Below are 121,896 nucleotides of genomic sequence, written 5' to 3'. Positions count from 1 at the left end.
CTGGGATGGAGGGAGGGAGATAGGGCTTGGCCTAAGAGATGTACTTCTTATCCTTCCTTTATATAGTATACACTATAATTTCAAGGCACTCAAAGACAGAGACCCATTACATGAATGTGAGTTTACTGCAAGATAAATTATATTCTCCAAAATGTATCTCCATATAGCAAAAGCCTGAAATCTGTCTGTGAATCATTCATAGACTGAGATATTGCCAGTAACACATAATACTCTACCTTCCCCCATTCCCCCAATCAACTGCACACAGTTGCTGATTTCTCTAGTGGTAGTGATTATCTGAACTGAACCAGCCACACCATCTTCCCTGGCTCCCCTTTGTAATCAATGGTATGAATTTGGAAAACTCCTTTCCAGAGGAGGAGGGGGTGGGGGGATGGGCTAAAGCTATGTTGGTATGAGTCAGAACTTAATGTAATAGAAAGTACCCTGGGAACCTAGGTGAGTCTCACTCTGTCACTTATCACCTCTGACACTAATTAGCTATATGACTAATCTTTCTGCACCTCAACATCCTCATCTGTCAAATATCATCCTTATAAGGTTGTGCTGAGGAAAAGCACTTTGTAAACCTTAAGGCACTGTATAAATAAGTCGTGAGCCCCTACTCTACTCTTGTGGGAGTATTCATGGCCAGTTGAAGTTTTCATATGAAATCATGGAGTCATGGGACTTTCCTACCACTTGCTCCAGGCTTCTATTCAAAATAGATCTATACTGATGCTGAGTGAAATGAGCAGGACCAGGAGATCATTATATACTTCAACAACAATACTATATGATGACCAGTTCTGATGGACCTGGCCATCCTCAGCAAGGAGATCAACCAAAACATTTCCAATGGAGCAGTAATGAACTGAACCAGCTACGCCCAGAGAAAGAACTCTGGGTGATGACTAGAAACCATTACATTGAATTCCCAATCCCTATATTTATGCCCACCTGCATTTTTTATTTCCTTCACAAGCTAATTGTACAATATTTCAGAGTCCGATTATTTTTGTACAGCAAAATAACGGTTTGGTCATGTATACTTATTGTGTATCTAATTTATATTTTAATATATTTAACAGCTACTGGTCATCCTGCCATCTGGGGGAGGGGGTGGGGGGTAAGAGGTGAAAAATTGGAACAAGAGGTTTGGCAATTGTTAATGCTGTAAAGTTACCCATACATATAACCTGTAAATAAAAGGCTATTAAACAAAACAAAACAAAACAAAACAAAACAAAACAAAATAGATCTATTTGGGGGCCACCAAGCACCTCCACAATGAAATGGGGGGGACAGAGTAAACCTTGTGTAATGATTGGGATGAACCACAGGATGGAGCCAAATTGTATCTGGTTTCCAATTTCACTGGGGAAACTGGGGACCCATTCTGTCTGTACCTCAGAATGCTAGTACATTCCATCTTAGAACACTGTGAGTTAATCACAAAACTCGTGGTAATATGATACTATATGAAGTGATCTTTTAATTTATCTGGAGGCAAGATTTAGAGCTAGCAGAAGTCTTAGAGATCATCTGACCCAGCCTATTCATTTTATAGATGAAGAAGTTAAGGCCCCAGAGACAGTATGACTTACACAAATATAATAAGTAGTGATGTTGGGGAATTTTTGCTATAATTCCATATTGTTCCACCTCCACCCCCATGTAGAGGAGATTTTATATACATATAAAAATGTCACAAAAGCAAGATTTTATATGTATGTATGTATATAAAATCCTGTTTTTTTGGATTAAAAAAAATACATGATATTTCTCCCCATGCCATATTCCCCATCGCTGAGAGATTTACATCCCTGATTAAATTTTCTCTGATTGAAATTAAATTGTTTCCCTTAGCTCTGGTTCCAAATGATAATAAAAGGAAGTGACCAGAAAGAGTGTTGGGTAGTAGATGAAAATTATTTGGGATTAATTAAGAGATTTTTTTTACAAATAATTCATACCTAGATAATCACAACATGTTGGTATTAGAACTTTTTTTAAAAAATCTTCTTTTTCCACAAATGATCTATCACTTTGTGGATTCTGGGTGTATGTGTCAGGTGCTGACAGTGAGTGAACAGCTGCAGGGATGACACAGTGACTGGGACAGCTACTGCCAGGGCTATTATTAAAATGATTAATTAGGAACCTTCCAAGTGGAGCCTTTAGGTCTTGGTGGCCTAGTGTCAAAACTGTATGACTCAGCAAAGTCGGAGAGACAGCCTGAAACACTACCTACCAGGGACAGACAAATACCAGTCCCTTGGGTTTGAGGAGGTAGACTAGTGCAAAAGTAAATGGACACAAAGTGAAGAATTTATTCAAGGGAATCATTGAATAGGCCAGACCTATCTCCTATCTAGCACAAAGGGGGAAGTGTGAAGTGTGGGGGTAAGGATAGAGTATATGGGGAAGGCAGAGATAGAGAGTCTCACTTGGACGAGATCTTGTTTGCACTGAAGGCGTTAAGATTCCCTCACCAGTTTCAAAGAGAGAGTTAAAAATACAATTCTTTATTAGAAGGAAACAAACGTTTTCTCCTCTTCCTTTCTTCTCACCTTTTTTTTTCCCTTCTCTTCTCTCGACAATTTGTGTCTCTGTGCATCTCATTGTTTCTCTGTTTGCCCCTCTGTGTGTTTTGTTTTTGCTGTTTCCCTGTTTCTGTCACTGTGTTTCTGCCTTCCTGCCTGTACATCTGTCTGTTTGTCGGTCTCACATCCACATCCACACATATTCCCCACACACACACACACACACACACACATGCACACACTCATGCATGGCCCTTTTTCACTATTTCCCTTCCCATTTCCAACAAGTACCAAAGAAAGGAGTGACTAGAAAGAGCATTTACTTTGGAATTAGAGAAAATGACTCTGAATCCTAACTCCTCTCCTTCACTGTGTGACTTTGGGCTTTCTTTGGGCTTCAGTTTCTTCACCTGTGAAATGCACTAAGTGATCACAAAAGTGTTTTTCCACTATAAATCTATGGTTCTACTCTGCCCAAGTAGCAAGGGCCACAGCCACACAGGAGCAGGGACTTGATTACTAGTATAAAAAGTTAACACACATTAGGACAAAATCTTTCCCTGTTGGGAGGAGAGAAGGATGAGCTCCTTCTTGTCCTCAATTGTTAATTTTTGCACCAAGATTATAATGCACAAATCCACAGAGGAGATGTTTGTATAACATTTATGGAATTATAGGATCTCAGGGGAAGAGACCTTAGATGTCATTTAGTCCAAACCCTAATTGACCAGAAATTCCCCTCACAAAAATTTTCATAAATGATTCACTTTCCAATTGATGACCTACTGATATGGAATTCACTACCCATTCCAGTTTTTTAAAGGTTTACTAGGTTTTTTATTTAAAATTTTGAGTTCCATATTCTATCCATCTTTCCATTTTGTTTCTCCTCCCCTGAAATGGTAAGCAATAAGATATAGTTTATACATGTGCAATTATCCAATTTAGTCATTTTGTATGAGAAGACTATAATAAAAGAAAAAAAAAATGAAAGAAAGCAAGTGAAATACAGTATGTTTCAGTCTTCAACATCAGTTCTTTCTCTGAACAGTGTGATGAATAGGTGAATAGTATGCTTCACCATTAGTCCTATAAAATTGTCTTGGATCATTGTATAGATGAGAATAACCAAGCCATTCCCAGTTCGTTGAACAATATTGCTGTTACAATGTTCTTCTGGTGCACTTTACTCAGCATCAGTTCATGTAAGTCTTTACAGGTTTTTCTAAAATCATCCTGCTAATCATTTATTTGTTTGTTCATTTTATTTTCAAAGTTCTTTATTTTCCAAATATTTGTAAAGATAATTTTCAACATTTTAAAATATTTACTTTTTCCAAATACATGCAAAGATAGTTTTCAACATTAATGTTTGCAAAAGCTTGTGTTCTGGGGGAGAAGCCAAGATAGCAGAGAAGACACACACGTCATTCTAAGCTCTTCTTCTATCCTCACTAATTTAGCCTCAGAAATAGTGCTTGACTGGTGAAATACACGATTATTGGGAGTACAAAAAATTACCAACTAAAGATAATCTAGAAGAGCACCAGAAAAGGTTTGTCCTGATCGGTGGGAGGAAGCCAGCACAGGCAAGGAGGCAAAACCAGAGGCTAGCACACTAAGTGGACTGGACTAGCATGGAGGTGGCCATTGTGGATGGAAAATTTGCAGGGAGGACTCTACCACAGGTTGGCTGCTCTGCTTTAGTTGCAAAGCAGTAAATCTGCATAGAAGTTAAAGATAGAATGTATCCCAAAACTCCAGAGTTTCACAGAACCTGGCTACACCTACTCAGCACCAGAAGTAACTCAGCATGGACCACAGCACAGCTGTGCAGCCCCACTCTGCAGCACAGGGCTTTTGCCTGGGGCAGTCACACTTCTAATCAACAGAAAGGCTCTGGGCAGCCACAAACCTGCACAGCTGGAGGAAGGGGGTAGAAACCACAAATTTGTATGACAGGAGGGCTCTGTGCAGGGCAATAGAACTTCTGCAGCTTGGCTGTGCTTCCCAGGGTAGAAACACTTCCAGTGCGGGGCTCTTCCCAGGACAGCCGCGATCCACACAGCCGGGTTCTGCCCAGGGCAGTGACACTTTTGCTGCTCAGCTGCTAGTCCCAGGGCTACTGAGCCACACAGCAGGGCTCTTCCCAGGGCAGTAGTACTTCCACAGTGTGGCCACTCTTCCCAGGGCAGTGACACTTCCAGTGCGGCGCTCTTCCCAGAGCATTTCCACAGCTTTGCTCTTAGCAGCCCTTTTGCAGAACAGTTACTATCCATATAGCTATCCCAGTCTGCAGAGGAAGCTGGTAACCTCCTTGCCCTAAAGGCAGACCCTAACGGTTTTTAAAAAATGAGTAAAAAGGCCAAGCATATGCTAACTATTGATAGCTTCTATACAGAAAGAGAGCAGGTTTTCAACCCCGAGGACACTAATCGCAGATGGTCTCTAGACAAAACCCCAAAGAGGGATGTAATCTAGTCCCCATAACACAAGGCTCTCCTAGAAGAAATAGAAAAGATCTTAAAAGAGAGCTAGAAGAAAAATGGGGAAAGGAAAGAAAGTTTCAAAGAGAACCAGAAAGGAATTTCACTTAAAGAAAAATTTAAAAGTGGAAAAGAAAAAATTCCTAAATGTGAACTGAAAAGGTAAAGAACTCCCAGAGAGGGAAACAGAATTTGTGAATTGAAAAGATAAAGAACCCCAGGAAGGGGGGGAGCCAAGAGGGGAGAAGACACACGCCTTTCTGCCTTTCTCTTACCCTTTTCAAAATATATCAAGCCTCAAAATAGTCTTTGACTGCTAAAGAAAGATAAGGAGAACAACCACCGGCCAAAAATCTGCAGTCCGCAAAAAATTGGTTCCGGGGGGGGGATCGGCAGACGGGAGAGAAATTAGGTTCCGGGAGAGTCTCAAACCAGGTGAAGGGCCGATCCAAGCCCAGCCCCAACCCGTAAGGGGCTTTTCCGGGAGGGGATCCTGCACAGGAGGACGGCCGTTAGCCTCCAACTGCACAGGGGGGTCCGGGATGAGTTTTTTTTTCCAGGGCCGATTTATCAGGCAAACGCTGGGCAGAGTTTGGGCGTCTGCACGGGCTGCACTCAGCTGCTAATACTCAGTCCCACAAGGGCTCTGGCCCGCGGTGAACTTTCACCACTTAGTTCTAGCCGAGGGCACCATAATCCACTCAGCCCCAAAGCCGTTTGAAGCTCGGCCAGTTGAATCCACCTCCTGTTGGGGAAGGGAAAAACTCACCCAGAACCCCTTTACCTCAGAGCCGGAAATGGTTTACATTCTAACCCTGCAGAGGAAGCTGGAACCCCTTGCCTAGGAGACCTACCCTAAAGGTTTTAAAACATGAAAAAAAGATGAAAAGAAAACGACAGCTTCTAGCAGAAAAAGAGAGGTCAGCAAACCTGAAGAGACCTCAAACAGCAAAACTGACTGTCCTCCTTACATAATGCCTCAAGAAGAGGCCATTAAAAGTCCAAAAGAGAGTTAGAAGAAAAGGGAAAGAGAAGCCTTACAAGAGAGCAAAAACTTCCTGAAATAGAATTGGAAAAATAAAGAATCTACAAAAGTAGGATTTGATTTGGAAAGAAAAGAACCTGCAAGAAAGTAGGATCCATGAATTGAAAAAGAAAAGAACACCAAGAAAGTAGGATCGGAATTGAAAAAGAAAATAATTCACTAAAAAAAAAAATTAGTGAAATGGAAAAAAATTCCAAGACCAAAAAATCATTCAAAACCTAATTGACATATACAGAAAGAAGTAAAAAAGCTTTGAAGAAAATAATTTTTAAAAAATTAGAACTGAACAAATTGAAACAAATTCTTGAGACAGCAAGAATCATCAACAAAACAAAAATGACAAACTGAAAACCAGAATTATCTACTTCTAAACGACAGACTTAAAAATAGGGAGAGATAACTGAGGAATTTTGGACATCTGAAAACCATGATGAAAAAAAGAGCCTAGATAATTTTACAAGAAATCATCAAAGAGAACTGCCCCAGGAATGAAAGAAGGAAAAAGGATTGAAAGAATTCATCGAACACCTTCTGAAAGAAACCCTAAAATAAAACCCCAAGGAATATTGTGGCAAAATTTCAGAACATCAGATTAAGGAAAAATTTTCAAGCAGCCAAAAAAATTTAAATAGAGGGTAATAGATCACCCAAGACTCGTCTACATTAAAGGAAAGAAGGGCCTGGAAATATGATATTCCGAAAGGCAAAGAACTTGAGATGCAGCCAAGAATAAACACCCAGCTAAGTGAGCATTTTCTTCCAGGGAAGAAGAGGAATTTAATGAAAAAATGAATTTCTTTGTTTCGAAGAAAACCAGAAAAAACAAAAATTTGATTCCAAGAATAGAACCAAGAGTGAAAAGGAAAAAATTTTGAGAATTGTATTTCGTTGTGGATATAAAAAAGAATAATGTATAATTTATTGTACTGATATAAATAAAAAGGGAAGTAGATATGGAAAAGGGAAATGGCAGAATAAGGGGGAAGGAGGATAAAAAGGGGAACCACATCCCACAAAGATAAGGAAACTTACATCTGAGGGAATTTGAGAGGGGAGGAACATTGTGTGAATTTACTTCATAGAGTTCCAAAGAAAATAATTGACATTTGTTTTGAGAAAATTCTCGCCCATTAAAAGGGGAGAGGAAAAGGGAAAGAAAAAGAGAATAAGGGAAGGAAGGGGAAAGAACGGGGGGGAGGGAGGGATTTATAAAGAGGATAAGATCGTGATACAAGAGGGGTACAAAGTTTAAAAGGGGAAAGGGGGTTGGGGGAGGCAAGAAAATAAAGCGCAACTGGGGTTATTAGGATAAAAAAGATTTAAATTTAACCGTAAATGGATGAACTCCCAAAAGAGGGGCAGATAGACTGGATAAAAGTCAGAACCCTAAATAAATGTTTTACAAGAAACACATTTAAAGCAGGGGATGCATATAGAGTAAAAGAAAAAGCAAAATCTATTATGCTCGGTGAAGTCAAAGAGGGGTACTAACCATCCGACGCAAAAGAAAATTGGATCTAATTAAAAGAGATAAGGAAGGAAACATCCCCAAAGGGGAGCATAAACAAAAGCAAATCAAATTAAAATATTGCACCATGGTATGGCACCAACTTCCAAAGGAGAAGAAGAGGCAAGAAGAAATAGACAAAAAACAATAGTAGGAGATCCAACCTTGCACCCTGAATTAGAAACCAAACCACAAAACAAAAAGAAAGAAATTAAAAAGTAAATAGAATATTAGAAAAATTAGGTATGTTGGATCTTGAGAAAATTAATGGATAGAAGGGAAATACTTTCCCAGAGTTCAGGAACCATTCAAAATTACAATTTAGGACATAAAGACTAAAAAATAAAAAGAAAATGAAATTTTCTTTCAGATCATGATGCAAAAAAACTAATTCCAACAAAAAAGTTAGGGGAAAAGACCAAAAGTAATTGGAACTAAAAATCTCATCTTAAAGAATGATTGGGAAGCAAAATTATAGATACAATTAATAATTTCATAAGATAATGACAATGATGAGACATCAACCAAAATTTGTGGATGCAGCCAAAGGGTAATAAGAGGGAATTTATATCCCAGAGGCATTGAATAAAACAGAAAAAGAAAAGATTAATGAATTTTGCAACAAAAAACTAAAAAGACCAAATTAAAAACCCCAATCAAATTAAATTAAATTCTAAAATTAAAAGGAGAAATTAAAAATTGAAAGTAAAAAACCATTGAACAATTAATAAAACAAGAGTTGGTCTTTAGAAAAAGCCCAATAAAATAGATAAGCCTTTGGTAAATCATTAGAAAAAGGAAAAAATGAAATTAGTAGTCTTAAAAAAAAAGGAGAACCTTTCCACCGGGAAAGGAAATTAGAAAAATAAATTATTTTGTCAACTTTACCAATAAATTTGATAACCAAGGAAAAGGAGACACCCAAAAATACAGACTTCCCAGACTAAAGAGGAAGAATAAATTTTTGAATAGTCCCATTTGAAAAAAAAGAACAGGCAATTAAACAACCCCAAGAAAAACCCCAGGACCAGATGGATTTACATGTGAATTTTACCAAACATTTAAAGAAAATTTCCTAAGCTATATAAATTATTTGATAAAAAGGGAATGAAGGAGTCCCCAAATTCCCTTCATGACACAGACAGGTATGATACTAAACCAGGTATGAAACAGAGAAAGAAAATTAGACCAATCCCCTAATGAATATTATGCCAAAACCAAAAAGATATTAGCGACAGAAAATCATCCCAAAAATACACCATGACAGGGATTTAAAATTAAAATGACTTTAAATTAGGAAAACATCAAATAAATTCCTGTCAAAACCAAATTAACAAAACCATTGATCATCTCAATAGATGCAGAAAAAGCATTTGATAAAACCAACATCCATTCCTATTAAAACACTTAAATAGAACAAATGGACTTTCCTTAAAAAACGCAGCATTTTTAAAACCATCAGTAAATCATATGTAAGGAAAAATCAACCATTCCTAAAAGATCGAGGAAACAATTTGCCCAATCACCGTTACCATTTAAATTGATTAGAAACGTATAAGCAAAAGATGAGAAAGAATTAAAAAAAGAAAAATGAGGAAGCCAAATTTTCACTTTCGAAACATAATATTAAAACCCCAGAGATCTTAAAAGTTATTAGAAATAACCAAACCCAAAGTTGCTGGTTAAAAAAACCCAAAAGTCATCAGATTCTTAATATCAAAAAAATCCAAATCAGATTAAAAAGAGAAATCCCAAAAGAACATGATAATATAAAATATTTAGGAATCATTGCCAAGGAAAATAAAACATGAGCAAAAACAGAATCACTTTTCAACCAAATTAAGTCGATCTAACCAATTGAAAAATTAAATCCTGGAAGGGCGAGCAAAATAAAGATGACAATATTACCAAACTAACAATTTAGGCATACCAAAGACCCCAAAACATTTTAATGACCCAGAAAAAAACAAACAATGGAAAACAAAAGGTCAAGAATTTCGGAATTAATGAAAAAAATCAAATGGGATGGTGGCTTACGTACCAATCTAAACATACATAGAAGGTTACAAACATTTGGACCAGAATGATTTTGGATCATGGAATAGATTATTCAAGGGATCAGTCAAACAAAATAGCAACCTAGTCCTTTGGAAAACCCAAAGATCCCATTTTTGGATAAGAATTACTGTTTGATAAAATTGCTGGGAAAATTGGAAACTAAATGGCAGAAACAGCATTGATCCACTTAACGCCAAAAACCAAGATAAGGTCAAATGGGTTCATGACCAGGGGAAAAGAATGAAATAATTAATAAATTAGAGGAACATAGGATAGTTTACCTCCCGACCTGTGGAAGGGGGGTTTTAACCAAAGCAGAACTAGAGATCATTACTGATCACAAAAAGAAAATTTTGATTAACCAAACTGAAAAGTTTTTGACAAACAAACAATGCAGACAAGATTAGAAGGAAGCAATAAACTGGGAAAATTTTTACATAAAGGTTCTGATAAAGGCCTCATTTCCAAAAATATAGAGAAAACCTAATTTATAAAAAATCGCCATTCTCCAATTGAAAATGGCGGATATGAACAGACAACTCGATGAAGACATTGAAACTATTTCTAGTCATATGAAAAGATGCCCAAGTCATTATTAATAGAGAAATGCAAATTGGGGACAACTCTAAGATACCACTAACACCGTGATTTAAGATGACAGGAACAAATAATGATGATTTGAGGGGGAAAAACTGGGACATTGATTCATTGTTGGTGGAGTTGTGAACGAATCCAACCATTTTGGGGAGAGTTTAAACATGTCAAAAAGTTACCTTGTACCCTTTGATCCAGCAGTGTTATACTGGGATTAATCCAAAGAGATTAAAAGAAGGGAAAGGGGACCTGTATTGACAAGTTTGTAGCCCTTTGTAGTCAGAAACTGGAAACTGAATGGATGTCCACGTTGGAGAAAGGCTGAATAAATTGTGGTATATAAAATTATGGAATATTACTTTCGAAGAAATGACCAACAGGATGATTTGAAAGGCCTGAGAATTACAGAACTGATGCTAATGAAATGAGCAGGACCAGGACTATATACTTCAACAACAATACTAGATGATGACTAGTCCTGTGGATCAGGCCATCCTCAGCAAAAGATCAACCAAATTTTCTAATGGAGCAGTAATGAACTGAACCAACTATACCCAGAAAATGAACTTGGGAGATGACTAAAACCAACATTGAATTTAACCCTATATTTTATGCACACCGCATCTTTGATTTTTCACAAGCAATTTCCAAAATTCAGAGTCTGATTCTTTTGTACAGCAAAAAATGTTTTGGTCATGTATACATTGTGTATCTGTTATATTTTAAATATTTAACATCTACTGGTCATCCCCATTTAGGAGGGGGGGGGTAAAGAGGTGAAAATTGGAACAAGAGGTTTCAATTGTTAATGTGAAAGTTACCATGTATATCCAAATTAGAAAAAAAAAAAAAAAAAAAAAAAAAAAAAAAAAAAAAAAAAAGAACTCCCAGGAAAGTAGGATTTGTAAATTGGAAAAAGAAAATAACTCAGTAAAAAAAAATTAGTGAAATGGAAAAAAATTCCATAGAACAAAACAACTGATTTAAAAACTCAATTGGACATATACAAAAAGAAGTAAAAAAAAAAAGCTAATGAAGAAATAACCTTTGAAAATCAGAACTGAAAAAGAAATGAATGATTCATTGAACTAAGAATGTCAAAAAAGCCAAAATGAAAAAATAGAAACAAAAGTTAAATACAGGTCCCTTTCCCTTTTTTAAGATCTGGTTGCCTCCACATTAAAGAATCAAAAGGCCTGGAATCTGACATTATGAAAGGCAAAAGAACTTGGAATGCAGGCAAGAATGAACTATCTAGTTAAGCTGAGCATTTTTCCCATGGAAGAAGATGAACATTTAATGAAACAGAGGAATTCCATTTGTTTCTAAGGAAAAAAACAGACTTAAACAAAAAAATTTGATCTCCAATTACAGGACTCAAGAGAAGCAGAAAAAGGCAAAAAGAACTCTTGAGAACTGTATTTCTGTTATGGACATACATAAAGAGTGCATGTATAATTTGATTTTACTGATATAATATAAAAAAGCAAAGTCGAAATGGAAAGGGGATAGTATCAGAAAAATGGAAAAGGGAAGATAAAAAGAGGGAAACTACATCCCATGAAGAGGCAAAGGAAACCTATCATTTCTGAGGGAATTGAGGAAGGAGGAACATTTATGAATTTCTTTCATCAGATTTTAAAGAGAAAAATAATTTACATATTTGGTTTGCAGAGAAACTTCTCTCACCTCGTTAAAAAGTGGAAGAAGAAAAGGGAAAAGGAAAAGAGTAATAAGGGAAAGGTATAAGAAAAAGGAAGGGATTCAAAGGGGGTGAAAGGCATTCTAAAGAGGGAGGGTTGTGTGAGGCAAGTGATGCCCATAAGTTTAATAGGGGGGGAAAGGAAAAGAAAAAAGAAAACATAATCAAATAAGATGGCAGGAAAACAGAATTAGTAATTTTAACTGTAAATGTGAAGGGATGAAGTCTCCCAAAAGGGGGGTGGATATGACGATCAAAAGTCAGAACCCCAATATGTTGTTTACAGGAAACACATTTAAAAAGGGAGGAGGAATTATTTGTAATTTTCCCCCAATAAATTTGATAACCAAGGAAATGGATGACACCTTCAAAAAATATAGGTTCCCAATTAAAGAGGAGGGAAATTGCTTAAATAGTCCCATTTTAAAAAGAAATAAATGTTATTAATCAATTCCCCAAGAAAACTCTAGGATAGATGGATTTAGAATTCTACCAACATTTAAAGAAAATTAACCAAAAAAACATTTGAAAATGGGGAAAAAGAATTTATCAAATTCCTTTTATGGCACAGACATGGTACTGACCTCAACCAGGTTGAAAAACAGAGAAAAAAATAGACCAATCTCCCTATAAAATGGATGTAAAATCTTAAATAAAATATTAGAAAAAAGATTACAGAAAATCATCCCCAGGATAATAACCCATAATAGGATTTATACTGGGAATTCAGGGCTTGTTCAATATTAGAAAACTATTAAAAATTATCTTATTAATAACCAAATTAAAAAACCATATGATCATCTCAAAAGCAAAAATTTGATAAAACCAAATCCATTCCTATTAAAAACACTTGAAAGTTAGGAATAAATGGATTTTTTCTTAAATAAAAGTAGATCATTTAAAACCATCAGTAAGCATCATATGTAACGGGGATAAACTGGAACCATTCCCAGTAAGATCAGGAGTGAAACAAGGTTGCTCGCTATCACCACTACTATTCAATATTGCATTAGAAATACTAGCTTCGGCAATAAGAATTGAGGAAGAGATTAAAAGAATTAGAGTAGGTAATGAGGAAACCAAATTATCACTCTTTGCAGATGATATGATGGTATACTTATAGAACCCCAGAGATTCTACTAAAAAGCTATTATTTCTAATAATCCACAACTTTAGCAAAGTTGCAGGATACAAAATAAACTCACATAAATCATCAGCATTCTTATATATCACTAACAAAATCCAACAGTTAGAGTTACAAAGAGAAATTCCATTTAAAGTAACTGATGATAGTATAAAATATTTTGGAATCTATCTGCCAAGGGAAAGTCAGGAACTATATGAGTAAAACTACAAAACACTTTCCATACAAATAAAGTCAGATCTAACCAATTGGAAAAATATTAAGTTCTCTTGAATAGGGTGAGCAAATATTACAAAAATGACAATACTACCTAAACTAATCTATTTATTTAGTGTTATACCAATCAGACTCCCAAAAAAACTATTTTAATGACCTAGAAAAAATAATAACACAATTCATTTGGAAGAACAAAAGGTCAAGACTTTCAAGAGAACTAATAAAAAAAAAAAAAAAAAAAAAAAAAAAAAACAAATGAATGTGCCCTAGCTGTGTCAGATGTAAAACTATATTATAAAGCAATGGTTACCAAAACCATTTGGTATTGGCTAAGATCAGTTGATCTGTGGAATAGGTTAGGTTCAAAGAACAAAATAATCAATAACTTTAATAATCTAGTGTTTGACAAACCCAAAGATCACAGCTTTTGGGATAAGAATTCACTATTTGACAAAAACTTCTGGGAAAATTGGAAATGAGTATGGCAGAAAGTAGTGATTTACCCACCTTTAATACCATACACCAAGATAAGGTCAAAAGGGGTTCATGATCTAGGCATAAAGAATGATATTATAAATAAATTAGAAGAACATAGGATAGTTTACCTCTCAGACCTGTGGAGGAAGAAGGAATTTGTGACCAAAGAAGAACTAGAGATCATTACTAATCACAAAACAGAAAATTTTGATTATATCAAATTGAAAAGCTTTTGTACAAACAAAATTAATGCAGACAAGATTAGAAGGGAAACACTAAACTGGGAAAACAGTTTTACAGTGAAAGATTCTGACAAAGGCCTCATTTCCAAAATATATAGAGAATTGACTCTAATTTATAAGAAATCAAGCCATTCTCCAATTGGTAAATGGTCAAAGGATAGGAACAGACAATTTTCAGATGAAGAAATTGAAACTATTTCTAGTCATATGAAAAGATGCTCTAAATCACTATTGATAGAGAAATGCAAATTAAGACAGCTCTGAGATACCACTACACACCTCTCAGATTGGTTAGAATGACAGGAAAAGATAATGGTGAATGTTGGAGGGGATGTGGGAAAACTGTGATACTGATACATTGTTGGTGGAATTGTGAATACATCCAACCATTCTGGAGAGTGATTTGGAACTATGCTCAAAAAATTATCAAACTGTGCATACCCTTTGATCTTGCTATGTCTTCTGGGCTTATATCCCAAAGAATCTTAAAGAAGAAAAAGGGACCTGTATGTGCAAAAATGTTTGCAGCAATCCTCTATGTAGTGGCCAGAAACTGGAAACTGTGTGGATGCCATGAATTGGAGAATGGCTGAATAAACTGGTATATGAATGTTATGGAATATTATTATTCTGTAAGAAATGACCAACAGGATGGTTTCAGAAAGGCCTGGAGTGATTTATATGAACTGATGCTGAGTTAAAAGAGCAGGTCCAGGAGATCATTATATACTTCAACAACAATACCATATGATGATCAATTCAGATGGACATGGCCATCTTCAACAATGAGATGAACCAAATCAGTTTCACTTGTTAGATAATGAATAGAACCAGCTACACCCAGCAAAAGAACTCTGGGAAATGAGTGTGAGCATTTCCAATCCCTCTGTTTTTGTCTGCTTGCATTTTTTATTTCCTTCACATGTGGTGTTCTTTTTCTTTAAAATATGATGGTTCTCTCTGGGAGCAGGTTTCTAGGGGAGGTTTTCTGGAGGCAGCCTTCGTTTCAGTTACAAGTAATAATCACTCCAAATACAGCCAGCTGATAAAAGTTCAAAGGTTTATTTCTTATCTCTTTCCTTGGGTCCGGTTAGCTTAGAGGCTTATCTCTCTGCTTGGTTCAAAGAGCTCTTACAGATTTTCCCTTGATTCTGCCTCTGCTTTCTTCAGCCTCCAGCCAACACAAAGGTGGAAGATAGAATGAATCTCTTGCCTCCTTACTTGGTGCTGGGCAGCTATCTGGAGAGCCTTTCAGACCAGCCTTGGTCTCAGTGGGGGAAGTGCAGGAGCCCAGCCACCACAGTGGTGTGAGAAGAATTTGGCTGCGCCTCCAAGAGAGGGCTTCTCTCTGAACTGACTTGACTGGCTCACTGAAGCTCTATTTATGCTTCTTCTCTGAGAGTGGGATTGTGGGATCCGAGAGTAGGATTGTAGGTTTCTGACTTTGAATACTGACTTGTGAATCTCCCAAAAGTGTGAACTCCAATGAGTACTTAAATACATTAGTGAGCTAGAGAATTTGCTAAGTACCATGCTAAATTAGGCAACTGACATCACTTTGTAAGGATTCGCTCTAAGGTGTGAACCAATAAAAATTGTATCAATTGCATTGAGTTAACACTAGGATTCTAAGATTCACAGGTTAATTGTACATTATTTCAAAGTCTGATTTTTCTTGTGCAACAAAATAACTATATGGATATACATATATTGTTTTAACATATACTTTAACATATTTAACATGCATTGGTCTACCTGCCATCTGGGGAAAAGGGTGAGGGAAAAGGAGGGGAAAAATTGGAACAAAAGGTTTTGCAGTTGTCAATGCTGACAAATTACCCATGCATATATCTTGTAAATAAAAAGCTATAAAAAAAAAAGCTTGTGTTCCAAATCCTCTCCAAATCAGAAAGCAATCCAATATAGGCTAAACATGTGCAATTCTTCAAAACATATTTCCATATTCATTATGCTACATAAGAAAAATCAGATCAGAAGAGGGGAAAAAAATGAGAAAGAAAGAAAAAAAGTCAACAACAACAAAAAGGTGAAAATCCTATGCTTTAATCCACATTCAATCTCCATACTTCTTTCTCTGAATATTGGTGGCACTTTCTATTATTACAAGTCTATGGGAATTGCTTGAATCACCTCAATGTTGAAAAGAGCCAAGTCCATCATAGTTTATCATCACATAATCTTGTTTTTACTGTGTACAATATTCCCTTGGTTCTGCTCACTTCACTTAGCATAAGCACATGTAAGTCTTTCCAGGCTTTTCTGAAATCAACCTGCTTATCATAAAGAACAATAATATTGAATAAATAGACTCATTTAAGTAGAATTGTCATTTTTATTATATTGACTTGACCTACCCATGGACAATTAATATTTTTCCAGTTGTTTAAATCTGAGTTTATTTGTGCAAAAAGTGTTTATAGTTGTGTTCAGATAGTTCTTGGATTTGTCTTGGCAGGTACATTCTCAAGTATTTCATATTGTACACAAATATTTTAAATGAAATTTCTGTTTCTATATCTTCCTGCTGGGCTTTGTTGGTAATCTTATAAATATGCTGATAATTCATCTGGGTATATTCCTTATAATAATAGCATTTTTGTTTTTCAGAATACACACAAAGCTGGTTTTCAACATTCACTCCTGCAAAACCTTGTGTTTCAAATTTTTCTCCCTCCCTTTCCCCACTCCTCCCTCCCCTAGACAATAAGCAATTTGATACAGGTTAAACATCTGCAGTTCTTCTAACCATCTTTCTACATTTATTATGCTGCAAGAAAAATTAGATTAAAAAAATGAGAAAGAAAAAAAAAACAAGTCAGCAAATAACAACAAAAAAGGTGAAATTACTATGTTGTGATCCTCATTCAGTTTCTTTAGTCCTCTCTCTGGATGCAGATGGCTCTCTCCATCATTTGGAATTGGCCAGAATCACCTCAATGTTAAAAAAGAGTCAAGTCCATCACAGTTGATTATCACATAATTTTCTTGTTGCTGTATACAATTTTCTCTTGATTCTACTCATTTCACTTAATATCAGTTCATATTAAGTCTCTCTAGGTCTTTTGGAAATTATACTATTAATTGATTCTTAGATAGCAATAATAAACCAGTATGTGCATATACCATAACTTATTCAAACTGAAAGTCTACAGAGCCATTGTGCTGACCTCACTGTTGTATGCCTGTGAAAAATGGACAGTATATCAGCACCATGCCAGGTACTAATAAATAAAAAACTTCCCTTTGAATTCTCTTAGAAAAATTCTGAAGATCACCTGGCAGGACACTGATGTCCTTTCTCGAACTAAATTAACAAGCATTCCAACTCTATTGCAGAGAGTGCAACTCCACGGGGCTGACTACATTGTCCAAATGCCAAATGCACACTTGCCAAATAAATAAAAAAATTATATTATGGAATTATAAAAAGGATCGCTACAAACATTTTTGCATATGTTTGTCCTTTTCCCTTTTTTATGATGTCTTTGGGATATAGACCCAGTAGAGACACTGCTAGATCAAAGGGTATACACAGTTTGATAGCCCTTTGGTCATAGTTGCAAATTGCCCTTCAAAATGGTTGAATCAGTTCTGTGGGGGTACATTTTATCCTGTGATGGCACTACAGTTGTTAATAAGTTCAGGTAGTTTTTAATTGATTCTCTGGGATTTTCTAAATATAACATCGTATCATCTGAAAAGAGTGATAGTTTTGTTTCCTCATTACCTATTCTAATTCCTTTATATTTCATTTAGTTATGAAAGGGGAAAGATAGGGTACTTAACTAATTTAGTTTTATTATCTATTTTTTTCTGTATCTCATTCAACTTCTTCAAAAAATTAGATGCTATGTTACTTGACACATATATATTTAATATTGAAATGACTTCATTGTCCATGGTGCCTTTTAGCAAGAAATGATTTCTTTATCTTTTTTAATTAGATATTTATTTTTGCTTTTACTTCATCTGAGATCATGATTGCTACTCCTGTTTTCTTCACTTCAGCTAAAATATAACAAATTCAGATCCAGCTCCTTACCTTTGCCTTGTACGTATCTCTCTGCTTTAGGTGCGTTTCTTGTAAACAACATATCATAGAATTCTCATTTTTAAACTATTCTTCCAATCACTTCTATTTTATGGACAAGTTCATCTCATTCACATTCATTATGACATAATATTCATTATGATAACAAACTTTATTTCCCTCCAAATTAATTTTTTACTTGTTCATTCCCCCCTTAATTCTCATCTTTTCTTTCTTCACAAATGTTTTGCTCTCTATCACGGCCTTGCCCAATATACTCTTTTCATCAGTTTCCTCTCATCCTTCTATTATCCATGTCCCTTTTACTTTCTTATAACATAAGATAGATGTTTACACCCAATTGAATGTATATGTCGTTCCTTCTTTGAGTCAGTTTAATGAGATTAAGGTTTAAGCTTTGTCCCTTCCCATTCTCATATTCCCCTCCATCATAATAGTTCTTTTATGCCTCCTTTATGTGGGATAACTTATCAATCTCTCTCCTTCTTCTTCCAGTGCAATTGTTTTCACACTCCTTAATTTTGTTTCTTGCAGTATCATTCCATCAGTCACTTTATGTCCACATGGTTTGTCTACATAGATTCCTTCTAATTGCTTTTATAGAAATAAAGTTGTGAAGAGTATCAAATATTATATTACCATGTAGAAATATAAAAAGTTTAAGCTTATTGAATTTCTTGTGTTTTATCTTTCTTCTTTCTTTTTCACCTTTTTATGTTTCCCTTGAGCCTTGTATTTGGAGATCAAAATTATTATTCAGTTCTGAGTTTTTTATTAGAAATGCTTGAAAGTCCTCTATTTCATTAAATATTTTCTCCCCAAAAGATTATATTCAGTTTCACTGGGTAGATGGTTCTTGGTTTTAGTCCTTACTCCATATGCAACTATGCAAACTACAGTTTGCTTTCTGGTATATCATATTCCAAATCCTCTAGTTCTTTAATGTGGAAACTGTCAAATCCTGTGTAATCCTAATTGTAACACCATAATATTTGAATTGTTTCTTTTTGGCAACTTGTAATATTTTCTCTTTGATTTGTGAGAGCTCTGGAATTTGGTTATGATGTTCCTGAGAATTTTCATTTTGAAATCTCAGGTATTGATCATTGAATTCTTTTCATTTCTATTTTACCTTCTGATTCTAATATGTCAGGCCAGTTTTTTACTTAAAATTTATTTTTAAAAATAAAAATTGTCTTTTAAAAATTATGACTTTAAGGTTGTGGAGTAATTTTTTATTATCTTTTCTGGATCTATTTTCTAGGTAAATTGCCTTTTCAATGAGAAATTTCACATTTTCTTCTAAATTTTGTTTTATTACGTCTTACTATATCATAGAATCATTAGTTTTCACTTGTGCAATTCTAATTTTTAAGGGATTATTTTCTTCAGTGAACTTTTTATATTTCCTTTTCCATTTGGTTAATCCTATTTTTAGGAAGTAAAATTGGTAAATTTTTGTACATATATTCCTATTCCCTCTTTTTTTCATGATCTCTTGCATTACTCTCATTTCTTTTCCCAATTTTTCTTCTTCTTTAATTTACTTTTTAAAATCTTTTCAAAGTTCTTCCAGGGACTCTTTTTTGGCCTGGAACCATATTACATTTTGCTTTGAGGCTTCAAATGTAACTATTTTGACACTATTGTTCCCTCCTAAAGTTTATGCCTTGGTGCTTCTTATCATCATAGCAAATTTCTGTAGTCAAGCTCACTTTAAAAAAAAAAATCTTTTTTCTCATTCCCTGTCATTTTTTGCCACTTGAATTTTTATTGAAAATTGAGCTGTGGTCCTACACTATCCCCAACTTTTTGTGCTGGGGCTCTGGATCTTTCTGCTAGCTTTCACTGGGCTTCTGGGATTAGCTGCTTGCTTTCTCCCAGAGGGTAGGCTTTCTTTCTAACTTGTACTAGGGTTGGGGCCTCCCCCCAACCTTACCCTGGTGTGGAGCTTAGCTGCTGGCCTCCACTAAGGATTGGATCTTTCTGATATGTTGCTAGGGTAACAGAGTCTCCCTGGAGGAGTAATTTTGCTGCTGATCAATTCAAGAGGAGAGACCCCAAGACTGAGTTGTTTTAGAAACTGGGTCTCATGTGATAGTCCCCTGGGGTAGGCTTTCTCTACTAGTCAGTAAACTAGTCTGGTGACTTGTGATGGAGCTTGGGGGGGGAAGGGTCGAGTTGGGACAGCTGTGCTATAAAGACTACTCATTTGCTGTTGCTCCTTTGCAGGAGGACAGGGTTTTACTGATGGATTGTTTCAGACTGCAAGCCTTACTGCAAGCCCTTTGCTGTGAGGCTGGCTGGCTGCTGCTGTTATTGTTACTGTTCTTGGACCCCACTCCCCTCCCTAGTGAGACTGACCTTTCCTTCCAGGCTGGTAAGTTGCTTCCTTGCTCTTACATCAAGTCTAAGGTGTTTTTTCCCATTGTTTGTAAGGGAATTTGGGAGAGCTTCAGAGGGTTCCTTTCTTACTCCACCATATTGGCACTATAAGTCCCATTCCATTTTTAATAGCTGCTCTAACATCAAACTAAAAGCTGAAACTTTCTCTGAAAATCTCTCTAAAACATTCACCTGTACACTTTCTAGTTTTATGTTCTGCAACCAAATAAAAAACATCTTACTCTACTTGATAACTCTTCTAAAATTTTACCAATAATCATAATAATTACCTAATCCCTCAAAGTTTAAAAATTGATCTCCTTGAGGAAGCTAGATAGATCAGTAGATAGAACATTGATCCTGGAGCCAAGAAGATCTAAATTCAAATCCAATTACAGACACACTAACAGGCTGGGTGACCCTGGGCAACTCAATTAATCCTAATTTCTAACAAAATAAAAATAAAAATTCCTTACTACAACCCTGTGAAGTAGGAAATATAAGTATTTTATCTTTATTCCACAGATAAAGTTTCTGAATCCTAGAGAAGTAAAGGGACTTGCCTTTTAACTACAAAGCTAGAAAGTGTTTGAACCAGGATTCAAATCCAGATTTCTTAACAACAGAACCAAAGATCATACAGCATCACCATCCTACTATTATGCCCATTTGACCATTTCCTTCTCAATATCAATCAATAAATTGAGCATCTAATATGTGCTAGGCACTGTGCTAAGTGCTGGGCATAGAAATGTGAGAAAAGACAGTCTTTACCCTCAAGAAGTTTATAATCTAATGGTATTCTTTATGCTATGTATCACCCACCTCATTTTACAGATGAGAAAACTGATGCCTGTAGAAATAAAATGATTAATTCATTACTCACATAAGTAGCAACATGGAGTGACATATTTGAGATTTGAGTATATTTCCTTTATTTCCAAATCCAGTCAACTTTTCCACCATCCTTTGCTAAATTTTAGAATGAAAATGGGTCTCATATTTAAAGTGTGTCTAACTCATGACTCCATCTGGATTTTCTTGACAAAGGTCCTGGAATGGTTTACCATTTCCTTGTCCAGCTCCTTTTACAGATAAGAAAACTGGAGCAAACAAGATTAAATGACTTGCTTAGGGTCACACAGTAAGTGTCTGAAGGAAGATTTTAATTCAGGAAGATGAAACTTTCTAATTCAAAGCTGCCTCTATGTGATGGTAAGAATGTGTGGTGAAAGAGATTTGTTGAGACTGGGAGGAAGATTCATGGATGCCCCAGTGTACAGTACTGAGTCTTCTCTTGCTCTATCCTTGAGGTATGAGGACAAAGTCAGTGAGATGTGTTGTTTGTGGATCGTGACTTTTGCTGCTCCACAGATCAGACAAAATATGGACTGGGGAGTAAGCAATTCTGAGTGTTGTGGTCAGACCCTACTTTGGAGCTGCCTGTCAGAATAATGCCTATTTAGCTTACTTTCAATTTCTTGTTTTTAGAGAAGGGGTCCAGCAGCCTGCATTGATCATATATATAAGCTGACCATCCTCTAATCTCCTCAGATCTTTTTTCCTTTTTTTCAGTGGTTTTCACAGAAACCATTAGCTAGCCAAATTAACTTACCCTGTACATGTATAATTGATATTTTGAATATCAGCATAAGGGAAGTACAAAATTACCACCATCATCAACATAATTATCATCTTGACCCTGCACATTACCAATATTACTATTAATAGCTCAGAGTAATCATAAGGTATAGCTACCAGGGTTCCTTGTTATTATTGTTCACTTGTGTCTTCATGACCCTTCATATCATAGCATGGCAATTTTGAACATGGGGTTTTCTTGGCAAAGATACTGGAGTGGCTCATCATTTCCTTTTCCGATAGATTAAGGCAAACAGAGATATATGTGATATACTCTGAACCACACAACTAATAAATATCTGAGGCTGCATTTAAACTCAGGTCTTCCTGACTCCAGGCCCAGAGATCCATACACCAAATCACATAGCTACCTCCTTGGCTCCTTAGGGAATGATATTTATTCCTAGTAAACTTCATCTTATTAAATCTATCTGATCCATACTTTCAGTTGATCAAAATCTTTTAAAATTCAAATTCTGCCACCTAAAGTTTTAGCCATCCTCAGCTTTAGGATTTTACAAATTATTATTATTATTATTTTTAATTTCTATTAACTTGCATTGTTTTTCTTTTCTTCTCATCTCTCTCCCCTCCATTGGTCACTTCAATTACATGTCTCATAGATGCATTGATTTTGAGTTAGGAGGGATTTTGTGGATCATCTACTACAACTCCTCATATTATATCTGGGGAAACTGAGGACCAGAGCAATTAAGAATTTTGCCCAAGGTCACATAGGTAGAGCAAGGACAAAATGGCAGGGCAAAGATACAGACACAATTCTTCTGTCTCTAAATTCATTACTTCTTTCAGTATACCACCTGGCTACCCTATCATCTATCTAGCAAAGTTACTGATTCAAAGGTTGATATAGGACCAGGACAAAATTATTTGTTATTGGCCATAAAGAAATCACATTTTGATGACTCATTTGTCCACTCCTGTCCCTTACATTTCCTACAGTATAGGCTTCCCATGTGATCTCCCAAGGATTAAAACAGCATACTTGATTTCAAAGAGCCTGCTCTGGGTAAAGAGACCTAAGCCTTTCTTTGACCTTCCCTTCATTTCTCACTCCTTTTCTAAGTTTGCCCCATAGAGTGAAGACCTAGTTTAAGGAAACATCTGTGCAAGGCCAAGGGTGCTTGGAGTTATAGCAGGTAGCAATGCCCAGCATAATAGCAGAGCATATGGTTCTCCATCTTCCCAAAGGATTAACTGTTGTTGCCTCCCTTGTTCATCCAAATGTATAATTAGCCATATTCTTTCCACAGGGTATGGAGCCTGGACTCTTAATTCTCCATTCATTTCTCCATTAACATTGGGAAAGGGTCTGAGTGGAATAAGATTCTTGTTTTCTTCTCATAGGAATGGGGATAAGTGAAGGAATAAATGTCTAGAAGCTTGCATAATATAGTGCCAGGCCTGAAGTCAGAAAGACTCATCTTCCTGAGTTCTAATCTGGCCTCAGATACTTTCTAGCTGTATGATCCCAGGCAGGTTGCTTAACCCTGTTTGCCTCAGTTTCCTCATCTGTAAAAATGAGTTGGAAGAGGCAGCTAGATGGTGCAATGAATAGGGCACCGGCCTTGAAGTCAGGAGGACCTGAGTTCAAATCTGGTCTCAGACACTTAACACTTCCTAGCTGTATGTCCCTGTACAAGTCACCTAACCCCAATTGCCTCAGGGGAAAAAAGAGTTGGAAAAAGAAATGGCAAACCACTCCAGAATCTCTGACAAGAAAATTCTAAATAGAGTCACAAATAGTCAGACATAACTGAAAATGATTGAATAACAACAGCAAATGTCCCACAAGTTGAAGGAATGGGAATTAAAGTTGGGGGATGGTGTGATGGAAGAATATCTCTCTCCAAGAAGAAATAAGGGAAAAGAAGGAAAGAAAAGTCTCTGAGAGATGTGACATAGAGAAGGATAGTCTTTCTGATCTGACTGTAATTAAATCAGTCTAGAGGTGGGGGTGCAGTGAGTGAGTGTATGTGTGTATGCTGTGTCCCAGTCCACGCTCAAACACATGTGAATATGCAATTATTGGTTGGTTCGCCCTGTGTCTGCAGCTCTGCGGCCCAGGGACTAGGATGATAGATCTATTGATTAACATTTTCATTCAGCCCAAGTTATGAAATGTGAGTCTCTTCGGAGGCACACTTTCTAGGATACATATGTTATAATCTTGAGCAGAGTTGCACAGCTGAGTGCCTTGGCTCACTAGCAACATATACAGAACCCACTTTCACTCCTCTAAGGAGCCTGGAACCCATTGTCTATGGTTGCTCTGAATGAAATGGAAGGTCATGGTGATGGTAATATTAATGATGGTGGTAATCCTGCCCTGTCTGACTTTTTGAATATGGAGGAATGGAGGCAATAGCGTAGCTAGAGCCCTTGGCAGATCTGCTCTAACCTGGCATTTCAGGGGTGAGATCTTTTAGAGCTGAAGAAGAGGTTCTGTCTCATGAGTCACAAATATTATCTCTGAGAGATTCCTCAATATTTCTTGGATAGTTACCTGTTCTTCTCTCTCCCTTTCCCAAGAGATAGCCTGGCACATAGAAATGTAACTCTAATCACAGGATGCCAATAACAATACTGACCTATTTACTTTCCCCAGCTAGACACTCTGAAAACAAAGAAAGCATCTTGGGAAGGAATTAAAATTCATAATGCCATGTTTAACATGTTCTCAAACTTGTCTTCTTGTTATCTTGAGGCAGGTTAGTGGTGAAGTGGATAATGCTATGCAGACATTAGTTGTCATTTATTTGGTATATCTGATCACATCATTCCTCTGTTTAAAATTTGCTAATGGCTCTCTGTTGCCTATCAATCGAAATACAAAATCTTTTGCCTGGCATTCAAGGACCTCAGATGATCAGACATTTCCTTTCTTTCTTGATACTTTTGATCTCTTTAGTTCACTAGCTGCTACCTCATATACCATTTCACTCTTCATTTCTATTATGCACTTTTAATGTATGAACGAATGAATGATTAAAACATTTGTTAAGTTCTTATTATATGCATAGCACTGGAGATACAAATGGAAAAATAAGACAGCTCCTGCTCTCATAGACATATATAAAAGGTTACAGCTTTAAGTTTCATAGAAAAGTTCTATGGTTCTTAGAGTACAGTGGCAAAGGAGATGTTGCTGCCTTTTCTTCAATATTGAGGTTAGCTGAAGTAGTGCAGTATTAGATAAAAAGAGTCAGGAAGACCTGAATTCAAAAATAATCCCCAGACACTTAACTAGCTGCATAAGTCTGGACACATCACTTAATTTCTCTTAGCCTCAGTTTCCCCATCTGTAAAATGGGGCTAATAGTCGCACTGACCTCACCTCCAGTCAGATCAGAAAGACTATCCTTCTCTATGTCACATCTCTCAGAGACTTTTCTTTCCTTCTTTTCCCTTATTTCTTCTTAGAGAGAGGTATTCTTCCATCACACCATCCCCCGACCTTAATTCCCATTCCTTCAACTTGTGGGACATTTGCTATCATTGTAATTCAATCACTGCACTGAAATAATATTTGTAAAGCATTATGCATACCTTACAACATTGCACCATGTTATTTGTTATTATAGATCCATTGATAAAATCAAACCACTTTCTGATTGTTGACCATTTTGACATTGGGCTGATAACATTACTATTTCAAAGGCTCTTGGGTTCTATTTCCATCTGTCTGTGGGGAGACATTTCAGATGGTGGTGATGGTTAGGTACATATTTTTCTTGTCTCTTCCCTTGCTACTTAATTTTGTTGTTAGGATTATTTATCTTATTTATCCATTCATTCTAGGATTTTCTGGCTGAATTTCTGACAGAATTTGCATAACCAGGGAATCATGTATTCCAGTCTATTTTTATGAGGTCAGAATCATTTCTTACCCTAAACTTTAAATGTTTCCCAACATCTAATCACATGATTTTTTTAAAAAGTTTGTTGAGTTGAATTATGATGGTGATGAATGAATGAATGAAAATGCATTTATGAAATGCTTACCATGTGCTAATTTCTTAAGGATATAAATTTAAAAAGAAGTCAATCCTTGATCTCAATGAGTTCACACTAACTGGAAAAGACCATACATATTGAAGAGTTCCCTACTGCAGGGTTAATGAAAAGGTCCAGAGATCTTAAGTATACAGTCACAGAGTCCAAGGCAATGCCCAATAGTTTTTAGGCTGTCTGGGTCATCTTTCCCTCAAGAGTGGCCCACTACCATTAGCAAAGGAGAAATGCATCTAAGGGTCAAAATAAAAAGAGGATGCTGGGAAGATGTAGATAAGGGGTCAGCGTTCAACCAGGAGGAAAAAGGAAGAAGTGGCCATTGGGAGGTTAAGGGTAGGATTGGGAAAGGGTAATTAAGGTCCCACTGGTCACCAGTTAAAGCTGAGGTTTTCTAGGCATCTCTAGATAGGATATGGAGTGGCTTGTCAATAGAGGGAAGTAGAGAGTGGAGTTCTGTATTAGAGAAATGACGATAACGATGTTGTCAGTGGTGGTTCTAATGATTTCAATTTGGCTATGAGATTTCAGTGGTAGAGCAGGAGTGTCAAACTCATGTAGAAATGAGGACCACTAGTATGCCAAATATAAAGATTCTTGTAGTCCTCATATTAATTTAGAAAATTAGAAATATTAGAATTACCCGATTGATTTTGTTTTTATTTCAATATTTCCCAATAATGTATTTTGTTCTGAAATATAGTGGCTTACATATTTGATACCTCTGATGTTGAAAACTCCTAATATAGAAAACTCTTTTAACCAGTGCAGATCATAAGATGAGAGACCTCAAGATTCATCTAGTCATATTTTACAGATAAGGACACCGAGTCCCAAATTAATGAAATATCCAATGTCACAAAGACACCCACAATTTGAAGTAGGGCCTAAATCCTGGTTGTCTAATTTTATAATCACTGCACTTTCCATGGTACCATCATTATAATGAGAGAGAATCATTTTGGGTAGTGAAAGGGACTTCTTCAGTGTCATATAACCAATATGTGTAATAAACATCATGGTGTAGTAATAAAAAGAACTGGACTGGGAGTTAGAAAACTTAGTGTACTAATACTGCACCAGACACTTACTGACTATGTGTCCTTGAACAAATCAAGACCCTTAATCTTCATAGGCATCAATTTTCTGATGCCTATGGAGAATTGTTCCATAATTCCATGATTTACCCCAGGACATTCTAACTTTCTCTGTTCTTTTTTAAAATAGCTTTTTATTTTTCCAAATACATGCAAAGATAATTCATCTTTGCCCATTAGATAGCAAACATGCACAATTCTCCTAAACATATTCATCATGCTGAACAAGAAAAACCAAATCAAAAGGCAAAAAAAAGAAAAAGCACAAGGAAAAAACAAACAAGAAAAAGTAAAAACACTATCATTTGATCTACATTTACTCTCTATAATTCTGTCTCTGGTTATAGATGGCTCTTTCCATCGCAAGTCTATTGGAATTGCCTGAATGTAAAAAAATTTGTCTAGCTAAATTTCAATCAATTTTCTGTATATATATATATATATATATATATATATATATATATATTAGAAATAAAGTCTTTATCAGAAACTTTGGCTATAAAAGCTTTCTGCTTCCCTTCTAATTTTGGCTACATTGGTCAAAATTATACATTTTGCACTTCATTATGTTTTTTTATTTTTTCTTTGACTATAAATTCCTTCATTATCCACAAGTGTGAGAGGTAAATATCCCTTGTTTTCCTAATTTGCTTAAAATATCACCTTTTATGTCTAAATCATGAACCCATTTCAACTCATTTGGCATGGAGTGTTAGATGTTAGTCAATGCCTATTTTTTACGATACTATTTTTTAGTTTCCCAACAATTTCTGTCAAATACTGAGTTCTTATTCCAGAAGTTGGAGTTTGAGGATTTATCAAATACTAGATTACTATAGATCTTGATTATTGTGTCGTGTGTATCTAATGTATTCCACCGATCTACCACTTTATTCTTTAACCAGTACCTAATGGCTTTGATGACAGCTACTTTGTAATATAATTTTAGATCTTTAGATCAAAGGCTATCTTCCTTTGCATTTTTTAAAAATTAATTCTCTTGAAATTCTTGACTTTTTGTTCTTCCAGATGAATTTTGTTATTTTTTCTAAACCTATAAAGGAATTTCTTGGAAGTTTGTCAATAAATAGTTTAATTTACATAATTTTTTATTATATTATATCAGCCTACCCATGAATACTTGATTTGTGTGAAAGTGTTTTGTAATTGTGTTCATATAATTCCCAACTTTGTCTTGGCAGGCAGACTCCCAAATATTTTATATTATCTACAGGTATTTAAAAAGGGATTTCTCTACTCTTGCTGCTGGACTTTCTTGGTAACATATAGAAATGCTGATGATTTATGTAGGTTTATTTTATAGTTGATTCTCTAGAATTCTCTAAGTATATCATCATATCATCTGCAAAGAGTGATAATTTTGTTTCCTCATTACCTGCTTTATTTCCTTCTATTTCTTTGTCTTCTCTTATTATTAAAGCTAATATTTCTAGTATAATATTGAATAGTAAGGACAATAAGGGATAACCTTGTTTCACCCCTAATCTTTTTTTAGGAATGCTAGTTTATGCCCATTACATATAATGCTTGCTATTGGTTTTTGATAAATTCTACTTATCATTTTAAGGAAAACTCCATTTATTCTTATGTTCTCTAATGTTTTTAATAGGAATAGATGTTTTTGTCAAATGCTTTTCCTGCATCAATTGAGATAATCATATAATTTCTGTTAATTTGGTTATTTTCATGGTCAATTATGATGATAGTTTTTGTGATGTTGAGTCAGCCCCATTCCTAGTATAAATCCTTCTGGGTCATAGTATATTATCCTGAAGATAAGTTGCTGAAATCTTTTTGCTAATATTTTATTTAAGATTTTTGCATCAATATTCTTAGGAAAATTAGTGTATGGCTTTATTTCTGTGTTTTGGCCCTTCTTGGTTTAGGTGTCAGCTCTATATTTGTGGCATAAAAGGAATTTGGCAGGAGTCCTTCTTCCCTTATTTTTCTAAATAGTTTATGTTGGAATTAAATGTTCTTTAAATATTTGGTAGGATTCATTTGTAAATCCATCTGGCCCTAGAGAATTTTTCTTAGGGAATTCATTATTAACTTGTGCAATTTCTTTTTCTAAAATGAGACAATTTAAGTAATTTATTTCTTTATCTGTTGATCTGGGCAATCTAATTTTTTTGATAAGTATTCATTTCACTTAGATCATCAGATTTATTAGCACAGATTTGGGCAAAATGGCTCCTGATTATTGCTTTAATTTCTTCTTTATCAGTGATAAGTTCACTTTTAAAATTTTTAATACAAGTAATTTCCCTTTTTTCTTTCCCTTTTCTAATCAAATTAACCACAGGTTTATTTATTTAGTTGGTTTCTTTATAAAGCTAACTCTTAGTTTTGTTTATTACTTCAATAATTTTCTTTGTTTTATTAATTTCTCCTTAGATTTTTAAATTTGATATTTAATTTAATTTAATTGGGATTTTGATTTGTTTAATTTGTTATTTTTCTAGCTTTTTAAAAAAATTAATTGAGCTTTTCCTTTCTCTGTTTTATACATGTAAGCATCTAGTCATAAAAATTTTCCCTAAGAACTACTTTGGCTGCATTCCATCAAGTTTGATATGTTGTCTCATTTTCATTCTGTTGGATGAAATTACTGGTTATTTCTATGATTTGGTATTTCATCCACTCATTCTTTTTTATTATTATTATAGCTTTTTATTTACAAGATATTTGCATGGGTAATTTTTCAGCATTGACAACTGCAAAACCTTTTGTTCCAACTTTTCCCTTCCTTCCCCACATCCCTTCCCCCAGATGGCAGGTTGACCAATACATGTTATATATGTTAAAGTATAAATTAAATATATATATATATATATATATATATATATATATATATATATATATACATGTCCAAACAGCTATTTTGCTGTACAAAAAGAATCGGACTTTGAAATAGTGTATAATTAGCCTGTCAAGGAAATCAAAAATGCAGGTGGACAAAAATAGAGGGATTGTCACCCACTCATTCTTTAGGATTAGATCATTTAGTTTCCTTTTTTTTTATCTATTTTTTCCATGACTCTTTATTACATGTAATTTTAATTACATTATGACCTGAAAAATGAATTTATTATTTTGCCTTTTTGCATTTGATTATGAGATTTTTATGCCCTAATGCAGGGTCAATTTTTGTGTAGGTGTCATGTATCACTAAGAAAAAGGTATGTCTCTTCTATCCCCATTCAATTTTCTTTAAAGATCTATCATATCTAACTTTTCTAAAATTCTATTCATAATCTTAACTTGTTTCTTGTTTATTTTGTGGTTAGATTTATCCAGTTCTGAATGAGGAAGATTGAGATCCTCCACTACTATAGTTTTGCTGTCTATTTTTTTCTTGCAACTCACTTAACTGCTACTCTAAGAATCTGAATGCTGTATCATTTGGTGCATATAGGTTTAGTATTGATATCTCCTTATTATCTATGGTACCCTTTATCAAGATGTAATTTCTTTTCTTGTTTCCTTTAATTAGATTATTTTGGCTCTTGCTTGATCTGAGATCAGTCACTTACCCTTAATTTTTTTACTTCAGCTGAAGCATAGTAGACTCTGCTCTAGACTTTTTTTTATTTTTACTCTTGTAAACATATTGTAGAATTATGACTTTTTATCTAGTGTGCTATTTACTTTCATTTTTTGAGAGAATTCATCTCATTCAAATTATAGTTAAGATTACTAATTCAGTATTTCACACCATCATATTTTGAAAGTTATACTTTTCTCTCTCCTTTTACCCTTTTCCTCCTCATCAGTGTATTGCTTATGACCAAGACCTCTCTCAATATTCCCTCTCTTTTTTCAGCCCCCCTTTTCTTATCTCTTTTCCTCTTTATTTCTGCCCTCTCATTAGTCTACCCTTTTCCTTTTCCCTTTCTCCTCCTACTACCCTTCAAAGTGAGACAAATTTCTACACCAAACTTAACACCTATGTTATTCCCTCTTTGAGCCAAATCTGATAAGATTAAGGTTCAAACCATGCTCACCTGCCTTCCTTCTTTCCCTCAACTATAATAGGTCTTTTGTGCTTCTTGAAGTAGGTATTTACCCTGTTTTGCTTACTTTCTTCTTCTCTCAGTAAGTCCCTTTTCCATGCCTAGTAACCTTTTTTTTAATATCATCAATTAAAGTGAATTTATTACCATATCCTTTAATTGTACTCCTTCTAACTTCCTTGGCAAAGATAAAGTTCTCAAGGATTACATGTATCTTCTCCCCATATAGGGAGTAAATATTTTAATATTTAAAAAAACATTGTTCTTTAATTTAGCTTTTTGTGCTTTTCTTGAGTCTTATATTTGGAGTTCATATTTTCTGCTCAGCTCTGATATTTTCATCAGAAATGATTTTAAAATGCTCTATTTCATTGAATGTTCTTCTTTTCCTTGAAAGATAATGATAAATTTTGCTGGATACTTGATTCTTGATTGTAGTCCAAACTTCTTTGCCTACTGGAATATCATATTTCAGCCCCTCTAATCCTTTAATGTAGGAGCTTCTAAGTTTGGGGTAATCTTTATTGTGGTTCCTTGATATTTGAACTCTTTCTTTCTATCTGTTTGCAGTATTTTCTCCTTGATCTCATAATTCTGGAATTTAGCTACAATATTCCTTGGAATTTTCATTTTAAGCTCTCTTTGAGGAGGTGATCAGTGTATTCTTTCAATGACTATTTTACCCTCAGATTCTTAGATTTCAGGGCTGTTTTCCTTTATGATTTCTTGAAAGATGTTGTCTAAGCTCCTTATCTTTCATCCTAAGAATTACTTTTTACAATAATTCTTAGAATCTTTCTCCTTGGATATATTTTCCAGATTGATTGTTTTTCAAATGAGATATTTTCCATTTTCTTCTATTTTTTAAAATTTTGTTTTATTGATTTTTGATTTCTCATTGAGTCATTCACTTCCATTTATCCAGTACTAATTTTTAGTAAATTATTTTCTCCAGTTAGTTTTTAAACCTCCTTTTACATTTGATTAATTGTACTTTTAAAGTTGTTTTGTGCAGTGGATTTTTTTTTTCCATTTTGCCAATTCTATTTTTTAAGGTTTTGTTTTCTTTAGTATTTATATTTTTTCCATTTCGTCAAATTTATTTTTTAAGCAGTTGTTTTTTAATTCAGTTTCTATGCTTCCAAGGTGTTGGCTTTCCCCAAAAACTTTCATTTCTTTTCCCCATTTTTCTTCTATATATCTTCTAAGGTCCTTTGTTAACTTTTTCAAAAGAGCCTTTTGAACTGGAGATCAGCTCATAACTCACTTTGAGACTTCATCTTCAGGCATTTTGCATTTGCTGTCCTTTTCTGGGTTTGTGTTCTGATCTTTCTCTTCCAAATGAAATTTCTATGATTAGAGCTCTTTCTACATTTTTGCTCATTTTTAAAAGTTAAGGTCTGTTCTTAGGCACAGAGGAGATTGTCCTGACCTACCTCTGCAGGGTTTCAGGGATTTCTCGCTAAATGCTCAGTGGGAACAGTGCTACTGTGTTGAGTGGCTTGACCAAGTCCCACCTGTTATGCTGAGGTTCAGGAGCTCACAATTTGCCTTGTATGGTTGCATTGGAGATCTCACAGGTATTCTGCTAATCCAACTTTCTAAACCAGGACAGAGTAACCAGTGTTGTATTTTGGCTAAAAGCCAGATTCCCTATGCTGGGCTTTCCTGTACCAGGACTCTTCATGCTGGACTTCTCTGTGCTGTGCCTGTGCTGGGCCACATTCACTCTTGCCCAATTGAGACAGATCTTTCCTAACAGATATTTTAATCTTACAAATTATTACATTCCAAATATTTGTGAATTCTGTCATTTTTAATCTGTTCAGAGGCTTGAGTTAGTGTTGACTCTGAGGGAAAGCAGGAAGAACTCAGGCAATGTCCTTTCACTTTCTGCCATCTCGACTCCATCCTGACTCTCTGTTTCTATCTTTAAAGGGACTGATGCTATTGACTGTAGTGATGATGATAGTGTTAAGAATGAAATGGATAATAATGATGATGATGATTGCTAGAGGAACATGGCTTTTTTACCTGTTTGAAAGATCAGATATGCTTAGTCCCTTCCTAGGCAAAGGTTTGATCTTCCTTAAGCCTGAATCATACAGAGGAGATCCACCCCAGTAAAGAACACGGAAGCCAAGTAATAATAGTGTTACCAACAAAGCAGATCTAGGAAGTACTGTTAAAAACCTGGATCTACAAAGAATTGGGCATAGAGAGATTAAAAATCTCCTGGGAAGCAGGCTTGGAGCTGCCCTTGCTAGTTGGCTGAATTTGCATGCTTACAGCACTACAGCCTGCAGGATGTTTTTATGTACTGCCTACCTATCCATGCCTCTGTTAATCTCACACAGCTGTGCTAGCAGCAAGGCTGAGATAGTAATTATGGTGGAAATAGCAGAAACAATGATCATGGCTTCTGTCTGCATCCCAAGTTTGACAAGTTTCTGATATGGGACATATCTTGATAAGGCCCCCAGTAAAAGGAAGTCATGTGCTGTGGGCAAACTGACCTTCTTCATTTTCCTGTGTCTTCTCAAAGCTGGATATACCTCTTCTGATCCTCTGGAAATTGTCTTTGTCTCAGCCGTGATTTTTTATGACACTCTCACTCCTTGCTTGACCCTTAATGTTTTATTTCTCCCCATCTGATGGTGAAGTATTTAGAGTTCGCTGGATGGTACAGTGGATCAAAAAGAGCTGAGTTCAAATTCAGCCTGTGATATTTAAAAATTAATCTTCGAAATGCAAATTAAGGCATCTCTGTGGTACCACTTTATACCTTCATATTGGATAAGCTGACAGAAAAAAATAATAAATTTTGGAGAGCTTGTGGGAAAAACCGGGACACCAATACATTGTTGATGGAGTTGTGAATCAATCTCTGAAGAGCAAATTGGAACTATATCCAAAGGGCTATAAAATTGTACATAATAGCAGTGTCTCTATTAGGTCTGTATCCCAAAGAGATCATAAGAAAGGGAAAATAATTTTCCCTTTCTGCAAAAATATTTGTAGCAGCATTTTTTATCAATTGGGGAATGGCTGAATAGGTTATGATATATAACTATATTGGATTATTATTGTTCTATAAAAAATGATAAGCAGGATGATTTCAAAAAAACCTGGAAAGACTTGTATGACCTGATGCCAACTGAAGCAAGAAGAGCCAAGAGAACATCGTTCACAGCAACAAGATTGGGTGATGATCAACAGTAATGGACTTGACTCTTTTTTTCTTTTTATTTAGTTATTTTTAATATATATTGTTTTATGACTCATGTTGGGAAAGACAAATCAGAACAAAAAGGGAAAAACCATGGGAGAGGAAAAAAAAAAAAGAAGTGAACATAGCATGTGTTAATTTACATTCAATCTCCATAGTTCTTTCTCTGGACAGATGGCATTTTCTATGCAAACTCTGTTGGGATTGCCTTGGATCACTGAACCACTAAGAACTAAATTTTTCATAGTTAATCTTTGCACATTCTTGCTGTTATTGTATACAATGTATCCCTGGTTTTGCTTGTTTTGCCCAGCATCAGTTCATGTAAATCTTTTCAGGCCTTTCTAAAATCAGTTTGTTCATCATTTTTAATAGAACAATAATATTCCATTATCTTTATATACCACAACTTATTCATCCATTCATTCTCTAATTGATGGGAATATAATCATTTTCCAATTCTTTGCCATCACAAAAAGAGCTGCTACAAACATTTTTGCATATGTGGGTCCTTTATCCTCCTTTATGATTTCCTTCGGGATAAAGGCCCAGTAGTGGCACTGCTAGGTCAAAGAATTTGGACATAGTTCCAAATTGCTCTCCAGAATGGTTGGATCATTTCACAACTCCACCAACAATGCATTAGCATTCCTCCAACATTTATCATTACCTTTTCCTGTCATCCTAGCCAATCTGAGAAGTGTCAGATAGTACTTCAAGGTCGTTTTAATTTGCATTTCTCTAGTCAATAATAATTTAGAGCATTTTTTCATATTACTATATATGGTTTTAGCTTCATCATATGAAAATTATCTGACCAAATTATTTGACCATTTATCAACTGGGGACTGCCTTATATGCTTATAAATTTAACACAATCCTTTTATATATTTTAGAAATGAGATCTTTATCAGAAACACTGGGTATAAAAATTTTTTCCAGCTTTGTACTTCCTTTTAATCTTATTTCTATTGGTTTTGTTTGTGCGAAATCTTTTTTAATTTAATGTAATCAAAGTTGTCCATTTCGCCTTTCATAATATTCTCTAGATTTTTGTTGGTCATAAATGCCTCCTCTTCTCCAAGGATCTGATGGGCAAATTATCACTAACTTGCTTATTATATAAATCTTTATGCCGAAATCATACACCTATTTTGATCTTATTTGGGTGTATGTGTGAATGTAGGTGTGAAATGTAGGTCTATACCAAGTTTCCAACATGTTATTTTTCAGCTTTCCTAGCAATTTTTGTCAAATAACAAGTTCTTATCCCAGAAGCTAAAGTTTGGGGGATTATCAAATATTAGATTACAATAAACAATGATTATTGTGTCATGTGTATCTAACCTATTCCACTGATCCACCACTTTATTTCTTAGCCAGTATCAACTGGTTTTGATGACTGTTGCTTTGTAATATAGTTTTAAGTCTGCTACTACTAAGCCACCATCCTTTTTTTTTTTTTATCAGTTCACTTGATATTCTTGACCTTTTGTTCTCACAGATCAATTTTGTTATTTTTTTCTAGTCCTATAAAATATTTTTGGCAGTTTGATTGGTATGACATTGAACAAGTAGACCAATTTAGGCAGAATTGTCATTTTTATTAGCTTGGCCTACCTACAAGCGATTGATATATTCCAGTTGTTTAGAACTCATTTTATTTGTGTGAGAGATGGAAAGTGCCATCTGCATTCAAAGGGAATTATGGAGTCTGAATGTGGATCAAAGTTAGTATTTTCACTTTTTGTTGTTTTTTGTTTGCTTGTTTATTTTTTTTCTTATTTTTTTTTCTTCTTTTGACCTGATTTTTCTCGCACAACATGAAAAATATGGAAATATGTTTTGGAGAATTGTACATGTTTAAACTATATTGGATTGCTTGCAGTCTATGGGAGGGAGTATAGAAAGGAAAGGAAAAATTTGGAACATAAGGTTTTGCAAAGATGAATGTTGAAAACTATCTTTGTATGTATTGGGAAAAATAAAAAGCTATTATAAAAATAAAAATTTATCTGTTTGCCTCAGTTTTCTCAACTGTAAAAAGAGGGATAATAAAATTTCCTGTCTTTTGGGGGTCTTGTGAGGATCAAATGAAATAATAAACATATTCAGCACCATACCTGGCACATAGTAGGTGCTATATAAATATTATGATAATGGTAACAATGTTGAAAAACGGTAAAATAAGAGATAGCACTAGCTTAGAATTGTTCTAACTCTGCCTGTTTTTAACTATTTGATGATGATAAACCCCTTAATCACTTTGAATTTCCTTATTTATAAGAGGCGAGATTCTAAAATAACATCTGCTTTAGCCATCTCACAATGCCAAAAGAAGAAATTGGACAAATTATTAAAAAATGTTTTGTAAACTATAAAGTTTTGTGCAAATGTGAGATGCATATAGTTTAATAGGAGGAGAAAGTAGATGTGGAATAACATAAGGAATAGTATCTTGACTCCACAAGTTCAATGCCCAATGCCCAATAGTAGAAACACCCAGATAAGAGATCCAAATCTTATTGTGGCTACCTTCTTAATATTATCTTGTACCTATTTTGATCTTATTTTGGTGTGGCGTGTGAAATGTAGGTCTATGCCAAATCCCAATTGCTTCCTTCACTATCACTACATTAGGGTTAGCTTTCATCTCAATGAAATTGGTCTCCCAACTTTCAGGTTCTTTTTCTCCAATCCAGCATCTTATTGTTGAGTTGTTTCAGTCATGTCCAGTTCTCTAGGACTGCATTTGGAATTTTCTTGGCGAAGATTCTGGATTGGCTAGTCATTTCCTTCTCCTGCTCATTTTACAGATAAGAAAACTGAGGTAAAAAGGGTTAAGTGACTTGTCCAGAATCAAACAGTTAGTAAAGTATCTGAAGGTGGATTTGAACTCTACACAATTGTCATGATTATATTCCTAAAGCATTGTCTTGACTAGATCATGCTCCTACTCAAGAAATTCCATTTGTTCCTTTTTTGCCTTTAGGAAGTACAACAAATTCTTATATTTAATGACTTTTAAATTCCATCATCATCTGGCACCAGCCTATTTTTCCAGTTTTATTGAACATTATTCTCTTTAATAATCTGTAAGTCCAAGCCAAATTGGACATTCCATTTTCTACCTCCAATCCTTTCTACAGGTAGTCCTCCATTTCATTCTCACCTACCGTCTCACAGAGTTAAAAAAAAATCTAATCAAAAAACTCAGCCTGGGTTTAATTTCACAGAAAGCCTATATTAATCAGCCTTTCAATTGCTAGAGACTTCCTCCAAAATTACTTTGCTAATTTTTTATGTGCATACTGCTCCTGGCAACCTCATTGCCTCCCCCCATCAAAAAAAAATAGAATGTCAGCCTCTTGAGAGTAGGGATTTTTTTTTTTCTGTCTTTGTTTTCCCAGGTCCTAATATAGTGTTTGAAACATAACAGATTTTCAACAAATGTTTATTGAATAAAAGAATTAACAATAGAGAGGAGAATGAGCTTCCATATAGCATGTGGAAGCCAGCATAGCATCTTGAGGAATCTTAGTTTTTTATTCTAATGTGAATATTCTCTAGTCTCCTTTTAGTTATATTATATGCTTGATCAGAAACCCAGAAGGTTTGCTTGTGTCTGCATTCTCTTTGTAAGATTAGTATCTTGGGAACTATCCATCTTGGAAAGAAGAAGTGGTTGGCACATTACCCCCAGGGCAATGATGCTCCCAAAGGTAAACATGTCATTTACCAAGATAAATAAATAAATAAAAATGAAACACTCCCTCCCTTCTACTTATGTAGGACACAGATATGCACAGAGGTCTTTCTCTTCCCCTTGAGCAACAGTTTACTTAAAGTACTTGGAACTTTGACCTAGAAGATTAATTTTGCCATTTTTATTGTGAAAATTAAAATGATGATGGTACTAGTTATAATAATGATAATATGGTGATGATGACAGTGATAGAAATATGAGGAAGAGTATGAAGGTGGCTACTGATTGGTTAGCTATAAAGGTCACAGTAATGATGATAGTGATGATGATGATGGTATTGATGGTGACAGTCATCAGAATTGTGGCAGTGATAGTGAGACTCATGATGTGAATGGTGATGACTCTGTGGCTGGAGAACTCAGAGCTTCTTTCATTCTAACCATAGAATTCTTGTTGAGATTAATTTGAATCACCCCCTTCCCAAGCATATAAGAACACTGTGGTTTGAATGCTTTAAATCTAGAGGAAAAGCAATATTTTAATCCCATCTTAACCTCTTTCATGAGATCATAGGAACATCGAGGGACAAGTTAGGTGACACAGGGGATAGAATACTAGGTCTGGGGTTCTGAGTTCAAATTCAGTTTCAGGCACATATTAGCTGTATGACCCTGGGCAAGTCACTTAAGCCTATTTGTTTCAGTTTCCTCATCTGTAAAATGAGCTGGAGAAGGAAATGGCAAATCACTGCATTATTTTTGCCAAGAAAACCCCAAATGGGATCATGAAGTCTCAGATATGACTAAACAACCAAGGAACATCAAATTCAGAGCTAGAATCACCTGGTCCTTAAACTCACTATATCAGTTTTCTTAACTGTAAAATGGACATAATAATAACATGTTTATGACAAAATACTTGTGAGGATAAAATAAGATAATATTTGTAAAAATGCTTAATACAATGAATGGGACATAGTAGGCACTATATAAAGGTTTATTCCTTTTCTTCCCTTTCCCTTCCCTTCATACAAATTAGGATGATTGGTTTGTTTTGCTTTAGGTATAGAGAAATTCTGGGAGATTTGGATGTCTTGGCACACAAAATAGCCTTGAGAATATAGATAGGGAATGCTCTCGGATGCTTGGCTGGTGGATTGTTATGGAATATTCATTAAGCTAAAATGACTCTATAGGTTCTCAGTGTTTCTCCTTTTTGAACAGGTGGAACAATGGATAGAGCATTGAACTTTGAGTCAGATAGATAGAAGTTTAAATTCAGCCTCAGACAATTGATAGCTGTGTAGCTTTGTGGAAATCATTGAACCACAGTTTTCCTTATTTGTAAAATGAGGATAACAATAGCACCTCCTTTCAAGGTTGTTCAGAATATCAAATGAGATAATTTTAAAGCATTAGCACAGTGCCAGTGCTAAATAAATGTTAGCTTCTACTGCATTATTATTGTTATCACTATGATTATCACCACTACTACTATTATTGCTACTACTGCTACAGTGTTGACTACATGAATTTCCTTTGGTTAACTCTTGACTAACCTGCAAGTGTCTTATTTTATTTTAATATCAAAGCTCAATGACAGGGGTCTGATAGGAGGCAGACCCCACCCATTTTCTCTCTGATCCTCAAAATTACATCATTAGATATGCAAAATGATGTAGGTAAAAGAACATTAAGCTTAAAGTCAGATGATCCTGGTTTAAATCTCTCTGACACTTAATAGCTAGCTCTCTGATCCTGGGGCTAATTATAGGATCACAGGAATATAGAATTCAGAGCTGGAAGGGATCTTCCTTAAATTCAGTGCACCTCAGTTTCCTCATCTGTCAATTGGGGATAATGCTATTTATATTCCCCATATCATAGTATTGTTTGGGGCAAAGTTGTTTGAAAATCAAAATGCGATATAACTGTGAAATATTACTTTTTTCTTTTAAGGAAAGGAGACAGCTTCTCCAATATGCTTTTGGGGATCTCTGAAGTCTCCAGCTTCCTCTCATTACCTACCCAATAAAAAGCAAATGTAAGTGTCAGCCAACATTTCTCATCATTTTGTCAGCCAGAAGGGAGCTCTCTGACTCACCACAGACAAGACTGTAATGCTCAGTGTTGACCCAGGGAATGAATTTTTATCTCCATCGGGGTCTGTCAGTGTAAGCCTTTGGGAGCAGTGGGCAGAAGAAGTTAAGAGGAGGGGCTTTCAGCTAGAGAACCTGGAGAAAAAAGCCCAGGGCTGGGAATGAGTAAAGCAACTGTCTAAACCCATAGGATGCAGATACCTGGGGTCAAGAAAGAGCTTTGGCCAATGCAGAGTAAGCAATCAGGAGTCAGGAAGAATCTAGAAGTCAAACACAAAGTGAAGTACAGCAGGAACCACTCCATTCCTTCAAAATTAGGATGAATTTGAGACTGGGACAAAGCCTTGATTGGATAGGAGTCTTTTATATCTTTCTTACAGGAGGCCAATGATGCTTCCCAGGGAACTAGATTAAGCCAGAGAGTGAAAGTAAAGCCTGCTGTAGCTTAGATAGGGAGAGATAGTGCCAGAAGAGAGTATTCTAGCTTCTGTGACTCAGCCACACATTAGTATTCAATTAGGGCTGAATTTTTGTAGTCACTGACATCACAGTGACTCATGATTTCTGAGGCCTTGTTTTATCTCCTTGGGTTTTCATTGTCATACAATAGTAAGGAACTAGGATTCCAAATAAGCCTAATGATTGGAGGGTTGTCACTAATGGGGTGCCACAGAGCTCTATCTTCAGGCAGTTCTGTTCAACATTTATGTCAGTAATTTGGATTCATAGATGTCATGTGTTTGTTTTTAATTTGTGGATGATATAAAACTCTGTATGTGGGTGTGGTTATGTGTGGTGGGGTGGAGGATATAGCTAAAATATAGGAAAATGGAATTAGAATCATCCAATATTTTGACTAGCTTTAGAATATTGAGCTGAAGTTAGTAAGATGAAATCTAATAGGGATAAAGATAAAATCCTACATTTTGGTCCTCCTAAATCAATTGCCAAGCACAGGACTGAGGATGTGTGGGCACCTAGGGACATCCATTAGTAGAGTAAGAAGCAGCATAGGGGTAGACAAGCAATGAAAAGAACATAAGAGAAGCCTGTCTGAGAGATTGCCCTGGGATGTGACTGCCAAGACAAGAGTGTGAAAAAATAGCTGAATAAAGCAGTGGATGATCATGCCCAACTTCTGCCAGGATAATTAAAGAAGCCAGGCAATGCAAGAGGGTCTGGTGCCTCTTGGATCAAAATAACATAATGAGTAATGAGAAAACAAAGTGAGAATGAGTGAAATAGGTTAAGAAGAGAAATCACTTGTGTCTTAGAGGACTGGTATGGCTACTAGGTGCATCATAATGGTCCTGTGCCTTATGCCTTCATTTCTTCACTGTGTTATATGGGGCCATTCACAGTTTGATGTCATAGCTTAGTATGATTCATGATACTCTAAAAGCCACACATATCAGTGAACCAAGATCAAGGAAATAAGCATTGATTAAAGTTGTAATAATATCTAGCTTAGAGTTGTTTATCTGAATTACACCAGCTGAGCTTATTCCTGTTTTCCTCTTTCTAGATGTTTTAGTGGACTAGAGACTCAAAATGAGTAATCTGTATGACATGGTAGTTTTAAACAGTTAATGTGATCTTAGACTGCATTAATGATGGCACCATTACTAAAATAGGGATGAAGGTGGTGGTAATCCTCTCGTACTCTCTCTTTATGTAATCACATTCTAGAGTACTGCATCTAGGATACAATATTGTAAGAAGGATATTGATAAACTGGAAGGTAAACATGCTCAGAGAAGTATTTAATTGCAAGAGCATAGTGAATCTTGCATTCATCATCATCATCATCTATAGACCATTGTATATAGTGCCAATTATGAACTGGGCACTGTACACATATTAACTTATTTGATCCTTACTCTAAGAGGTAGGGACTATTATCATTTGTATTTTGCAGTTGAGGGAATTTAGGCAAACTGAGATTATAACTTATCCAAAATCACACAGGTAGTTAGTATCTGAGATTAAATTTGAACTCAGGTCTTCTTGGCTCCAGGTTCAATGCTCTATCCATTATGCCACCTAGCTGCTTATAAGCATCTTTAGAAAAAAAAAGTTGGCAGAAAAGAAACATTGATAATTCTCTTCAAGTATTTTAAATGTTGTCGTGTGGAAAAGGGATTTGTTCTGTCTTGCCCCAGAGGCAGATCAGGAGCCATCATAGAGGTTACAGAGATTCAAGCTTGATACAAAGACATTTGGAATTATTCACAGGTAAAAGGGGAAGTCTCCAGAGGTAGAGAATTCTCCCTCTGGAGATGTTTGGATGAATCTGGATGATGCTTGGAAATGATTTTGGAAAGGAGATTACAATTTCAATTTGGAATTATTCTAGATAACTTCCGAGATCCCTTCTAATCTGAAGATTCTTTGGGTCTATGAAATGCCTTCATTAGCCATCTATCATTCAATTAATAAGCATTTAGTAAGTGCTTTGTATACATCAGTCGTGGTGCTAAGTACAGGAAAGATTCTCAAAACTCTCTATGATAGCATTGATTTGGAAGTTTGTTTCAATGATGCAAATCACTACTAATCTATATCTGTTTGATCTGTGAGATTCTAGACCATACCTTTCCAAAAGTTCACCATTAGGGACATTCTCAATGTTCTGGAGGACTGCTCTTCCTCCATCCCTCCCCCCACCTTTCTCTCTCTCTTTCTACTTCTCTTCCTCCCTCTTCCTCTCCTTTCTTTTCTCCCTCCCTCCCTCTTTCCTTTCCTTCTTCTGTCTCTCTCTGTCTGTCTATCTTTCTCTCTCCATTTCTCTGTCTCTTTCTCTCTATATCTGTATCTAGGTCTCTCTTTGTCTCTGTCTGTCTGTCTGTCTGTCCATCTCTCTCTCTCTCCAGATACTGGACAGATACCAATAGAACACTATGCCTATCTTACCATCATCCCTTTCTCTAGTCATCCTCTTTTTCTATCATACAATTTATGATGACATCCTTTATTTTTCTTCTTCAGAGTTCTTCATTAGTTATAAACTGCAATTTGTTCACACTTGTAGATACAACACAAAAAAGAAATAGTCCTTGACCTTGAGGAACTTATTCTCAATCAGGGTAAGCAATATGTATGTATGCATATGTACATATATAGCATATATATAATGTATATATCACACATAGTTAATATATATATCCACATGTATATATGTCTATATATGTATACATTTATAAAACCGTAAACATCTTAACTATTATGCACATATACAAGGACATACAAAAATATTCTTTCTTTAAAAAAAAAAATTCTCCCTGACCAGGTTTATGGAAAATTGGATTTTCAGTCAGTTAGAATGACTCATTTCTTCCCTATATCTCTTTTTGTATTGAGCAGAACATATAGAGTAGATATTGGAAACTGGACATAAAAGGGATATCATACAGTGAATTTTCCTTGATTTCCCCTACCTACTAGGTGGATGGTTTTCTCCATCTTCAAATTCCCACGTATACATTGGAACTTCTTTTTGCTCCTATCATCATCTGTGCTTTTATATATTTGTTCGTTTATTTATGTCACATACCCCAATTAGATTGAAAGCTCCTTCACACAATCATAGAACCTTAGGGTTGGAAAGTCCCCTAAGACCATATGGCCCAATTCATACCTGGCCAAGAATTCCTGGGTAATGTATATTGCTGAAGCAATTGGGGTTAAGTGACTTGCCCAGGGTCACACAGCTAGGAAGTGTTAAGTGTCTGAGACCAGATTTTGAACTCAGGTCCTCCTGATTTCAGGGCTGGTGCACTATCCACTGCACTACCTAGGTGCTCTGGGTACAATATTTTCAAATAGTAGTCAAAGTACTTGATAAGGGAGAACTCACTACTTCCTAAAGTAGACTGTTCATTCTTGAACTGCTTTATTTGCTAGGCAGACAGAAGCTAGGGGGCACAATGGATAGAGCTCTGGGCTTGGAGTCAAAAAGATTCATCTTTGTGAGTTCAAATCTGTCCATGACACAACTATCTGTGTGATCCTCAGCAAGTCACTTAATCCTGTTTGTCTTGCTTTCCTTATCTGTAATATGAAGTGGAGAAGGAAATGGCAAATTACTCTAGTATCTTTCCCAAGAAAACCCTAAATAGGATCATGAAGAATCAAACACAGCTGAAAAATGCAGAATAACTAAATAATTATTAATAAGTCTTTGTGTTTTTATTTTCCTTAATCCACGCTCAAATTTACCTCTTCAAAATTTCTACCCAATTAATCTCATTCTTTCCTCCACGATTCAGAAGAATATTTTTATTCCCTTTTCCATGAGGCAAATCTTTAAAAACTTGAAGCCAGCTATCTTTTGCCCTGTTATATTTTCTGCTCTCCAGAACAAATGTCCCTAATTCCATTTAACTGATAATGGATCTACAATCTTTTTATCTTACTCTTTACTGAACACATTCAATATCAATACCCTTCCAAAATGTGGTATTCACAACTAAACATAGTATTCTAGTACTCAGGGCAGAAGACAACAGATCTTTGTATCACTTTCCTCTATGTGGACACTATGTCTTTCAGTGAAGTCTGGTAGAAGATTAGTACTTGTTTCTGTTTTTATAACTTTCACGTCACATTACTGACCAACAGTGGACTTTTTTAAACAGAAAATTCTCCCTAGCTATACTTCCCTCTTCTTGAATTTGTGGGGTTGATTTTATACTTTTATATCAATTAAACTTCATCTTAATAGAGTCTGTTCAATATTCTAGTCCTTCAGAACTATTATGGATTCTGACTGCCATCCAATTTGTCAGTTCTCCCTTCTGGTTTCATGCCATCTGTTAATTTGACAATTGTGTCTACTTTACCTTTATCCAAGCCATTGATAAAATGTAGAATAGCACATGACCAAAGCAGTGATCCCTAGACCACTCCACTGGAGACCTCTTTCCAATTTGACATGGATATATTAATAGCTACTCTTTGGTGGCAGCTCATTCAACCAATTCCAAATCCACTTAACTATGCTATCATCTAGCCCACATTTCTCAAGTCTGTTCACAAAAACTGCATGAAAGAATTTGATGAAATCTAGGTAAGCTCTATCTAATCCATTCCCTTGATCTAACAGTCTCACACTCCTACAAGAAAGAGAAATGAAGTTAGTCTGGCATGACCTATTCTTGATGAAACTTTTAGTTATTTCTGCTTTCCTTTCTAAATGCTTCTGGAAGACAGGGGTGGTATTATTTATCATGTGCTTTAGATTGCTTTAATATGTGTTAAACCTTAATACATATTTATTGAATTATTTTAACATAATTTTTAAAATAGTAATACCATATTCTTTTATGTATGCCAATGAAACTCAATTTATATTCTATCGTTGGCATTTGTTCTATATTGACAAATTCTCTTGAAGTCTTTCATATTCCTTGATTGTGGGCAAGACACTTCCTCTCAATTGACCTCAATTTCTTCCTATATAAAACGAGGTAGAACAAGAATAAATGATGTCTAACATCTAATCCAGTACTAACATTTTACATGGCCTATAATTCTATGTAGAATTACAGAGAGTATGAAGAATGGGGTAAAATCCAAATTGTTCAGAACACTGGTGATTAATCAATTCCCCATTCCAGTTGATTGGATCATATACAAGTCAGATAACAAATAAAGTGTTATTTTAAACAATTAATGTATATACTTTTATTCAATTGCAAAGATATGGAGAAATTCTATCTGATTGTGCTAGAATGGCCCTTTATATTGACTGACCAACGATAGGTCATTCCCTTATGGCCAATCAAAAACAAACTTGTTAGCTCTTGGAGACAGGTAAGACAAAAAGTGACTTCAAGAAGTCCATGAATTATGGAGGAAGAACCCAATGTTTGAGAAAGTATTGTTATTTTTTTTTCCTTGTGTCTAATAGAGTTCAGTGAAAGAATAGGAATTTCTCTTTTATTTTTTTTCTAATCATCTATGGCATTCTGTATCAGAACAACTTGTTCATTAGGAGAAATAGCACCCAGCAGGGAGCAAAGAGTCAGTAGATTTGACTCCAAGGATTTTGACATTAGCGAATGGCTAGTTATACATTTAAGAGAGCATTAAGGAACTGAGCTTCATAGGGGGAAATGTTTAGTGATCCTATTGAATATCTTTCCCAGTCGAGATCAGTTTGATCATTCCACAAGAAGAAAAAGAAGGAAGAACATTGAGGTACCAAAGACATGAATTCCCTGGGTAATATGTGTTTCTCAATGTCTATGTTTCCTATATATGTCGCTCTTTTCACTGATGTGATATGCATTTGTAAGAGAGTACATTCCTGGTTTCTGGGGGGAAATATTTTATAGCTATTTTTCTTATTTTGTTTGGAGCTAATTGTATTTCTTGGCTATTAAAAATAAATACACTAGTTGGGGCTCAAGAGCTCCGACTTTAGGAGTATGAATCCACTGTGCACCTTGGACCTGCAAGTACTAAGTTGGAGAAGTAACCTAGAAGAGGTGCCACAATAATAGTTGGCACAGATTTTCAACCAACCAATAAATATTTATCAAACACTAGCTATGTTTTAGATAGTCGATTAAGTCCCAAGGAGACAAAGATAGTTAAAAGATAGTTCCTGCTCTGGGGGAGCTTACAGTCCAAAAGAGGAGACAACCTGAAAATAAATACAAGGCAAAGTGTATTTAGGACAATAAGAAATAATTAATATAGGGAAAATACTAGAATTAGAAAATATTTGGGGAGAGCTTGCAGTAAGATGAGATTTTAGTTATGACTTAAAGGATGCCAGAGATGTCAGTAGTTGGAGCAGAGGAGGAAAAGTGTTCCAGTCATGGGGAAAGAGTCAGAGAAAACGCCTGAAGCTGAGAAATGGAGTGTCTTGTTCAAGAAACAGCCAGAAGCTCAGTGGCACTGGATCGAAGAATATGTCTCTGGGAGTAAGGTGAAAGATTGATAAAATAGGATAGAATTAGATTATGAAGGGATTTGAATGCCCAATAGAACATTTTCTCAAATTTACAGTAAATGTAGCAAAGAACTGAACGGTTAGAAGTTTCTTCAATCCTAGATAAAAACATAATGTGTAAATGTGCATAGGTGTCTCTTATCTCTGTGATTCTTGGTATATGATTCTGTGCATCCTAGTATGCTACTGTATGTTTGTCTATAGTTATTACAGAGCATGATCAATTTAATTCAGTAAAAACCTATTAAGTACCTACTATGTGCTAGGCATTTTGATTATTAATCTGGCTCTTTGATTTCATTTCCTTAATACTAACCTGCAGTCCTGATAATGAGAGTAAAATTTTGATGACAGAATTTCAAACACTGTTACAGGAAGTAGAGATATATTTTTGGGTAGAGGAAACAACCTGGCATCTTTCCAATCCCAGTATTTAGGCATCCATCTGGTCAAAAAATCTCATTTATTTCTATATATTCCCTCCATAGCACCTCTTACATCTGGCCCTTCTCTGTGTTCACACACAGTTACCACCCTAATTCACAACCCCTGAATCTCTCACTTAGACTCTGACAATGACTTTTTTGGTCTCCTTGCCTCCTTACTCCAATCCTGTTTCAACACAGATGCTAAAGTAATTTCCAAAATCTCCTCTTGTCTATTCAGTACTCTCCAACAGCTCTCTATTGCCTCTAGGATGAATGATAAACTCTTTTTTGTTTGTTTTTAAAGCCTTCCACAAGTCAACTCCAACTTACTTTTGCAAATTTGTTACTCACTACTCTTCTGCTATGCACTCTGCTGTTCAGTATATCATGTATGTGTATGTCTATGCACACATACATACACATGCATTGTCTTCTCACTCCCCACTGCAAGTATGTCATTCTTACTTGTCTTTGAATCCCTGGAACTCAGCACAGCTCATAGTACACAATAGGCACTTAATAAGTGTTTTTTGACTGTGATTTCCAATCCCCTTCCCAAGAAGTCATTAGCACAATGTTTTGTATATAATATTGTAGATGCTCATCAATTAAATGGAATCAGACTTAGAGATCATAGAAACTCAGAGTTAGAGAGACTCTAGGCCCTCTGATTCAACCCAAATGTGAATAAAATAAGAAGCTGCTCTTCTCCTACAAGTAATCAAGCCTTGGCTTGAAAAACTCTAATGAGAGCAAATCCACTACCTCCCAAATCAATACTTTCCACTTTTGATAACTCAAATTATAAGGAAGTTTTTCCCAATATACATCCTAAGACTACATCTCTGCAATTTTCCCTTCATTTCTTCTAGTCAGGCTTTTTAGAATTTAACAGAAAAAAAAATCTAATAAATCTTCTACAAAGTTAGTTGCCCTTCAAGCATTTAAAGACAACTATCATTTTCCCTAGGTCTTCTCTTCTCTAGGTTAAAAATTCCCCCTCTTTTCAAAGCTTCCGTGAAATATTTGGACTGAAAAAAACACACAACAACAACAACAAAAATAATGGAAGCAGCAGCAAAAACAATAAACAAGTCATTGAAACCTTGTCTCATAAGAGAACCTCAAGCTGTCCTTGATAAAACACAGGACAGTGAGATAAATGGTATATTTGTAGTGGAGGAGATCTGGGTTCAAATTTGCTGCCATCTTAATTTGTGGGATCTGAGGCCTCTATATCTGTAAAGTGAAAATGGGGATTAGACAAAATCATCTGTGAGGTCTCTTCTCCTCGAAATCCATGATTTTAAGGTTTAAATTATAGAGATGAAAAGGACCGAGATATCATCTATCCCAAGTTCTCATTGATATGAGAGTCCCTTGATGATTAGGCATCCATCTGGACAAAAAAATCTCATTTATTTCTATATCTTCCCTCCAAAGCACCTCTTACATGTGGCCCTTCTCTGTGTTCACACACAGACACCACCCTAATTCATAACCCCTGAATCTCTCACTTAGACTCTGACAATGAGCTTATAATTGTTCTCCTTGCCTCCTTACTTTTGTGGGATCTGAGGCCTCTATATCTGTTTTTTTTTTTTTATTTAGATCACTGTATTTCAATTATTGCTTTTTTAATTCTAAGTACTTGTATTTTATATATTGTGATATATTCTATGTTATTTTATATATTATGATTTATTCTTATACATTTTTTCTGAGGAATTGCTAGGTTTTACTACATTGCCAGAGAATCCATGACAAAACACATACACACAAACACACACTCATATGCATTAGGAATTTCTTCAAGATTCCCTGAAGGGAAAAAAAAATATCAAGGAAAAAAAATACTGACAGGCAGAATTTGAACCCATAGTCTCGTTACAAATGCTTTTCATTGTGTGTTTAATGCACATGAAGATGGGTCAAGAGAGGAGGTTAAAGGCAAATATCTGGAAGTCTATTTATTCTCCTTTCTACCACTGGAAACAACACTGCCATACCCACTTTTATCCCATCCATTCCCGTATTATAGGTCCAAGCTCTGATGATTGACAGCATCGACCTTCTCGGGAAGAGGAAATCTCTCCCTGCCCTAAACTCTACACACTGACATCTTAAGCAAACAGTAACAACAAAAAAAAAAAAAAAAAAAATCAGAGGAAGGTCCAAGGATCTCCTTGGCTGCTCACCAAAAGGAAACCCCCATGAGCTTGGGAGTCTTAAGAGTTTCCTTGTGTTTGTTTTAATGTATTTTAAGCAAATAGCTCCAACAGAAAAGCTCATTTATGACTATAGTGGCAGCATAAAGCCGTCAGCTGTTTCTCAGTGCTGAGCAGAAAAGGAAATCTCATGTTAATTATTCATCAGAGCCTGAGGGGTGTGTGTGTGTGTGTGTGTGTGTGTGTGTGTGTGTGTTCATAATCCCAAGCCTTATATTTCTCATTTATGGGGCTCTGATACCATCCGACAGAAATCTTTCTTAAGTGAAATATTGATACGTTTACTCAGTCATCTTGAGCATGCCTTTTAAATTGCTGTAATTAAGACAAACAAAATGGTGGGGGGCAGCAAAGAAGGGAAGATGGACAGGCAGAACAGTTGGCAGAAGGCCAGTGGGCTCTCCCTGGAAGAGGGACCTGTCTTCCCTCTACCTTCTTTACACAGCCCACCCACAAATGCAGGCACAAACACAGAGAGGTGATTTCAACCATAGAATTCAGGTTATACTTGAACCTCAGAGGTTGATCCAAAATCCCAATTCTTGGCTTCCAAGATAGAAAGAACAACAACATTAACAGATGTTGTCATACCAAATACACATAATCTCCAAGCTACAAGAGAATGAGAAGCTTTGAGAATATAGAGAATTAGCAGAGAAGATCAAAATCAGGTGGGATATGGATAAGGAACTTATCATCCTCATCATCCTTTCTGCCATTGGAATCAGGCCAAGAAGGCTTTCAATAAACCCAAAGAGAATGAGTTTACATTCTTATACTTCCTTCAACTATGAAAAATCATTCATTTTATCTACCTGTTCAATCAAAAAACATTAAGTAAAAAAAAAAATGCTGGATGGTAACTGATCCCATTATTGTTTCTATCTAAATTACATTGGATGAGAATGAGATTAATAACAATAAGTTATTATTGTTATTGATCTTATTATTCAAACATTTTCTTTCAACTTCTACCTCTCTTTTTCCAGTCTACATTTACAGCGATCAAATAAATTGGATACATGATACTTATATTCTGTCTTTATTTGTTCTATAGCCAACCTCAGTGGGTTTGTGTTGCAGGGAAATGGTGTAATCTTTTCAGAGACAAAAGAATTCTGATGTTGTGTGGAAGGAAGGGACACCTTTAGGAACAGGCAGACAAATTCTAAGAAATATGGGAGGGATCAGCAAGGATATTTGAAGACTGGTGCCAGATTAACCTCTGTGTAGATTTGCACTGTGGGCAGAAAGAGATTTCTGCTCTGTTCATATTCTAGTTTAAAGTTAGACTTGATCACAAATGGGGAAAATCCTGGGTGGTTTGATATGTCAAGAGCTTCACAAAACCTTTGTAAAAATATATGTCCTTGGTGTTAGTCCTTTCTAGGAATTAATATCCCTTTCTGCTCTCCTTCTCTGTAAATGTCTCCTGTCTCCCTTTGTTATCTTTTTTTTTGTCGGCTTTCTCTCTCAGATTTGTTTTGTTTTCAATCCTATTCTTTCTCCATCTCCATCTATTCTTTCTTTTCATCTTTTTTTTTTTTTTTTGAGTGAACACTCTGCAGCAAATTTATGGGAGGGTCTGGACAAGAGTAGTAGGTGCCAGGCAGTCATGAATGGATTGTTGGAGGAAATAGTCATATCAATAGATCACAGTTCTTTTTGAGCATTTCTCTCTTCACTCTCCATTTCCCTCCTGTTTTTTTCTACTTCTTTCTCTTTAACTCCTAATCTTTTCATCTTTCTTATTTTTTCTATTTCCTTTCTTCTTTCTCTCCCATCTTTTTTCTTCTTTTTTTTACTTTTTCACATAATTTATTTCATCACTCTCTTCCCTTTTCTTCCTTCCTTCCTTTCCTTTTTCTTGTCTTCTTTCATCCTTTCTTTTTATTTCCTTTTCTTCTTTCTTTTTTGATATAAATAGAAGTAATGGTAAACATTTATCAGAAAGCCTTTAATTAAAATGTTAAATACTAAGCTGTGACAAAATTTCCTTTTCCAGTTCTATGTTCTCATGTCAGTTAATTAAGTAATGTATTGGATTTCCATTTCTGAATATGAGAGATTAACATATTAATGATAATATAATTATGTTATTACATTGGGGTTTATGCTGTCTGTTTCAAAATTCCCTGTTTAAGTGGATTGGCTCCTAGAGAATTCTGTTGTGTTGTATCAGTTTAGGTGATTCTCTTTAATACCACATCCCTGAGTAAAGAAGGGATTCTCTCGTCTCCCCAAGAGGTCTTTTCTCCCTCTTCAGGATGTCCAAAGACCCTTAGGTATGGAAAATTTTATGATGAAGATTATAGGAAGAAAAAGAAAAGAAAGGATAATGGAATGAGATGCAAAGGGTAAAGTATTATTTTTAGACTGGGCTGGAAGCCACAATGATAATAAGCAGGGTTTAGTATATAATTTTTAATGTTTTTTTTTTTTTTTACAGAAGGGAAAACTAGACAGGGAACTATATACATACATAACTGTAGTGTGCGGGATAGACATTCATTAACAACACAGTGACACATGACTACAAACATCAAATTTACCTCCTTGCCTCATTAGTCTTCTGGTCTACCTATACCCAGATTTCAGATCTTGTACTACAGGCAAGCAAAAAATTCCAATGTCCAAATATCACCAATTGAGTTATAAGAAGGCAGAGTTTGTAGACATAAGAAAATAAATTGCTAATTCCTATCATCAGCTATAGATTTCTACATGAAAGAACTGGAAAGGAAATCAGAGATCATACAGCAAAAATGATTCATTTGACCCAAAAAGAAATTGAGTCTAGGGAGGGATAAACACTTACACATGCTCACACAGCTAGTATGTAGCAGAGCCAAGATCATAGAATTCATATCTGGTTAAAAAAAAAAAAAAAAACTGACCCTATTAGGCAGCCCAATCCATTTATTGGGCTGATAAAGAAACTGGGATCCAAATATGTAAAGTAACTTGGCCAGGATGACACAGAGAGTAAGTAGCCTGACAGGGATCATGAACAAGACTCTTCATTTTTCAGAAAACTCTAAGAATATAAGTTGCAAAACAGTTGTTAATCTGCATGGATAGGAAGCATTTCCTTACTGAGGAATTCCCTATACCAATGAAATCATAGAGCCAGAGCTCTCCTGACTTTAAGAAGAGAAAAACAAAAAGCATGTTCCCATATGCAATAACCTGTACCAGCAAGTTATTGACAAATAATTTATTGGGAATGTTTTATTGAAAAAATTATTCTCTTTTGTAATATGACTACCATGGAACTATGTTTTGCAGGATTTCACATGCATAATCATTATCAAATTGCTTGCTTTGTCATAGAGATGAGATAGGAGGAAGAGAATTTGGAAATCAATTTTTTTCATTGTTAAAATTTGTTCATATGCAAATGGTAAAATATCATGTATATAAATAATTTTTAAAAATATGATCCTTTCGAGGGAAAGGGACCTACATATGCAAAAATGTTTATGGTAGGCCTTTTTGTAGTGGCAAGAAACTAGAAACTGAGTGGATGCCCAACAGTTGGAGAATGGCTGAATAAGTTATAGTATATGAATGTTATGGAATATTGTTTTATAAGAAACGATCAGCAGGATGATTTAGAGAGGCCTCTACATGAACTGATGCTAAGTGAAATGAGCAGAACAAGGAGATCATTGTACACGGCAACAGCAAAATTATATGATGATTAATTCTGATGGACGTGTCTCTTCTCAACAATGAAGATGATTCAGACCAGTTCTAATAATCTTGTGATGATGAGAATCATCTATACCTACAGAGAGGGCTGTGGAAACTAAGTGTGAATCACAACATAGCCTTTTCACTTCTTTTGTTGTTGTTCGCTTGAATTTTATTTTCTTTCTCATTTTTTTTCCTTTTTGATCTGATTCTTCTTGTTTAGCAAGATAATTGTATAAATATGAATGCCTATATTTTACCATGTTTAATGGATTACTTGCCATCTAGAAGAGGGGGTGGAGGAAAGAGGAGGAGAGTGGAAATTGGAACACAAGATTTTGCAAGGGTCAATGGTGAAAAATTATCATTGAATAGGTTTTGAAAATAAAAAAGCTTCAATTAAAAAAATCAAATGAAACAAAAAAAGAAAAAAAAAATGATCCTTTTCCCCAAGCAATTAATTTTGTTTGTGTTTGTTTTATTCTCGTATTAAAATTGGTGGGCATTCTCTAAGCCAAGTGGTAGTTGAGAGGGTAATCCACAAGTATGCTTTAAGACCATAGAGAAAAACCATCAGCATTTCTCATTTAGCTGCAGATAATTCTATAACATGATAACCTGTATGAGGATAATAGGTATTATATTTCAATATTATTCAGCATGAGATAGAATAGAGAAGCCAAAAAAGAAAAAAATATCTATTCATATGCTTCCCTTCTATGACACCTATTGCAGGAAATCTCCTTAAACCTTCAAGAGATATATTTTTAGATACAGAGTGCCATTATGAGTGAGTCAGTCCATCCCCACACCCAACACAGCACCTCACTGGAAAAGAAAAGTTCTGGGTAGGGACATATGGAAAAAAGAAACCCAATACTAACACTTAGGAAATTCTAAAGAGTTCTCAAATCAGGTATAAGCTTGCAATCCCTCTACTTAGGGAGCTCTTAGTTATAGGATAGAAATACAGTCCCTGAATTTTGAAAGCCTCTAAATACACACATAACCCAGAAGTGCCTTGACTTTTATTTCCCCTAGTCTGAGTCCTGCCCTCTGAGATGATCACAATGATGATAGCAATGATGATGATGATGATGGTAATGATGATGATGATGATGATGATGATGATGATGATGATGATAATGGTAGTAGTGGTGCTGAGATTTACATAGCATTTAAAATTTTTCAAGATGTTTTATATTTTCATATGATTCTTATAAATTAATTGAATCTCACAATAACACAGCACTGGGTACACTAGGTGCAATTTTTAAAATGAAAAAACAAAACTAAGTTAAGAATTATGTATATGGTCACATGTTTAGTAAATCTTAGAGGCAGGATTTGAACTTAAATCTGAAATTCTATCCATTACAATCTGATGCTTTGTGGGACTAACAAGATAAGTTACCAGACATCCAAAACATAATCCAAAGTTCTTACTATAGGGATAGACAAGTGCATATAAATAGAGTGTGCTATAAAGGAATTTCTAAGTGCTTAGCAGAGGTAAAATAAAAGGGGGACCAAAGCCAAGGGAGGAGACTGAGTCATCTCATCAACATCTACTTTCTTTCTTGATGTTGGTTTACTCCCAACTTTTTAGCAACAGGCTAAGCTGAGGCAGTTAGTCGTCAGAGGGCCCCTTCAGTGGGCAATTAGTATTCTAAACAGGAAATTAATTTGCCCTGCAAATATGGGAACCTTGTAATTTGTTTCAGTTTTATTTTATTGTCAGATAGGATTCATTTTCTACATGATTTTATGGTTGGATAGGATTCATTAGAAATTTTCCCCAACTACCTCCATTAAAAAAAAAAAAGTCTCTCCTATCCAACTCTAAGACTGGCTGCCTGCCTTGGTTTTTCTTTTGAATAATCCTAATGAGAGTCTCATACTCATAAGATGTACATCCTCATAGCCTCAGGTTCTGTTCTTTAGTAAAATTTTAATTTTCAGCATTAAAGATGCTCTTCCTCACCAGGTACTGAAATGGAGATAAATCTTTCTCGAGGTCTCTGCAATAGCTCTTTAGATATTGGAATGGAAAAGATGCACTTGACAGTGCCAACATTCTCTGTGTTACTTATAACTCCTCTTCCCTTCCCCTTATCCAATTTTTCATACATACACAAAGGCACACACACATACACACATACATGTGCATGCACACAAACATATATAAACAAACATACACACAACCACTATTCTAAACCAATGACTGATTAGCCTTACTGTGTCTAAGTGAGTATAAACCCTCTATAAATATCAGCTATTATGGTTATTCTACATGAATATTACCCCTGTACAGAAGACAGACCCTCAAGAATTAAAAAAAAAAAAAGTACAAGGTGATACCTCAAATGCATTATACCCTGAGTTCATAAATATTCTTTATTAAATGGAAAAGGAGGAGGTAGGGAATAGGACAGTGTGGTGAGTAAAGGACTACCTCTAACAGTATCTAGCAAAAAAGAAAATTTCCCAACTAGGCTATGGCTTATTATTCTCATTTGACGGAGGAGAGAACTGAGGTCCCAAAAAATGATATGCCTTTCCAAAATCACACAACTGTATAAGTGGCAGCATATGATTAGACAGGAAGTATGATTCAATGAAAAAAAAAAAAAAGCATTAGATTTGGAGTCCAAGTTATTGGAGTTGTAGATAGATGAATGACCGGCTTGCCTGCTGCTATTGATATATGGCATTATACCTCCCATTTCTGTGCCTCCATGTGTACTATCCCATGTGCCCGGAATCTGTTCCTCTTACTTTCACTGCTTGGAATGCCTAGTTCCCTTCCTGGCTCAGCCACCTAGCATGTAGTCAAGTGGTAGAATTGATAGAGCACAGGAATTTAGAATCAAGAAGATTTGATTTCAAATCCTGTCTCAAATGTCGCCCTGGGAAAGTCATCTAACTTTTCTGCTTCCGTTTCCTCATTTATAAAATAAGAATAATACTATAACCTACCTCCTAGGGTTATTGTGAAGAGCAAATGAATTTACATATGTAAAGTGCTTTGCTATGTAAATACTAGCTATTTTTATTAGTAGCAGTAACAATATTCAATGCTAGAAATGGAACTCTAATCATTTCATCTATCTCAGAATTCTCTAAGAGTTTAAGTTGCAAAACAATTATCAATATATGTAGATAAGAAGAATTTACTCACTGAGGAATTCCATGTGCCAATGAAATAATAGCTTCAGGATTCCCCTCATTTAAAAAGAAATACAGAATATGAATATGCATGCATATAGATATAGATATAAATATAGATTGCACATGTGTGTATAAGCATGATATAAATATGAATATAAACAAATACATAATAAGCATATATAAAATAAAGATAGTATACACTAGTGTAAGTGACTATATATGTGTGTGTGTTTATGTATGTGTGTAAATGTATATATGTATATAAAATACACACATGTATATACATAAACATGTATATACATAAAAAATACATATATAAGTATGTGTACATTTATATATAGATATGTGTTATATATATGCATACATGTATGCATATTATAATTAAATAGATATCTAGATGGTATAAAAGAAAGAGCACCCTGAGCCTAAATTCAAGGCTTAAGTTCAAATATAACCTCAGACACTTATTAGCTATGTTATTTTAGAAGTTGCTTAATTGCTGTTTGCCTCAGTTTCCTCAGCTATAAAATGGATCTGATAATAGTGCTTGCCTTCCAGGATTATTGAAATCAGAGGAAATAATATTTGTTATTTATTTTATTATACCATCTAGTCCATGGTAGGTGCCATATAAATTCCACTGGTTATTATGATGATTAAGTAATTTACTTCAGCCTTTGTATTGAAAAATATGATGATCTTCTACAAACATTTCAGATTCTCCTCATCATTAGTTTCCCCATTCCCATCTCATCACTATGGATTAATGATGCTTATAATTTGTTTTTCCTTATGCTATATTGATTGACTAAGCTCCTTGAGAGCAAGGACTGTTCCACTTTTGTATTTGTATGCCCAATGGCTAGCACATTTCCCGATCCAAAGCAGACTCTTAATCAATTGTTTGCTGATTGCTTGGCTGACTACATAAACCCCATGGTTGGTATTGGTGATGGCTCTACTCTCAAACATCTCAACACTTTCATTACTTTTTAGCTATTCATTTCCATGGGTTCTCCTAGACTATTTCAATGAGGATAATGCATGCTCTAGGATGACCTGCCTAGCTAGCTGACCTGGAAATGCATTGTGGGAATCTGTTATCTGAAGACCAGAGTAATTAAAGTCAGAGAGAGAGTCTCATCACTACACTAATTATCAAGTAACAGGCATTTTGGAACGCACTAGTGAAAGAAGATTGCATGCTAAGGTATGGATGGGCTATGAACTATGATGCTAGAGAAACTATTCAAGCTAAAGAAAGCATATAGGAAACACTCCTTTAAAAACTCATCAAAGACAGAAATTCTAGCTACAGGAATTCAAAGAATCAAATTTAGAGCAAGAAAGGAACTTAAAGATCATCTGGTCTAATTCTTTCACTTTTTTACATAAGGAAACCAAAACTCATAGAGGGGGTAGAACTTGACCATTATTATAAACTTTACAAGTATCAGAATCTTGGATTCAAGCCCTAGACCCCTGACTTCAAGTGTACTGCTTTTTCCCACTACACCAAACTGACCTTCATTCCTGCTGGTAGGGACCTAAGTCTCAACCTTAGTGCCAGACAAAACTATGCAAATGAAAAAGAGGATGCTGATAGAGGAAGAGGTAAAGAAAAGCCACTTTACCCCCAAAGTTTAACCTATTTCTCTCCTGGAATGTTAGTGTCTCATTTACACTTGCTTGTTTGACATATTCTGGATTATCCTATAATAAGCCTCTCAAACTCAACATGTATAAAACAAAAATACATCTTTCTAACATTTTAGATACATATGTTTTGCTTCATAATTCTAATTTCTCTTTTAACCCATTCAGGAATAGTATGTTATATGGTTCCACAGTCTTCTCAAATACTAGCTAATTAAATATTGGATCTTTTTTTAAAATTTTTCAGTGTTTATTCATAGATTTTTTTCAAAAAAACTCACTCACTATATCTGAAAGCTGCATCATCTTTTTTGTTACTGTTTTTCCTATCGATTTGTTTATATTCAAAGTCTTTGACATTTCTTCTTCCTGATTCCTCTCTCTTCTTTATTTTTCTTATCACTCACCTCTTAACTCCCTCCCCTTTGATTGTGATTTCCTTGAATCCTGGATCTCAAAAGTATCCCATGCTCCTCCTATAATGGACAATTCATGGCTTACTAGCCTAGGTTTCTGCCTCCATCTGTATTTTGGGTGGTCAGAAGTGGGCTCAGCTCAGTACTGTATTCTTTTCCTCAGACTTGGTGGAGTGTTTCATAGCCCTCCATGGCTATATTGTATCATGTTCTATTGAGCTATCTCACTCTTTCAGTTCCTCAATTCTCTGACCTGACAGCAACAATTTGGAATCTATTTTCCCTGGCATTGGCATTTCAGAACTTTTCAGTACTGATGCTTTCACATGAAAGCCCCTAAGCAGATTTCAATTTCTTTTTATTTATTCATTTGTTGTTTGTTTGTTCATTCATTCATTTATTTTTTGCTCCTAAATAATTGTGACCAAGCTGGCTGTAGAAACCTAAGAATACTGGCACTGAAAAGAGAGAAAGAAGAATGGGGTGTAGAAATGGGTTTTGATATAAGCCTATGTCATATTCATAGTTTTACTAATGAAACCTTGCTACTGATAGAGTGGGAAGTGGGAGAATTGTGCTGACTGAGTTCAGAGAAGTGAGACATAAGTTTCTGGGGGATTTTAATTTCTTTTGGATTTTGATTGCCTTAGATTATGGAAACTGATGAATTTGCTTTATCTTTGATGCATAATTTCTGTTTGGGAGAGTTTGAGATGTAATAGAGATCTGAAAAAATGTCTTGTTCACCATCTTGCTGCTCATGTGAAATAATTCTCTTAACATTTCTCTGACTCTATTTAGATACCCACCATTCCTACAGTCTTTTAGGTTCACAATCTAAGAAGTCAGCTTCAACTCTTCACTTTTCTTTAGCTCTCACTCCATCCAATACTATACTTCATCCAACCTATCCTTGCTCTCCTATCTCTATACCATTGTTTTTTATCCATGGTCCTGCTTATTGGAAACCCTAGTTCCCTTCAGGGCTTAACTCAGATGTTACCTTTTTCAAAAAAACCTTTCATGACTGCGCCAGTTGTTAATGTCCCCACCATCACTATTTTCTGGTACATATCCTGTATTTGCCTGTGAATATATTGTCTCCTCTGGTAGAAACACTTTTCTTGAGAAAAGACACTACCTCATTTTTGTTTATATCCTCAAAATACAGATAGTGAGTGGTATATAGTAGTTAAGAAAGACTTATCAATTAATTGATTAGAAGATGCAAAGATTATTGTACAACTTCATATATGCTCAAGAAATTACAAAGGTTCTTGGGCGAATGAGAAGGTTCCCTTTCTCCTCAATAGCCATGAAATTGCCCTATTTGGGTAAGGTTCTTTAAGGATCACCAAATGTTACTCTAAGGGAAAATCTAGAGAGAAAATTTCAAGGTACCTAGAAACAGAGGCCTCTATTTTGCAGAAGAAACTTGTCAAAGCAACAGATGCCTCCCAATTATCTTGGTAATACCAATTGTACTTAGACATTTCCTGCCTGGTACACAGTAGGTACTTAGTATTGATTGATTTCATAACTAAAGGCTCTCTGATGTTAAGAAGAGATTCATCACTTCATGTTTTGCCCTTTCATATAGGTTCAGGCTGGAGCCTGAAAAAAGTTGTTTTCTCTCCAAAACTTTCAATTATACCAATCCTGGTAATTGCATAATGCTTTACTCATTGGTAGAGAGAATGATTATTTCATGTTCTGTAAAATTGGTCTCTCTTTAACCCCAAGGTTTGATCCTCAAGTAAGATAATAAATAATAATCACTATATAATTATAAGAAATAATAATTTGATCTTGTTATTAAGAGGCAGCATGTATAGTATAGTGGATAATAATGTCAAAAGCAGGAAGATCTGGGTTCAAATCCTAACCTCTGGCAAATACCAGTGGTGTGACTTTGCATAAGTTACCTTTCAATGCTCTGGACAATTTTCTAAGCCTTTAAGTTGCAAGGAAGTTGATTACCTGCATCAATAGAGGAAGTTTGTTTTTGGTTTTTTTATCATAGGTTTAATCCCTATTATGAATAATATTGAAATGTTAAGAAATCTGAAGGGTTTCAAATTGTATCCAGAAAAGAGAGTGTACAGGTATGTATTCATGAACAATGAGACACACACATACACACACACACACACACACACACACACACACACAAACAAAAAAAGACAGAGAGATAGAAACAGAGACAGTGAGAGACACAGAGATAGGAACAGAGAGAAAGAGACAAGAGAGACAAACTCTCAAATACAAAGATAAAGACAAAGAGACAGAGACAGAAAGATGGGGAGATAGAGAGATGGAGAGATAGAATTACACAGATATAAGCAGAGAGCTACAGAGACAGAGACTTTGAAATAAAGATATAGAGACACACAGAGAGATAAAAACATTTATAGATGGAGAAATGGAGACAGAGAGAAATAGAAACCAAGAGACAAAGAAAGAAACACACAGAGAGAGACAGATAGAAGAGGGAGAGAGGAGACACAGAGAGACAGAGAGACAAAAGGAGAAACAGAGCCAGGGAGACATAAAGATACAGTGAGAGACAGAGACAGTCAAAGAGACAGAATGGCAGACAGAGAGACACAGAAAAAGATGGACTTTGAAACAGAGAGACAGAGACAAAGACAAAAACACCCAGAGAGAAACAGAGCAATCATACTGGATAAGTTTAGAGGGAGAAAGACAAAGAGAGAAAAGAGAGAGTGGGGAGAGGGAGAGAGACAGAAAGAGAGACAGAGACAGAGAGCAGATAGAGAGACAAAGACATGGATAGGGACAGAAAGAGAGAGAGAGGGAGAGGAGGGAGAGAAGGAAAGAGGAAGTATTTCAGGAAATATTCAAGATTAATTTCAAGGAAATTCAACTATATAAGATGGACAAATATGATCACTAGAAATAGGGGAGTGTGGAATTATACACCAAATTAAAGAAAAAAGAATAGATTTATGTTGGAGATTATAAATTACATTAAGTTGACTTGGCTTCCTGGAAGAAATGAACTTAAATTATGATTTAAAGGAATGAAAAACAAGACTGGGGAACATATACAATCATACTGGATAAGTTTATATGCTTTCTGAATGGTTCTGCATTATGCTTTTCAGTTGATAGAAACCTAATCTTTATCTATTGCATTTCTATATCTTTTCCTTAGTCAAGGAAAGCGAAAATGATATATAATAATTGATTATATATAAATGAGAAAACACACAAAAAGTTTCCTGATTGCTTGAGATCCAGTTTTAAAAACTGACCAATGAATTAACTCCATAATAACCAAATAGGCCAATCATAACTTGAGGACAGTGAATGAGAGAGAGAGCCTAATCTTTTTTGAAGAACTGAAGTATTTAAATGAATATTCCAGGTTTAGATAACAGTATAAGTAGGACAGGACCAAAGAACTAAAGGTAGATAGACAAGTGTAGGAATTAAATGATATCCAGTCATTTTTTTTTTTATGGAGGGGGGGCTCTTTTCTTTTCAAAAAGATCCAATTAATAATACATTTTTGTTATGTAGTATGTGTATATATGTTCATTATCTACCTTACATGCACCTAAACACACATACATATATCAGCTATTATTACTATTGGATTTGCCTTTAGCACTTAATAGTTGAAATATCCTAAGAAAGAAAGGAAATCACATGAAACTATTAGCCTAAAAAGGAAAGGATAAGATGGCCAGAAAACTGAGGAATAAAAATGTATCTACCAAACCACCAAGCCTTTACTGTACTTTTATCTGTTCTATGACACCAATTCTCCTACTTTCATCTATCCTTTGCTCTCTCCCTCAGCTAGGTTGACAGGTCTACTCCTAGAAAGAATCTGAAATCAACCATCAACACCTTTGTATGAATGAGTTTTAATAAGTCTGTATACTTTCCCAAAAGCATTTGCAATTTAAACCTAATTCTCATTTTGAAGTAGAAGACTTTGCTCCCTGGGAAAAGGATTTTAGGGATTAGCTATGAGTAGGAGGGGAAATTTATAGAGGCAAGGAGCTTTCCTGGGAATCCTAAAATCCTACCACTTTGGTTGATGTCTATCTTACCTTTGGGTAAAACCAGGCATAAGTGTGGATCATTCAGGGAAATATATTCCCTCTGGTCTTATGCTCAGTAACAACCCTGACTCCAATGCCACTTTAATTTGCCAGTTATATAATGCACAGTCTCACTGGGTGGCAGTTCTTCCTTATTGGAGAAGTTCCATATTAATAATCTATTATTCATACTGTCTTTGGTCTCTTGCTACTGGCACAGTCAGTAAGGAAAAATTGTAAGGCATAGAAAAGTTGGAGGAGGGTTAAAAGCAACCCTTCCTTCTTCCAGCCTAAGCAAAACCTGAAAGTCTGTACTTTTTTTAAGCCTTTGAGATCCCCTTTTTCAGAAGTCATTGACTGGCAGAACCAGGTCAGGACCTGACTGGTTGTTGTTGCGTTACCTCATGGCTAAGTCCAAAAGAGAAGAATGGAATACATAGAAGGGAAAAGAACTCCTGGGACATGCAGAGGGATATAATCATTGAGTATGATAATTAATTTAATTCAATTCAATTCAACAAAATGCCTAACATATAGTAGTACTTAAAGAAATGCTTATTTATTGACTGCTGACCGATTTAAAGTTGGGGGTAGCTAACATATTGGATGACAGAATTGAAATCCAAAAAAGAAGTTGGCAAGCCAGAAAATCAGACAGACTCTATCAAGATGTAATTTAATAGGATTAAACACAATGTTTAATATTTGTTCAAAAACCGACTTTACAAGTACAAGATGACAAAGACATGTCTAGGCAATAGCAGTTTATCTAGAAATTTTAGTGGGCTACAAACTCACCATGAGTCAACACCATGATGTATTAGCCAAAAAATTGTACTTCAAAACTAAGACTTCATTAAAAAAGATATAGAAGAAAATCATAGAATCATATGCTTAGAACTGGAAATAAAATTAGAGGGAATCAAAACCTACCCCCTCCTTTTTTACTGAAGAGGAAACCTGATAAGTCAAAGGTCAATCACACAGCAAGGAAATATCTGAGGCAGGATTAGAACTCATGTCTTCTTGATTCCAAGTCCAGTGCTCCATCTACTAAGTCACCTAAGAATAGTTAATTTCTAATTACACTATACCTGGAATATTGCATTCAGTTCTGGGAACCTACATTTTAGAAACTATATTGATAAATTTGAGATTATCCAAAGGATAACCAGAAAGACAAGAGGCTATATGATGATTGTTTGAAGGAAATGGAGCTCATAGAAGGTTCTGTAAAAGTCATGATAACTTCAAGTACTTCAATAACCATCAATTGTACAAGGGATTAGGCTTGTTCTGTTCCAACAAAACAAAGGAACTTTTTTTTTTCTTGTAGGACAGAAATCAGAGAAGAATAGAAGCAGGAACCTATAAATGAATAAAGAGGCAAATTTAGGTTTGATGTGAGAAAAAAATTTCCCAGCAACTAAACTAGCTTTTATTGAAAATGATTGCCATGAGGATTTTCAAACAAAGTAAAGAGAGTCTTATATAATAAATGATTATATGTAAATGAGAGAACACACAAAAAGCTTCCTGATTGCTTGAGATCCAGTCTAGGATTTTTAAAATTGGCCAATGAATTAATTCCATAGTAACCAAATAGACCAATCATAAATTGAGGACAGTAAATGAGAGAGAGAGCCTAATCTTTTTTGAAGAACTGAAGTATCTGAATATGAATATGCCAGGTTTAGATGACAGTATAGGTAGGAGAGGGGATTACGAATTACTTTTTGAATACACATCTGACAAAATGGCTACTAAGGGGCAGCTAGATGATGCAGTATATAGAGTACTGGTTCTGGAGTGAGGATGATCTGAATTCAAATCCAGACTCAAGCACTTAACACTTCCTAGATATTTGACCCTGGGCAAGTCACTAAACCCCAAATTGCCTCAAAATTTTTTCCCAAAGAAGGCCGTTGCTGAGGCCCCTTCCAACTCTGAAATTTTGTGATTATTGAAACCAGCCCATGCTTTCCAAGCCAACACTTCTCCTCATCCTGAAAACTATATAGGAAATAGGAAGAAGACACTGAGAAGATTGAAATGACCTGTCAACCCTCTGAGGACATATAGATCTAGTTCAATCTTAGACATACTAATAACATTATAATTTATTCCTGCATCCAGTCTCCTCTCTGGAAATGTCTAGAATCAGATTGCTTCATGGGTTCTTAAACATTTTTGTGCATATGTCACAGACACTTTTGGCAGTCTGGTGAAACTTGTGAGAGCCTTCACAATAAAAGATTTTTTTCCTTCATAAAATTAAAGAAAATGAAAAATTTTTAGTCAAAACTTAGTGAAAAAATAAATGTTATTTTTTGTTTTTGTACAAATTTATGGATCCCTGGAAAGGGTTAAAGACCGTCATTTAAGAAGCCATATTCTAGCATATGGAAATTAGTTCACATGCTAGCAAACAAGGCACCCACTGAGTATTCTGAGCATAAACACAGATTTAGAGCTAAAAAGGAATCTAATTCCTGTCATTTAAAACAAGGAGTAAACTGAGTTCCAGAAAGTCATTGTGATTTGCTCAAAGTCATGCAATTTAAAAACAGACCCTGGATTCAAACCCAAGTCCCCTGAACCCAGATCCAGAACTTTTCTATCATGCCACATTACCTCCTATATATTTTTAAAAATAAGGACATAAAGGGCTATAGACCAGAATCTAGTATCATAGAACTTCTAATATTATGGGAAAGACATAAATTCTATTCTTGAATAGCTCTAAATATATATGTGGAGGGAATATCCACATATATACATATATATATACACAGCACAATGCATGCATATATAAGCACACACACCTACATTTATTTGCATATATGTACATATATTGCATATATACATGTATATATGCATATATATATATAGAGAGAGAGAGAGAGAGAGAGTTATACATAGCTGTATATATTGTTGTTGTTTCTCTTTTGTTCTCAAAGAGGACCATGACATCAGGGAGATAATGCCATGACACATAAACAAATTGGATTTAAGTGAGGGTGGTCTGTGCTAAGTCGTCAATCTCATGTTTTTCTTCAGAGTTATCTGGGTCCAGTGGCAAGATAAAGATCAGAACAACTGGAAGTAGCCCTGGATGCAGTGGAAGACTGAGGTTTTTAAGCTAAGATCTTTAAGAGGTCTCAGTTTGAGTGAAGCGATGTCCAATCAGTGATTAAGGCAAGTTTAAAAATGAGGCAGAGATTAGCCTCTTTTACTTAGCCAAAAAAAAAAAAAAACAAAAAACAAAAACAAAAACAAAAAAAAAAAACAAACTCCAGCCTGGGAGGGGAAGACCCTCTTAGGATTTCTGGCCAAAACACAAAACAATTGCTATTTACATTCACTCTGAGGCAATCAGAGTTCAAACAATGACCAATTAGAACTTGACCTGGGACCTATTGTTGGCATCAATGAGAGCCAGAATGAATATAGATAAACAGTTATTACAAGAAGGCTTGAGTACATCAATTAATGCCAAAATATCATAATTTTTTCTTTCGAAATAAAAAAATTTTCATCTTACTATATCTATTTTCTTTGTGTTATGGACAAAAGAACTGTACCAATTGATTCAGTTTTGTTAGTTGAAGTATTCCTAAATTCTGGTCCTATTCTAATGATTACATATAATTATAGCTTATAACTATATAATTATAACTTTTTGTCATCATATGTAAATATATAGCTACATATAACAAACATGTTGTTATAAATATATATGGATATGCAGTAGCATGTGCATACTTATATGATTTATATGTACACATATATGTATACATGTCTTTATTTAAAATGTAATAAATTAAAATTGCACTAAGACTCTGGGGATGTCCTAAACATAGTTGTATGCATGCACATATGTGAGCCATGGACAGAAAAAAATTAATCGCCTTAAACATTAAGAAGTTGAGCTAGGAAGTTGGTTACTGCAATGGGGAAAAAAGGGTTAAAATGGTAGTAAGAAGGAAATTCTCCTTTAGGCAGTGTGGATGGCAGATATCTGGGCCTTGAGCATTTTTGGCTGGCCTTGATCAAATAGGGGACACACCTTAGGGAGCCAAGCAAGCTGTAGGAGAAAAATAGTCAATACCCTATGTCTTGTCTCTTGATTCAATCCTGACAAATCAGCCCAATCTTTGCTCCTGAGATGGGTATTCCCACTTCAGCACATTGGACAACAGCTCTATAAAGAAATGCTGGTACTTAGCTACTTTAATTGGTCTTATCAGATCCAGTTTCTTGTCCTTATGCATCAGGTTATACGGGATGTTAGGTCTTTAGACCCTGATATTCTCTGTAGCTTATTTATATAACCCTATTGTTTCTTCATCAATTCGTCATTAACTAGGGATAAATGAAAGAGTTCATTTATATTAGCAAATAATTCAAAAGAATTTTATATTTGTATATTTGAAATGTATATAAAATAATGGTTCTTTAATACTTCAATATTATATATAAAAAAAGTAAATGACATACATATTCAACCTTTTCCTCCCCAGTGTTTTTTGTAGACTTACTTTTTCAATCACATTTACTTTAGACTAATGCTTAAAATGACTTAAGGTTCTCAATCCTATACACACACACACACACACACACACACACACACACGATCTGGACTCCGTAGGAGAATGAGTCACCCACAAATCATTTAATTATGGAATCAAATGGATGGATAAGATACAAAATTAAAAATCCACAAGTAAGTAATTAACTTAATTTGAGGATTTAGAAAAGCTTGAAGAAGCATAGGTAATCAAGCTTCCTTATACATTTCTCCCACCATTTATCAGTAAATGCTCTCTGAAATGGATGATTTTTGTAGCAAACCATTGATCACACCAGACAAAAGAAAAATCGTCCATATAATAAAACATGCATTCTTATCATATTCATTGAAGGATATTTTTACAGCCATCTATATCCTCTGAAAAATGACTAAATGGCCAATACATGGATGCTGCAGTTTTTCTCCTACATATTTCTAGGAAGAATATGCATTACTTAGGTTCTATATGTCAAATCTCATATCAATAATTTGTACCCAGATCAGTCTATGAATTATGGCAATATATAAAATTAAATGTTCTATCTCTGACAGTAATCAGTAATACTTCAATAGTTTTCCTCCCCCTGCTCTCCCCTTCTTTTCCCCCTGCTCCTCCTTTTCCTCTTTCTCATACCTTTTCCCTCCTCCCCTTCCTCCTCCTCTTACACCTCTTCCTCTCCCTCCTCCTCTTCCTCTTCTTCCTTTTCTTCCTCCTCCCCCTCTTCCTCCTCTTCCTCCTCTTCCTCCTTCTATTTTGACAGTGCCTTGAAGGTGAATGATACTGTGTTTAATTGTTGAACATAATCATAATTATTTATTTCATGTGGGCAAGTCTTAACATGATCATACTGAGGTCAAGCCCTGTGTTTTATGAAAAAATTTATATTTATAACTTAATGTTATCAAAGCACTTTCTTCACAACAACTCTGTGAGCCATACATTATAAATATTATCCCCATTTTATATATATGGAAACTTAGGGTCAAAGAGGGTCAAAGAGAATTAGGGGTTTGCCCAAGGTGACACAGTTAGTAAGTATATAAGGCAAGATTTGAATTGAGGACTTTCTGACTCTAAATCCAGCACTCTATCAATGACTCACCTAACTGCTTATAAATGCCTCTATATGGAAGGTCCTGTTTCAATAATTTGACTGAGTTGAAAATCAAATGAGTTTTAGAATGATAAGGATTGGAGTGGGAATTAAGAGACCCCCAGTTTGAGTTCTGTCCTTGCTATCTCATCAATTAAAATTAATCAGCATTAATTAAGTGCTTGCTATGTGTAAGGCACTGTGCTAAGGGGTAGGTATTTTTTTTGTAAGTGAATACAGTCCCTACCCTAAAAGAGCTTGGACAAGCCACTTCTCTCTAACATCAGTTATAAAATAGAGTAATTAAGCCAGGTGATCTCTGAAGTCTCTTTCAGCTCTGGCAACCTATGTTTTTTGAATTTAATTTCCCAGGAACTCCTGGGATGCTGCTGCCAGCTACATAGCTCAGAGGGTGAGTCCTTGCCAGATTCCCAAACAGGCTCCAGCAAACAGGCTTCAGTTTTACTCAGTCTAAGTATATTCCCTATTCCTCAGTAGGCTCCATCACAAGGCAGTGTAGGTGGGCCTGGAGAGCTGGGCAGAGTCCTCAGGAAAGGACAAAATAAATAAAAGTCCCAAGATGCTTCCAGCAGGCATTGTGCTTTCTTCCCCTGATTATTTTGGAGGCCAAATCAGAGCTAAGTAAAGCTGCCAGATCAGGATCAAACCCAGAGTGAGATGAAAGGCCCTTTTGTAGTGTATAATTCAGAGCAGCAAATATGTGCAGAACATGTGATTAGAATAAATGTCTGTCCCTAGGCTGAGCATGAGAATGCTGGACAACCAGAACGGGTTCCTGATCATGGAAGCTCTCCCTTCTAAAGAGTCCATTCTCCTGTCCCTTCTCTTCTCCTTACGTAACATTCCTGCTTCAAGTCCAGTTGTCAATTCACCCAGTCTATTCCCTTGATTTAAACATCTCAGATTGAGAAATTACCCATCTTTTCAAAAACCTTTAACCTTCTCACCTTCAGAGGATATAGATTTAAAAGGAACCTCAAGATTCCATTAACTTAACCTTTTCTTATTTACAGATGAAAAAATGAGATAATGGATTAGCTTAAGATCATATAGGCAGTGATAGAAGCAAGATCTGAACCAGAATCCTCTGACTCCAAATGCAGTCTTTCCATCGTAGCTTACAGTGAGTCTAAAAGGCAGAATAGAACAGTGGAATGGTAACCACAGGACTTGATGCCAAATCCAAGCTCTGTCATTTAATACTTATATGATTTCTTAAGTCCTCAGTGTCTTCATCTATAAAAAGAGAGATTCCTTCCAGCTTAACTCCTATGGCTTCTCTCTCCTCAAATAAGGAATTCCTTTCAAATGGAAATAGTGGGGATGCTCATCAATTGAGGAATGGGTAAACATAGTATATCAATGCGATGGACTATTATTGTGTTGCAAGAAAAACCTGGGAAGACTTACATGAACTGATGCAAAGAGCAGGACAAAGAGAATCAATTTGAACAACAACAGCAATATTGTATAGGTTATCAACATGACATCTTGGGTGTTGCCTACCTGTGCTAAGGACCTCTTGACTCCTTTCTGTGGTGTTCTCACTGCCTCCAGATGCTGCTGATTCCCTGGATTTGCTCTAGGAACTTCCAGCTCATTTCAGCCTCCATCCAACTAGTGGACTTGGTGAGGAACAAAGGGACTGAGCAAGAAGGACCCCAATCCTTCATAGATTGTATTTGTATTCTATCTTTAGGATTAAGATAGTCCTCTGTTAGAATTCTTACAAAGTGATAAATCAGTTGCCTAATTTAGCATGACACTTAGCAAATTCTCTAGCTCACTAAAGTATTTAAGTACTCATTGGAGTTCACACTTTTGGGAGATTTACAAGTCAGTATTCAGTATGAGTACAAGTCAGAAACCCACAACCCCACTCTTAGAGGAGGAGTCAACCTTTGGGAGAGCATAAAAACAGCTGAGCTCAGTCAGCAGAGTTCAGTTGAAAAGATTGAGAGGGGAGCATTGTTCAGTTCAGAAGAAGCCCAGTATTGGAGGCGGAGCCAGATTCATTCATCCCATCTCACACTACTGTGGTGACAGGCTCTCCTCCTTCCCTTCTCCACTAAAAGAAAGGCCTCTAAGAAAGCTACCTGGGCCCAAGGAAAAAGACAAGACTTGGAAGGAGAAAATAAACTTTTGGATTTTATCAGCTGGCTTCACTTGAAGTGATTATTACTCTATACCGAAACTAAGGCTGCCTCCAGAAAACCTCCCCAAAAAACCTGCTCCCAGACAACCATCATATATTATATAAAAGAAGAGAACATCACAGTCCTCCAATATTGAGAATTCAGTTCAGGAGAATCACTTTGAGTGCATTTGATACTGAAATATTGGAGTTAAAATCCCATGAAGTACTTCTTTATTCTGAATAAACTAGGTCAGTCAGTTCAAGTTTAAGCTTGAGCTCTAGCTTTACTCCATCCCAGACCATACCAGCAACAAGGTCTATTAAGGTTTGTAATAAAAGATCTGCATTCTGATGACAATGAAAATGAATCAGAGGAGGCAGACAAAAATGACAATAATTCCTAAACAGAGAGAGACCCATAAATACTTAAGAAGGTAGTCAGAATTCAGAGTTAGCTTAAGTGACAGCAGAAACAACAAAAGTTCTGCCTCTTCTCCTCTATGGCATGAATCCCCACTGCCTTTGTTAAAAAACCAATAGCAACCAGATTTTAGAAGTGAAGAGCTCAATAAAGCAAAAACAATCTGATAAGCAAATAATGAACGGGGACAGTGACAAGGCATACATAGATGAACTAGTAAAACTCCATAGAAAGTTAATGACATTGCTGAATGATATGCACTTCAACAGATTGTAAACCTTATATATAGAAGAAAGAAAACTTTTATTGAATGAATACAACTTTTGACTTTGATTTTTGCTCTCTGGATAAAACCACAGTTCATAAAATGCAGTATTACCTGAAAGCATCTAGAATATTCTGAGAATACAGCAACTGGGAAACTGTGGGAGCTCTTATTTTTTGTTGTTGTTATTTCAATATAAAATACTCAAAATGATGTGATCTCAAGGGGAAAAAATGAAAATGAGAACAACCCCCTTCAACTTTATTTTTCTTTAAAGTCAATCATCACGTTTTGATAAAGGAGAGGGTAAGTGACAAGTTCAGGAGATTGCATTCCTTACTAAGGGAAATATTCCAAAAGAGTTAGTCTGGATAACCTTGAAAAAAATCAAAACAAAAAAGTCTTTAATGAATATAAATAATGTATCTCTCTGTGGAGAATTCTATTCCATAAGATTGATATATGTTTAACACACTGCCTAATAACTACATACAACTATTCTAATGTAATTGAGAGAATGACACTATCAGATATAATTACAATTCAGCTCCCACCTATTGCTCCTTTAATGCAGGACCAGAACCCTATGACCTTATGCATTTTTATGCAATTTATTGATGACTTTTCTTAGTTACTTGAAATGCTACAATCTTTTTTTCTGTCCTTTTCCCCCCTCCCTCCCAGTTCTGAAACAAAATACCAATTAAGAAGAGGAAGGGACCAAACAGTAGCCCTGATTTTCTTGGATGTCTTTCTGCTTTGAGTTGGGGACAATTTGTCTGTTATCTATACACAGATCCTTGATCATGGAAGGAAAAATAAAAATACTAAATAGGACCATATTACTTGCTCTCTAACCTCAATCAATAAATCAGTAAGACTTAATAAATAAAAAGTGTTACTGTAAAACATTGATGAATCCAGCTTTGTTAATCTGTCATCAGTATTCTAATGTCTGTTTATCTGGAAGTGAAGACAGTCTACAGGAACGTCAATTTTTTTTTAAGAAAAAGAAAAAAAAAAATACTGGTAATGTTTTCTAAAGAAACCTTATAGAAAACTCCTAATTTAAATATATTTATTAGTTAGAATTTTCAACCCTCTACTGCTGCTCATATGTTACCTACCTTCTTCTCAAAACTGGGATAAAAGGGTTTTATTTGTTAACATGAAGTGCTTAGACATTTTTTAACCTTTGAAAAATTAAAATCCTTTCTATGAAAAAAATTTCTTTGTTGTTCTTCAATGACATTAGATTATGGACTGGCTTGCAGTTTCAGCAGTTCAGCAGCTATTTAGGTAGCATACTTGTGTTTCCAGGAGAATTTCTTCAGTTACTGAAAAGAGGGTAATTGTTTCATTATCTGAATCCTTATCTAAATTTTTTCCTGTAGCATGTAAAACAAAGCAAATGCTTTCTCTCCCCTCCCCCAAGGTGGGGGGAGGACAAAAATATTCTTGATGCTGTTACTCCACCCTCTCTATGGGTCATCTAAGTCCTTATTTTAAGACTTCATCCCTCTTAAAAAAAAAAAAAGAGTAATAAAGAAATATTTCTGGATCCAAATCCAGTTAATCCAAAAATGGAAATATGATGCCTTTTGATAGATCAGTATCTCTTATGTTTGCTTACATGGCAAATACCATCTTTAACATTTTAGGATTAATGTCTACATAATAAGTGGTAATTTTCAGGCATTCATTTATGTAAATGGAGTTTTATAGTGGAGTTATTTCTATATAACAAAATTGGATTTTTCATCATTCCTTTATATCCAAAGAGAAAATTTTGTGTTTTTTTCTTTAAAAAAAAAAATCTTAAATTTAAACCATATTCCATGGAAGGCTTCTTACACAAGAACAAGTGTACTTTTTTCAGTAATGTTTTGATTCTTAATGATGATTGGCATGAAACTTACTTGAAGCATTTGCTGTTATTGCATCCACATTTCAATATGCAATTGCAGAAGAATTTTCTTTCCTTATCATTTTGGACATTTGGTGGCTGATGTTAAGTTTTGTGTAGGTTTTTTTTTTTTTTTAAACATTGTGGGCCTAGGGGAGAGTCAATGTTTATATGGAATCATTTGCAAATTTTAAGTGATTTTTAGTTCAACATCCTCATTTTATAGGTGAAGAAACTGGGGACTAAAGAAAGGAAATACTTTTTTTTTAAAAAGAACAAAACTCAGGTTTCATGACTCAAAATATTTTCAGCACGCTACAGTCTTCCTTCAATTGAAATGCTAGATTGGAGGAATGGGGAGGGACTATAGCAATACAAAATGTTTGAATACAAAATGTAGAATAGCAGAGCTGAAAGAGAGTAGAAGCAATTTAGTCTACTCTTCTTTGACAGATGAATAAGGCCTCGTGAAAGTAAATGATTTATTTTCTTGGTATATCTTACTATGAAGAAAATTCCACTTTCTTTGACTTTGCTGATATCTCTGAAGTTAGATCTTTACTTTCTACAAGTTTATGTTATGGGAACCAAGGTCATCTATATTACTTACTGTAGTTAATTATTATGAATGAATTGATAAGGGGACCCAACAAATGTCTCCAGTGTCTGGCAAAGGATTCTAAATTCCACCTCAAACAATAGATTGAGAGTCAAGAAAATTAAGAAAAGTTGGCTTGAGTGAGGAGCTAGAACTGGGGAACTGATAAGGAGGTTTGCTTTCTCTGTGATCAGCTAAGCTCAGAGAAAGTCAGATGAGATAACAGTATGTGGAGGGTGAGATTGCTATGTTTAGTCATTCAGTCATATTTGACTCTTTGCAACACATAGACCATAATACTCCAGACCATTCTATCCTCCACTATCTCCCAAAGCTTGTGTCCAAGTTCATGTTCTTTGTTTCCATGGAATGTCAGGCCAAGAGTCCAAAAAACTCTCTTTTTCCTTAGTTCAAATCTAGCCTCAGATTCTTATTAGCTGTGACCCTCAGCAAGTCATTTAACCCTGATTGCCTCATTTTCCTCGTATATAAAATAAGCTGGAGAAGAAAATGGCAAACCAGAAAATCCAGAAAACTCCCAACAGGATCATGAAGAATAAGTCACAAGTGAAAAATGACTGAACAACCACAAAGGAAGCCAGGAAAGTCAGCAAGCAGAGATGAGGAGGAAGAGCTTTTTAGGCATGGGAGACAACCATAGAAAATGAGCTGAGAGATGGAGTATCTTGTTTGTGCAACAGTTAGAAGGTCAATGTTAATGGATTGAAGAGTTATGTTAGTAGTAGGAAATAAGGTGTCTGGAAGTAAGTAAGGGAGTAGTCTCGAAGGCGAGATTAGGGAGTCAAATATAAATGTCTTGGAGAATAAGAGAAGTACCTGAGATAGGAATAGGTTGAATTTGGTAATGGGTGGTAAGAGAGTTGTATGGAAACTTTTGGAACCTAGAAATCTTACGCTGCTAAACTAAATTTTCTTTTCAGCATATTGAGAAATGTGTCTATTAATATATTCTACGAGGAGTAGCTAGATGCCATAATGAATAGAGCACCAGTCCTGAAGTCAGGAGGACCTGAATTCAAATCTAGTCTCAAATACTTAACACTTACTAGCTGTATGACTGATGCTAAAGAGTGAAAAAGTTACTATGAAGATCTCAGGACTTGGGTGGGATACAGGCGACAATAACCAAAACACAAGGAACAGCCAAGATCTGAGGGAAGTAAGTAAAATTGGCAGTCATATAGTATATTCTGAAGGCAATGATACAGACTGAGATCCAAATTAGCAGAGATAAAGATGAAAAATGATGGAGACAATGGAGGTAATAAGAGATGTACACAAATAAGACACTCCATCTCTAGGAGATATAAAGCTAACTCAGATACCCTGAAGCTCCAATGGCATCTATCTGGCATAAGGACAGCTAGAAGGCATAGTAGATAAAGTATTACTTTAATACTCAGGAGTACCTGTTCAAATCTGGCTTCAGACAATTACCTGGACAAGTCACTGTTTATATCAATTTTCTCATCTGTCAAATGAGCTGGAGAAGAAAATGGCAACCCACTCCAGTATCTTTGTCAGTAACACCCCATGGACAGTACTGTCATGCTATGGTCCATGTTGTAACACAGAGTCAGAAGTGACTGAAGTAGCAAAGAACAATAATGCTTAATAGCTAGTGCACTAAGGGAAATGAAGCAAAGAGTCATGTCAGACATTGATCTCTGACACTTTAGCCATGAGCCTGGACTGTTGTGTCCCTTTCCTGCTGTACTAAGAAGAAAATGAGATTAATTGGGGAATGTTTACAACCTGATTAAATTCCTTGTTATTTACCTCGAATTCTATTTTAATTAAATGTCATCTGACTTGGTCAGGAAAGAAGTGGGTAGGGGCTTAGAGCTGCGGATTTTAAAAGATGCTGACCCAAAATAGTATATTGAACATAATAAACTATGAGGGGTCTCTGAGTGGGGAACTGTGATATGTCTGCATTTCTGTAGCCATTGACCTATAGTGTGTCTGCTGACAGATGCTCCCACTTATATTATTTCCTTCAGACAATAATCTTGAGAGTATATTGCTGTCTGTATCTCAAACAAAGATCTAGGACAAATAGTTCTATCATTCAAATACAGAAAAATAAAGGGAGGGAGGGGAGGAAAGAAGGGAGGAAAAGAAGTAGGGAGAGAGGAAAGGGGGAGGGAGAGAGGAAGGAAGGAAGGAAGGAAGAAAGGAAGGAAGACATAGACAGATACATACCAAAATAGATACAGCATCTCTTTTTATGTGTAGTGGCAAAGAATTGGAAACTACCCATTACTGAGTTGAACAAATTATATTAAGATAATGGAATACTATTGTGCTATAAAAAAGGAAGAAAGAGATACTTTCACAGAAAAATGAAGAAAGAAATGACTTACCACAGTATCTGGTACTTAATAAATGTTTATTGATTTTTTTCAGAGAGATGTGAGAAGACTCTCTTGAACTAATGCAAAATGAAGTGAGTAGAATCAGGAGAACAGATTATAAAATAGTAACAACTCTGTGCAAATACAAAATGTGAAAGAAGCTATACATGTAAGATAGGTAGTAGAGTCATCTGCATCAAGAAAGAAGACTATGTGGACTGAATGTGGATCACAATATAGAATTTTCACCTTTTTTTCCTCAGGGCCAAAGAGGACAAGGTCTTGGCCCTAGAAGGTCTTGGAGGAGGAGGATGCATTCCATCTTCTACCTTTGTGCTAGCTGGAGACATTTGGAGGGAGCTAGAGGCAGAAGCTGGCAGAGTCAAAGGACTAGTGACAGGAGCTCTCGGAACCAAGAAAAGAGATAGGCCTCTAAGAAAGCTAACTGGGCCCAAGGAAGGAGACAAGACTTTAAAGGAGACAATAAAGGATTTGGACTTTTAACTCCTGGTTGCATTTGGGGTAATTACTCTGAATTAAAACTAAGGCTGCCTCCAGAAGCCCCCCCAAGAAATCTGCTCCCAGAGAAGATTATGTATTTTAAAGAAGAATATTACATTTGTAGCACCTTGTAAGAATATCCTAACAGGTGTGTATGTATGTGTAGATTGATAAATAAATAAAGTTAGGACCACTCTTTTCCCATGAAGTGAAAGCAATCAGAAGCTCATATTAAATCTAAAAATTATTTTCCTTAGATTAACATTGCTTAGAGAGAGAGAGATGTATACATATATATAACTGAGAATATCTGTGTATGTGTGTATATATATATGTGTGTGTGTATATATATATATATAGTTAGAATACACACACATGTGTGAATAAACATCTCCCTACAATACATCTGTACACCTGTGTGCATATGTGTATGTATGCATCCATACATGTAAGTATCCCAGTACTTTTTCTCTGAGGAGAACAGTGCCCATTGCCCATAGCCTCAATCCTTCTATCTTTCCCTCTAGCAGACATCAAAGTCTTATTTGGAAAAGAGAGTGGAAGAGACCATAGAGATATTTTTGCATGCCTTCCTGTGAGTCACATATAAGAAGAGCCACGTGAACATGCAGAACCCACAGGGGCAACACAATGTATAATTACATGCACACACTCACACACACATAAATATATATAAAACAAAAGTAATAAATAAAATAAAAAGATAAATTTGGGGAAAGTAGCCCTAGCAGCTGAGAATGAGAATTATGAAAAATCTATCTATCTTATCACCTGAATAAGATTTTAAGGAAACAAAGGATTTTAAGAGGGATTCACAGTATACTTATTAGCTGCCCTTCAAAGGATACTGAATTTGCAGTTGCTAGCTTGATCTAAAGCTGGAAGGAAGAGGAAGAGACCTTCTAAGTACAAGAAGACTGTATGTTTGAATAGTGAAACTCTATACAGAGCAGGAGTCCAGGCTTCCTTATAAAAGAATTCTCCTCCACCATTTCTACACCCTAACCTGAGGCAATGAGGTCTATACCCTAGATGGCAAGGGAGGTGGGGGGAGGAAGCCGAAGGGGAGCTTAGACTAAGCCTCATGTTCAGCCCCTTAATTCTCTGCAGTGGGGGGAGGGGAGGATGCACCATCAGCTCTAGAGAAGCGATCTGTTCTAGCTTCTCTCAGAAGCACTTTGAGCATTCTAGCAGAGGAGGAAAGACTGCATCTGTCAGTGGTGACCCATAAGAAAGGCTGAGGTCTGCATGGATTTTTCTCCCTCCTTCTTGAGCCCACGCATCACATTTCAATCAGTTCCCAAGTATCTCAGGAAGCAGCAGGGAGAGATGGGGGGAGAATAAGCACATACTAAATATCTTGTGGTTTCCCTGAGCCCAGTAAGCTGATTGGAAATAAACAGAGGGATAATACGCTGAAAGCCACTATTGTTATCCATGGAACAGGATCTGTTTTGGTGGCAGAGTCTTTTTGTCAGAATGCAATAAGAGGAAAGAGGAAGGGGGACTGATGGAAAAGCACAGGGTCCTCAAAGATTCATCTTAGTTAGTTAACTCAGGAAGAAATGCTGGGCAACCAGCACAGTGAAGCAGCAAAGCAGCAATCAAAAGAACATCTGACTTGGGGTCAGAGAGACCTAAAGTCAAATCCAGTCTCAGATATATTCTAACTGTGTAACTCTGGGTTAGACATTTAACCTCCATTTAACATGGCAAAATGAGGATTAAAAATAACACCTATCTCCCAGGGTTGTTGTGAGAATCAAATGAGATAATTTTTAGAACTGTTTAGCTGCTATGGTACATAGTAAAAGCTACATAAATGTTAACTATTCTTCTTCTTCATGGATTCCATTGACTTGGGCACTTCCTTGAGATGTTTCCAGATACCCCACGAGCAAAGTTAGAATTTCATTCACAGACTTGATATTATCTGGGGTGAAAAGGGATTTTAGAGATCATCTATCTAATGTAGCCTCCACATTTTACAGAAAAGAAAACAGGATTGAAGATAGGAAGCGACACATATTATTTAATTCAATTCATAAATATTTATTATGTCATCTGCTTTGTACAAGGCAATATGCCTGTTCTGAGGTCATATAAGTAAAGAAGGTGAAAAATGGTCACTCAAACCTTGCTCTTCTGATTCTGAATCCAGTCCCTTTGTCTCTACCCATCCCCAACTGACCTCTCATTAGAATGAGGACAGCAGAAGAAGGGAACCATCTGAATTTCAGGATTCATCAGCTGCTAAGCTGTGTTATGAATGTATCAGAACATAGGAAGTCATAAGCATTTGTAGAGTTTATAAAGGAGTTTAACCACAAAATGAAGGAGATTTACGGGATGATAGTTCAGAGAGAGAGATGAATCAAATGACAGTTTTTGGAAAGTGGGGAAGACCTAGGAAAGTTTTGTGGCACAGTGAATAGAGCACCTCCTGGATTCAGGAAGACCTGAATTCAAATCCAGCCTCTGACATTATCTGGGAGATAGGTACTATTTTATTCCCATTTTATCAGACTTGTGTTAAACAGAGATTAAATGTCTTGACTGGGGTCACACAGCGAGATATGTCTGAGACTGAATTTGAACTTAGGTCCTCCTGACTCCAAGCCAGGGATTCTATTGATTGCTACCTTGTTGCCTCACTGGGTTAGCTTCCCTGCAGATCTTCCTGGATTAGCTAAAATGAATCTTTGAGGACCTTGTGCTTCTCTACCCTGCTATCCTGGGCAAGTCACTTGAACCTGTTTGCTTCACTTTTCTCATCTGTAAAATGACCTGGAGAAAGAAATGGCAATTCACTCCTATATCTTTGCCAAGAAAACACCAGTGGAGTCACAAAGAGTTGGAATGATTGAGATGACTAAGTACAACATAGGAATGTTTGTAGGCAGTAAGGAAATAACCAGGAGACACGGGGAGATTGAAAATAAGTGAGAGAATAGGCATGAGAGAGGAGGGAATCTACTGGAGAAAACAGGATAGAATGGGATTATTGATGCAGATAGAGGAGTTTGCCTTAGTGAGAAGAAGGGCCACTGTTTCATTTGAAAAGGGAGCAAAAGAAAAATAGGGGCAGAAGGCCCTTAGTGTTGAAAGTTGAGGAAAACAAAGAAAAAGAGGGAGTATTTTGCAAATGGCCTCAGTTCTTTCAACAAAATATTAGTCAAGGTTCTCAACTGAGAATATGGAGGGATTGGGAGGTATAGGAGGTTTGAGAAGGAATAAAAAGTTTGGGGAAATGCTGTGATGAGTGGAATAAAATTAATCATGGAAGTATAAAAGGATTGCCTTGTTACATTTAGACTTCAGTTCAGATTAAATAGACATTTTTATTATATCCACTCACTAGCAGCTGAACAGGAAGCATTGCAGTGGAAACTAAGGGTGACCCAATACTGTGACTTGGCAAAGCAACACCAGTGATAGAATAAAAAAGCAAGAGACTTGAGAGAAGAGGTCATTGTAGGGTGGCACTTGGTGGAGAAATGAGAGGAGATGGCCTGGGAAAGAACTGAGGGGCAAAAAGTTTGGAAGGCATAATGAGGACAAGAATAAGATTTGTATTAGAAGGAAGAGGGACAGTGGAAATGATGATGGATTGTGAAGAGATGAGGGAAATTTCAGAGTTATATACATAGAGATAGTACATTTCGGGGGTTATGTATTTGAAGTAGGATAAAGAAGTATGCCATGAGAAATTAAAGAGTTGAGGAAGTGAGAAGTTAGAGCATCAGAGGGGGTGTCATTATGTATGTTGAAGTTGCCTCATATGAAGCTGGATGTTGGAGATGAAAAACTATGAACCAGTCATTGAAAGGAAAAAAGTGGAATGTCATGGAGATTGTAGACAACAGCTATTAAAATTTTGATTGGGTAAAAGATATGAATTGAGTGATGCTCCAGAGAGAATGAGTTGGGGAAAAGAATAAAAATGCAAACAGTGCTAAGAAGGGCAGTCAGAGAATCTGTTTCGTTGGAAAGAGCCAGAAAGTGAAAAGAGTGAAGAAGGAAAAGATTAGAGTTTTGATTTTGAAATCATAGATTTAGATGTGAACAGGATCTTAAATGTCATTATTCATTTTATATATGAGGAAAATGAGGCCCAGAAAAGTTAAATGACTTGAAGTAACTAGGTGATGCACTAGAGTAGATAGGTTGGTAGGTAGATAGACAGACAGATAAATGTGACCTGGAGATTGAAAATTTTGATTTCAAATCTGGTCTCAGATACTAGCTGTGTGACTGTAGGGAAGTTGCTTATCCTATGTCTTTCTTAATTTCCTTAATTATAAAATGGGGATAATAATAGCACCTATCTCCCAGCATTATTGTTAAGCTCAATGAGATAATATTTGTAAAATGCTTAATGCAGTGCCTGGCATATAGTAGGCTTTTTTATAAATGACTGTTTTCCTTCCTTCCTTGACTAGTGTCACATTGCTAGTGTGACAATATTTGAACCCAAATCTTCCTCACTGGAAGCCTAGTGTTATACCTTTTATTATGCTGCCTCACAATACCTGGTTTTACATCCTGTCTTTAACACTTACTAATTGTGTGACCAAGGGCAAGTTACTTAAATCCTCAGAAACTCATTTTTCTTTTCCATAAAATGAGGATAACAATAATTTCACAATATAACCATATCTCAAGGATGTTGTGAAGAAAGTGTTTTTTAAACTTCAAAGCTCTATTTAATCATAATATTATTGCTGCTGTGACTATTAGAGACCATTTCTATTAGGAATTCTACTGTGCCCTCCTCTCACCCAGGAGCAAGCAAGAAAAGGATGAATAACTATAATTGCTGGGAACTCACATTTCCCACCATCCCGAAATCTTGATCTGTAAACATCTTTAAGATTCATTATTGTTGAGGAAACAAGAGCAAATCCATTATAAGTCTTTCTCCACCCCCTCAATACTACCACTGTCATCATTATTATTGCTATTGTCATTGCTATCCATGCTGCTCCACTTTGGAAACACACAGTCTACCATGAAATGTCCTAATTGTGACATGATCCACTTCACCACAGCTTCTTTTTCATGACTTATGAAATGATGCTGAGGAAAGAGACCAGGGAGATAGAGAACATCCTTCACACTTCTCCCTGTAATCTCTTTAATGACACAGTACTCTTGTGAATTTTATTCCCTGAAACAACAACTCTGAGTGACTCTCATCCTCTGCAAAGCCTGCCTCTGCTGCTGACCTTAAAGGGGATACACAAGGGAATTATGTGTCTTTTTTCTCTTAGGTGTCATCTTGTAGTGAGGTCTGAGTTATTCACTAATGAGTTATCAACCTTATTGGCTAGCCAAAATGATTCAAGGGAATTTGTCTTATCCCTACATCCCATCTCAATTAGAACTGAAATGCTATTTGCTAAGTCACAGATAGTACTTATTTCTAATAGGCAACATTATCCTTTAGGCTCCTTTGGCAACTGTGTTAGATTCTATGGGTATTAAATCCAATTCACTTTCCTCCAAGTATTTCAGATACTAGAAGTCCACATACCTAAAGCCTATCCTTCTCCCAAATAAAATCCTTATTACATGGGGAAGACGTAGAGCAGTGATCTTTGTCATTTCAAATCCAATGCTGAATTATTTTAGATCCCCCTGTATGATATATTTCTTTTGTACCCATTTCCTTTTCCTTTTTTTCCTCTTCTCTCTCCTTTTTATCAGAGAATTAGGGGACTTAGATTCAAATTCTACATGCTGTATGATATTAAACAAGTAACTCAAACTCTCTGGATATCACTTTCCTCATTTGTAAGATGAACAGTATTAAATCAAATAATCCCCATGGTCTGTTCCAACAGTAATGTTCACTCCTTATATTTTCTAGAAACATTGGCAGAGAAAAAGGGCACTGTGCCTTTCCACTTTCCCTGTCCATTAAGATATCTCTCTCTACTCTTGACTCATAAAAGGAGTCCTGGAATAATCTGACCCTCTTAAATGAAGGGTCATATATCTTTATTATATGCTAGCTTATATTATACTTTTACACTACTACTTTAGGGTAATATGTTTGGTATATGTCTAAGGTCAACTAAAAAAGGAAAGTAGAAAAGTATTTTGAAGCAGCTATGTTTTTTTTTTCTTCACACATTAAAAATGATTAATAGAAAAGATCCTCAGAAGTTCTGGGGGTGGAGCCAATGTAGCAGAGTATAATAAGTTGTCAGCTGGACTCTCCCAACATTGCCTTGCAAACAACTTTAAAATAACTTCTCAAATCTAATTCTGGAGCAGCAGAGCCAACAAAAGGTCAAGGTGAGACATTCTTCTAACTCAAGATAACTTCAAAAATTGGAAATAGAGATCTGTGATGTGGGGGTAGAAGCTGGATCAAAACCCATGTGATTGGCAATAGAAGCTGCAGTGTTTGGGAGAAATCTCAAGCCATAAGTGATAAGGGGACCTTGCAATTATTCAGAAAATTTAGGGGTCCTTTGTGCAAGCACTGGGAAGCAGGACTAGATAACTCCATTTGGTAACTCCATTGCTTTTGCCCATTCTGGATCATAGTTCAAGGGTAGAGGTGAGCATTTTTGGTTAAAAGGGAAATAAAGACATAAAGAGCAGTAAAGCTATAGGTCGGAAGGGATCAGTAACTCTGAAAAATATTATTACTTCTTATCCCAAGGGAGCAAGGATCTTTACGAACACTATAATAGATTTCAGTCTCATATGATCATGTGTTCTTCCTGAGTAAGGAACATTGTGGAGAGTAACACAGCAGTGAATACACTTCTCCCTAGATCATACCACCTGAGAAGCACCAAAAATCTTCCCAACTTTTAGAACTAGAAGTGCAAAAAAAGCTTAAAATTTGAGACAGTGTTCCTGTCCCCCAAAGTAGTCAAATTTTAAGATAAAGTTAAAATCAACAAATAGCTTGGAATAATTAGGAAACAACAACAACAACAAAAATGACCATTAAAAGTCACTAAGTTGACAGGGAAGATCAAGACACTCAGAAAAAGATGATAAAGTCAAAATAGTTGCAAGTAAAAGTTCAAACAAATATATGTGAATTGGACACAAGCCCAGTAAAATTACTGGAAGAGCTAAAAAATGATTTTCAAAATCAAATTAGTAATTGAGGGAAAATTAGGAAAAGAAATGAAAACAAGGAGAAAATTATGGGAAAAAAAAAACAAACAATTAACAATGTAGTAAAAGAGGCATACCAAAAAAAATTCTGAGGAAAATAAGACCTTAAGAAGCAGAATTGATCAAATAGAAAAAGTAATACAAAAATTTAATGAAGAAAATCGCCCTTAAAAATTAGAAATGGGCAAAGGGAAGTTAATGATTCCATGAGACTTCAAGAAATAATAAAACAAAGTCAAAAAATAGAAAATTAATGAAAATGTGAAATAACTCATCAAAAATACTAACATGAAAAATAGATGGAAGAGATATAATTTAAGAATTATTGGATTATCTGGACTCCATGATCAAAGAAATATTATGGAAATCATGAGAAAAGGATCAATACATGTTAAAAAACAAAATAGGTCAAATGATAAAAGATACATAAAAATCTAAGAAAATAATGTCTTAAAAAGCAAAATTGGCCAAATGGAAAAAATATACATCTAAAAATTCACTGAAGAGAATTCCTTTAAAAGCAGAATTGGTCAAAGAGAAAAAGGAGATATAAAAGCTCACTGAAGAAAATGATTCCTTAAAAGTTAGAATTGGGCAAAGGAAGCTAATGACTTTATGAAATATCAAGAAACAAACAAATATTTTAAATGAAAAAATAGAAGAAAATGTGAAATATCTCATTGGAACAAATAACTAACTTGGAAAATAGATCTAAGAGAGATATTTTAAAAATTATTGGATTATCTGGAAGTCATGATTTTTAAAAAGAGTTTAGATGTCATCTTTCAAGTAATTCTAATGAAAAGACCAGAGCGCAAAAGAAACATAGAAAGATCAACAAGGAAGAGAAATCATAAGAGATTCCATAAGGTTAAACTGTTTATATTCCTATATGGGAAAATAAAGGCAGTTAAAAGGAGTATATATGGAAAACATGGGTGGGAGATGAATGAAATAGTATAAGTATCCAAAAGATTAAATTGAATTAAGAGATGAGAAAGAAGAATGTACTGCAAGATGAAGAAAGGAGGAGGAAAAATAGATAAATTATCTAACATAAAAGAGATCTAAAATATATTTTACAGGGTAAAGGAAAATGGGGGAAGAATGGGTAGAGGGTATATTAACCTTACATTCATCAGAATTGGCACAGAGAAAATAATGTATGTATTTAGTTGAATGTAGAAATCAATCTTATCAAACAAAGAAGTAGGAAAGAAAGGAGATAAAAGAGGGAGCTAGTAGAAGGGAGGATAGTTTGGGGAAGATAAAAATCAAAAGCAAAATACTTTTGAAAATAGACAGGAAAAGAAAAATGACAAATGTTAGAGGAGATACGAGAAAATGAAAATGCTAATGTACTATTGGTGAAGTTGTATATTGATTCAACCATTCTAGAAAGCAATTTGGAACCATGCTGAAAAGGCTAATGCATGTCCTTTCACCATATGTGTACAGATATGCATGTATATATGTGTATGTGTGCATATATACATACATACATACATACTGAATTGGTAATAGAGATCTAATTTACCCAACAGAGAAACAAGAGGGAAAGGAGATAAGGAAAAAAAAAAAAAAAGATGCGAATTTAAAAAAAAACAGATTAAAGAAGTCAATTGTCAGAAGCAAGATGAACAGAATAAAAGGAGAGTGAAAGAGGGAATAAGATAAGCAGGGGAAAAATAGAATGGAAGGAAATATATAGTTGATAATAATTATTATGTAAAACACTTTATAGTGAGTTTCTCTGATAAAAACTTCATTTCTCAAACATATAAAAAATTGAATCAAGTCATTCCTCAACTGATAAATGGTTAAAAAATATCAACAAGCGGTTTTCAGACAAAGTAATCAAAATTATCTATACTTATATCAAGGGCTCTAAATCATTCTTGATAAATGAAATGAAAATTAAAACAACTCTAAGCTACTATCTCATACCTGCCAAATTAGCTAATATGACAGAAAAGGGAAATGACGAATATTGGAGAAGATAAATACTAATGTACCAGTATGAAATTGTATACTAATTCAACCATTTGGAAAACAGTTTGGAACAATGCCAAAATGGCTAGAACACCAATGTATATTCTTTGACCAAGCAATACTACTATAGATTTGTATTGCAATGAGATTTTTTTTGGAAAAGGAAAAGGAAAAGGACGTATGTGTTTAAAATGACTTACAGCAGCTCTTTCAGTGGTTAAAAAAAAAAAAAAAAAAAGAATTAAGGCGATGCCCATCAATTGGGGAATGGTTTGACAAGTTGTTCTATATGATTGTGAAAGAATATTCTTGTTTCCTAAGAAATGATGAGCAGTATGCCCTCAGAAAACCATGGGAAGACTTATATAACTGATGCAAAGTAAAATGAGTAGAGCCAGAACATTTAACATAGTAACAGCAACAGTGTGATAAGCTACTATGAATAACTTAACTATGTCACTAGTACAATAACTCAAAGCAATTCTGTAGGACTTAGGTTAAAAGATGTTGAACATTTCGAGGAAAGACCTCTAGAGCCTGAATGCAAGTCAAAAATATTTTTGTTTTTCTTGGATTTTTTGTCTCATTCTCTTTCACAGAACAACTTATATGGAAATGTATTTTTCATGCTGACATATGTTTTAATCTATGTCAAATTGCTTGCTTTTTCAATAGAGGAGAAGAGGCAGGGAGAGAATTTGAATCTCAAAACTTCAGGAGAAAAATATAAAATTGTTTTTACATGTAATTAGGAAAAATAAAATACTAAATGAATAAAGAAAAGAAAGAAAATTTAAAAATAGAGCTAAATAGAAAATTTGACTTTCAAATATAAGACTCAAGAGAAGTATAAAAAGGTAAACATTAAAAAATAAACATGAAATCATAAGGGATTTAATAAGATTAAATTGTTTATCTTCCTGTATGAGAAGGTGATATGTGTAATCCCTTAAGACGTTATCATTATCAGTGTAGTTAGAAGTTTCCATTAAAAGAAGATATAGGAATGAATCATTTATGTGAGAATGATGAAGAAAATGAAAAAAAGAAAGGTGGTTACTCTGGGAGAAGAGAAAAGTAAAAAAGAGAGAGAGCAAAACAGAGAGAGACACACACACACACACAGAGTGGGGGCGGGGGGGGATAGAAGGAAATCCATTCTTAGTAATAATAAGTATGAATGTAAATGTGTTAAACACACCTATTAAACAGAAGCAAATAGCAGAATTAGATTACAAAACTGAATCCAAAAACATATTGTTTACAAGAAGCAACCTTGAAACAGAGAAACAGAGATAGTTAAAATAAAGAGTTAGAATAGCATCTATTGTGCTTCAGCTGAAGTTAAAAAGGGGGTGTAGTTGAGGGTAGTAGCAATCTTGATCCCAGACAAAGCAAAAACAAAATTAGACCTAACTAAAAGGAATAAACATGTGAACTTCTTGTTAAAAAGACACTATGGGCAATGAAATAAAAACAATATTATACCTATATGCACCAAATAGCATAGCATTCAATTTCTTAAGAGAAAAGTTAAATGAATTACAGGAGGCAATAGACAGTATTACATAGAGATTAATAAAATTGAAAGAAAAAAATTAGGTCATAAGCAAAACTAGTGGCTGGTTTTATAAGAAAAAATGAAATAAAACAGTGGTTAATTGGATTTAAAAAAAAAAAAGAAAGAATCTATAGAATCAATGTTTCTGATAAAGGGTTCATTTCTAAAATATATAAATAGCTGTGTCAAATTTATAAGAATACAAGTCAGTACCCAATTGTTAAATTCCTAAAGGATATGAACAGACAATTTTCAGATGCTGAAATTAGTTATCTATAGTCATTTGAAAAAAAATATTCTAAATCATTATTGATTAAAGAAATGCAAATTAAAACAATTCTGAGGTACCATCTCACACCTTTCAGATTGGCTAAGATGACAGGAAAAGATAATGATATATGTAGGAGGGGATGTGGTAAAACTGGGACACTAATGTATTGTTGGTGAAGTTATGAAATGATCCAATCATTCTGGAGAGCAATCTAGAACTATGCTCAAAGTGCCATAAAACAGTACATACCCTCTGACCCAGCAGGGACACTGAATCAGTATCCCAAGGAAATCATAAAGGAGGGAAAAGGACCTACATGTGCAAAAATGTTTGCAGCAGCTCTTTTTATGGTAGCAAAGAATTGGAAAACGAGTAGAAGCCCATCAACTGAGAAATGGCTGAACAAATTGTGGTATGTGAAGGTTTTCTGGAGGCAGCCTTAGTTTCAGTCACAATCAATAATTACTCCAAAATGCAGCCAGCTGGTAAAAATGCAAACGTTTATTTCTCTTTCCAAAATAGCCTGGTTAGTTGAGGCCTAACTCTCTGCTTGGTTCCAAGAGATCTTGCAGCTTTGTCCTTGGCTCCTGCCTCTGCTTTCTTCAGCCTCCAGCTCAAATCCAACTCATGGCTTCTCAATCTCCAACTGAGGCGAGTAGGCTTCTGTATCTCCCAATCTGGTTGCACCTCTGAGAGTGGGCTTCTGCTGAACTTACCGACACTCCCTTCTTCCATCTAATTCAGCTGAACTCTTTTCTTAGTGTTTTCAGCTCAACTCCCTGAGAGAGCCTCTGTCTGTTTCTTATATAGGATCTCTTCTGAGAGAGAGGGTTTATGGGGTTATCTCCCAGAGTGCTCTCTGGCCCTAAGGGAGGTGTGAATTCGGATCTCATACTAAGCCCTGAACTCTCCCAAACATGTAAACTCCATTGAGTACTTAGATACTTATGAGCTCTCTAAAGGTGTGAACACAAGCATTGTTTCCATCAGTTGTACATAGTACCTAGTTTCAAGTTCTGGCCCAAAATATCTTCTTCTAAGATCAAATCAACTCCAATGTCTTAACAGTTTGTAAAGATTCCAACAGTGGTATATGAAGATAATGGAATATTATTGTTCTATAAAAAATTATGAACAAGCTGATTTTAGAAAGGCCTGGAAAGATTTATACAAACTGATCCTAAGTGAAACAAGCAAAACCATGAATACATTGTACACAATAACAGCAAGAATGTGTGATGATCAACAATGAAAAACTTACTTCTCAGTGGTTCGGTGATCCAAAGAAATCCCAATAGACTTTGGACAGAAAATGTCATCTGCATCCAGAAAAAGAACTATGGAGACTGAATGTAAATCAATACATGTGCTATGTTCACTTCTTTGTTCTGTTTTTGTTTTATCTTTCCCATGTTTTTCCCTTTTGCTCTGATTTTTCTCTCCCAGCATGATTCATAAAGCAATATATATTAAAAACAAACAAAATTTTAAAAATGAGACATGAAAATAAAGCAATGTGTATGAAAATAAATTAATTTTACAAAAGAAAAAAGAAAACCAAGCTACTAGTAAAAAAAAAATTGAAAATGGTGAATGCATTACCTATGAAGATGAAACTAAGGTAATTATGAAGAATTATTTTGCTCAATATTATGTCAGTAAAATGACAATCTAAGTAAAATAGGTGAATATGTAAATATGCTATAAACTATATACTATAAACTGCTCACATTACCAGAAGAGGACGTAGATTACAAATTGTACAAATCATCAATGAACTCCTTAAGAAAAAATCATCTGGCCCAGAGGGATTTACAAGTGAATTCTACCATATATTTAAGGAATAATTAACTCCAATACTATCGCAACTATTTAGGAAAAGCAAACATGAAAAGGAGTCTTACCAAATTCCTACTATGAAACAAATATAATTTTGATATATATAAACCAGAGTACAAAAACAGAAAAATACCAAAGACCACTTTCCTTAATGAACGTTTAGTAAACATTTTAAACAAAATATTAGCAAGGAGTTTATAGGCATATGCTATGACCAGGTAGGACTTATACCAGAAATGTAGGACTGCTTCCAATTAGAAAAAATACCAGGATAATTGACCATATTAATAACAAAAACACAAAAAATCTTATGATTATCTCAATAAATGAAGAAAAAGTCTTTAACAAAATATACCACCATTTCCTTTTAAAAACTTTAGAAAGCATAAGAATAAATGAAACCTTTTTTAAAATGTTAAATAGTATCTATGAGTAATATAAGAAAAAATGATGAACTTAATGATTTTAGGAAAAACATCTTTCAGGAAATAAAGAAGAGTAAAATGAACAGAACCAAGGTAACATTGTATACTGCAACAACATTATTGTTTAAAGAATAACTTTGAGTGAGCACATTATTTTTCAATTATAAATACACAAATTAACTAAAAAAACATGTGAAGATGCTATCTGCATCCAGAAAAAAACCTGATATGGAAAATATGTATGGGGTAATTTTACACACACACAGACTCACTCACACTCACACACACTTCTTTATTTCTAATGGTAGCCATCTTTAGGGGATAGGGGAAGAAAACAAAGAAATTTAATAATAGTTCTGTTGTATATTTGAAAGGAACAGCAAGTTGTGTATAGCAGATTTCCTGTTTCACGTATAATCATCTTTTTTATTGTACTGTTATAGAATTGCTTCTTTTATTATATAAATTAAAAAATAAATTTTAAATGATAAATAATATCTATCTGAAACCTCAAATAAGCATTAATTGCAATAATGATAAACTACAAGTCATTTCCCATAAGAACAGGGGTGAAGCAAGAATAATGATTGCCACTACTAATATTTAATATTGCACTAGAAATAGTAATAAGACAAGAAAAAGAAATTGGAGGAAAAATAGAAATAAGAAAGCAAAACTAACATTGTTTGCAGATGATATGATAGTATACTTAGAAAACTCTAGAATACAAATGGAAATAATAAATAACTTCAGCAAAGTTGCAGGTATAAAATAAACCCATACATTCATCACATAAATTATCAGCATTTCTAACCGCAATTGACTAATAGCAAAATATTGAAATAGAAATTCTATTTAAAATAACTGCAGACAATATACTTTAGTGTCTACCTGCCAAAATAAACCCAGGGATTATATAAACATAATTACAAAGCACTTTTCACACAAATAAAGACAAATGTAAACAATTGGAAAAAGATTAAATTGTTCATAGGTAGGTCAAGCCAATATAATAAAAATGATAATCCTATCTAAGTTAATTCAATTTTTCGCTGCTATGTCAATAAAACTACAAAAGAATTATTTTATAGAGCAAGAAAAAATAATAGCAAAATTCATCTGAATGAAAAGAAGGCAAGGATATCTAAAGAATCAATGAAAAATTATGGGAAAGAAGGTGTTCTAGCAGTCCCTGATTATCATTAAAATAATTTTAGATTTAAATTTTAAAAAAAACTGAGATACTACCTCACACTTCTCAGATTGGCTAAGATGACAAGAAATGATAATGATAAATGTTGGAGGGGATTTGGGAAAACTGGAACATTAATGCATTGTTGATGGGATTGTGAAATGATCTAACCATTCTGGAAAGCAATCTGGAATTATGTCCAAAAAGGTATGAAATTGTGCATACCCTTTGATCTAGCAGTGTCACTCCTAGTTGTCTATCCCATAGAAATCATAAAATAGGAGAAAGGACCCACATATGCAAAAATGTTCATAGCAACTCTTTGTAGTGGCAAAGAATTGGAAAATGAATAAATGCCAATCAATTGGGGAATGGCTGAATAAATTATAATATATGAAAATAATAGAATATTGTTATTCTATAAAAAAATATAAACAAGTTGAATTTAGAAAGGCCTGTAAAGATTTCTATGAACTGAAGCTAAGTGAAATAAGCAGAACCAGAAAAATAATATATACAGTAACAGCAAGATTGTGTGATGATCCACTATGACAAACTTGATTCTTCTCAGTAGTTGATTCAAGGCAATCCCAAAAGATTTTGGATGAAAAATGTCATCTACACCCAGAGAGAGAACTATGCAGACTGAATGTAAATCAACACATTATTTTCACTTTTTTCCCCTTTTCCTTCTGTTTTATTTTTCTCTCATGGTTTTTCCCTCTTGTTCTGATTTTTCTCTCCAAACATGATTCATAAGGAAATATGAAAAAAAAAAGAATATATGTATAACCAAAACCAAAATGATTTTAAAAGTTTTATATTAACTAAGAAATAAATTGGTATTTCAGTGGACTGGGTTAGGTAAACAATGCAAAACAGTAAATGGCTACAGTAATCTAGAATTTGATAAACAGAAAAATGCAAGTTTTGGGGGTAAGAAACTACCACTTGACATAAATTGCAGGTAAAATTGGAAAGCAGTTTGGTAAAAATTAGGCATAGACAAATATTTCACATCATATAACAAGATTAGGCCAAAACAGATAAGTGATTTAGACACAAAGTGTTATATCATAAATAATTAGACGAGCGTGGAAAATTATCTTTCAGATCTATGGATAATAGCAAGTTTATGACCAAATAAGAGAGAGAGAAAATCATGAGAAGCAAAATAGATAATGAATATGTGAAATCAAATAGCTTGTGAACAAACAAAACTTATGCAGTTAAAAGTGGAAGGAAAACAAGAAACAGAAAAATTTTGACCGTAAGTTTTTCTAATAAAAGTCTCATTTCTCAAAGATTTAGAGAACTGAACTAAACTTAATTAATTTTTTAAAAAAAAATCTGGACCATTATAGTGGATAAGTAGCTAGGAACTGTTACGAAAATAAGTTAGAAGGTCTCAATTTTGTCAAAATTGAAATGTCTCAATTTTGTCAAATGCCACCCCTCTGCCTCCCTCTCCCTACACCTTGCTAGTTGCTTTCAATTGCATCTAAAAATCTAAAATCTTTTATTTTTCTTCCATCTTCCCTTAATTCTTCAAAATCCAGAGTTATCTGTTATGCATTGACTGCTGTCATGACAATACATAAATAAATGAATAAATGAAAAAATAGATAGATAGATAGATGCATGAATAAATAATTAGATAGACAGACAGACAGATAGATAGATAGATAGATAGATAGATATAAATACATAAAGCCCTCCATATCCTGCATTCTTTCTACTGTCATCATCATTATTATTTTCTCTTCCTCCTCTTCTTCTTCTTCTTAGCACTAAGGCTTTATCAATTCTTTCAGGAGATAGATGACATATTTTGATAATGAGTCTTTTGGGATTGTCTTAGATCATTGTATTGATCAGAATAGGCAAATCTTTCACAGTTGATCATCATTACAACATTGCTGTTACTATTGCTGAGATCATAGTTGTCATTCCTACCTTCTTCACTTCAACTGAAGCATAATAGATTATTCTTTAATCCTTCCCTTCAATTCTATGTGTGTTTTCTGTGCCAAGTATGTCTCTTGGACACAACATATTGTAGGATTTTGGTTTCCAATCAATTCTGCTATCCACTTTTATTCTGTTTTAGCTTTTTATTTTTTTTGTTTTAACATTTTTATTTAAATTTTTGAGTTCCAAATTCTATTGCCTTCTTTTCCACCCCTCTCCTTAGGACGGTAAGTAATCAGATATATGTTATACATATGCAATTAAGTAAAACATTTCCAGATTAGTCATTTTGTGTAAGAACACTCATATACAAGAAAAAAGTAAGAGAAACTGGAAAAATAGTATGTTTCAGCCTGCGTTCAATCAATATTAGTTCTTTCTCTGAAGGTGGATAGTATATTTTATCATTAGTCCTCTGGAATTATTCTGAATCATTGTATTGCTGAGAATAACTGTCATTCACAGTCCTTCATTGAACAATATTGCTGTTTTGGTGTGCATTGTTTTCCTGGTTCTGTTTACTTCACCAGCATCAGTTCATGTAAGTCTTTTCTTTCTGGTACAATAATATTTCATTGCAATCATATACCACAGTTTATTTAGCCATTCCCTAATTCATGGGCATCCCTTTTATTTCCAACCCTTGACCACTGCAAAAAGAGCTGCTATAAGAATTTTTGTAGAAATGAGATGAATGACTTTGAGATATATACCTAGCAATGACAATGTTGGATCAAAGGGTATGCACAGTTTTATAAACCTGCTCTCCAGAATGTTTGGATCAGTTCACAATTCCACCAACAGTACATTAGTGTCTCACTTCCCCTCCAAATCCAACATTTTCCTTTTTTTTTTTTTTAAATAGTATTGACCAATCTAATAGGTAAGAGGTGGCATCTTGGAGTTGTTTTAATTTGAATTTATATAATCAATATTCTATAATCAATATAATTTTTGAGAAATAAGAATTATCATACTTAACTACAAAGCATCCTCCTTAACTTTCTGCTTTCCTTATAATTTTAGTTGTGTTGGTTTTGTTTGTGCAAAAACTTTAATTTTATATAATTAAAATTATCTATATATTTCTATCTTCTTTCCTTCTAAATTATTCCTTTAACCATACATCTGACAGATAAACTATTTTGAGGTCTCTTAATTTGTTTATGATATCACTCTTCATATGTAAATCATGTACCCATTTGAAATTTATCTTGGTATATGGTATGAGATGTTAATCTATACCTAGTTTTTGTCATAGTATTTTCTGGTTTTCCAGAAATTCTTGTCAAATAATGAATTTTTGTTCCAAAAATTCAGATCTTTGTATTTATTATATACAAAATTACTATGGTCCCTTAATTTTGATAATTTTTGCTTTGTAAAATAGTTTGAGATATAGTAAGGCTAGACCACATTATTTTACATTTTTTTAAAAAATGATTTCCTTGATAACTTTGAGCTTTTGTTCTTCCAGATGAAATTTGTTTTTTTTCCTAGCTCAATAAAATAATTTTTGATAGTTTGATTGGCATGATACTGAATAAATTAGTAGGTAGAATTGTCATTTTTATTATATTGGTTTGGTTTACCAATAAGAAATTAATATTTTTTCTAATTGTTTAGATATAATCTTCATTTATGTGAAAAGTATTTTTATAGTTATGTTCATGTAGTTTCTGAGTCTGTCTTGGGAGGTAGACTCCCCAGTAACTTATATCATCTAGTTATTTTAAATGGACTTTTTTTTTTTTGATCTCTTGCTCCTGTACATTGTTGGTAATATATCAAATTACTGATGATTTATGTGTTTATTTTGTGTCCTTCAACTTTGTAAAAGTTGTTGATAATTTCAAGTAGGTTTTCAGTTGATTCTCTAGGATTTTCTATGCATACCATCATGTTATCTATAAAATGATAATTTTGCTTCCTCATTTTCTATTCTAATTCCTTTAATTTTTTTCTTCTCTTATTTCTATAGCTAATATTTCTAGGACAATATTGAATAGTAGTGGTGATAATGGGCATCCTTACTTCACCCCTGCTTGTATTGGGAAGGTTTCTAACTTATGCCCATTATAGATAATAGGTAGATAAGATCCATTTATTTTTCCACTCTCTACAATTTTTAATAATAATGGAATATTTTATCAAAAGTTTTTCTGCATCAATTGATATGTTAATGATTTCTATTCATTTTGGTTTTGATATGCTCTCATGCTGATAGTTTTCCTAATTTTGGACTAGCCCTGTGTTCCTGATATATAAAACCCCACCTCATCATAATGTATGGTCCTTATGATGTATTATTGTAACCTCATTGTTAGTATTTTGCTTTAAAAATTTGCATCAATATTAATTAGGAAAATTAGTCTTTTTCTATTTTGGCTACTCTTGGTTTACATGTCATCATCATATTTGTGTCATAAAAAGAATTTGGTAGGACTCCTTCACCTGTTTTTCCATTAGTTTATATAGTATTGGATTAATTGTTATTTAAATATTTGGTACTATTTGCTGATGAATCCATCTAGTCTTGGATATATTTTCTTAGGAAGTTTATTGAGTTTCTAAGATTGAGTTAAGTATTTTATTTCTTCTTCTGTTAATCTAAGTAATTTATATTTTTGTAGAAATCTATCCATTTCATTTAAGTTACCAAATTTATTGGCATATAATTGGATAAAATAGCTCTTAACAATTGTTTTAATTTCCTTTTCTTTAGAATGGGTGAATTCACCCATTTCATTTTTGATGTTAGTAATTTTGTTTTCTTCTTTCCTTTAAAAAAATCAAATTAACCAATCTGTTTCATTGTTTTTTCCTACTAGCTTTCAGTTTTGTTTTTTAATTCAATAGTTTTCTTGCTTTAAGTTTTATTGATCTCTTTTTGATTTTCAGGATTTCCAAGTGGATGTTTAATTAGGGGTTTTATTTTTATTCTTTTCTTAGTTTTATTTGTTTTTGCATGCCAAATTCATTGAACTGCTCTCTCTCTCTCTCTCTCTCTCTCTCTCTCTCTCTCTCTCTCTCTTTCTCTGTTGATGTAAGCAATTAGAGGTATAATAAATAAGTAATAAATTAGAGTACCAATTTGGCCACATCCCATAAATTTTTGGTAATTTGTCTCATCATTGTCATTTTTAATGAAATTATTGATTGTTTTTTATTATTTGTTCTTTGATCCAATTATTTTTATGATTAGATTATTTCTAATTAATTTTAAATCTCTTTCCAGTGTTCATTATTAAATATAATTTTATGCATTACGATCTGAAAAGGATGCATTTCCTATTTTTACTATTTCTGCTTTTCTACATTTAGTTATGAGGTGTTTAAGTCTTAATATATGAACAATTTTTATATAGATGACATATACTTCTGAGAAAATGTCAATTTTTTTTATTCCCATTCAGTTTTTTTCAGAAATTTATCATATCTAACAATTCTAAAATTTTATTCACTTCCTTATCTTCTTTCTTATTTATTGTTTGTTTATCTAGTTGTAACAGGAGAAAGTTGAAATCCCCAACTAATTTAGCTTTATCATTTATTTTCTCATTACCTTTACCCTGTGTGTATCTCTTTGTTTCAAGCATGTTTCTTGTAAACTATAGTTTTTAATCCATTTTGTTATCCACTTCTATTTAATGAGTGAGTTCATTCCATTCACATTTATAGTTATAATTAATCACATATTTCCCTCCATGCCTTTTTATCTTTATTTATCCCCCTCTCCTATCGTCATGCTTTCTCTTCTCACAAGTATTTTACTTCTGATTCCCACCTTCCCCAATATACTCTTTCTTTGATTACGTATCCTGGGAAGGGCTTCACTACTGATCAAGGTCTTGCTGGTGGTTTGTGCTAGGGGTAGGGTTGGTGGAGTGGGGCCTTGCTGTGCTGCATGGACTGCTCACTTGCCTAGGGATGCTGATTTGCTGGAAGGTGGGTCTCATTGGTGGATTGCCTCAGGCTTGTAGCTTTGCTTCAAGTTTCCTGCTGTGAGGTTAGCTGCTGCTGCTGCTGCTGCTGCTGCTCCTGCTGCTGCTGCTCTTAGACCTCCCCTCCCAGTGCAATAAAGCAGATCTTTACTACCATCTTCCTAAGCTACTTTCCTGCTCTTAGGGCAATTCTGAAGCAGTTTTCTAGTTTTTTGGAGGGGAATTTTGAGAGCTTCAGAGGGCTCCTTTTTTCACTCTGCCATCTTAGCACTGGAAGTCTACCCTATTTCTTGACTTTGAACTTTATGTTAAAGTTGGGTTCTGCTCACTCAAGAATGCGATGGCACTGTTCCAAACCTCAGGCTTTTTTTGTGCGTGTGTGCTGCTTTTTTCAGAGCTAGTTCTAAATGTCTGCAACTTTTTGGTGCTTCTAAGTTGATGTTATCCTGCAAGAGGTATGGGCACTGTTCTCCTGGTCCATTTCTTTTTTATGTATCCTTTCTCAGATTTTATTTTTTTTTAATTTATTTTAAACAAGTACAAAATAAGAAAAAAAAAACATTGTCATGTACACAGCAGAACAGAAGATTCAATATAAAACAACAAATTTCCATTTCAAGAAAACATCTATAATAAATGCTACATGCACAACGTTTTCAAAACTAGCTTTTCTTTGCTTCTTTGTAAGTTTTCTTTTCTTTGCTGTGTACTTTTTACTTTATTTTTCTCTACCCTTTCCCATCTCTCCATAAGGAGGCTACAATTAGACATTATAATTATATATACACATACATATGTACATACACAACATGCATTTTTACATATTTATATAAATACATGCATACATTAATATCTGTAAGCATATATTATATATACACTTATACTGTTATATACACAGATGCTGTTACTGTTATATAATACTATATCTTATCATCTATTTCTCTGGAAGTGAATAACATTTTCTTTCATAAGTCTTTCCATGTTTTTTTTTTTTTTCTAAATCAACCAACTCATTATTTCCTAAACCACAGCAATTTTCCAACCTAATCACATTTTATATGAGAGATTGCCTGTGAAAAGTGCTTCCCATTTTTTTGCATTATTTCTATTTTTTACCGTATACGTATCATTTATATGAAAAAAAATTAATTTAAAATCATCAAAATTATTCATTTTACACTTCAACAATGTTCTCACTTTACATTATGGTTTAAGGCCTAAAACTATTCATTCTCCTTCCTTTACATCTTTTTTCTCCATTAGTTTCTTTGAAGTTTCTGACCTTTTGTTTTAAATGAACTATGTTATTATTTTCTTTAACTCAGTAAGATAGTTTTTAGTAATTTAATTGAGGTGGCATTACATAAATAGTTTAGTTAAGCAAAGTTGTCATTTTTATTATATTGGGTTTATCTACCAATGAACAATAAATGTTATTTCAATTACTTAGATCTAACTATATTTGTATAAAAAAGCTTTTTATATTTACTGTAGTTTCTGTGTCTGTTTTGGTAGGTATACACCTAGGTATTTTATAGTGTCTAGTTATTTTAAATAGTCTAAGATAATATTGAATAATATGACTGACACATAGTGAAGTTTCCTTCTCTTTTAATTAAATGTTTTAGTTTTGACTTTATCTGAAATCATGATTACTACCCCTGTTTTTTTTTAATATAATAAATTCTACTCCTGACCTTTATATTTATGTGTATCTCTCCTTTTTATAGCAATTTCTGGAAGCAATATATTGTTAAATTAAAATTTTTAACTTCTATCAGCTTTCACTTTATGGATAAACTCATCCCATTCATATCTTAGGATATCACTTGTTACATATTTTCCTTTTTGCCTATTTTTTCTCATTATCCTTCTCATCTTATTCATATCCTTCCTCATTTTTCTGCTTTATTTCTATCAGCTACCTTACCCTCCTATTCCTTAATTTACCTACCTCTCAAAGAATCTCTTCTTTATACTCACTTCCCACCCTATGCCTTTGACTTTTTTTTCTGAATTTAAAGGATTTGTATACTCTTCTAGCTATATATGTTGCTCCTTCTTTAACCCATTTCCCATGAGAGTAAGATTTCACTATTATCCGTCCTCTCCTTTACTAGCTTTTTTGTATGTATTTTCCTTTTTTTTTTTTTTTTTGCTTCATTTATATATTGTTCTTTTTTATCTCTACCTACACAGACACACATAAATGTATGTATGTATGAATATTTATGGAATCAGCCCATCATACTCATCTTAATCCAAGCTTTTCTTTCAAACAACCCAAACAAAATTGATAGTCATAAAAGAAATGATAATATTTTATATGTAAGTGTAATGCTGGAGAAACTGAGGCAGGAGAGAGATTAGAGAGTTTTCAATAGTTTATTAATTGGAGAGTATAATTGACTGGACAGGACTCTCGTCTCAAATTAGACAGTCAGATAGAGATAAAAATGTACTGGGAGCAAGGAAACCATGTTGGTCCCAGGGCTGGAATCCAGCAATGAATGGGAGTGACCCAGCTTCTTAAATACTCTTTAGAAACAAAGAACCAAGAAGCGCAGGAAGACTTCTGTCAGGATGGGGGGAGACCATAAATCCTAAAAGCCCAGAAACAGGATGTCTGAATACCCAGAGATAAAGATGTCAGTGAGGTATCTTGGAATATTTTAGAGGGATATTGTAAATTCTTGAGGACAGGAGGTCTGCTCTTCTTGTTTATCTTGCTAGCAATTTATAACCTTAGAGTAAACGGTTCCCAATCTTAATGGACCAGAATGGGTTTTTACGGCTTAGGGGATTTGAGACAGAACAGTTAAGGAAACTGAGACAAAGGAAATTAGTTCAGGGAAACCGAGTCAGAACAGTTAAAGAGAACTGTGGCATAACATAAGAATTAAACTGTTTGGCCTTATTGAGGCCCTTATAAATAGTTCTTGATGTTTACTTTCTATTTCTCCTGGATGTTATATGATGAAATTTCCCTTAAGAACATATAACAAATAAATGAAAGTCTTTCAGTTTGTTAAATGTCCATTTTCTTTTTCCCATTCAGAATTAGGTTTACCTTTTTTTTCTTGTTCTAGAATTTCAAGATAATTTTCATTGATAATTTCTTATAATATTGTTTCAATATTCTTTTTAATTATAATTTAGGCAGTCCATCTAATATTATTTTTCCTCAATCTCTTCTCTAGATCCTTTGTTTTTCTGATGAGATATTTTACATTCTTTTCTATTTTTTTATTATTTTTATTCTGCTTTATGATTTGTCTCCTAGTGTGTCATTAGCTTTCTTTTGGCCATTTTTAGTTTTCAAGAAATTATTTTCTTAAATTTTTAGTTCTTTCTTTAAGTTGATTGAATTTTATTTTCATAATTTTCCTTCTGAGGCAATGTTCTATTTCTCTGGAGAAATATGGAAAAGAAAAGTTTCCCAACCTACGCTGTCTTCTTTTCAGAATCCTCTCCTCTTGGTCTATTTCTTTAGTGCTTTGCAGTCATAAACGCTAGAGGTTCTCTTTGTCCTGGAATTGTGACCTGAGCCCCAGATTGTTTGACCAATCAAAAGCACTCCTCTCTGTCCTAGAACTGTGATTTGGAATATATGGACAATTGGGGAATATTTATGATTTTCTTAGATTGTTCATTTCCTCCCCTAATTTTTCCTTGATCTCTCTTATATGAGGTTTAAAGTCTGTTTCAAGTTCTTCTAGGAAATCCTTTTGTCCTTGGGACCATTTGACATTTCTCATTGAAAAAATAATGGCTCTTTTAACTCCATTATCTTCCTCTGAATACAAACCTTAACCTCTATCTCCATAGTAACTATCTATCGTTGATTCTTTCTCCTTTGGTTGTTCATTTTTATTTATTGTTTTGTTTTGTTTTATTTTTAGCAATAACTGATATGATCATGTTCTAGTCTAGCAGTTTGGGAAATTATACCCTAAGCAAGTCCTTCTTACTATTATATTCTGTAATCTGTCCCAACGCTCTCCTCTCCAATTTACAGTATGAGCCTCTGGATAGAGTTGTCCCACAAATTATCTTACTCTTCCCTTAAGTTCCTCCAGTGACTGCAAACTATAATTGTTGTTACTTCCCTAGAATGAAACTGGAGACTGCTCACCTACAAATGCTCACAACCCTCTGTTACCACACTCAATAGCTATGTAATAGCAACTTCTCCCCAAAAGAAGCAGCCCAGCACAGAATGAATCTGGTCAGCACAGCTGCTCTTGGTTTCCCTCAGCTTTGGAAGTCCTTCAGTTTTCTTCTTAGCTTTGAAACACCTCAGTGCCCCCTTACTCCACCCCTCTTCCCCTGTGTGTGAAAGTTTCTAAACAGAGGCTGCCTTCCAATCCCAACTGCCTCCAGGGTTTTTAATGTATTGTTTATGCAGAATTGACTCGGAGGTTGTTTAAGGCCTAATATCTGCCCCTGGAGGGCAGATCTTTCCTGGGGTTGTCTTAGGAGAACAACTTTTTTGCTATAACTTATAGTGTTTGTTTGTTTTTTTTTTCTTCTGCCCTACATTCCTTCTAAGGCAATGTTCTATTTCTGTGGAGTAACTATAGAGAGGCAAAAGTAGTCTGACCTACCCTGCCATCTTTTCAGAATCCTCTCCTCTAGGTTTGTTTATTTACTCTGCTGCTTTGCAGCCACAAACACTAGAGCTCTTCTTGGTACTGGAACTGTGACCTGAGTCCCAGATTCCTTGTGACCAATCACAATCACTCCTCTCTGTCCTGGAATTAAAATTCATAACATATGAGCAATTTGTTCCTGAGGATCTCAGAACCTATACCTATTCTGGTGCTACTGACTTATCCTGCAAACTTCTTACATTATCTTAAGACTGGAAAAATGTATCCTATGACATTATGTTGTCATTGCTGCTTTAATATTTGATTTGAGAAAAAAAATTTAAAAATTTGATTTGAGGATTATTTTAATAAATTGAAGGATAATATTGGGAGAGTTCAGATGGAACCCAGTCTGTACTCTGCCATCTTCCTGAATCAAATATATAGAAATAAGAGTCATTCCCCAGTTCACAAAGGGACAAAGGATATAAACAGGCTATTTTCATAAAGAGAAATCAAAATTGCCAAATGAGAGAAAAATACTCTAAAAAACTGCTGATTAAAGAAATGAAAATTAAAACAATTGTGGCAGCTAGGTGGTACAGTGGATAGAGCACCAGCCCTGAAGTCAGGAGGACCTGAATTCAAATCTAGTCTCAGACACTTAACTCTTCCTAGCTGTGTGAACCTGGGCAAGTCATTTAAACCCAATTGCCTCAGCCAAAAAACAAACAAACAAACAATTCTGAGATACATATTTCACATATTTAGATTTGCTAATGTGACATAAAAGAAAAATGACACATGCTGGAGGGAATGTGGAAAAAATGGAACACTAATGCACTGTGGGTAGAATTTTGAACTAATCTAACCATTCTGAAGAACACCTGTTGACCTAGGAATATCATGTGTAAATCTATATTACAAAGAGATCCCCCCCAAAAAAATGAAAAGGACCTATTTGTATAATAATATTTATAGTAACTCTTTTTGTAGTGGCAAAGAGTTGGAAATGGAAAGGATGGATACCAACCTGAAGAATGGTTGAACAAGCTGTGGTATATGATTATGATGGCAAACTACTGTGCAATCAGAAATGATGAGCAGCATGGTTTCGAGCAATCCTGAAAAAACTTATGTGAATTATTGCAAAGAGAAGTGAGCAGAACCAGGAAACATTGTGCACCACAACAGCAATGTTATAAGGATGATAAACCATGAAAGACTTAGTTACTCTGATCAAGACAATAATATGAAACAATTTCAAAAGACCCATGATGAAAAATGATATCCCTCCGAGCAGGAGTTCTTTGAGAGAGAGAACTGATGAACTCTGAATGTAGATTGAAACATACCTTTTAAGCTTTCTTAATTTTTTGTTTTATTTTTTATTAGTGCTTTCTTTTATAATGTAGTTAATTTGGAAGTATGTTCTCAAGACTTCACATATATAATCATTATCAAATTACTTTTCAAGGAAGGGAAGGATTGAGAGGAAGGAAGAGAATTTAGAACTCAAAAATAAGTGTTAAATTTTTTCACATGTATTTGGGACATATTTAATGAATTTTAAAAAAATTATAAATGATAAATCTCTCACAAATGAACATTAAGAAAGACTTTTCAAAAACTGCTGTAATAATTATTGTTATATCTTTAAATGCAAAGTATTTGATGGGACTTCTAACTAGATGGTTAACATTTTATCTTGTTTTTGTACTGTCTGAACTTTAACTCTGTACTGTGTGAACTCTATCTAAACTCTAACTCAACTAAATAGTTCTGTTCAGGTTCACGTCTTTGATCAAACCATGATAGGATTTGGATTCACTCTTTGTTATTACCTTTTTTCAAATGCAGAAATTCTCCTTGTCATTGATCAGCTCTGACCAATAGAATCAGTAAATTGACATCACAGACTGGACAGATACATATCAAGAATGGTCAGTTATTATTAAAGAAGCAGCACAAAAAAGAATTCAGTGACTCAGGATCAAACTTATCTAGTTATTCCATCATATTCTGCCTCTCCAAGCTACCATGTGAAATCATTTAACATATAGGGATGGGGAAATGAGGGAGATGAGGGTGAAAAGTGACCTCTTCCTCACCGCTACAGGAGAAGCTTCAATAATTCTGGCAGGATTTATAGCTGTAAAGGCAAAATAGACTGAAAGAATGATCTATCCTTTTCAAAGGTCCACTGAGCTTTTCTTGTTCAGTTGTCAGTCAGGGAATTGCTTTATGAAAAAAAGTACAAGCATATTCCTGGTGTTCCCATTAGTTTCAAGACTACCTTTTTCCTGGAATGGACTATATAGGTCCATTTCTACTGATGCTGCTTGGGGTACAACCTACAATTTAAACCCTACCACAGTAATATAGATTAGAATATTTACTGATTTGCAAACATCCTGGACATATGACAGTTGTAGTACTCTGTATCAGAGCTGTCAGGGATCAAATAGAGTGATAAGCAGTGACAGAAATAAGCCTAAAGCCCTTAGGGAACTTATTTTCTAAGTGCTATATGACAATTTTTTTTTTTTTACTATGGAAAAAAGTGATAATGTTAGTGGTAAAGTTCCCAGGTTATTTCATAGAAGCAAATCCATAGTGTAGCTGAACTATAATACTAATAAATTGCAGTGATATTTGAGCCAATAATATTTTTAATACTACAAGTAATTCTTAACTTGTGGAGTTATGTTCCAAATGCCTAGAACCTGGAACATATTTCTCAACAGGAAGAATATTTTTAAGTGTTTAGGTAGGTCTTCTTTATTCCATTAATGTAGCTGAATTCTAGTACTAATGGTCCTGGCCATGTGCCTTTGGACAAAGTCACTTAGCTTCATTAGATTAGATTAGAGTTCCCATCTATAAAAGAATGAAGTAGGAATTGGCCTTTGATCTTTCTTCAAGATCTAGAACTTTGCTCCATAATCCTAAAACATTCACATCCCTATACAATATCACACACACCCCCAAAAAAGAAACCCTGACATATTTTTTCAGAAGTGAAAAATTTAGATAGTTGTGGGGGTGAAGCTATTTTTGATACCACTAGCCTGAAATGTCCTTATTTTTCATAATTATTTCTCTCCCTTATCCCTGCCCTCTTCTAATGATATAGATACAAACATTTCAAGTTTTATCACAACAATACTTAAGGCAACAACGATAATATATCTAACAATTAACAATTTGACCATGGCCTTTGGTAAATACAGATAGAGATTAAACTGGATATTTGTTAGTTGAGGATTACTTCAGAAAATGGTAACCAGCATAGTGACTAAAAGAATAGATCTACAGAGGTGAAGATCTGAGTTCAAATACCACTTCAGACACAGGAAGGTCTTAAGGGATATTAATTTGACCCCTTGTTTTACCTTTGAGGAAGTCTCAGATTAGTTGTAATGTCTGACTGTGACAATGGGATTATAAAGAAAGCTGAGCACTGCAGAATCAAGGCTCTTGAACTGTATTAAAGACTTTTAAGACTCCCTTAAGACAGCAAAGTGATCAAATCATTCAATACTTAAAGAAACTAATTCAGATTGTTCTTTGAAGGGAAAAATAATGAATCTGAAGCTTAAATAATTTAATCACATAACGAGAAGGTAGTACTCATTAGAAAAGACCAATATTTGGGAATATTAAAGGCAAAAAGAGAAGGGGACAGCAGAGAATGAGCTGGATAGATGGTGTCATGCAAACAATGAACATAACGTTAGACAGACTTTGGGAGATAGTGAAGGACAGAAGGTCCTGATATGCTGTAGTCTGTGAAGTCACAAAGAATCAGACATGACTGAATAATTGAAAAACAAGAAGAATCCAAGAGGTTAACTTGCTCAGGGTTATATAGGGCTTGAACTCAGATCTGTTGACTTCAAACTCAATTTTCTTTTCACTATCCCATCTGTCTCTTATTAATAATATCAGTAATATGACAGCTCAATGACATTTTGTTTAAATAGATTTTTGTGGGTTAGATTGGGAACTTAATCATCACAATATTACTTTCAGAGGAAAGGGCATTAAGCATCTCAAATAAGTGACTTAACCAAAAAATGTTTGAAACACAACCTCTTTATCATTTGGGGTTTTTCTATATGTGAAATATAGCAAGATTTAGGGGAGAGAAGGAACAAAGAAGGAGAACCATGAGAAGAAGGATAATGGTCCAAGCACTGATAACAGTCCTTTGGAAAAAGGAAGTATAGAATTCTTATATAGATCCTCTTAGGGATACAATGTATTTCCTAATTAAGGAGAAATGAAAACATGACAGAAAAAATACATGTCCTAAGAATCCTATGGGTAAAGTCTTTAAGTTTTTAGTTGCCTTATTTTGGACTAACAATGACATAAACCAGTAGAAAAAAGGAACTTTCCAATTGCTCATAAAAAGCAATTATGAATTGAAAGGGAAAATACTCTCTAATAAATCAGAGAAAAATATTTCATTATTTTTGTTTTACATTTTGCCCCAAGGAAATTCAGATCTTAGGACATGGAGTAATAGAAAAACTGAAACTATGTATGGAGGAAAAGTCTGGTTTCTCTGGCATAGTGCAGACAGGCTTAAAACCTGATTCCAACCATGGAAGATAACGCTTTTCTTTTTTTCCACTCTCAGCATCATATTTAACATCCCATCGTTTAACTTCCCCAATGTCAGAACCTATTCAATAAATAAAGGCCAAGTACTTTCAGTTCAATGTCCATAATTTCAGCAATTCTGTTCCCAGTTTATGAGAACAAGCTATAATAATAGCCAAACTTTTTCTAATTCTCAGAGAGCTAGCCATATCTCCTTTTTTTAACTTTTCTCTTTCCATTTTGTGTGTTGCAAAGCTCCTCTTATTAGTCTAAGGATGTGTGGATTTTTCCAATAAAAATTCTTAGATTTTCTTGCCTCTACTCACTGGAAACTGTTTCTTTTCCCATCTCTACTACATTTCCATGGAATTTATTGATGAAACTATGGCAGAGTTATATCTGATTTTAAAAATCATAATAATTGAAAAATGAAAGAATAAAACAGTGATCATGGAGTAAGAAAAAAAATTTAGAAGTGAGATACAGAGAGTACTAAAAGAATAGGAGATTGTAGTCTGTGAGGGACATTTCAGAGTCCTGGATCATGGAAGAAAAACTGTAAAAGATGACCAAAAGATGACAAGTATGTCCATCCATATGTGGGTGAAGGAGAATAAAAATAGAGGTCATGAGAGTTAAGGGAGATTGAATTTTTTTTAAAGGATCTCAACAAGTGAATTGAAGACCCTAAATATAAGTTTAGAGATTATTATAAAGAAGGCTTGTAAACTAGATGCTGGACTCTTTGAGAAGAGATAAAGGATGGTCTATGAAATGTTAGCTCCAATGGGTTGTATATAGTGATATAAATAGATGGAGTCAGGAGAAGAAAAAGGAGAAGAAAAAAGTAAGTGATTAGGGACACAAAGAATATGGTAATGGCACTGAGGATGAAAACATAAGTCCATTCCTCCTTCTAGCTCACTGCATTAGGAGCATGAGAGAAGGTGTTCTAAGAGTTCTTTCCTTTTAAATTTTTTTATGCTTCTCTTAAGTTCTGTATGTGGAGATCAGATCATTTGTTCACCTCTGGTCTTTTCAACAAAAATAAATAAAATTAACCTATATTATTGAATATCCATCTTCTTCCCTGAAATTTAATGCTCAATTTAGCTGGATGGTTGATTCTTGGTTGCAATCCAAGTTCCTTTGCCTTTCAGAATATCAGATTCCAGGCTCTTCAGTCCTTTAAGGTGGAAGCTGCTAGGTCCTGGGTAATACTGATTGTGGCTCCTTGATATTTGAATTGTTTCTTTCTGGCTGCTTGCAATATTTTTAACTTGATCCAATAATTCTGAAATTTAATTAAAATATTCCTTGGAGTTTGCATGTTGGAGTCTCTTTCAGGAAGTGATCGGTGAATTCTTTCAATGGTTACTTTACCTTCTGGTTCTAGAACATTAGGGTAATTTTTCTTGATGATTTCCTGAAATATGATGTCTAGGATCTTTTTTCTCATCATGGTTTCCAGGATGTCCAATAATCCTTACAATGTCTCTCTTAGATCTATTTTCCTGGTCAGTTGTTTTCAATGAGGTATTTTACATTTTCTTCTTCTTCTTCTTCTTCTTCTTTTTTTTTTTTTTTGTTTTGTTTTGTTTGACTGATTCTTGATGTCTCATTGAGTCATTTCCATTTGTTCAATTCTAATTTCCAGTGAATTATTTTCTTCAGTTACCTTTTTTAGCTCCTTTTGTATTTGGCCAATTGAATTTTTAAATGAGTTGTTTGGTTCATTGCATTTTTTTTCCATTTCACAAATCCTGTTTTCAACAAATTGGTTCTTTTTCATACCTATTTTGTAAGGAGTTATATGCTTTTTTTTCCCATTTCATCACATCTATTTTGTAAGGAGTTATTTACCTTTTCCATTTCATCAAATCTATTTGTGGGGAGTTACATGCTTTTCCCATTTCATCATATCTAATTTTTAAGGAGTTTTCTTCTGCTTTTCCTTTTCCATATCCTCTTGCAAAGATCTCATTTCCTTTCCCCATTTTTCTTCTAACATTTTTTAAAGATCCTTTTTGGATTCTTCCAAGAGAGCTTTGTGAAATGGGGACCAACTCATATCATCCTTTGGGGCTTCATTTGGAGTTAACTTGCCTTTAGGAACCTCAAGGTGTGAGGTCTGTTCTTTTCTCTCCTCATAAAAGTTGCCTATGGTCAGAATTCTTTTTGGTTTTTAACTCATTTTTTTAAGGGTTGAGGTCTGCTCTTGAGGCAAAGGAGTGACAGCCTCTTTAGTTTGCCCTGGGGGCGGTATTTCTGACTGATTTCTGGTGTTGGGTAGGCATGGCCAAATCCTGTGTTGCAGGGTTCAAAGGATCACAATTTGCCTTTTATATTTGCTTTGGGTATCATATAGCAAATCTCTGAACCACTGGCTTGTAACCAGGACAGAGTGGCCAAAGAGCTTCACAATAGTTTTTCCAGTGTGTGAACTTGCAATGCCCTGACTCCCTACCCCAGATCCTTACCCTGGGCTCCTTGTGCTGTGCTCTGGATTTGGCAGCCTCTCCCCTTGCTTGATTGAAACAAACCTTTGCTGAAGTTCTTCCAAAGTGTCTTGTTCTGGAAATTTGTGAATTCTGTCACTCCAAAACCAATTCAGAAGCTTAATCTGCTATTCATGTGAAGGAAGGTTGGAGGAGAGCAGATCAAAACACATCTACTCTCTGACATCTTGGGTCTGCCCCTGAGAGAAGGTGTTCTTACTAGAAATCAGGAAACATTTTCTGGATGGAGACATGCTTCTATAAGCAGAGGAAAGTACGTAGAGAGAAAAGAATCTAAGCTTTAAGTTTGCTAATAATAGCCTGAAAATTCTAGAGGGAACATTGGAAGGCCAGGGTAAAATGGAATGGGAAATGTAGGACTTCAAGTGCTTGAGAACAAGGAAACAAGAAGGGGCATGAAGGGAAATGATACCTCTCCCACCCTAGCAGCAGTCCACTTTAAAATTCAAGGATTAGGAGAAGATTGCCTAGGTAAGCACCATTTGATTGGAGACCTACTGTGACTGGGTCCTCTGACTACAAGTCAGTACATTCTCTCTCTAAAACTAGGAAAGTGGGGAGATTAGTTCTGATAGTAAACAACTGATAAACAGGGGCCCAGGGCCTGAATAATCTTAGTTTCACAACCTTCTTTGCCTCTTCCCAAGTGGCAAGGAATGATTGATGCAGTCTGAAGACAGACTATATTCCAAAAGCATGTGTGTTTGAGACTTGTGTTCTACAGATGCTCTGTGATTGTTGAGTGCTAGGGAATCTATGTTATTCTCCACTGTGAGAAGAAGAGTGTTTATCAAGTGATTTCTATGTGACAGTCATTGTGATAAGCACTTTGGATACAAATTCAAGCAAGCCAGACAGTCCCTGCCCTCAAGGAGAGGACAAGAGATAAAGAAGACTGGAAAATAGATAGGGGAGGGAGAAGAGAGAGATATTCTAGAGCACTCAGAGAAAGGGTAGGGAAGCCTGAGCCCTGGCAAAATAAAGTAGAAGTTGAGTCCAGATTATAAGTAGGAGAAAAGAAGTGGTAAGCCTTCATAGTGGGGGAGATACAGTGCCTATTTCTGGGAGCCCTGCATCTGATGGGTAAGCATGAATGGTCAAATAGTTTATTCCCATCACATCTTCAGAGTAAATGGAGGACTGGGGGCAGGGATTGGGGAGGAATTTGCTGCATTCAGTCTGCACTTCCTGGCACAGTATCTTTGGGCAATCCAAGGCAGCCGAGCAGAAGTGATGGACACAGGCTGCTTGGCTCTTGTCCTTGCATTTACTCCATTGCTTTGCTGGATCTACTTGTCTCTGGGAGATGAATGGGCAATTCTCCCGCAGAAGGAGCAGAGGAATAGAGAGGAAAAAGAATTGTACAGATGATATACTTGTTCCCAGTATGCTTACTTCAAATTGTGGGGAGAGGGAGTAGTGGGGTTTACATTCGGAATGCTTACTGAAAAAGAGTATTCAATATTCTTTCCTCCCATGCCTCTCCCCTTTCAAAATCTGTTTCAAATTCATTCCTTTCAGAACGTCTATAAGGAGGCATCTTTATTCCATGAATCTCCTAATTCCTTCACTGAAAAATGGGACAGCATTGAAGCTTGTCTTCTTTGTACACAGTTTTTGCTGACCATGAGTTACACCTTCCACGAGACCTGCCAGCATTCATGGATAGGTAAAATGGAGTATCTCACACCATCTCACCCTCATCAGATTGGGAAGGCATTATATCTCTCCCATTAGACTGAAAGCTCCCTGAAAGAAAGAATAGGGTATCCCTATGAGACTGAGAGCTTCCTAAGTACAAGGACTATGTCACAACACATCAACTTGCTGAGACCAAAGGCAAGGGGAGACCCTTGAGATTTTTTTTCTTCCATCAAACTAAAGATTGTCTAAGGACAAGGAATCTGCTATCAAACTGGGGACTTCCTAAAACTAAACAATGTGTTTCTTACTCTCTGCTGTCAGATTATGGATCTCCTGAAGGGTTGACCTGTGTTTTCTTCATCAGAGAACTTCCAGAGAATGGAAACTCTTTTACTTAAAGACTAGAAAATTTTAAGTAATGATCATTCCATTACCACCCCTTCCTAAACAACTGTAACAGCGCCATCCAAGGATATATCTTATTGGTTCTCATACATCTGGGATAATTCTAGAATTAAGAACCCTCTGGAATTAAGAAGACTTTTTTTTTTCCTCTCCAATTAAGAAGACTTGACTCTAGAATTGACTCTAGAAGGAAGGAAAGGGTTTGGGGCATTCTCTCTTTCTCCTTGTGCAATTGCAATTCCCAAGACACATATTATAAAACCAAGGTGTCAAAAGTAATCTAAGAGTCAGGAGAAATGTCACAGAAATAATGCACATGCAAAAAGACATCACTCCACGTCCCTACTTCACCCCCTTGGCTTCAAGTCAAAACCTGATGTTGCCAGTTGAGATTAGGTAGGAACTAGAGGCCATTTGGATATAAGAGGAACTCTGATGTACTTTGATGTCGACAGCAACCTCAGTTCAGATCTGAGGAGCTCTACATTGGTCACTGGTCTGCATTTAAAATTTTAGGCTTAAATTTAAGAATTATAGAATCATGAGATTCAGAGATTTAAAAAAAGGACCTTGGAATTCTAATGCAATCCCTTCTTTTCTTCAATGAGGAAGCTAAAGGATCAGGGCAAAGTGGTTGACTTGGCCAAATAAATACATCTAAGGAAGTAAGAGAGCCAGAATTTTAACCCTAGCTTTCTATTTTAAAATCATTGTTCTTTTTATGACAGCATTTGGGACAACTGAACTGAGTTGGGTTGGGTTGTTATATTGGCATTGAGATTTTCAAGTTTATTTTTCAAGTTTAAAGTATGCATGCAGAAGAAAATATTTCAGATTTCATTTTAGGCCTTAGGATTTTTAATGTTTGAGGGTGCGGTTTCCATTTTATTTATGGGTTACATCTTGGCACTATCTCCACTATGTCCCCCAAGTCTTCCAGTATGGATCCCCAAATCTAAAACCTAACCCTTGGAAGGCCAGGACAATGCATGTAGGAAATTTGGGGATGCTGGGTCAATGAGACATCTTCTCTCTCTCTTCCCATTCCTTCTCCTTCCACTTTCTCTCCTCCACTTTCCCTATATTCTTCACATTGGAAGCTATTTCTTTAGGAGCTATTCCTCCTAAGAGCTGGCTGGATTTTGCCAGGTCAATTTTTACTATTATTATTTACTTTCTCTTTTCATACCCCCCTCTTTTCCTGCACACCAATTAGGGAACACAATGTACTAAGTAGAGCAATTAACCTTATTAGAAATGCAGCAGCATTAAAAAAAAAAAAAAAAAAAAAAAAGATTCTCCTGCTGCCAACTGTTAATCTTCAAAAAAGATACTGGTCCCTGAATCTGGAAATGACTGATCTGGATTTGCCAATTAATATTTAACTGTTGCTTTTTATCTCAACACCAGAAGGTACTGTGGGATAGTGGAACAAACTTGGGAGTAGAATAAGGAGACTTGGCTTGTAATTCTAGTTGGGTTATATATGAATTCTCTTTTATGACCTTGGGCGAGAGCCTTTCATGTTGTAAGCCCCTCAGTTTCTTCATCTGTAAAATGGTTTTTATAAGGTGTGGAACCACTTGAGATATTGTTTAGGATAGTGCTGGGAAATTCACAAACCCTTTTGCAAATAAATGCAAGAGAATATAGGGAAATGCTGCAGATGTGGCTGGCTGGTGTTATTGCTGGCAGAGTAGCCTTGGGATACCATACTTTTAGTCATTGCTTTCAGACATTTGGCTATAACCCAGAGCATTGGGCTATAACCCACTGAGCTGTGCTGATGAGAAAATAATCCTTTTCGGTTGTCCCAAAGAGGGTCATTTGACTTAGGGTTCAAACAAAGATGAGGTGGAGATACAACCAAAGCTATAGGTTTGATACTCAGGTAAGAATAGGTCATTTTGCTCTTCTCTCTGGTCATAGGTGGAATTCCCTGGCCCAGCCATCTGTCCAAAAGATAAAATGTGTGTGTGTGGGTGGCTCAGTGAAGTCCATCTGCATTGCACAGTGAGCTAACAATAATAATAGATATTTACACTGAGCATAAAATGTTTGCAAAGAGTTTTATATATTAATAATAATAGTAAACATGTGAATAGCTAATTGCAAAGGGTTTTACATATGTTGTCTCAATTGATCCTCACAATAATCTTGTGAAATGGAGACTATTATTATCCCCATTTTACATATAAGGACACTGAGGATAACCAATTAAGTGAATTTGCCCTAGGGTCACACGGCTAGTTTCTGAGGTAGAATTTAAATTGAGCTCTTCCTGACTTTAAATTTAGTATTCTACATACTACCTAATTTTTTTTAGCCTTACAATTTTTAACACAATTCTCACATCTTTTTGAAATGGGTTTCAAAGGCATCCATTTAGCACATAAAAAAGCTAAAACACAGAGAGGTGATGATTTGTCCACAGTCACATAGCCAGAGTCATTGATGGGATTTGAATCCAAGACTTCTAGTGATTCTAAAACCAAATCCAACATTCTATCCAGATTACAATGCATCAAACCAAGATGGAAAAGTAGGATTGTTGTGTGATAACAATAAGATCCATCCCACCAAACAGGGATGTAGCTAATCCTCCAAAAACAGTCTCCTGATGGATAAAATGTACACTACTGAGGAGCTCATGTCTATGGCAGGGCTTAGCATACAAGTCAGACCCTTTTTCTAAGGCACTGCAAATAATAATATCCAGTGCAGTCTTAAAAAATTAAGGTCTAAGAACAATGGCCTCAAATCAGCAAAAATACACTTGTCTCTACAGTCTCTCCATGTAGCTGAAACTGTTTAATTACTCATTAACTTTCAAATAGTCCAGAGAAGCAGCAGCATTATAGTGTTGGCTATCCTGGAAAAGTGTGATTGGGAGAGCCAACCATAAGCATTATTATAAACAACAGCTATTATTGTTGTTTTCACTGTCATGGGAAGCTTTACTTCAAGAAGTTGTTTTCATTGACATTGACATGGAACCTCAAGACATGTGGTTCTTTGGATCAAGCCATTCTGGGGAACAATTTGGAACTATGCTCAAAAAGTTATCAAACTGTCCTACCCTTTGACCCAGCAGTGTTTCTACCAGGCTTATATCCAAAAGAGATCTTAAAGAAAGGAAAGGGACCTGTATGTGCACGAATGTTTGTGGCAGCCCTCTTTGTAGTGGCTAGAAACTGGAAACTGAGTGGATGCCCATCAGTTGGAGAATGGCTGAATAAACTGTGGTATATGAATATTATGGAATATTATTGTTCTGTAAGAAATGACCAACAGGATGATTTCAGAAAGGCCTGGAGAGACTTACACGAACTGATGCTGAGTGAAACAAGCAGGACCAGGAGATCATTATATACTTCAACAACAATACTATATGATGACCAATTCTGATGGTCCTGGCCATCCTCAGCAATGAGATCAACCAAATCATTTCCAATGGAGCAGTAATGAACTGAACCAGCTACGCCCAGAGAAAGAACTCTGGGAGATGACTAAAAACCATTACATTGAGTTTTCAATCCCTATATTTTTGCCCACCTGCAATTTTGATTTCCTTCACAAGCTAATTATACAATATTTCAGAGTTTGATTCTTTTTGTACAGCAAAATAACAGTTTGGTCATGTATACTTATTGTGTATCTAATTTATATTTTAATATATTTAACATCTACTGGTCATCCTGCCATCTGGGGGAGGAGGTGGGGGCTAAGAGGTGAAAAATTGGAACAAGAGGTTTGGCAATTGTTAATGCTGTAAAGTTACCCATACATATAACCTGTAAATAAAAGGCTATTAAATAAAAAATAAGTAAATAAATAAATTTAAAAAAAAAAGAATTGTCCACGCATATGTATTGGAAAAACAAAAAGTTTAAAAAAAAAAAAAGACATGTGGTTCTTCTCTAGACCATGTACACACATATGTAGATATCCATTGGGATCAGAAATGGGAATCAACTGGAGAGCTGGAAAAGACAGTAATGGTTTCTTTTTTTTAAGTATTTTTTCTGTGTAAAAACAAATTTTAATATTAATTTGTTATTAAAATTTTGAGTTCTGAACTTTCTCCTTCCCTAAGAATAAGCAATCCTTTATAGGTTATGTAGGTGCAATCATGTAAAACATATTCCATATTAGTCTTATTATGAAAGAAGAAACAGAACTGAAAGGGAGAAAAAAAAACATCTAAAAAATTAAATGAAAATAGTATGATTAGATCTGCATTCAGACTCCATCAGTTCTTTTTTTGAATGTGAATAGCAACTTTTGTTTGGAATTGTCTTGGATCACTGCATTGCTGAGAGAATAGCTAAGTCATTCATAATTGATCATCATATAATGTTGCTTTTACTGTGTACAATGTTCTCTTTTCACTTTGTATCAACTCTTCGAAGTCCAGGTTTTTCTGAAATATACCTGAAGGCAGAGATGTTCTTACTATCTGTGTGGACTTGGGAAAGTTATAGAATCATAGGGTCATAGAACAAGAGCTGGAAAAAGGCTTTAGTTGGGCTTTAGTTGGCCATTTAACTTCTTCATTTAAAAATGATTTTTTAAAATGAATATGGAAAGTTATGAAGTAAGTGGTAGAATTGGGATTTTTCTCAAGATGTATAACTTCAAGTTCGGTGCCATTTTGGCTGTGTTGTATATTTAACATGTGTCTTTAATTTCCTAATTAATAAGAGGATTAGACTAAATGTGTCTTTTAAATAAAAAAAAAAAAGTTCTGCCATCCTAATCCTATCCATAAAGCACATGTCATCCTTTGATACTACACAGGGATACATATAAGATAGTTCCATACCAGAGCATCAACATCAACAAACAACATCTCTTGTAGCATTAACAACAATCTTAGGATTTCAAAGCAGTTGATTGCTAATTACAATTTAACTATACCCTCTAAATCAGTGGTGCTGTTTTACTGTTGTTTTTTTTTTTTTTAATGGTTGTTATCTACATGAAGAAGTATGTATTTTTCACCAATATACATTTTCACCAATCATATCATTTAGTTCAGCCCCTTCTTACTCGGCAACATCCCCTGTCCCTTCTCTTAAATGTGCTTATTTGAATAGATTATCTGGATTATAGTTTTACAGAAATATTTACTCCAAGTGGTAACATAAACATAAGTAAATAATAGAAAATGAGAGACAGTTTGGATTAGTGGATGAAGGAGGTTCTCTTATAGTCAGGAAGTACAAATCTTGCTTTTGACTCCTACTGGCCAAGTGAACCTTAACAAGTCCCTCAACTTTTCAGTGCCCTAAGGCAACCATCAAAGACTATAATTTGCAGAGATGTGTAGAGAGAATTGGTACCTTTAGTAGAGAGAGTTTCTTCACTTGGGAAATCTCTATACTGAAAAATTCACAGAGCTGATCTCTATATTCTATTCCTTGTTGTTCAGTCACTTCAGTTGTTTCTGACTCTTCATAACACCATTAGGCTTTTCTTGGCAAAGATACTGAAGTGTTTTACCATTTCCTTCTCTGCCTCATTTTACAGATGAGGAAACTGACACAAAGAGAATGAAGTGATTTGCTCAAGATCACATAGCTAGGAAGTGTTTGAGGTCATATTTGAGCTCAGGTCTCCTGACTTCAGCACAGGTACTCAATCCACTGTACTACTTAGCTTCCTATTGTAACCCCTATGTAATGTTAAATCCTAACCCTCCAAATTCACACCATTCTTCTGCCCATTCCAGCTATCCTAAGCATCAGGGAAAGTAAAAACTGAAAGTGTAAGTTTTCCAGATTCAATTCCCAGCCAGGACCTCAGTAACCACATTTTCATTCCTAACTTGGGCTATACTAGGATACTTGGGAAGCATCCTAAGAAAAAAAATCAAAGAATCAGTAACACGAGAGAACAGAATAACAACAAAAATGCTAATGAATTCAGGAACTCCCTGGACTCATGATATCTCTCCCAAGACTGCCTCCACTGGGACTAGCAGCTGGTGTTGTTTCTACTCACTCCTCTCTTTCTTTCCATGTTAGTCATCACCCTTGCTGGAGAGCAGGTGTGTTCATCAATCTCTAGCTCCGGCCCTTTAGTCCTGAAACAGAGTCTATTGTGTTTCTTTACAGGGAATTACTGTGGCCTTCTATCAGTGTCTTTCCAAAGGCAAACAGCATGAGAGGGGGGAGCAAGCTGTTAAGACCTTGATAGTAATTTTTTTTTCTCTCTTAATCTCATTGAAAAGTCCTTGTGCTAGGAGTTGGCTTTCATGTCACTGAATTCCAAAAGTCTGCCAACTGGGGCAAGGATAACTCTATCACCCATACAAGCATCAACGGTATATGACTACACAGATGGACACACAAGGCCCCATGGAATGGAAGCTTTCATACATTACACACTTAATGTTTATCCTCCTACATACAGTAACTCCAAACAAATATACTACTTCATGCACACAAAACCCCTTACTTATATAAATACACACCTAGTCCCAGAGAAATCATGGAAGCTCAAATTTAGAGGGGTTCTCAGAAAACTCTGAGTGCTTGAGCACAGACTACTTTCACCAAGTGAAGATTCTGTTCTTTCCCCTAAAATCCCATTCTACTTTGGAATAATTCTCATTTTTAGGAGGTTTTTCATCAAACCTAATCCTACCTCCTCTAGCTTCACATATTCATGTGAATTTTTTCTTTTGTTTTTGCTCTTATTCATAACTGGCACTTATTAAATTTTACAAGGCATATTATAAACATTAGCTTATATCAGGGCTTCTTAAACTTGTTCTACTCATGACCCCTTTTTGCCCAAGAACTTTTTATGTTACCCCAGGTATATAGATACATAAAATAGGCATATGAATCAAACATTTACTGATAATAAAGCATAATTTCATGACCCCAATATTCAGTTATGAGATACCATGTGAGGTCAAGACCCACAGTTTAAGGAGTTGGGGCCTCAAAACAGACCTGTGAAGTAAATACTATAGGCAGGGGTATGCTGGTAAATACTTAATAACCAGTTCTCCAAAAACAATAAAGTTTTCAATTTAATCTGCATTATTAACATTTCAGGCAGCTAAGTGGCACAGTGAATAGAGTATCAGATCTGAAGTCAGGAATACTCATACTCCTTCACTTCAAATCTGAATCAGATATTTACTAATTGTATGACCCTAAGCAAGTCACCTCACACTATTTGCCTCAGTTTCCTCTGTAAAGTGAGCTGGAAAAGAAAACAAGAAAAAAAAACAGATTGGGTTACAAAGAGTAGGACACAACTAAATAACAATTAACAATTTCTCCATCATTATCTTACATATAGACAATCAATAGCAACAGAACCACAAAAATAACTCAAGCTCTCTGATTTGTAGCATTTGCTAATTTCTGAGGTACAAATATTCACACTGAATATTTAACAATTAGCTCTCAGCAACCAGTTTGATACTACAAATGTCATTACCATGTTATAGTCACTATCAGAGACAGTGATTAAACAAAGTTTCTCTTGATTCTGTAACCCAGTAGATAGAACACTGGGCTCGGAAGATTCATCTTCATGAGTTCAAATCCAGCCTCAGACTTTTATTAGCTGTGTGACCCTGAGAAGACACTTTACCTTGTTTGCCTCACTTCTTCATGTATAAAATAAACTGGAGAAAGAAATGGCGCATCATTCCAGTACCTCTGCCAAGAAAACCCCAAAGTGGGTCAAGAAGAGTCAGACAACAACCAAAGCACAATTCTCTTAATTCTAAATCAAATGCCCTTTCCAGGTCTAACTCAGAAATTCTATTGTAGCACACTTTCTCCACTCACTCATTCATTCCTTTATTCAATTTAACAGTTTCTTGGTGATTATTTATTATTCAAGGATCAAGGAGGAATTATTGATAGAATATAAGCCCATCAAATTTAGGGCAGTATCACTTTTTTGTCTTTGTACCCCACAACTAACACAGTAATTGGATCTCAATGAATACATAATGATAAACAGATGGATTTATACCTGGAAGAAGCTAAGACTCAGAGAAACTAAATGATTTGTCTCAATTCATACAGCCTTTGCATGGCAGAATTGGGATTCAAATCTGGATCCTTTGACTCCCAACCCAAAACTCTTCTAGTATGCTGCAATATTTATTAGGCACAAACTATGTGCCACCTTCTGTGTTAGGCATGAAGCATACAAAGAGAGAGAAATAGAGAAAGATAGAGACAGAGACACAGAGATACAGAGAGTCTCTGATCCCAAAGAATTTACCTGCTAGGAAGAGAGCTATTGCAAGTACATAGATAAAAATGGGCTGTGATTGATAGAGAAGGAAATATGCAGACATTGTGCTCTAGGAGAATTTGTGAAGGAAGAGATTTTTGTACTGCCTGTGTATCACATGCTGTCATGCCCTATGATTTCTTCATGTCTCATCTCTGCCAGAATATCCCAGAATATGTTGACGCTTCCTTGGCTGGAGGGCAAGACTCCTTCATCTTTGTGTGTATATGTGTGTGATAGAGCCTTTGATAGGCTGATGAAGTCTATAGATGCCTGCTCAGAAGGATGACTTCAAGTACATAAAATAAAATACATAAGATTACAAAGAAAACCAATTATATTGTAAAATACTTGTCATAATTAAAAGAGAAATCAAGCTCATAGACTCCAAGTTAAGAACTTCTTTCTGTAGGGAATATGTATGACCTACCAACCTCTCCCTCACCTTCCCCATTCTAATATCATTCTCCCATCCTTCCCCTCTCCCTATATACATTGAGCCAGACAAACTGATCATTTGACTCATTCAAATGGCAGCACATTGCTAGGGTGGGCTAAGCTTTTGTGAAGATTCTGCCATCAGGAGATCAGAGAAGAAACATGAACTTTAAATCACCTTCTCTGCATCCACAACCTTTAATAAATCTATGGCAGGGAGATGTTTCACTTGCTGCTGGCGGTTTAGGAAAAGGGCAGTGCTCCAGATAAGCAGTAATATGCCGACACACAAAGAAATCACTCTTATTCCAGCTTATCGTTCTCCCTTATCGCTCCCTTAAGCAGTCACGCACTGCTTTGTTCCATCAGCTAACACTATTAACTCAGCACTGCATTAAAAATATCCAAAAGACCTGAGACGTGCTGTCAATGGCAGCTTCCTGATGCAGAGAACCTAAGGGACTTTCAAAATATAGGAGCTGTGTGTGTGTGTGTGTGTGTGTGTGTGTGTGTGTGTATGTGTTTGGGAATAAGGATGTTCTGGCCAATCCATGAGCCAAATGTATTTTGTGAGAAAAAAAAAATACTATGACCAGGATTCTTTCAGACCCTGGACAGAGCTGTTTGATTTCTCTCTAGGATCAGGCCTAGACATAAAACTCAAAGGATTTAGAACTGGTATAAACCTTAGGGAGATTATCTAGTTCAGAAGTTTCTAATCTTTTTTTGTCATGGCTTTTTTGGCAGACTGGAGAAACTCCTCATAATAATATTTTTAAATAATTAAAGAAAGTGCTAAATTTCAGTTAGAAGTTATGTCCTTTAGGGATAATATTAACAGAAGATCCATTTCTCCTTTCATAAGATCTCATTAAGACTCTTTGCATCAGGAATGATAAGGCACCTTGATAACATGCTATATCAATACTGACTGAAAAAACTGGAGGGTTTTTTTTTTTTTATATATACTAAGAGTGGTAGGTGGGGTGGGTGATAGAAAGAAAGTTTATAGTGATTATCTTCTAGTATCTGAAAGTTATCACATGGAAGATGGCTGCTTGGTGACACAATGATAGAGTATTAGGCTTGGAGTAAGGAAAACTCATCTTCCTGAGTTCAAATCTGGCCTCAGAAACTTAAAAGCCTTGGGTAAGTCACTTAACCCTGTTTGCTTCAGTTTCCTCATTTGAAAAAAGAGCTGAAGAAGTAATGGCAAACCACTCAAGTTATCTTTGGCAAAACAAACAAACTAAAAGAGGTCGTCTAGAGTTAGACATGACCAAACACAAAAATCACATGCAAGGAGCTCTGAAGCCATCTTCTGCATCCTCGTGTCATGACATTCCAAAGCACATAACCAGAACAAAGGGATAGAAGTGTCAAAGGAAAAAAGATTTTTGACTGAACATAAGGAAAAATTTCTAACAATTAGAGCTGTCCCAAAGTGGAATAGTCTTCCTCAGGTGGCTATACCCTCCCTTTGAATAATAATTTTCCACCAAAAGCAATATGACACTTTCTTCCTCAGGTGGCTATATCCTCCCTTTGAATAATAATTTTCCACCAAAAGCAATATGACACTTAAAGATTTGTTGGAGAATCAATAAATAGACTAAATTGGACTACCTGTATTCTGTAGTCCTATTTCAAATCTGAAATTCTGCTTGTCTTTTCTGTTTTCTCCTCATGCCACCAGGAAGCTTAGTGTCTTCACTCGCTAGGTTTTTTCAGGCCAATGCTTATACCCTAAAACAGTTTGGGACCTCACTAACTAGCTAAGGACATGGAAGTATAATAAGGGCTTTATCACAATAACAATAGCAACAAAAATAACAACAATGATAATAATTAGTTCCCGCAACCTGAAACAATTTAAAACTATTTCCAGAAAATTATCAAACTTTTAATACAAAGATACCACCACTAGTGGTAGCACAATGAATAGAGTGTTGTACCTGGAATCAGGAAATCTTGAATTCAAATATGGCCTTAGACATTTACGGGCTATGTGACCTTGGGAAAATGTCTTAACCCTGTTTGACTAAGCTTCCTCATCTGTAAAATGAGTTGAAGAAAGAAATGACAAATTATTCCAATATTTTTACCAAGAAATCTGATATGGGGGCAGCTAGATGGAGCAGTGGATAGAGTACCAGCACTGAAGTCAGGAGTACCTGAGTTCAAATTTGACCTCAGACATATAACACTTCC

At 35.1% G+C, this 121,896-nt stretch overlaps 1 pseudogene; it reads left to right on the top strand.

The window, feature by feature from the left end:
- Positions 1-4,987: 4,987 nt before the first annotated feature.
- On the top strand, positions 4,988-71,595 carry LOC100915949 (annotated as a pseudogene).
- Positions 71,596-121,896: the final 50,301 nt, after the last annotated feature.

Source organism: Sarcophilus harrisii, chromosome 4 (genome assembly GCF_902635505.1).
Source record: "Sarcophilus harrisii chromosome 4, mSarHar1.11, whole genome shotgun sequence".
In the NCBI taxonomy this organism is placed as follows: Eukaryota; Metazoa; Chordata; class Mammalia; order Dasyuromorphia; family Dasyuridae; genus Sarcophilus; species Sarcophilus harrisii.
This window is presented reverse-complemented; position numbering and strand designations above follow the sequence as displayed.